The sequence below is a fragment of the Vipera ursinii genome (assembly GCF_947247035.1).
Source record: "Vipera ursinii genome assembly, chromosome: 5".
Classification (NCBI taxonomy): domain Eukaryota; kingdom Metazoa; phylum Chordata; class Lepidosauria; order Squamata; family Viperidae; genus Vipera; species Vipera ursinii.
This window is the reverse complement of record NC_139518.1, coordinates 58451855-58596033: the sequence shown is the minus strand read 5'-3', so window position 1 is coordinate 58596033 and position 144179 is coordinate 58451855. Positions and strand designations below refer to the sequence as shown.

Genomic DNA, 144179 nt, shown 5'->3' with positions numbered 1-144179 from the left:
TAACCCACTGATTATAGGGTCATAAAAAGGGAGGTTTTTAAATTTTACTATCACAGAGATTGTGTGTACTTGCTTTTAATATGCATTTTGTATGCATATTTTTATTCAGAAGTTGAAGAAAACTAAATTTTGAAGTAAAACTGTGCTTCCGTTTAAAATAGGTCATGTTGTAAACTTCACCTGCATTCCTGTTGATTGTGTGCAAATCAAAGTGCACTGTTTGCCAGCTTAGATCCCCATGTCAGTAAAATGTTGTTTTGGAGCAGGGGCAGAAATCTGTGAAACAACTTTGTATAATCACAGTAATTTTTAAAAGAGAGGAGAAAAGTAATATTCATTATTGGTCACAAGAAAAATCAATGTTTTATGTTAGTCTTCTCAAAGGTCAAAAAGTATTAGGCAAGTTCTGTGTTCTAAGAAGCTGAAACATTATGTGAATTCAGAATTGATGAAACAAATGTAGAATTTGAGGGTTTTTTAAAAGCTTATTCTAAAGACAAAATTAAGGTCAAATGAGTGATAATGATTCACAAGGACAATATAAACAGAAATTCTTTTTCCAACTAAGGCAGTTGAATAGCATCTTTTTAAATTATTGTCAAAATGTCTTCCAGTTAAAAATGTGTAGTGACACTGAGGTTTATCAGTTTCCTAGGTTTTATTAAAGCCAAATAATCATATTTAGATACTAATGGAGTTAGAAAAACACATCTAGAAAATGTATGATTCCCAAGATTCTGGAGACTTCATTACCATAGGTTATTTCAACCCTCAGTTTGCTGAAAAGAGTGAATTGGAAAGAAATCTAGATAACCTGGTTCCAATTTAATTCCAGAGAGAGGATTCAGCTTCTGAGACTAGCCATGTGGTAGTACTGTAATGGCCAAAGAGGGTCTTAATCCAAAGGTCCTATGTATGTGATATTCAATGTGTAGCCACACCACACATCTTAGTTAGACTGCTGCAATATATTCTTCATGCAACAGCTTTATGATAAGCTTTTGGAAACTTTAATTCTTCAAAGTATGGCAGCCAGTGGCTCTTAGCTAGTGTACAGGATTGGGATCACATTGTTCCTATGATCACCAGCTACTTTCCAGGTAAAATTTAGGCTCCTTCAACTTTAAAGTGTTTAGACAGTGATTAAATAAAAAAACACTCATGTCAGCATGAAAATTTATGAATGTCTAAACCTGTTTCTGTTTCCACCTACTTGACAAGTGGGAAAGGATGTTTTCCTATGTGTCTTCCAAGCTTTAGAACACATTTTCATAGAAGGTCCTTTGATTACATTCATTCAACTTTTATAAAAACAAATCAAGTCTTCCTCTTCACCCACACCTTCTGAATTAGTGATATTTTAACTGCAATTTCAATTGGATTTGTTAAAATTGTTTTGCACTTATTTTGTTTCTTAGTCTCCTTGACTACTAAGGGGATGGAAAAGTGCAATACCAACTATTAAATATATTCTATGAAAATCCTATAATAAAATAAAGAGTGCTCTTTCTGATGAATTACACAAGCAAGTTTACAATATTGTTTAGAACCAAGTTCCTAAAATTGACCATAGAGTCCCACAGTGTAGTTTCCACAGATCAGATTAATTACTTGGAAGAAAACCATCAAAATTGCAACAAGATATAAAAGTTCATTACCCTGATGTGATCTTGTGAGTTAATGGTTGAAAGGCTTTACCCTGTAGAGATGTGTACTGTATTTTCTTCTTAGAACAAGTCAATAGTAATCTGTAAATCTATAATTGTTTGTCTGTATAAAGTTATGGGGGGGTGTCTGAGGCACAGAAATGTTATTACTGGGTCAGTACTTCAAATGTAGCATACATTGACTGCATGAAAATCATTACCATTTAATGTGGATCTTTGTGGAAACCTAGTTTGAGATGGTGGGAGGCAGAATTTGCTGGCATTGATAGATATTCCAGGTGCCTGAAGACATAGGTGAAATGTCACAGCCATAAGGATCTTGGAGTAGAAGCCTGAGGTCCAACCAGCTTATTCCTCAATGGAAACTTTAATCCTCAGAAAGTAATCAAGAGCAATATGCTTTCTTTAGAATTTCAAGCCCACTTTTTTTTTGAGGAAAACTCTCTTAAAAGTAGAGGTAATTCACATATTAACTTCTGTAAGTTATCAATTTTCTGATGGAAGATTAAGAATTCTGAAAGGTACTAAGCTGGGGCACATCATTACAATTCCATCATCAACAGCTGAAGAGATATATAGTAATGGCCTTTTATTTATGTTTTTGTAACTGTATTTTAGTCTAAAATCAGTTATATCTGGAGTAGAAAAATATTTTTGAGGTTCTTGACATTTTCAAATGAGGACTCTTATCAGTTCAAAACCAGTTCCAGATCTTGAGGGTCCCAGATTGTTAGAACTGCCCTTAATCACATTCAGGAAATTTAATTAATTCAAGATACGGTCGTCCGTGTTCTTATGGGTGAGATCCATTATTGTCATGTCATACTGGTGCTATGGGAGGGTTTTTGAATGCAATTCAAAATTTTGGTTATTACTTAAAAATCCTATACAGTTAAGCACCTAGCTATTTTTGAGACTCCCTTGCTGGGAGAAAGTTCCTATTCAACATCCACAATGAGAGAGCTCCTGCTGAGTGTCCCTGCCTATTAAGATGTTCAGTGGAAGGAGAGGCATGAAAGTCAGCTTCCTCTTTGGGACAATGCTATGGAGATTCTCAACCATCCAGGTCATATTTGTGCCATAGGTGCTTTTCCAAAAGGCCATTGGACTTTCTTGGTATTTTCCCTTGAAAATGTTTTGCTTTTCCTCAGTTCTGAAGTCTGTGGGACTTCCCTTCTTATAGAACAGCTTGCCCTAGAGGCAACCATGTCCCTTTTCTTAAAGCCTTCCAAAATAGGTGAAGGTCTAGATAAGGTGTGGTAAAGCTGATGTAATCAGCAGTGGGATTCAAATATGTGAACAACCCATTCTCTGTGTGGATGCCACTTCCGAAAGTCCATTCTGGGCCTGAGCAACAAAAAATTAGCTACCGGTCCTGCCAAACTTGTGTGAACTGGCTGAATCCCACCACTAAATGTTTTTAGTTTAGTTTATTAATATTTCTATACCGCCCTTCTCCCGAAGGACTCAGGGCGGTGAACAGGGCAAGAATAAAATGCAAAGTTACAAATATTAAAAGAAGATTAAATAGTTGCCCATTAAAAAAAACAACTGATACAATACATTTATAAAACCCCCAAAATACAGCAATAAAAACCCCACCAATCCCCCATCAGGCCAGGCCGGCTTGTTCGAATAAAAATGTTTTTAGATGGCGGCGAAAGGAGCGAAGATCGGGCGCCATCCGGAGCTCTACCGGTAACTGATTCCATGTAATGCCTTGAACATCAGACCAGTATTTAATGAAATTACAATTATTTATTGGGGTCATTTTATAGCATATTATTTTATTATGAATTGTGAAGTGTGTGTGGCTGGCTGTAAACTGTTAAGGGTCAAAAGGAATTGAAGCAATAAAAGTTGCATAAATGCTACAAACTCTCAGCTTTTTTTTTTAACTAAATAAGCAAACAATACACATAACATATAGGGAAGCCTGGAGGAAGGAATGAGCAATTTAATTCATTTCCTTTTTGTGTAATTTTTGGAGATGAGGGATTACTTCTTGCTCCATATCTGGCACTGATTAAATTATGCTTTCTGCAAGGTCCAATTGGTAGCAGGGAATGCTAATTAGGTCACAGTGCTCATAATGTTTCAAGATGATCCAGGGTTTAGAGTTCAATCTGATTTGGATAGACTGGAAATGGTCTGTCTGTCTTTGTTTGTGTGTGTCTGTGTCTGTGTGTGTGTGTGTGTGAGAGAGAGAGAGAGACAGACAGACAGACAGACAGACAGAGACAGACAGACAGACAGATAGATAGATATGGAAACAAAATGTATATGCTGCTAATCTCATTGGAGAAACTCTAGGCAGGAATGACTTTTGTGCATGTTATATCAGATGTGAAAAAGTAAGATAATCAGCTGGCAATGGCTAAACACAGCTGCTTGTCTCTCACCTGCTTTATTTCTTGCTGAGGGGCAAAAATAATTTAGAAACCAGTCCAAATCTCCATGAAATCCAAACAAGATTGTACAACCTTTCTCTGTTCCTTCCTCCTTTTCCAAGAATCTGTTATTAATCCACATAGACTTCATCCTCATGTGCAAACAAGCTGAAATGAATTCTAATACATTTGCTCACATTTATTATTGTTTTTTACAACTGCCTTTCCCTTTCCTCTTGATAACCTCTTACTCAAGATAGGGATCTGTCAGTTGCATTCAGACTGGAAATGTCTACAGAAATCCTGTACATCAATGGGGAAATGCTCCGCAGAAAAAAGACATTTCAAAAATTTGGACTCTGTCTTGTTTCATTTGATAAGTCAGTACTGGGATGGGTGTGGTGAGATGTTGATATGCATTCAAAAAATGTAAATAGTTTAGGTGTAACTTAAGAAAGCTGAGTTAAATTTAATCACAGGGTGGGAATTGGCATCCTTTTTTAAAAAAATGGCACATCAGGAGTTGTTAAACCATCAGCCAATAAGCTTAATTTATTTTGGCAACCTAACCTTGTCACATTTTGTTTCTGCCATTTGGGCAAACAATAACTCTGGATTGTACTGCCAAATAAGAGATTTAAGGTGTTACATTTTGCCACTCTGTGTATAACTGGGCTTCAAGTTTCAAACAGTACACACAGACAAAGGCAGACATATACCAAGGCAGAGATGACAAGTACAGCATAAGGCAAACCCTCTGTTTCTTCAGGATAAGTCTCCTGATGACATGAAGCTTTAATTGCCATTCAACTAGACCAGTGTTTCTGAATCTCAGAAATTTTAACATGTGTGGATTTTCCCAGCCTTTTCACTCTTGGTTTTTACTACTGAAAATGAAAGCAATAGTATGTTAAATCATTTTAAAATTTCAAAAGACTTCTCATGGAGGCCATATACGGTATTTGCATTTGAATAAAAGCTTTCTATTCTTGCTTTTGGGCTGTTGTATGTGATTTTCAGGAGAATATACTGTACCCTGTACCAAAGGCTCTTTTCAATCGTCATAGTGACAATAGTCTCAAGTTGTCCACAAAAGCTTTTGTGATTGGCAGCAATGATTGAATAAAACTTGAATTATGAGATTTCATATTTTAGAAGAGGCTACACTATTTCAACTGCACCTTGAAGTAATTGATTATATTTGTCTGGAATTTGCTCTTTGATGAATTAGGAGAACAGATCTGCCTTATTTGGTGAGTACATAAATTTGGACAAAGAACTATGAATATCTGAGGCTTAAAGCAAGAATGAAATCAGAGATACTAAATCAGCAAGCTAATCGGGAGTTAGCGTGGAGTTAGACTTCACTGCAATTAGGATCTAACTTAGTCTTCACCTTCCTCCAGATTTTTAATAGAAAAATCATAATAGAAATGAAAGCAAGGGAAAGCAAACATTATTTTATCCTTTTTTCATACCCCACATACACAAAGGTAGAACCAGCCTTCTTCAAGAACCAGCCTGATTAAATCACTTTGGAACTGTCATGCCTTTTAGGAGGGACAAAATGACAAAAGTTGTGGTTCTAAGGAAAAGAATCCCTTTAACCACTGTGCTGTGCAACATGATATGTTCGCTTGCAGTTGTTCTGAATAGACAAAGTAGGCACAGTTCTGTGTTGGATTTCATGTCTATGTGTGCCTTTAACAAATTTTACAGAAGTGACCAAAACTCTCAAACCATCAGAAACTTGGATAAATAGCATTGATTAGAGATAGTATGAGATTAGGCTGTTATGAATAGATGCAATCAACACCTCAACATTATATGATTTTAATAAGTTTTAGTTTTTAATTCTTTGGTATTTTTCAAGTCCCTAGCTGCTTTTAAGTTGCAGGAAAGTGCTTTCAGGGCAAGTTTCAACTGAGACCACTACAGATGGTGATCTATCCTGAAAGCAAAACAAAACACTGACTCTTTGTATTGTATTTCTTACACCTTTTGCCCTGAGCAACACATTATCTATCCAGACTGCAGTAATGTTTTGGCACTGTCCTCCCACCAGTTGATTTAGTACTCTAAGATGTTAATAATTAAACTGCTGGTTTTATATTAACGGAGGCCCTGGCTTGGTCTTTCAGCTTTATTAAATGCCTCTTTTTTTTTTTGAATAGCTTCATAAAAGTGATAGATGCCCTTTCTTTGCATGCCAACCACCAAGTAGCGTTATGTTTTATATTTCTTGGGCAAGACAAAGCTCTCTCTGTTTAAATATAGAAGTATAACACTGATAAGGCTAAGTAAGATGATTTCTATGAAATCACCCACACCGGACTCTGTTAAGATAAGCAAGCTAAAGGAGTAAGAGAAAGAATGCAGAACCAGACTCTTCTGTCTTCATTACCTTATGATGAACAGGGCAGAGAACATGAAAATAAATAGGCTTGAGGCCAAAGATATAAACGGTCAGGCCTATTCATGATAACAAGATGAGAAGCTGCCGGCATTCGGCAAAGTGGTTTAATAGTGTTGTGAATTAATGGCTGAGTATGAACTTTGCTTTTAAAACCTGGGAGGGGGGGAAAAGACTTTCTTCTTGGGCAGAGATTTTTAAAACAATGCATACAAAGATTCATAAAGAGCTTTGGTGTCAATCATAATTCTTCTGCTAAAGGGAAGACTGACCCTGTCTAGTGAGCATAACTGCTGAACAATTATGAGGTGGGAGAAAAAGAAAAAAACACACAAAAAAACTTGTATTCTGCTCTGCAACACTTGCTTTAATGACCTTTATCATTCTTCAAATCTTTTCTTATATCTCAGCGGCCTTTCAGCCAAAGTGTAAAGAAGCAAACACAGAGCTGAAATACTATTGTGGCATTTCTTTGTGGCACAGATATGCTCCTTTACAGATCTTGCATAGAATTTGAGAGCAGGCTTGTTTTGTCAAGTTCTTATTAACTGTTGGATTATCAGCTGGCAGCCTGGACTTGAATTCCAGACCTTCGCCATCCAATCCTTCCACTCTTTTCCACCCTTCCTCACAGATTCCATTTCTCCTATTGCTGAGCTGTCATCTTTGATCAGCTGAGCAGTGGTAAAAGTTGTAAGGAGAGAGATGAAAAGGAAAAATTATGTCTCCCTTTCTCGTGCTCCTCTTCCGCTAGTCAACAATTTTACCGCTATAAAACATGAAACTTGCAGCATATGGAAACTGTATATGCGGGTTTTTTTTTCAAACGCCAACTTTCTATGCCACAAAATTAAAAGTCCAAATAAATGATGTACAAAGTGCCAGCGAAAAAAGTTTCTTCCTTCAAGGCAGCATTTATATACTGATATATGAGTAAGCATCAGGGGAAATGATGTATGGGAAAACCTGTTTTACTGGAGCCAATGATTTCCTAGGGCCTAAATATTACTCATTACCCCTCAATATTAACAAAGGCCAGAAATACAGTATTTTTCTAGTAATTAAAGTGTCGATCAAGGTTCAACAGCTTTGGAGGAATCGTGACATTTTCAAAAGTAAGTTAAAATAGATTAATGAAAACAGTTTCTTTACTGAGAAATATTCAGGAAATATTTGGGAGCATTAACTATCATATAACCCATGCAGTGTGACTTTTCTGTCGCAATGAGGTCCCACATGAGATCTAAATGGTTTTCACTTCGATGCCTGCCCAGAAGGTCTTGAAAATTTGTCTCTTTCTTCTTCCAGGCCTTGGGGTGCAATGGATGTTTCAGATTGAAGATTGCTATCTTCAAAATGTTTGTAATTTTTGGATTATTTGTTATTGAATTTTTATTTATTTTATTTATTTGTCATTTTTATCTTTTTTTTTTATTACTATGCGAGCCACCCAGAGTTGGTTGGAGTTGGGCAGCATCTAACATTGACTAAAGATGGTTACTAAACATGAATGGTTGACTTACTCTGATATATCAAGGAGAATGTAGAATAAAAAGAAGAGAACAACTAGCAGTAGAAGGCTATTGGACTCAGCTACATACAACAATACAAAAGATTTTAAAGACTCACATACAATTGAAACCAGAGACTTTTCTCTTCAGATTGATGGATAAGCAACTGTAAAAAAATTGCGGAACTTTGTTTTCATATATGATGACTGCAGAGAGACTATTATATGCATAAAGATGAAAATATTTGACTTTACCCACAAGGAATAATGGATAGTGAAAATGATGGAACTTGCTGGGATGGCTAATTAGAGATAGGACATTATCTCAATGTAATGATGATTGAAAACACCATATTGTCTTTTTGCAGAAAACAGAAAAAATCCTGTTATTATATATAGTTTGGAAAATTACAATAAGTATAACAAATTATAAAGAAAGTATAAGCAATACTATAACCAGCATGTTTGCTTATAACTGCTGTAAAAGAAAATCGGAAATAATTTCTTTATAATTCCTTTTTATTTTTCTTGATTTCTGCATCTTTATTATTGGTCTTTACTTCTTTCATTTATCCTCTTTTTTATTCTAAATATTAGTTCTTGTTAGTTTTTATGTATATATTAAAAAGTTTTTAATAAAAAATAAAAATTGACTAAAATAACTAAAGAAATAGTCCTGTATAGCACATGTAAAGGTAAACATTAATATAATATATAATATATTCAATACAATACAATGCAATATAAATAGGTTGGAAGGCATTATATCTAAAATGTATTTAAATACTAACTAAATTCCATGAATGCAGTGGGATTTTTTTTTACCAAAGAGGCATAGTATAGGATGTTCTGTAAATCTGTCCACTCAGAGTTTGAAATCCAGATAATAGTATAATAAGCTCCATGCTGACAAGTATGACTGAATTATTATGCTGAAATATTACACCGCATGTAACACATTGGCACATGAGATTTTGCTGCTGTGGAATGAGTTAACTCACACATTCTTTTCCTGAAAGGTTACTTCTATTTATAATAGAAGCATTATATACAACTTCAGGTTAACATTTCATTTCATTTTATCTTATTTTCTGTCAATTTTAAATATGTTCAGACCGGTTCCAAGAATTAAAACTTTTCGTCCATTAAATATTTATTTTTAAAAAGCTTATACTATATTAAGTACATTTTCCTTTCTCCTCAAAGGAATAACACTTTATAATATTTACATGAAGTTATATTAATTGAAAGAACACGTCATATTCAGTTTTCTTAGCCTAATTATCCAACTCATACAGGCAGTCCTTGACTTATAACAGTTCATTTTGTGACCGTTCAAACTTAAAATGGCACTGGAAAAAAGTGACTTATGACCGTTTTTCACACTTACAAATGATGCAGCATCCCGATATTCACGTGACCAAAATTCAGAGGCTTGGCGACTGTCTCATACTTACAATGGTTGCAAAGTGCCAGGCTAATGTGATCCCCTTTTGTGATCAATGTGGAAGCCACATTCACTGATCAGCCATGCAGTTAACAATGATTCACTTAACAATTGTGGCAAAAAAGGTCATAAAATGGGACAAAATTCACTGAGCAACTGTCTTACTTAGCAACAGAAATTTTAGGCACAACAGTAGTGATAAGTCAAGAAATACTTGTAGTTGTTTCACAAGTAGGTACAACTTCTTGCTTTCCATGAGATCCTCATGACTCAATCTTTTCCTTACTCATTCAATTTTACTTTCTATTGTTTTCACTTCCTGGTTATTTTCTCTTCCAAGCAAGTATATTTACTAATATAATTGAAGACTTTATCATTCTCAGAGTCAAGTGAGATACATTTGTTTGAAAAATGTTCATTTTTTCCTTCCTACATAAAGTATATTCTTCAACCATCCAGGGTTTATAACCATTCTAACATCAAGATTTTGAAATTGCATCTTCTCTTCTCTGGGAGTCGTCCTCCTCTGGGACTGGTCTTCCCCCCATGTTTCTCCATGTCACCACAATATTTCAGTCTGGTATGATGTTCCTTTGCTCACCTGTCCATTCAATTATCTAGATCCCAAAGAACTTGTGTTTTTTTTTAAATAATAAGAATAATGTGGGAAGCAAACTCTTATTAAGTCTTTGTTGTGTCTTTGTGTGAAGGGTGTCACTTTATACTCTTAGCAAATACAACAGGGAAGACAGCTGCAAATGTGAAGCAAGGACTGTTGTTGGTTTGGCATTCTTCATCCACTAAAATGGCAAGAGTTGGTGGCACAGAGTTCAGAAAATGAGTTGAAATATATTGAAATCAATAAAAGAGAATATTATAGCTCAGGGCTGAACTGTCCTTGGTGCTCTCTGAGCTTGATGATTTTCTTGCAGATGTTTCATTACTAGCGCATTGATGATATTACCTAGTTTGGTAATGAAACATCTGCAAGAAAACCACCAATCTCAGAAAGAACCAAGAACCCGACACACATTGAAATAGCACACTGACTTTATAGATTCTTGAAAGAGTGCACAGAATAGCAACAAAAATGATTAGGAGACTGAACACTAAAACAGATACAGAACGGTTGCTGGAATTGGGTATATCTAGCTTAATGAAAGGGATGCGGAGGCTCAGTAGGTTAGGACGCTGAGCTTGTCGATCAGAAGGTCGGCAGTTTGGCGGGTCGAATCCCGAGTGCTGCGTAGCAGAGTGAGCACCTGTTATGTGTCCCAGCTTCTGCCAACCTAGCAGTTCGAAAGCACGTAAAAATGCAAGTAGAAAAATAGGGACCGCTCCGGTGGGAAGGTAACAGCGTTCCGTGCGCCTTTGGCGTCTAGTCATGCCGGCCACATGACCACGGAGACATCCTCGGACAAGCGCTGGCTCTTCGGCTTTGAAACGGAGATGAGCACCGGCCCCTAGAGTCGGAAACGACTGGCATGCATGTGCGGGGGAACCTTTACCTTTACCTTTACCTAGCTTAATGAAAAGAAGAACTAAAGGTGTGAGGACTTCCCTGGATGCTTCCCCAGATACTATTCCAGATGTCAGCTCAGAGGAAGATGAACCAGTTCCAGGCATGTCTGGAAGGGAATTGGTCAATGGTTCCAAGCAGCATCTGAGAGGGTATTGGTTGAAGCAGAGTTGCAGCAGGATAGCCCTGAGGCTTCAGGTGGGGAAAGCATGCAGCTGCAGCCATCAATGAGGAAGAGGAACTGCCTTCTGCACCTGATCCAAGAACACATAGGCAGGAGCAGAGAAGATCAGCCAGATTACTCGTGAGGAGAAAGCCTCGCCATTCTTGATGGGCTGAACCAGAAGCTGGCTATTTAGCACAGCAAACAGAGGAAAGCAATGCTGGGAACGTGTTCATTTCCTAGCTGTGTGTTTTCTTATCGTTGTGATTCTTGCCTTGCTTTGGATTGACACTGTGACTTAACTTGGATTGTGCCTTATGAACTCTGGACTTTTCTTGCCTCATGAACCCTTTTGTATTGTGGATTTAATTTTTCCTGGTGGGTTTGTTTTGGTTGGGAAACTTTCAAGTGCCTTGTGGACTCACTGGCCATTGCTCAGTGGACTAGCATTGGTCTGCTTTGGCTGGACATAATTGGGATTTTTGGTGAAGGGAGTTGCAGGGGGAATATTAATAAACCCACTACACTACAGTTACATGAATGTGTGAACAGGACAGCACAAGGAATGGCATGATAGCAGTGTTCTAATATCTAAGGTGTTGCCACAAAGAAAAAGGGGGTCAACTTATTATCCAAAGCACCTGAAGGCAGGACAGGAAGCAATGTATGGAAACTAATCAAGGAGAGTAACAGCCTAGAACTAAGGAGAAATTTTCTGACAGTTAAAACAATTAATCAGTGGAACAACTTGCCTCCAGAAGTTGTGAATGCTCCAACACTGGAAGCTTTTAAGAAGCGATTGGACAACTATTTGCCAGAAATGGTATATATCTTCCTGTTGAGCAGAGGGTAGACTAGAAGATCTCCAAGGTGCCTTCCAACTTTGTTATTTTGTTATTTCAATTAATATTTCAAAGACTTAGATTATAGATGAGCTGATTGACAAGATATATCTGGCATTTCCTTGCTGTGTTTGCTACTATCCCACTAGGCAAATGTAGGAAAGGGAATATATTAATAACGAAGGTGTTACTTAAGCTAAATAACAAGCATTAAAGCACTACCAAAGAATACAAATAATAGTAGGCACCTGACATATTTTAGGATCTAAACCATGAAGGGAGAGGCAGAATTTAAACCATAAAATGGTTCCCTTCATAAAACAAATTATTTAGAGGAAGCATTATTTAATTAGCACTGTTTTAGGATTAGTTAATTTTAGTTTTTAACTTTTAACTATTAAAAGATTTTGCCATTTGTTTTCGATGTAAAGTTTTTAATTATTGGTTGTATTTGAACACAGTTATATTGCAATATATTGTACAACAGTATTATTACTTTATAATTACTATGTATTGTAAATATAGTTAAAACTACATGATTGCTAGGAAGTAGATGATATATATAATTTGCTCTTTTGAGATTCTGTGTATGAACATGACCAATTCCTCCCCTCTCTTTTTCAGAAGTTTAATTATGCAAGGATACAATTCTAATTACGGAATTAGGCATTTTCCAAGATGGCACTTGTCAATGACATATGTGAACTGGAAGACTGCTAGCAATAAAATATTCCTGTAACAGTTAACAACATTTATATATTACTGGTGTATATGTGTAATGAAATAGAGGAAGAAGAATATTATAAATAGATTTTGAAGTTATAATGCTATGGGAATATAACCATTTTACTTACAAAAAGGGGAAATCATTAGAGTGACTTATCCTCAGAGGGAAAATGTGGCCCTGCTTCCAGTTAATTGAGATGCAAGCCAAAAATCAAATAAGTTTAGCTTCATAGTTCTAAGAGATCACTTCTATGGCTTCTGAGAATTTGGGAAGAATAGAAATAGGGGGCCAGAGGTTTGTCATAAATCATTATGATGAAATTTAAATTGAATGTACTTAAATGTACTTAAAGAAATAAAATTTACAGTAAATCTTGATTTTATGGACAAATAAAGGGGACCCTGTTAAAGTCAAATGTCATTAAAGCTATTTTCTTATAATTTTACATATTTTGCCTGCATGAAATGCAGGAATATTATACTGTAGAGTCTAATTTGGATAAAGACCACTTTGTAACAAAGAAGTACAAATTCAGATATTGTTTGCTGCATCTGAAGTCCTCCAAATAGTGGTGTACAAATCACGTTTTTTCTGCATTGATAAAAATTGTGAACTAAGCCAAATTCCTGAAGTTGATGGAAATGGTTCAAAGTATATTGTCCATCAAATTTATTTACTTCCTTGAAATTAGAACTACACATTTCAAGTGTTATGCAATGTGAAAAATTAACTGAAAAAGAAAATACACACACGTTTCTTAAAATCATTTCTGAAATTGTAGTGTATTTGGCATACAATACCTTTATATGAGTTCAATGTACCCTATCAAAGTGAAGTAAGGTAACACAGGAAACAACACATGATTGAAACCACCATTCACCAAGTAGGATTCTTTCCTTACTTTCCATCAATACAAAAATAAACATTTTTCATACATGGTCAGATAATAGAACACATATTTCTTTTAGTGTTGGAGACAAGAAATATATTGTTTTAGAAAATTCATCAATTAAAATATAAAAGGAGAGAACCAACAATGTTTGAAGTTTTATTCTAATCATTCCATTCCTACTATTATTGTCCCCAGCGAAAAGTTTGTATCAAATAATCATAATCCAATATGTCTTCTCCCAAAACTATCTGCCTGCCCCACATGTTCCCACAGGAAAGGCATGTTCCAGGTTCTTTCTTTTAAAACTTATCATCTTATGGAACCTAAGAAGAGTTCCTTTACCATGGGTGCTCCTGTCTTCTGGAATATGCCTCCTCTCTTGCGTCCTTTCAATATATGACAGGCTGCAACTCTTCTTCTCTTTAGGACAGGGGTCTTCAAACTTGGTCCTTTTACGACTTGTGGACTTCAACTCCCAGAATTCCTCAGCCAGGCATGCTGGCTGAGGAATTCTGGGAGTTGAAGTCCACAAGTCATAAAAGGACCAAGTTTGAAGACCCCTGCTCTAGGAAAACTGTTAAGACCTGGCTTTCCCCCCAGGTTTAATTAATTTTCCCCAAACTTAATTGAATGGGATTTCCCCTTGTGATTGGGGTCACAACAAGACCATTCCAGAAAGCAACAAAAGAGAGGTATGGGGGGGCAATGAGTTAGCTGCATCAAACTACCTCAAATTGACATCTGCATGCCAAGACTACATTCATTTGTCTGAACAAATAACAAAGAGGTAATGAGAAGGAAGGACTCACTGGAGAAGAGCCTAATGCTGGGAAAGGTTGAGGGCAATAGAAGAAGGGGACGACAGAGAATGAGGTGGATGGATGGAGTCACTGAAGCAGTAGGCGTGAGCTTAAATGGACTCCAGAAGATGGTAGAGGACAGGAAGGCCTGGAGGAACATTGTCCATAGGGTCGCGATGGGTCGGACACGACTTTGCAACTAACAACAAAAGCAGCACAGAAAACAGGAACAAATGTAAAACCCGAAATCAACAAACAGCCCTGAAAAGAAATGAAAAATCTCTCATGCATCTGTTTATATTGGTGGTTGCAGTTGTCCTAGGGGTTTTTTTGTTATAGGCCTCTTGAGTTCTGGTCTGATAGACGAAATCTGTTTATTAACCCCCTTTTTTCTCTGACTAAATCCAGTCATAACTCCCTGGAGATAGAAACATCTAACTTACCACATTTTATCTGCTATTACCACATTCCCATCTAATGCATTTATCCTATTACCTAGCCTAGTAATGGAATGTCTGCTAAAAAGAAAAAAACAACAAATTCATCGACACCAAATACCAAATATATCTTAAACCTAAAAAAAAGGTTGAACATGCATAAACCTTTTGAAAAGGTCACCAAGCCTATTTGCACTTAAAGCTTCAGGCCTGGTGTGGGGGTGGGTGGACTGGGGAGAAATAGATTAACATGCCAAGGATATCAGCATGCACATTATGTGCAAATGCAATAATATGAAAAGTTCCAAGTTGGCTTTTCCAAATGGTTCCTTTATGTCTTCCCTAAATCTAATTTGGCTTATGATCAGACTGGCAATATATAAATGAATCAAATAATAGCAGTGACTGATTGATGGGAGATGCTGATGTTCAAATACTTTACCGCTGAATATTTCTAACTCTTGATTGTAGTTATTTTGCATTTCACATCCCCTGAGGTATGTGAGCAATATTTTTTCCAACAATCATGATGCATTATGCTAAATTAGAACCTCAGAAATAGGGAAAGGGTAATTTATATGCAATGTATTGGCAGTTGAGTATCCACCCCTTATATAAATCATACCTAACTTTCTGGAACAGATCTCATGCTAATCTTCAGCCACCATAATATTCTTTTATTCTCCTACCAATATTTTTTTTTCTTTCCTCTCAAGTAAAGGCAAATAATAATTTGGACGGAAATTATAGTAGAACCAAAACAGATATAGCAAGACACAAATGTTCAGTTGTCAAAGCCCATTTTAAAAAGCTAAGATATGTTTCTACAAATTTCTCTGCAAATTCTGTGACTCCAAAATATCTGGTTCATAACAAGTATGGGGGAAGTTGGTATAGAGACCTCTGGTGGGTTAGTCTCAGCGAATTACTTGCATTATTGCATTAAAGCAGACATGTCAAACAAAAGGCCCGGGGGCCGGATCCGGCCCACAAAGTGGTTTCATGTGGCCCGTGAAGCCATCCTGGAAACAGTGAGGGAATGGCCCCCCACTGCCTTGGCCCTGGCCCAGAGACCCTCCTTCTGCCAGAGACCCTCAGATCTGTCCCACTCCTGCCCAGGCCCTCATAGGCACCCTTGATGCGAATGATGTAGAGATGGCCACGCCCACCCAGTAGGCCATACACACTCTAGCCACACCCACCCAGTAGGCCATGCCCTGGTCATACCCACCCGACCCCCTGAGAGCAACCGCAATGCTGATGCGGCCCTCAATGAAATTGAGTTTGACACCCCTGCATTAAAGGGATTCCTATTTGCAGGCAAACAGTCTCCTACAATAAGCTTATTTAACCTGATCTCATTTGCTATATTCTCACTTATTGAAAGCTGAGGGTTAAAACAGTGTGACAACTGCAATATATCTCCTACAAACAATTTGTGTTTTCTTCCTCATATTAGCTTCTGAGTGATTTAAATAGTTTTTAACTTTCCTGGAACCTTTAAAGTTTAACTTGGAAGTCTCTTGTGGAGAAAGAATACGGCTAAGCACATAACATATAAATATGACACTTAAGAGAAAACTAGAGAAATGGGAACATAGGCAGTGATTTACTAATGGGCACCATTTGGAAAAAGAAAAGATATTTAAATAAAGTAATTAATTTCACAATGCAACTGATGATTGTGGACTGAGGTGATAAGTGGGTAACGAGAAGCAAAATAAAATTTTGGTTGAACTAGGTTGCCAAGCAGGAAATAAGGGGCACTCCTATCAAATGAACTGAAAACAATGTGGGATCTGGAACATGCCCACGGTAAGGATGTGAGTCACAATTACACGAGAGATATTTGTTTTTATTATACAATCTTGTGTTGAATATGGAAGTGATTTTCTGTCATTTTTTCCTCCGCTTTTTTGTGCTACTTGTCTTGAAAGAGTGCACACTAATGGAAATAACAAACTAAATCATTTCTCATCTCTCTGGCTATACACATTGGAAATAAAGATTAAAAAATTGGATAAAATCTTAAGCTATTTATACCATCAATATCATTTTTGTTGTTGTTAGTTGCGAAGTCGTGTCCGACCCATCGCGACCCTATGGACAATGTTCCTCCAGGCTTTCCTGTCCTCTACCATCTTCTGGAGTCCATTTAAGCTCACGCCTACTGCTTCAGTGACTACATCCAGCCACCTCATTCTCTGTCATCCCCTTCTTCTCTTGCCCTCAACCTTTCCCAGCATTAGGCTCTTCTCCAGTGAGTCCTTCCTTCTCATTAGGTGGCCAAAGTATTTGACTTTCAACTTCAGGATCTGGCCTTCTAAAGAGCAGTCAGGGTTGATCTCCTCTAGGATTGACCAGTTTGAATGCCTTGCAGTCCAAGGGACTCGCAGGAGTCTTCTCCAGCACCATAGTTCAAAGGCCTCAATTCTTTGGCACTCAGCCTTTCTTATGGTCCAACTTTTGCTGCCATACATTGCAACTGGGAAGACCATAGCCTTGACTATACACACTTTTGTTGGCAAGGTGATGTCTCTGCTTTTTAGTGTGCTGTCTAGATTTGCCATGGCTTTCCTCCTCAGGAGCAAGCATCTTTTAATTTCTTGGCTACAGTCTCCATCTGCAGTGATCTTGGAGTCCAGGAAAATAAAATCTGTCACTACCTCCATTTCTTCCAAATCTATTTGCCAGGAATTGAGAGGACCAGATGCCATGATCTTGGTTTTCTTAATGTTAAGTTTCAAGCCAACTTTTGCACCAAGCTAGTTCAAATGAATACACATTTATTTCATGCTCTCTACAATAATCTGAATTACTAATGGTCAAAGCAAATCAACAGTAGATAAGAGTCAATGGAATTCAAGGTCAGCTGGGCTTAGATCTCTTGTGGGTGCAAAGGGACTCGTGACTGATGACGTGCTTTATCCCTCCCTCAGGCTCAGCCTAGTCCTCTCTTACCTCAGGGCTTTCAGCAATCTCAGCTGGCTGCTACCATCCCCAGGGGGGATGGATCACATGACCACGGATACATTGCAACAGCTGTAACTCTGGAAGCTGGGCATAAGTATTACTTGTTCAGCCTTGTCGTAATTTCAAATTGTCACTGAATAAATGTTAATTATCTGCAAACATAACATGTAAGCTTTAGTCTCACCTTAGGCATGAAATCCAGCTAGGTGAAAGAACCATGGTGGCACAATGGTAAGAATGCAATATTGCAGGATAACTCACTGCTCACTCTCAGGAGTTTGATTCTGACCAGCTCAGGGTTGACTCAGTCTTCCATCTTTCCAAGGTCAGTAAAATGTGGACCCAGATTGTTGAGGGCAATAGGCTGACTCTGAAAACCGCTTAGAGAGTGCTGTAAAACACTATGAAGCGGTATATAAGTCTAAGTGCTATGGCTAGGTGACTTTGGGCCAAGTTATTCAATCTCAGTCCAATCCCCTCACAATATTGTTGTTGTGGAGAAAATAGGAGGAGAAAGGGGTGTTATGTATGTTCACTCCCTTAAGTTATTTAGAAACTAATAAAGGTGGGATAAAAAACACCTAATGGATAAATAAATAAATAAGATTGATGCATTTGTTGCTCAAAATTAACTTCATTGCCATGAATCAAATATGCAATCATTAATTATCCTTCATTTTCTAAATCCAATATAAACAGAACTACCAAGTGTAGGAAACAGTTTTCTAATGCCACATATTCTTACCTAAAAATCATAAAAAAATTACTTAAATAACTGTCTGAGGGAGACAAAATGTCAATATATTTATAATGCTGGAACCCTACACACATATACACACAGTTGCAACACTTGTGTTGATTGGGAGAGTGTCTTTGTCTTGTCAGTTAACTACATGTAACCTAAGTGCTGTACTGTAATTTAAAAATATTTTAATTGTTCATTGCCTGTGTGAAAACTATTTTTGAAAGCAAGGATTCATCCCCATCCCCTGCCTCAGTAATGATGAGCTTATTTTGTAATATCAGCATAAACATGTAGTGGTTTCTGTGTAAATCTCCACAGGGAAATAAAATTACTGTACATTGAATTCTAACCCCAGTGAAAATTCCCTAAGAGACAGAGAGACAGGAAGTATTGTAGCAGAGACGCATTTACACTATAATTAAGGTTTCATTGGGTTTTAGCTATAGTAGTTCATAAAATGAGCAAAAAGTATTATATCACACCAGGTGGATTGGGAATTCTAAAGGAACAAAGTAGAATTGTACATAGGAATGATGTAATGTAGAAGCTGTAGTTTCTGAGGACACAATACACAGAAAAGAAATACTACCAGTTCCTAATAGACAAAGTCAAGTCATATTTTTAAACTTTGTTTCCCTCTGAAGTGTAAGATCTTAAAGCTGTCACTTTACTTGGCATCTGACTAAGAATCATGATAACAGGTTTTAATGAAGAATTATTTTCAGATCATCAGACACCCAGTTGGTCTTGTGCAATGGTGGGATTCAAATATGTGAACAACTGGTTCTATGTGTGGATGCCACTTCCGGAAGTCCATTCTGGCCTGGGCAACCAAAAACTAGCTACCAGTTCTGCTGAAGTGGTGCGAACTGGCTGAATCCCACTACTGGTCTTGTGGTTAAGGCACCAGGCTAGAAATTGGAAGCTCTAGTCCACCTTAAGCATGAAAGCTCCTGTGTGACTCTCTCTCTCTCTCAGCCCACTAAGTTGATCCAAAAAAAGTACACCTTGCACTTGTGCAAAAAGCACCAGGAAAAAAAGTCAGATCTTCCTTCAAACATCATTCATAATTAATGTTTATTTGATTTTATGCTAAGTAAGGCAAGGGTTTAAAAATGTTATTAAATAACAAGCTGCTTCACTATGCCCAGTCTTCCCAATCCAATCAATAAGTTATTAATAAACTTAATAAATAGGATGTATCTCTGAGGATGTAAATGCAGTAGCTGATCAATAAAGCAAATCCAAAATAACCTAAAAAAAAGCATAACCCGCCAAGATTGAAACAGTCCGTGTGAAAGTGCTGCTTCTATTGGATACCCACCCAATGTCTGTCATGAAGGAAATTCCTGACTTCTTAAAAAAATTGCTTTTGTTGGAAACCAAGAAAACTAGACCATCCCAAAGAAAGCAGCTTATCTTAATCCTTTTCAGCCAGAATTCAGATATGGGCATGGGATGGAGATGGCACTGGTTGATCTTGTAGTTTTGGTCATGATGTGGAGAGAGCTAGCATATTTGTTTTGCTCCTCTTAGATTCCACAGTATCCTTCTAAATTCCGTACAAGTTAGGGATCAGGGGCACTATGTTTTCCTGAGTTATTTCAGAAGGAGGAAGGAGAGAAGAGCAGACGAGAGGGGAGGGGATGCACAACTCCAACAGTTTGTGGTAAGTGGCTTCCATTTGCTGCCATTTTAGATGTTCTTTGGATGCCGCTGAAGATTAACCTTTCTTGAAGATTGCGTAGGAAAAAAGGATGTCCATCACCACAAATATAGAGGCTGTTTTTGTGGTAGAAGCCATAATAGTTCCTTCAGTGCTGTGAACAGTTTAACTTTTCAAATAACTTTCCAAACACTGAAACACAAGATAGTACCTATTTTATTTATTTTAAATTAAAAAAGGCTCAAAATCAGGCTTCATACCCGCTAAAAAGCTGGAAGCTATCTGAGTAAACATAGTTCTAACTTTTTCTGAAAATATATCTGCTCTTTTTTTACTGCACAAAGATTATTCATTAATAAACACACTAATAACAACTTGCCTTATTGTCCCTCATGAAAATCTGTATCTTTCTCTACTTTATAATAATCATTGCTGTTTTTTTTTCTTTTAAACTGTTATTTAGTTTTATTGCATTTTGTTTTATTTAGGGATTTGTTGTGATGTATCTCGCCTGCGGTTAGTAACAATTGCAACAAATAAATCAGAAAATACTATTTCTGCTACTGCTAGTGTCCCCATTATTATTTTTGTGGGTGCTGGAATTCTTAGGTATACTTTTCTTCATCAGGTTCCTCTTCTTAAATAACTTTTTATATTTTAAAAAATTAAATGAATAGGATGCTTTTCCCAGCAAGGCTTTAATTCCAATCTTCTATTTCTAGAAAGTAAAATAGTGATTAATTGTAACTCAATGGTTTCTTTGCCAGTCTGCCCAACAACAAAGATAATGAGGTGTGCTGAGAAACATCTTGAAGATAATGTGATAGAAAGCAGAATTCTGATCACATGTAATTTATATCTCACCTTTCATTCATGAACTCAGGCAGTATACACAGTACCGCTTCCTACAATTTATTCCCACAACAACCTAGTGAAGAAGACTGGGCTGAGTCAAAGTGGCCTGGTGGGCTTATATGACTCATGGTGCACTAGCATTTGTGTATTCATAGTCCAACAATTTAACTGTTAAATCACACTGGATCTGATTAGTGCTTTGTAAATAATCGTAATTTCCCATGTCAACCATTTTGTGAATGGGCAAAGGCAGCCACGGTTTGAGAAGACCTACAGCACATCAAAATTTCAAATAGGCTCACCACCTCAAAAGCTTGGGAACCATTGTACTACTGGATCATCATGGCCTATCCAGAGAAAGTTCAGTCATCTCCAAATGCAATCATTGTTGAGCATGTGCTATAACATGCTCTTGAATTATTCTGCTGAAACTGCAGTTTGCCAAAAATTGCCAGCTAGAACAGTAAGAATTCATTTGATATGATATGCAGATAATTTATTGTCTGCAAATCATTTAAAATATAGACACAAATCTGCAATGTTTTCTATATGTAATTTTCTATAATATAAGCAAGCTGTGGAAAGCTTCCTACACTGATGTGAAGTACTCCTCTGAAATTGTCTTTTGAAGGAAAGGAATTTAGTCTCTATATTTAAAAAGGTCCACATTATTTGTTCTTTGCTTGTTAGATTTATCTGAATGCCTGAAACCAAATTCTGTGAGGATGCTTCTGTAAGCCTCCAGAGGGCTTACATAATTTACATAATAAAGCATGAATCAGAATAAAATGAATTTAAGTAGGCACCGGGAAAAATGACTAAAATATGGAATTATAGAAAATGGTGTTGCTGTATACTAGTGTTTCTCAGCTTTGGCAGATTCAAGATGTATGCTGGCTGGTGAATTCTGGGTCTTAAAATCCACGTCTTAAACTTGCTGGGATTGAGAAACACTACTGTATACAATTAATCTCCAATGATCCTTAGGTAGAGCAATGTTTTCACCTCTTCCAGAGTGCTGTGAACTTGTGTGCTGCTCTTAAATCTCACCATAAAATCATAGGGCACTCCTGTGCTTGTGGAAATGTTAGGAGGGCCTCAAGCAATCTAACATGTCTTGACAAGGAAAACTGCACTGTTCTCTTTACCTCTATCAAAAGAACTGTGTTGCTTCACAGAGATCTAAAACTGCTTGTTATTTTTTTACATATGGTACTTTTACTGTCTATAATCTTCCTTCCTACCTTCCTTCCTTCCTTCCTTCCTTCCTTCCTTCCTTCCTTCCTCCCTCCCTCCCTCCCTCCCTCCCTCCCTTCCTTCCTTCCTTCCTTCCTTCCTTCCTTCCTTCCTTCCTTCTCTTTCTCCTTTCCCTTCCTTTTTGCAAATCTCTAATTTCTTTTACTGATGATTCGCATAAAACGATTATTTTACAACTATCACGTCATCTCTAACTTCTCCTTTTTATGGGAAGTTAGTGAAACTGTGGATAGGATACAACTATGGACCACCCTAGAAAAAGCAGATTATTTGAATCTTTTTCAGTCAGAATTCAGATTTAGCCATGAAATGAAAATGGCCTTGGTTATTTTTGTGAGTTATTTTTGTCATGATCTGGAGGGAACTAGTACGTTTGTCTTGCTCCTCTTAGACTACAGCAGCGGTCCTTAAAATTGGCCACAGTAACTTCTGCGTTACCTAATGGTTAGAGATCAGAGGCATTATGTTACCCTGAATTATTTCAGAGAATTTTGACGGATGACATGATACAGTCAGATTTATTGATTGATAATTGTGTAGATAATTTGGTTTAAATAAATTGTTTTTATGTTATTATTTTTTACAATATTTCAATTGATTTATGTGACCCACCAAAAGTCCTTTTGATAGTAGTAGAGTTTATCAATCAAATACATGGACCATTGTGATGGAGGGAGATGGAAGAGAAATTAAAGACAAAGATTCCCCTAACTCAAGCAGAAACAAAAATGAAGATTTCTAAACCATGAACTTGCTTCTTTATGGAAAGCACAATCCTGTCCAAAACCACATCTGGAATCAATGTTTCAGAGAGGCCAAGATATTAATGGATGAATAGCAACTCTGTCTTGCTAGAGTTTAATATGAGATTGCTACTCCCAGTCCAAACCTTTACCGCTCCAGTCATTGTTATAGTATTTCCACAACATCTCCAATCTAGTCTGGGGTGGATATATACAATGATATCTCACATCAAGCCAACACACTATTAAATAATATGGACAGTACTCTATAATATAGAGATTACAATTCATTGGAATAACCATGAGTAGCTTGCTCTTCTCTTTGTTACCAACTGGAACCATTCATTCAATACAACACTTCATCATAAATCATAAGGTGCAACACTAAGTCATAGAGTACTAACTAAACAAACAACATAAATCATACTAGGATACTAAAAAAATAATATAAATTGTAAGATACAAGCAGCAAAGCTATAGTCATAAGAAGATAAGGATAGGTAATAGGAAAGATGAGGAGTATCATAGTAATACAGCTTTATTAAGTATTTTGACAGTGTTGTAGGAATTAGTTGTTAAGCAGAGTGACAGCATGGGGGGGAAAACTAACCTTGACTGGATCCTGTCAAGTATGGCTCAGTTGTGAGATATAGCCTTTTCAAGAGAGGACACAGGCTTTTTTCACTCCTTCAAAGAAGCAAAGGAAATTTCTACTAACAAAAAATTAATAAGCCCCAGTTATCACTCCACTTAGCTCTGTTGGCTGTGCTCAGTTGGCCTCTGACTCTTAGCAAGCTTGGTGACTTTATCTATAAAGAATGGCTTAAAAAAATCAGAGGACCCTGCAGGATTCTTATCCTCTTTTGGGTCAATATAACAGAGAACATAGGAGGAACATAGACTTTTTACCATGTAGCTATGAATATGAAGATAGGCAAATGCCAGTCATGTTCATTTCTGGTTTTGCACAGTGCTGCTTTTGGAGTCTTTCCATACACTTCATCCTCTCTGCTCCTCTAAAAACCAGGCAGTCACTTGGAATTTTTTCTTAGTAACTCCATACCCATGCAGTGGTTCAAAAATTTGCAATCTGGTTAGAAAATAATCTGACCATCCAAAGGACAGATGATGACATTCTCCATTTCCAGATTATATTCCAATCACTGTGCAGATCTGAAATAACCACAGAATAATTAAAAATAAAAGAATTCCTCTGTTTATGTAACTAAGGTTATACATAGCCTTCTAAATAGCTGTTCCACAAAAATCTTGCAAGCTAAAATACCAGTTTACTTATGGATTTAGCCTGTCATTCCTAAATTTCACAGAAAAGCTTATTCTGCAGAGATACATGTGGAATATAGTGTGCTTCAAATTTTGTAAATAATATTTCTGCTTCAGGACCAAAAAATACCCTATGACCAATTTTCTGTCACATGCCCAGTATCAAAAATCATTCTTTCTAGTGCTACTTGCATTTTGGATCCCTTTTAGTACCATACACCTTAATTTTTAATCTGAACAAAGAATACAATACTTCTATCTTAAAATATATCTAAGTAGTAGTTACGCGGTGGCTCAGTGGGTTAGGACGCTGATCTTGTCGATCAGAAGGTCGGCAGTTTGGCGGGTCGAATCCCTAGTGCCGCGTAGCAGAGTGAGCGACTGTTACTCGTCCCAGCTTCTGCCAACCTAGCAGTTCGAAAGCACGTAAAAATGCAAGTAGAAAAATAGGGACCACTACAGTGGGAAGGTAACAGCGTTCCGTGCGCCTTTGGCATCTACCGTAGTCATGCCGGCCACATGACCACGGAGACGTCCTCGGACAAGCGCTGGCTCTTTGGCTTTGAAACGGAGATGAGCACCGGCCCCTAGAGTCGGAAACGACTAGCACACATGTGCGGGGGAAACTTTACCTTTACTTTTTAGTAGTTACTACTTTCTAGTAGTTCCACTAGCATCAGTTGAAATTGTACTTTCTTTTCATTTATCTTCAAGTGGTGAGTGAAAAGAGAGAGCATACTACTATTTCATATCTACACATAGCTTCAGTAAATAAAATAACAAAATGGCTCCAATGGTTAATGTTTTCCTTGCTATCTAGCTGTGTAACATTTTCATTCAGATTGTCAGCAGATGGAGTTTTGAAATGTGCTTCTGATTTTGAAAATTCAAAAGCAGCTTTGGAAGCTTCTTTTTAAAATGTGCTTTCTCTCACTTAGCTCTCATTTAGGAAAAATACTAAATGCTCACATGGTATTGAGGGGGAAAAGGTACGAATGCTGTACAATAAAAGTTAGCAAAATGTGCTATATATGGTGGGAACCTTTAAGGTGTTGTTGCTGCCTTGAAAATTTTCTCTATATCCTGCTACATGTCAGGACAATGTTTAATCCAACATGCTGAATCAAAAATTATATGTAGAAACTGAAGTCTGGGGGAGCCATTTTGGATTCTCCTTCAAGATAGCTTTCTACAGCCAAAAATAAAATGCTTAACAAGTTATGTAAGTGCTGGCAGTATTAAAACAGCTGGGTTGTTGAAATGATGATTTATTAAACCAATATATCTCCCAGCAGTAATTGGTCTCTTTCACCTGAGATGACTTGGACTTTTACCGTGTCATAGCTTACTGAAAACATTTAATCAGGTGCTTCAAGCAACAATTTACGTAAACTGAAGGAAAGAAAATATATACATTCTGGTGGAAAAGTAAATTTATTCTTATATGTCTCTGAAAACCTGGACTCCCCAAATCCTTGCTGTTATGGATTTTCATTACTTCTTTTCCTCTATTGGAAAGGTTGTGCAAACTGACATACACAATACAGATGTTCCATCCTTGATCAGTTCTTTAAGTGTGACTGGCATTGCTTTGAAGAAGTTTGTTGTTGAAGGTAGAATCAAGTCCTCACTTTTCAGTGGACAATGGACAGTGTTTTCTGTTTTCTGAAGTTGAGGTAATGTGAGAATCTGACAAGATTTATTATTGAAGTCTCATGAAAAATATTCCTCACTATCAGCGGAGATCAACTTGCTTTGGGGAAAAAATGTTATCTTTATTCTGCTGTAATAAGCATCCAAAATGACATTTGGGAAAAAAAATGTATAAAATAAACGTTTGGTGAAAAGCCTAGAAAAAAAGAAAACAAAACCAGAAATCTTTATAACAGTGTTTGTCAACTTTAGCATGCTGGCTAGGGAATTCTGGGAGCTGACGTCCAGACTTCTTAAAGTGACCAAAATTGAGAAACATTGCCTTATAGTGAAATAGATGGCTACCATACTTTGGGCTTGAACTAGCAGCAGCCCCAATAGCATGACACATGGTGTAGGGCAGGGGTAGGCAACCTTGGCTCTTTTATGACTCATGGACTTCAACTCCCAGAATTCCTGAGTCAGCTGACTCAGGAATTCTGGGAGTTGAAGTCCATGAGTCATAAAAGAGCCAAGGTTGCCTATCCCTGGTGTAGGGTTTTGGGAGTTCTGGCTTCTCTACAACTGGAAGATGAGCAATTCCCTTGTTGCTTAAAGAGAAAAGGGTCCTGCTCAGGGCTGCCTAGAAACACTGGGGTGGATATGGGGCTTGTCTCTTTTCTCCCCTTTCTTGGGCCCATTATTTGTTAATGGCCTGGGAAGCTATATGTCTTTAGTTCAACGTGAAATAATTTAACTGAACCATGTCAGTTGTTTCCTTCATTTAAAAGAAATTTAAAATTTCATTTCTCTTTTTCCCATCTTCTTTTCTTGCTTGACTGTCTGAAACTAGGAAAATATGAATGGCTTTCATGGCAATAAGAATGAAGTTTTATAAAAACAGAAAAGAAAAAGAAAACCAAATAGATATAGTGGCGAAGTTGCTGTGCTAACATTTAGCAGGGTGCATTTATTACTATTGCTTGCCCTCTGCTGCCCTCTGCTGGATTCTATATGCAAGAATTCTGTGATTATGTTTAAAAATCCATTTTTATTATTATAGAGATTAGGGGATTTCAATAAATGATTCACACAAATACAATAAAATTATGGTTAAAAGAAAAAGAGCAATATTTGTTCTCTACATACATTATTAAGAAGCTAATAAAAGACCAGTGCTATGCTAGTATCAATTTGTTATGGAAATGTGGAATCTTTTAAAAATATCTTTACTAAGTAATATTGATGCAACTTTAAGTATAATATTTTAACTACAATTTGGATTAAAACTGCCTACATAATTCTTATCTCTTTATTACTCTTTTATATGTGCAAACAAATCCAACAGTTTCTTTCAGAACCAAGTTTGCAGAAGCAAGATCTATTAAAGTTTAACAGACATTTTCCCCAATTTCTAGCTAGACTCATTTAATTTAATGGACTTTTTAAAATATAGTAAATAATAATAATAATAATAATAATAATAATAATAATAATAATAATAATAATAATAATAAGAAGAAGAAGAAGAAGAAGAAGAAGAAGAAGAAGAAGAAGAAGAAGAAGAAGAAGAAGAAGAAGAAGAAGAAGAAGAAGAAGAAGAAGTTGGAAGGGACCTTGGAGGTCATCTAGTCCAACCCCCTGCTAAGGCAGGAAACCCTATACCATTTCAGACAAATGGCTGTCCAGTCTCTTCTTAAAAACTTCCAGTGTTGGATATTAAATATTAAACCTATGAAGCAGAAATTTGGTAGATTTGATTTTCATGAAAGAAACTACTATATCTGCAAATTTCATTTAATGCTACAGAAAAAGAAGGGAGGAGGGGAACCACCATTATTCTCCATTTTCTTTTTTAACAATTTTTTATATTATTTATTATTAGGGAAAAAGCAAAAAAACCAAAGTATATTCTTTGTATGTTCTATAAAGTGTAGCTTTCTTATGAACTAAGCAAGTCTAGCATATGTATGTATACAATTAATATTCAAGTTTATTTATCAAAGAAAATTAAGCATTTAAACATTTGTTAAATTTATTATTTAGCATGCATTAAAAGCATTTCAAGTCTATTCCAAATTTCTAATTTCTAAAATAAAATTTTTAACTAACATGAAATGAACTAATTTTACTTTATTGTGAAGCCACATTAACAGAATCTTGCAAGTCTGAAAGTACAATTCTCCCCTCACCTTCTTTTAAAGCGCAAGAAAGTAGGGCTTTATCCTTAGTGTAAAGGATACTTATCCTTATCCTTATCCTTATCCTTATCCTTATCCTTAGTAGAAGCCAGCATTACTATTGTATAAGGTAGTTCTACTGACATAATGTCTAGGGTTGCTGGCCAAAACTGGAAAAGAAAATGCTGCTTTTTTACTGATGCAAATCATTAAAACAGCATGTCCTTAATGCAGTTAATTGATTTAGATTTCTCTTTGCTCATCTATTGATCAGGAAGGACAAGTTGTGATTGCCTGCTTTATATCACCTCTATAAACTAGCAAATAAGGGAACGTGCTTGTTCCAGTAGCTTCTTGGCAATTTAGAAAGCAGAACACTTATTTGGCATACATACAGCCATCCTGGAGTTATATTAGACTTGTAGCAGTTTAATTGTCATTCATCTTCAATGAATTTGAGAAGGAACAGCTATGCCACCAAGCAGGACTTTGGCAAAGATCTTCATCCTCTTTCAGCTAAATGACCATGAGGGCCCTAAATACAGCGGTACTTATTTATAACTTTTGGAAGCAAATAATCTACAAATGAGGGATAGAGAGTAAGGAAGATGAACCTGACAAAGATATGCAGGAACAATTACCTACTGTAAGTTAATAGAGCTGAACTCCAGAACATAGAGATACATAGACATTGTGGGCTGTCCCCTGATACCACTGGATGACATCGCCAGGGCTCATTGCCTTGGAAGAGTGAGGAAAATTCTCAGGGTTGACTCACACCCTGGACGGTATCTCTTTACTCTCCTACCATCGGGTAGGAGATATAGGAGTATAGCCAGCCACACCAACAGGCTGAAAAACAGCTTTTATCCGTGGGCTGTTAGGCTTTTGAATGAGAAATAACTTTTGTGAATTTTATGCAGAATTGACTTGGGAGGCCGGTGTGTGGTGTAGTTAGTTCACATGGTGTAGTAAGATGGAGGGTTTGTTGTCACTGTGTGTTGGGGGGTGGGAGCACAAAGGGAGGCTCAGCTAATCTCAATGTACACATAGTTGTACTTTGACAATAAAGGTTCATTTCATTTCATTTCAGATAGCATTTAGAAGCAGTTCAGACAGATGTTTCAATAGAATAGAATAGAATAGAATAGAATAGAATAGAATAGAATAGAATAGAATAGAATAGAATAGAATAGAATAGAATAGAATAGAATAGAATAGAATGGAATGGAATGGAATGGAATGGAATGGAATGGAATGGAATGGAATGGAATGGAGGAGGGGAGGGGGGAGGGGAGAAGAGAAGAGAAGAGAAGAGAAGAGAGGAGGGGAGGGGAGGGGAGGAGAGGAGAGGAGAGGAGAAGAGAAGAGAAGAGAAGAGAAGAGAAGAGAAGAGAAGAGAAGAGAAGAGAAGAGAAGAGAAGAGAAGAGAAGAGAAGAGAAGAGAAGAGAAGAGAAGAGAACCTTGGAGGTCTTCTAGTCCAACCTCCTGCACAGGAGACCCTACCATTTCGGACAAATGGCTGTCCAGTATCTTCTTGAAAACCTCCAGTGATTAAGCACCCACAATTTCTGGAGGCAAGCTGTTCCATTGGTTAATTGTTCTCACTGTTAGGAAGTTTCTCCTTAATTTCAGGTTGCTTCTCTCCTTGATTAGTTTCCATCCATTGTTTCTTGTTGTGCCCTCTGGTGCTTTGGAAAACAAATTGATCCCTTCCTCTTTTTTATATCAGCCCCTCAAATACTGGAATACAGCTATCAAATCACCCCCTACTCCTTTTTTTCCTAGACTGGACATAGCCAAATCCTGTAACAGTACTTCATAAGTTTTAGTCTCCAGACCTTTAATTGTCTTAGTTGCTCTTCTCTGCACATTTTACAAAGTCTCACAATCTTTTTTATAATGTTTTCTAATCACTGAACAGTAAGATGGAAGAGGAGAGAACAGAACAAGCAGCTTTGCAAGATTCTGATGTTCTAGAACAGGGCTATTCAACTGTTGGTACACATACCACCTGTGGTACATTAGCATGTGGCAGATGGTATGCAGCCCTGCCCAGCCAAGTGTAGTGGGGGACGGAACGAGCCAGTGCAGCACAGGACTTAATGTGAGAGAGTCCTCTGGAGTTGCAGAGTGGCTGGGGCGAGGCAAAGGGCCCAGGATCACCCGGAAGAGGGAAGAGGAGGAGGAGCGCAGAGACAGGAGAGGCTATAAAAGGAGGCAGTTTGGGCAGGAGAGGGAGAGAGAAAACAAGAGGCAGCCTCGGGAGGAGGTGGAGTCAGCTGTAGCTACACTGAAGGGAAAGAAGGAGGAAGGTGGGGGGAGAGAAGAAAGGAGATCAAGCAGGCTGGCCATGAGCTGATCTACACCTTCTGTGGCTGCCATTTGTGCTGGCAGCAACAAACAAGCAAGAAACACAGCAGGGAAGTGTTGCCCTCCACGAGGAATGAAGAAAGGCAGCATCAGCTGGAGGGGAATGAGGGAGGGAGATGAAACTAAAAATAATGCAGATGAGATAAAAGAACAATTTTCTAAGCTAAATGCAAATCCAGACAATGGCTACAAAGAAGAAACTAGTAACCCAGAAAACAGAAGGAAAATTAGAAGAAACAGATCCAAAGATGGAGGACCTAAGGGAAGGAAATAACAGACAGATACAGACAAATGAAAAATTAGAAGATGCAGTGATAACACGGGAAATGGAAAAGATATCTTATTTGTCAAGATCTCAGAACACATTTGAGGATAGGGAAGAAGAGCTGATCGAACGAATGATAAAGCTGTTAGGAGAAATGCTGAATATTGACAAACAAGAAATGAAAATTAAAACTGAAAGAGAAGGATGGAGGCTGTTTAATGAATATAAATGAGTTGAGTGTTCTTCCAAAAATACTTCAATGAAATTTTCTTCCTCATTCCAAACAATATATACAAAAACAGAGGAAGAATTACTTGATGATTCAAATGTACTGACTTGGAAAAGTTATTTGGCAAAGGAAGAAAGCTAGAGTAATACTGAAGAAAATAGTTTTGACATATTAGATGTGATAGTATACTATTAAATAGATGTTTGAATATGGTTAAGAAAACAGATAACTGTTAGAAATAAAAGTATTATAATTAGAAGGGTGGGATTTGTAACTAGAATATTATAATTTGTTATGAGATGGGAAATATGAAAAAGCTAAAAGAGTTTGAATAAGGGAAGCTTTTGGTTATCCAAATATAATTTATTATGAGAAAATTATATGTGATAGACATATTTTGAACATTGATGGGAATTTTTTTTTAAAAGCGGAAAAACAGGATATTGATTGAAGAAATGGATTTTAAGTGCAAATGCAATTGAGATATGTTCTGGCTAGAAAAGATATTATAAACTGACACTATCAATATTATGTATTATATCAGAAAAATGTGATGAAGATATCTATATTTAATTGTATATGTAATAATAGTAACAAGAATTGTATTTGCCCAGTGTGGAAAAATGCATACCACTGGAAGAAGAGAGGATCAAGGAAGCACTGGATGGTGTAGTATTGGAACTAGACTGGGATGATTGTAAAATTAGAAAATCAAAAAAATATGTATAAAAGAAAAAAGACAGGAATTTAGGAAAAATGAACATGGCAAAAAAAGTGAAGAAATGAATAAAAATACAATGATCCAGAAAGAGAAAATACAAGAATTCTCTCTCTCTCTGTGTTCTGTTTCAGCCTACGACTGGCCCTGTTTGTGTGTCAGGGACAACCTCTTTTTCCTTTTTACAGTCAATAGGCTGGAAAAACCCAACCCAAATTTATTTACAGTTCAAACAAAAAAGCAGAAGAATATTTCCTTCAATAAATGAATCAAAATATCAAACAAGGGTCAACAAACAAGAGTTAAACAGAAGTAGCAAGAACAGACCAGGATACTCTTAGAATGTCTCCAAATGGTTGCCTTCAGCAACCAGCCCTGCCCATTCCTCCCCTTTTATTATCAGTCCCAAGGCGTGGCTTCTCACTGCCTTCACCTCCTCTCACTGAGTTGCCTCATTGATTTTCTCTGCTCTGCTCTGCTGGATTGCCTTCTGCTTCTAGCATTTCTGAACAGATTCAGCTGTGACTCTTCTGAGTCCAACACCTTGTACTCACACAGCTGAGCCTCATGAGGAACATGACTGGAGGGGCCAGGCTGAGAGTCCTGCAGTGCATCAGAGCCTCCCTCTGACACCAAAGGCTCTCCAACCCCCTCTCCTCCTCAGATTCATTGGACTCAGCTGCTGGGAGCACAGGCTGACACTGAATCACAACAGTGTGTGTGTGTGTGTCTGTGTGTGTGTGTGTGTGTGTGTGTGTGTGTGTGTGTGACAGATAAATTTAATCTAAAAAAGTGAAAGGTCCAATTGAAAGAAATCACAAAATATATCACATATCATTTTTTTCTCATACCCAGCAAGTGGTACATCTTGATAATCTTGTTTGGACTTGAACAAAAGCAAAATCAGGCCTGTTTACTTCTTGGATAGGAAATTTCTCAAGAACTATGAGGATTATATGCCACAAGAGAGCTCAGATTACTTCCATAATGATATGACATTCATTATTTCACCAAGAAACAAATTCTATCCAAGATGACTTGTGACTTTACTCACTGAGAATTTTAATTTTAATTTTAATTGGGGTTTTTACTTTTTTTTCAGGGATTGATGTAATTTTTTAATTGTTTTTAACTTTTGTATTTCTTGTTTTAAATACCCTGTAAACTGCCCTGAGTCCTTCGGGAAAGGGCGGTATATAAATCTAATAAAATAAATAAATAAATATTTACCAATAATAAGTTTAGGGCGTATCTATGTTGGCCGATTGCCTTGTAATGAATTATCGGCCACCAGCCATTTCTGGAGGGCAGAAACAAACTGAAATGGTCTTCTGCTCAACCACAGCTCACTGTGAATGTGTAATCAAAGCAGTTCATTAGCTGCCGGAGAAGTTAATGAGCCAAATCTTGGAAAATACAAGAAAGGGATTATTAATTTTAAAATTGCCTGCTGTACCTGAATATACGTTTAACTTGGTAAGAAACCCTTTTTGTTTCTTCAAAATGTACATACTGTATGTCTGGTAAGTCACAACCAAAGAAAAGAAAGCAATCAGCAATGACTTTTATGGCATGGAAAGTTGGAGGGCACAACAGCAGAGAAACTTTCTGTCAGAAAGTTATGGAAGCAAACAGTAAAAAGATGGGGAACGATAGACCCATGCTGCTCAGGAATTCAGGAAATTAAGTCCACAAGTCATAAAAGGGTGATCGTTCCCCATCCCTGGTCTGGACTGAACGTCTGAAACAGGCCAATCTGGATAGAATTTGCTGAAATTGATTTAGATCCAGTAGGAAGCAGCACAGGAGGGAGATATCTAAAGTGCAGTTCTGAAGCATCCACATGCTCCATCCATAACCGGCTGTCCTCCAGATACCTTGTGCATCAAATTTTATAATCTCTTAACAGTTCGACCAAATATTTGTAAATATTGCAGTCATGGTTATAGCTGAAGGTTTTGCCTACAAAACTGTATAAAAACCATTGTGGACAGTGATCATATTCTGTCTAGAATGCAGCTGGCAATGAGATGGTTTCTTTTTAGACTTTAGGAAAAAAAACCCCACAATTCTTCATTAGAGGAATCATTGTATTTATAAAGGGAAAGATTCTGCTAAAGTCTGCACACGATTATCTTTCCTGAATTATGTTCTGTTTCCAGATTTTTCCCCTGTACATCCTTTCATTATCACGTTACACTCAAATTAACTGTAATTGGTTTTTTTTAAAGGCTGTTGCTCCTATTTTCTGAAACCACATGCATCCTTCTTAAGGAGGAACCTAAACCATTCATCAAGAAGTCAAAATATACCTTATTAGCTACATTCATTTATCCATACTGCTTGAATACACAATATACATGTGGTGTGTGTGTGTGTGTGTGTGTGTGTGTATGTGTGTGTGTGTGTGTGTATAGAGAGAGAGAGAGAGAAAGAGAGAAAGAGAGAGAGTTTTCCAAACACAGGTTAGTACTTTGTTCTTTCTGCTTCTTTTCATCTTCCCTTTTCAGGCTGTCGTTGTGTTTTTCCAAACATGATATGTTACAGTTATTAGAGAGGCAAAACAAAGTTTTTTCTTGTTTGGCTCATTTGTGTTGGCTTCCTTGAACTGAATACTGGCCAATGCTGCCTACACAATCTAAAGATGTATGAATTGTTGGGGGCAATAAGCTGACTTTGTAATAATGCCGCTTGGGGTGTGTGTGAAAGCCCTAATAAGCAGGCATATACATAGAATGAAGGCTACTGCTAAGCTTGTAAGCCGCCCTGAGTCTTCGGAGAAGGGCGGGATATAAATGGAATTAAAAAAAAAAGTTGCAAGGCATAATATATTGGGTATATACTAATTTGGCCGGCTTCCCACATCTTTCATGCATCTTCCACCATACAGCAGCTTCGTGCTTTAAACCAAAGCTTTATGTACTCTGATCTATATCAAAGGCTTTTATTCATTGAGAACATGAAGTGCAGTGTATATAGAAAGTTTCCTTATCATTCAGATAATTTTTATTTATGAAATTTATATGCTGCCCATCTTACCTGGATGCTGCATCTAATAAACATTGTTGTCAAAATTAAATGTAACATGTAAATGATACTGAGAAAGAATAACAAGGTGTCATTCCTGGTAGATTCTGACACCTTCTGTTTTATGAAGTCTGGATCACCAAAATGGTTTCCTGAATTATAAACTTAAAAAACAAGAGATGCAGACGAAAGTTTTTATTTTTTACCTCCTGAAAAATTTCCATCAAAGCATAGGATTCACTATAGATACTGATTTCAAGCAAATGCGTACCATTCTAAAATAATTTTTCTTAGGCTAGGCAATATACAGTACATCTCCCACAAGAAACATATATATATATATATAGTTACCAAAAAAATTCTTTTTATTCTTCCCCCTTATCTTTCCTATACTACAGTAAATTAGGGGGGCAGCAACCTGAAATTCTCCCAAATGTTATCTCTTTGTTCTGCACTTTAAAAAAAAAGTCATTTTGCCTTGGTAATTGTTCCTACGTACCTGTATTTCCATCAGTAATTTTTCTTATTGTCCATAAGATATAAAAATTGGTTGGATGATTTCTCAAAATTTTTGCAATAAAGGGAAAATCTCCAGGTGTAGGAAAGCCTCTGCTACTGAAAGACTTCGTGATAGATTTTTTTTCATCATACTTTCCTGGGAATTTTATTGAAGCAGACATTAAAGCTGAAAACTAGTAGACAGGCTCAAGTAATGAAGCTCTGAGCCTTTGCATATGCCTCTTGACCCACCGATAGCTGAATGAATATAAGGACATCAGACTGTGAAAGAAATCTCAAAAGTAAATCCTTCATCAACTTGAATTAATACTGGTGTGAAAAATTAAAGGGAACTTTTTCTGCCCTGTGTTACTTAAAATATTATATAGAAGAAAAGCAGTCTTGGGTCTCATAAAAGGACTCACAATGACAAAAAGATTTATCTTACAAATTGCATATGTGAGAAAAGGTGAGTGAATGACCTGATTTAGCGTTGGCTGAATGTGCAAATCAAAACAAAATAAAAGACCTGGGCACTGGGCTACTATATATAGCCGATTTTATAATACTCTTCTGTCTATAGTTCACTTCTTGTGCAGATAGTTCATAGCAAAACATAGCCATTTGCAGACTTTCAATTATTACAGAAATAGAGAGAATAAAATTATAGATTGCAATTTCTGATTTGTTCAATAATATTTTATACTTTAGGTTTTAAAGAAATGCCATGCCACCAGCATTGTCACCTGTGATATTAAGGGTGAAAAGTAGGGTTTCAGGGTACTTCAGGAATTCATCCCTAAATATTGTTTTTGTCCTTACAATAAGAAACAATGGGTTTTAATAATTATAATTTTTAATAAAATCTATACGGATTTTATACCTGTCACATTAGTTTTGCCCTTACTCTTAAAATGGAAAAAATATTGTGATTTTTTTTTTAAAAAAAGGTTTGCTGTCCATAAATTTCAGACCCTTCTTCTCCTACCTATGTATTCCTAATTTTTAGTCTACTAAGAACAAATTATTCCCAATTCTAAGCAAAAAATGTGTTTGCTAATTAATTATCTCTGCTATTTTAAGAGTTTGTAACTAACAAAGAGAAAGTTGGGTTTTTTGTCCAATAATAGCAAAATTTGCTTAAAGATAGGATTAAGATAGCTCAAGACGCAATGATGTAAATGTTAATATTTAAAATATTAAGTCAAAACAAGATTCAGAGGTGGCAACTGTTTGCCTAGAGTTCAATGTCCCCAGACTGGAGATATGCTCATTTATATACAATTATATTATCTGTGAAAGGGACGCGGTGGCTCAGTGGGTTAGGATGCTGAGCTTGTCGATCTGAAGGTCGGCAGTTTGGCGGGTCGAATCCCGAGTGCCACGTAGCAGAGTGAGCGCCTGTTACTCGTCCCAGCTTCTTCCAACCTAGCAGTTCGAAAGCACGTAAAAATGCAAGTAGAAAAATAGTGACCACTGCGGTGGGAAGGTAACAGCGTTCCGTGCGCCTTTGGCGTCTAGTCATGCCGGCCACATGACCACGGAGACGTCCTCGGACAAGCGCTGGCTCTTCAGCTTTAAAACGGAGATGAGCACCAGCCCCTAGAGTCGGAAACGACTAGCATGCATGTGCGGGGGAACCTTTACGTTTTATATTATCTGTAACAATTCTGTTTTCTTTTAAGCACTTTTAGAGATTTTTGTTTGGATTGTATCTTATCAGAAAAATGTACCACCGTATAAATTCACTTACTTCCATGTCGGAAGCACCAAAGGGCTTCCATGGTGAAAGGATCAGCCGGTGACAAGACTGTTGTCAGGTGGATTCCCAGTTCAGGACTCCTTTCATGTCCCCATTAAAGAGCCCACCAAAGTGGTACCTATTTATCTACTCACATTTGCACGCTTTCGAACTGCTAGTTAGGCAGGAGCTGGAGTGAATGATGGGAGTTCACCCCAACACACAGCAGCACCTGGGCTTTGAATGAAGGCTTGCAAATTGTCACTCCAGTGTCCTAACCACATGAGCCACACTGAATACACTGAAATGGAGGAAAGTGTTTGTGCAGCACAAACAGCAACAATAGTGGACAAAATCACCCTATTGGCAAGATTGAGATTTTCTATATTCTTCTCCTGAGAATTTTAAAAGGACTTTCTCATGAAAATAATATACAGAAATTCTATAATCCATCTAAGTTAATCATCCTTAAATTAGTTTTTAATAAACTAATTCTAGATATTAAAAAAAGGTTGAAGATAACAGTTTTGAGCTTTTTTTTTCAGCCCCAGAGTTCAAAAGAGCCTTGGTGGAGCAGTGGGCTGATGCCTCCTTAAGTAACACCAGCTGCCTGCAATTTGTGCAGGTTCGAGTCCCACCAGGCTCAAGGTTGACTCAGCCTTCCATCCTTCCGAGGTAGGTAAAATGAGGACCCAGATTGTTGGGGGCAATTAAGCTGACTTTGTAATAATGCCGCTTGGGGGTGTGTGTGAAAGCCCTAACAAGCAGGCATATACATAGAATGAAGGCTACTGCTAAGCTTGTAAGCCGCCCTTAGTCTTTGGAGAAGGGCGGGATATAAATGTAATAAAAAAAGGAGTTAATATGATAGCCATTGGTTGGTATTTTCACCTTGCCCTCATTTGATCAACATTTCATATGAAGAGAAGAAAATCTATAAATTCCTTTTCCAACCAAAATATCTAGTTCCAGAAAGGCAACTTCAATGCTTGCACATTCCAACTCGGCAATTAGCATTTTGATAAAAAGAATTCATCATACAATTTATAATCTCCTTTTCCTTGTCACCAAGAGCACTGAATGTGAATATTGTCAAAGCTATTGTGCTAAATGGCTACTGGAAATGGTATTTTATTGGTTTCACAGAGTTCTGATGGTAATCCTGTAATGTGAATTGGTTTGCCTTTTTCCAGCATTTTGCTATTTAAATTCTGGCCTTGCCATTTGATTCAAGGTGATTGGAGCCTATAACAATACCATAGATTGCTCTGATAGCTTTGCAAATACAGATTGCTGGGGGGGGGGAGAAGGAATGAAATAGTGTGATCCCACAATAAGCAGCAGTCACATTCTGATAATGGCTTCTTATCACATTTCAGACTGAAGTGGTTAGAAATATTGCTTTCTCATATTTTACAGGAAAGTAAAGGGTAATTTTATTTTTCTATTTTATTCTTGTCAAAATATCCTGTTGGAATGATAAATTGTCAAAAGTGAGATTACACTGAAAGAAGAGAGAACTATTAACCTTAACCAATACACTTTTAGAAAAATCTTTGTATTTCATAATGATAGGTGCTTTTTTCTTTCACAAATTTGCAGGAAATTGGAAGATATCTGCACTTGTCAGCATCTCATCTTTTTACAGAAAGCAAAGTATAAGGCATTTAGCACAGAAAAGATTACAGGTAGTCCTCAACTTACAACCAAAATCGACCCCCAAATATATGTTACTAAATGAGACATTTGTTAGTGACTCTTATCATTTTTCTTGCCACATTTGTTACCGTATTTTCCGGTGTATAAGACAACTGGCCGTATAAGACGACCCCTGACTTTTGAGAAGATTTTCATGGGTTAAAAACTCGTCTTATACGCCGGAAACCCTATACCATTTCAGATAAATGACGGTCCAGTCTCTTCTTAAAAACTTCCAGTGCTGGAGCATTCACCACTTCTGGAGGCAGGTTGTTCCACTGGTTAATTGTTTTAACAGTCAGGAAGTTTCACCTTAGTTCTAGGTTGCTTCTCTCCTTGATTAGTTTCCATCGATTCCTTGTCTTGCCCTCAGGTGCTTTGGAAAATAGCTTGACTCCTTCTTCTTTGGGGCAGCCCCTGAGATATTGGAACATGACTATGTGGACTTCAACTCCCAGAATTCCTGGCTGGCTCAGGAATACTGGGAGTTGAAGTCCACGATCCATAAAAGAACCAAGGTTTCTAACCTTGACTAGACATACCCAATTCCAGCAACTGTTCTTTGTATGTTTTATCCTCCGGCTAAATCTGGCTGCAACACAAGCCCGATTCAGCCCCGTCTGATGCAGATGGTGCAAAGCCACCCTTTTGAAGCCAAAAGGGGCTTTTCCTTCCACCCACCCTTTGGAATACACGCAAGAGCTGCGTTCACACAGCTGCGTTCCAGGCCAGACTCTGCAAATGGCACACCAGAAGCCGCAACCACCGCAGGAACTCCAAGTCCCTGCCTTTCGGCAGCATGCACAGCCAAGCGCGATCCGGCTTTGAGAGCGCATTTGCAGACGGAGCCGCCGCGTCTGGAGCCAAGCCCCACCCGGGAGGCAGTCGGCCAGGCGGGCCCGAAAGACGCGCTGGAGAGCCGGGCTTGGGGCAGCCATGCCAAGGCCGGCTGGCAAGGGCCGCTGTGTGGTCTGTGGGTGAGAGGGACACCAGGCTGCCAAGTACCGCTGTCCGGGCTGCCAGGAGAGATAGTGGGTAGCAGGGCGTGCTCTGCTTATGCTCAGATGCCGCTTGGGTGAGGGGGAGGGGCTTCCTGCCACTCCCGGGGTCTGGCGTTTGCAAGGGGGAGGGGAAGGGGCTTAGAGGCTCTTGGGGGTGGGAAGGGAGGGTCACATTGGAGGGGGGACCGGACTAAGGAGGCTTGAAGTTGCTTTGCAAGAACGGGGGCACTCAATTGATTTATGTACCCGTATTTTCCGGCATATAAGACGACTGGGCGTATAAGACGACCCCTGACTTTTGAGAAGATTTTCATGGGTTAAAAAGTCGTCTTACATGCCAGAAAATACGGTAAGTAAATCACTGCAGTTGTTAAGCTAGTAACAGTTGTTAAGTGAAACTGGCTTCCCTATTGACCTTTCTTGTCAGGAGGTTGCAAAAGGTGATCATATGATCCTAGGACACTCCAACCATCATAAATATGAGTCAGTTCCCAAGCGTCTGAATTTTGATCACATGACCATGGGGATGCTATAATGGTCATAAGTGTGAAAAATAAGTCATAAGTCATTTTTTTTCAGTGGCATTGTAACGTTGGTCACTAAACAAACTGTTGTAAGTCAAACACTACCTGTATTTAGACATGCCATGTTCATTGCTGAATGAACCAAATTCAGCAGCTCAGTAACTGGATGGTTAAAGGACTTTTTCTACTAATATTCTAATGGAATGGCACCAGAATCAGGAAACAGAAAGGATTTTGATATGAGCAGCATATAATGTTATATAAGGCAATGATAAATACTACAGTATTTCCCTAAAGTAAGACCTACCCCCAAAATAAGCCCTAGCTTGATTTTTGGGAGTGGGCCCAATATAAGCCCTACCCCCAGCATACTGTAAGCCCTAATTTTGGGGCAAGGCACCTAAAAATCAAGCTAGGGCAGGGGTGCTTACCATTGCAGCCAGGCCTCCCATGGATCGACACTTGCCTCGCTGATCCACTTCCTCTGCAACCAAAGAAACAGTTTCGTTTTGCAGCTGAGAATGGAGCTCCAGCCTGCATTTTGTAGTCAGAGGCTTTTCCGGAAGGTCTCTGCAGCTGAGAATGAAGCTATGGATTCAATCCATAACTTGGTTCTTGGCTACAGAGGCCTTCTGGAAAGGCCTGACTGTGAAATGCAGGCTAGAGCTCTATTTTCAATGCAGAATGAAGCTGCTCCTTTGGCCGCAGAAGTGGGCTGTCTGGGTGGGGCTGTTGGTGCTGCCACCATGAGGTGAGTGGAAGAGACACCCCCGACAATAAGAACTGGTGCCTCTTTTGGAAGGGAAAGAAAAAATAAGACCGGGTCTTTCCCTTCCAAAAGAGGGTCTTATTTTTGGGAAAACATGGCATATTGTACTGCCATAGTGCTTTCAATTGGTAATCTGTTCATTTTACATGGATGTAAAATGATCCCTTATTTTCACCATTGGCAATGTTTGTAATGACCAACAACAAGAAGGAAATATACTTTCAGTTGACCGTATTTTATTTCAATTAGTTAATTATAATCATTTGGATGCTGCTTACTCTTTGCAATCAATTACTAAGTGACTTATAGTAATAATCAAGATCTGAAAATTCAAGTTGAAAGATAAGAGTATAAACAAAGTGTGCTAATCCCGGTGGTTAAAAAAATGGCAGTTGGAAAATCACATTTAGTGCTTGGATCTGCACATGTACTATGCTAACACATTATGAAATTTTCTTGGGAAGAACTTGATCTGGGCGTAGAAACTATTCCAGATTGAGGTAGCAAGATTGAGGCGATTCTCCTGGCCCTCACCGCAGTTTCCTTCTTCTGGAAGTTGGGACTTTGATGGCGGATAAGCAGATTCCACCATCATGTGGTTCCACATATATTAAAAAGATCAATGAAGCTGGTTAACAGGTTGCCATGTGAACAGAAGTGCTTATCCATCCTACTCCACATAATTTCTACCTATATTTTACCTCAGTACTGAAATAGCTGTGGAATCTGGGTCCTTATGTGTGTGGGGGAAAAGTAAACAAGCAGAACAGAGTCCCAAAGTTCTGAATACATTGATTTTTTAAAATTACAATTTGTTTAGAAATTTTGTAATTCCTGCTTTGTATTAGAGCACAGATGCAAGATTTTATTGCAAAATACTGTAAAGTAATTCAAGAAAGATAAACTGTAAACAAGGAAAGTGAAAATATATTGGCTTAATAGTTTGTTTAGAAAATATTATGTTTAGTATATTTTTAAAGGATTAAGAAAATATTAATAAAGATAACATTCTGCCCATCACTTGACTCCTTGACCCAAAATCTTTAAGGGAATTGAAGCTGATTCTCCACTCTGTCCTAGTCCTGGACTCCCAATTGTCAAACCCTTTTGACTTCCTCAGTGAAGTCTTCAATAATATGACTATTTTGTATATTTGTTCTATTATACCAATTCTTTAATGGTGAGACATTCACAATCAGCTGCAATCGTTATGGCATAAGCTCTTTGACAAATTCAACCTCAGTTCTGTGAATTATTCCAGATACCATGCTATTGTTAATTCAGATTCCACTATTACATTGTATTTAATTTGACATGGGTGACATTTAAGATGATAAGATCAAAAGTATTATCATTAATACTGTAAACCTGGGGAAAAAACCTGCATAAAATGATAACTAACGGGATGGAACAATTCTGAGGAAGACTTACATTAGTTGGGCCATTTTATTTTGGACAAACAGTGACGTGGTAGTATATAAATATTCATATTTTAGAGAAAATGCATGATATTCTAGCAAGATAAAAGAAAATGCTTATTCGTATAGCTATAGAACTAGTCAACTAATGATGATATGTTAAATTACTTCAAAAAAGAATTACATTAAGTTCATCTAAGGATAAAACTGTTAATGACTAGTAGCCACAGTGGTACTATATGATCTTTGAGATGCAATATGCACTTGTTTTGGCCACTATGGGAACAATTTCCAGGTGTGATTCAAGGTATGCTAATTACCAAATCCGTACACGGCACAGAATCTTGTTATTTGAGTCATCATCTAGCAGGAAATACGAATTGACAGGATTGGCATGCTTTCTCAATTAAACAATATCATTTCTTGGGACGGAGGAGGTAGGCCTTTTCTCATGAAATCTGTCCTCTGGAATTAAATTACCCCTTTAATCAGAGAGAGGCTCTTTCCGCAGGCTTGGACTAGGGCACGGGTGTCAAACTTCTGGCCTACAGGCCAGATGTCTCATGCTGAAACCATGCCCACCCCATTGTCGGCAATGGAAAAAAAGTGATACGTCACAACACGAGTTTGACGTTGCGAGTTTGACACCCCTGGACTAGGGTGAATAGAGACCCTATGAGTTTTGTTGTTAGTCGAAGTCTCCATCTTGATCATTATCTCCTTACTGTATTTGTTTTGTTGGTTTGGTTTTGTAGTATTTTTGTTTTTGTTACTCTGTGAGCTGCCCAGAATAATTTTGAATTGAGTAGCACTTAAATTGAATAAATCAAATTAAATTAGACATGCTCTTTTTATGGTAAGTCAGTATCACAGGAAAATATAATTTTAAAAATTGATTTTAATTTTAATTTTGCAACATAACAAAACATTTAATAATATTTTTCATTTTGGAACAAGATTTTAATGGAAACAATTTCCAACTTGTACAAAATATATAAATAGTGCAATAAGGCTGCATTCCTACACACATATAATTGCAAATATATCCATTATATCCAGTTGGACCTACTTCTGCATATCCTGCACTTGTAGTGACATATGAAAAGATACATGTAATACAAGGCTTATCTTAAACATCACAGTACCAATTAAAAGTGCTAATGTCATCATATAGGTTTTAAGAATGACAATTATGTCTAATTAAAAATTCTGTAATTAACATTTAGCTAATTTCATTAGCTCCACTTCACAGTAAAACAAATACTATTCAAAATACAGCTAGGAATGTTACTTACACTTATTTTATGTGTACCTTTTTCATCTAAAACCTAGGTCTTTTGTGTATTTCCTAAAGACATTGATTATTAGGGCTAATAATAATAGACCTCAAGACCTTGATTATTAGGGCTATTTAGACTTGCATTGACAAGTTTCCCCCCCCCACCCTCCAAGTAAACAGTTCCTTGGAACTGGCCAAAATGCTCCAAAGTTGGACAGCATCAATGAAAGTGGTGGAATTCAGCACATTCTGATTCTATCCATCCTGGAAGAGCTTTGGTACACACCAGGAAGACCTCTGGTAGGTTGCTTTGGTGTATCAGCAGTATTTAATAGTATTTAATGAAAGTACACTACAAGCTCTGCAGGAGAAGCCTATGAGGGGCTGCAAAGAAAAATAATGCAAAACAGTAAGTGTTAGAAAAGAACTGGCTATGTTGCTTCATGAGAGATGCTTTATCTGAACATTCATTGAAACTAAGGCATTCATTCAAATATTTAATTATATGGTTATTGTTAAAGGCCTACTTAACATTATATGCAGTTTGTCTGTATATAATATTTACCTTCGTATCAAGTTACATAGAAACAGCTGTGATGTAATATTCAGAACTGAAAATTGAGCTCCAACACCAATTCACTGTAGCTCGTAGAAGGCAGGCAAGGGAATACTAATGTCATTTTATATAATAGCAATATATACAGCTTTACTAGCTGATGTCAGGAAAATGTGGTTAATACCCCTGAATTATCTAGTTAGCATTTGCATGTAATTATCCAGATTTTTAGCATGACTAGGCAGTTCAAGGCTTCACAGTAGGTAGTGATGGTGATGGCCTGATTTAGAAGAGAGTAGTTAAATTCATCGGCTTTTCTCCAAATGAAGTGAAATCTGTTAATTCCCTACTGCAGGGGTGTCAAGCTCGCAATGCCACGTGATGTGTCATGACATAGCGTGACTTTTTTGCCATTGCCAGCAACGGGGTGGGCATGGTTTTGCTATGATGCATCCGGCCTGTGGGCCGGCAGTTTGACACCCCTGCCCTATTGGATTGACTCCTGTTTCTAGTAGCCAGTAGTTACAGGATTATGTCTGTCTGCAAGTACATTTATTTATCTGAACAATTTATATGGCTCCCCATCTCACAGCAATGATTGGCAACATACAAATGTGCAACAACTTAAAATTTTAATTATCTGATTAAAAATGCTGTAATGGCAGCATTATATGCACATAGACATTTCACATTATAATAACTATGGCTCAACTGTTCAAATAATGCCCACTCTGACTACTAAATATTCCCCCATGATGTTGCTAGGAAAATAATGAATTAAGTCTTGTAAAATTGAAAAGAATTTTATGCTGAATTTTCCTAAATCACTGCATTGGAAATATTGGGGTTTTTTATTGTTTTTTATTATTTTAATATTTGTATTTGTATTAATATTAATATTTGTATTACTGTTTTTAGTGGGCATATATTTAATCCTTTTTAACTTTTGTATCTCTGTATTTTTATGCTTACCCTGTTCACCGCCCTGAGTCCTTCGGGAGAAGGGCGGTGTATAAATAAAATTATTATTATTATTATTATTATTATTATTATTATTATTATTATTATTATTATTATTATTATTATTATTATTATTATTATTATTATTATAATATAAATGGACCCAGGTACCACAAATAACCTCTGAATAGTTATTTTCAGCCATGCTTTATATAAATCCAGTTACCTTTAGTTTCATGTGATTAATAGCTATTTTAATTCAATCATGCTCATTACACACTATCACTAACTAACCCATTCAATCTATCTTGTTATTGAAGAAACATGAAACAGTAAAAAGTCCCGTGATTCAAATAGTGTACAGATCAGGATTAAAGTGTTCTCAACCTTAAATGCCAGTGCTCTTTTAATCAAGAGTTAAATGACAAGGAAAGTATAAAAAAAATACACTACTGATCTGTGAAATGCTTTGTATGATATACAGAGTGATGAGATTTCAAATGCTAAAATGAATTCTCAGTCTTATATGCATTTATATCACACCCAGAACTGATTACCTAGTTTACAGAAAGTATTTTACAGATCCAGGTATAAAAGTATTTCTCTTTGAAAACTTATAAGGATTACTGGGTTTTTTCCTTTCCTTTTCACTCCTTCTTCACTGCTCCAAATGTACCACTATTAAGCAGTGTAACTGAGATTGTGGTGATCCAAGTAAAAACTTGGTTTCACAATACTCCTTCAATACAGCACTACTAATTGACTGATTTTTCTAGTTGAACAAGCTTCCTATTGTCAGGTGTGCAGAGCTTCTATTCTAGTGCAAATTTGAAATCTGAAAAATATGAAATGCAAAAATAGCCTAACAACAACCACATTCTGCTAAATATTGTAGAGAAGTTTAAAGATCAAATATGCCTGCCATGTTTTAATGTACTCTCTATTAATACAGGATCATACAAGTAGGTTTATTTCATAGGGCTTTGGAAGTAGAATGTATTAATTTTTATATTGGTTCATTCTTACCAACACAGATTCAAATGATGCCCTTATGGAATGGCTTATTAGGATGAATACAGCTATAGTAATCTCTCTCTGCTCTAAAGACCGAGTATATTCTGATACCTAGATTTATACCATATTAATTTATTTCATAAGATAATAATCAAAAACAGTAGATGGCTTTGACAACCTCAGCAAACAAAAAGGGACAGTTTATAGTTAGAATTTATCTCTGAAGTGTCTAATTAAACACAAACAATGAAATGAAAACAAATACAAAGGTCTGGTATTAAAAAGCTAAAAAAGAAAGTTTTATTAAGCAGCTATTAAGAGTAAAACTAAATGGAATTAAGTCAAAACCATCTGAATCTGGTTTTATTTTATTATAGCCACTATTTAGATTGCTTTAAAAGAGATAAAACTAGTTCATGGAAAATTAAATGATCAGAAATCACTTTCTGTGATGCTGATAAGTTAACTCCAGAAGCAGAAGCAGCCTGCTTCTAAATAATAGGACTGGAGAGTGCTACGTCCCTCAGGATTTGGGCAGTCCATTGAGAGAAACAGGATGAGGAACTAGATAGGTATTTTTAACATTATTATTGAAAAGCAAAACCGATGCCTTGAAATTTCATACATGATGTTTCCTTAATTCCCTAGTTTACAGTATTTCTTTTACTATTAAAACACAAGTTGAAGTGTATGGACAAAATCCACAAGTTTAAAGTTTATCTTGGTTGGGAATAAAACAGCGGGTTCAGTTAGGTTTGGGCATTACAAAATGGCCTTACAGTATTGTGTACAAGTTTCCTTTGAACAACTTTATGTATATGTTTAACCTGTGATTAGTCTCCAGGATCGTTTGAGAAGCCTTCTGAGTTTTAGGCAACTTGTTTAACTTTGGGGCAAGAGAAATTTTTTGCATATGCACATTTCACAGTGAAACATCAGTATAGCTGTATGTTGACTACCATAAGTAGTTTGGATCAGCAGTGAATTTACTCACTTTGGTAAACCAATAAAGATAAGCAAGATGCCATGGTTTCAAAGAATGACAGAATACAAATGTGGAACTTGTGCTATGGAGGGTTTTTTCAGTATCATTTGTATAACTTCAGGGCACACGTGGAGGCAATCTTAAATCATGAGGAGCAGAAAAATGTTGGGCTGAGCCTGGTTCACAAATTTTAAACCATGCTTGAAGATAAATATCCAGTTGCTGAAAGCTTTTACAAACAGAGTTGTTAGTCAAAGACAAATATAGCATTGCTTAATACCAAAATACCAACGTTAAAACAAAATACCAGATCTTCTTTAATTATATTTCTATTGTGACAATAGTTTTTTTTAAAAAAACACCCTTTTTTGTTGCTGAAGTATTATTGCACCACCAATGACTTATCCCATGAGACATCACAACTTCTAGCTGTCTTCTACAAAGCTCTCATTCTTTGACTTCTTCCTTCTGTTGTTCAAGTTCACTCAACAGATTTTTGCCCGGTACTCCTGCTTTTGTGGCAAACAAAATAGCAGCCTGCTTAAACCCTAGAGACTTCAGACTTCTGGCATAATCGGCAAATATTGCATGGATTAACTTCTGTGAAAGGCAGGTTAAGGAATACAGAAATGAGCAATCAGGTATCAGATTTCTGGATTACAATGGTTCAAGATGGCACCATGTTTAATCCTGCTGTTAGATCTGAAAATATTTAACACTGAAATGTTTCCAATTTAACACACTACCTGATATCACTTAGATACTACAGACATAAAGGTTATCCTTTTTGTTTTTGTCTTTTAGACTGGAAAAAAAAGGTTTACAGGGCTTCCGGTTCTGCGCAGGTAGCGCACTGGCTGAGGGATCGAGATGATCTGATCCCTTATTTCTTTCTGTTTGGGGACCCTAAATGGGCCCAAAGCCACCCCAGAGAGGTGGCAAGAAAGGAGGGAAGCCCTGCCGATCCTGGGGAGATGGTGGTCGATCCAGGCGTCTGGGGAAAGCTCTCCAAAAACTGACAGAAGAAAGGCTAGCATCATTCGCGAGTCTAGCCCAAGCTACATGCAGCCAAAGTCAAAAAGTACTAAACTAAGCGTGATTGTAAACAGCGTGATTGTAAACTTACTGAACTGGGTAAGAATATTGATTTTCTCCCTTCTACCTGATTGATTTCCTGAGAAAAAAAGAAAAAACCCCTGAAGCAAAAATCCTCCGAAAGTGAGGGGTGTGTGTATGTCTTTGTTCCACCCTCCTCTAAACGGAAGAGGCAAATTAGAGAAACCAGTTGTCGTGACCTTCAGGGTGTTGATTAAACAAAGAGCATCTGTTACAAAAGAAATGAAAACAATGTAGACTATCTACAAAGTGAGAACTACAAAACTTAGAAAAGATTGACCTTCCTGGATTATAAATACTTTTTAAATTGCGACTTTAAAGTGATTGGCAGAGAAAGGCCTTTCGGTCATTATGTAACATCAGAGATCTGCAGAAAGAACATACAAAAAAAAATTACCAGGAGGAAATGTTCATGCTATTACAATAAATGCAAATGACATTAACGTCAAACAATGAGGAAATTAAAAATGAATCTGAAAATTTAAATGAATGTATTCTCAATTTAATATCAGAACAATCAAATAATCAGAAAACAAAAAAAGGGAGAGATCATGTAAAGCAGACAACTGAATATAAGCTAGTGGAAACTCAAGCGGAGAAGGACTTACAAGAAACATTGAACATTGAAAAGATAACTCTAAGATCACAAAGTAAATTTGAGGATAAGGAAAAGGTTTTGACAAAATGGATTGCTGAGCCATTGGGAGTACCACAAGAAATGGGGAGACAAGGGATGATGAGAGAAATCTTCAATGAAGATGAAGGGGCAAAATCTTTTTACAAAGACATGATGTTTGATTTGCCTACTATATCCACAACAACATTTACAAGATTATGGAAAGACTCTTTGATGCAACAGAATATATTGACTGGGAGAGATGCTGGGATAAAGTGAGAATTGAGGAATTAGATGATGGGGTGTATCAGAGGGAATATTTTAAAATTAAACACTTGTTTGAATATGGCTGAAGAAATTGATGAACTCTCTTAGTAAGATAGTATCTTTCCCCCCCCTCCGATATGAGAACTATAAAAATGTGTGGGATTAACATAAAGGATGTTTTACATATTTAAATGTACCGTAATTGATTTTAAGAAAATTCAAATGGATAACTAAAAATGGGAAAAATGTTTTGAATAGAGTTAAAAGATTAGATGATTGGATTTATTAAATGGAACATTTAAAGATTAAACATAGGTTTAATTATAGGTAAAAAGAATAGAAAGCATTTGGAAATAAGTGTATACTAGTTCAAGAGGGATACATATTTTAAATAGTGTATTGTTTTCTTTTTTTCTTCTCCTCTTTTTTTCCTTTTTTCTTTTTCTTTCTCTCTCTCACCTCTTTTCTTTTTCTATGTCTTTCATTTGTGTCTTTTTCTTACTTATTTTTTAAGATATGAAAATAGATTTAAATAATTTAAGGTAATTAGTTTTGGGAAAATTTTAACCAGTAGAAATGTTTTGAACATTGCAGGGAAAATAAATTTAAATAAGAAGTGTAAACAGGATTTGTGACAAGGCAACCAAGATGACCAGATAGAAAAGAAGCATGATGTTGATGAGATTATGATTGGTAGAAATTTCAGAAAAATCTTTATATTTAATTGTTACCTATCAAATTAATAAGAATTGTATTAATTTAGGTTGCAAAGAGAATATTATTGAAAGAAGAGAAAATCAAGCAAAGTTATTATGTGGATTTTGGAATACAGAAATTAACCGTTAGTGATTACTTTGTAAATATAAATCCAGACAACATGCTGTTTACCAAATATCAAGATATTTATATTAAAAAAATCAATAAAATATATTTAAAAAAAAATAAAAATAAAAAAGCTTTACAGGCACAACACCTAATAAAGAATGCCACTATTGGTACATTTCAATGCTTGAATTTATGCATAATTTTAAAAAAAGGATATTTGCATCTTCATTAACTTCAATAGTGCCATACTTAAGACAGGCCTCAATAAACAGTGCAGCTCGATCAAAATGCCTCATGCTATTGAAAACAAGAATAAATTATTGTGGAATAACACAAAAATTTTGTTATACCATTTTTTTTTCACTATGCAGAAAGACTTTTTTCAGATATATACAACAGACACAATGGTACCTTTGATGCAAAATCACAAGTTCAGTCACAAAAATCTAAATAAGAATCAATAAAATATATGTGTTTCTATTCATAAAAGCAAATATATTACTACTTGAATATATTACGTATTTACTTGGAAAAATGTATGGTGAGAGACACAAAAGTTGGATCTCTTCCATTTTATGTCATTTGATTTCATTTTCAGGCTTTTTCAACTTGTATATATTTATGTAAATTATTTACAGAAAAATAACTGTCACCTGGAAAGTATACTACAAGCCTCTATAAAAACAAGAGTTCCTAGTAAGGAATTTTTATTTACATTTACATTTTTCTTTATATATTTCTGCACTAGACTTTCAGTCAGAATAAAACTTGAAAAAGGCAATACTAGAGACTCATTCCACTTACTTAATGATGTAACAATTATTTTTGTTGTATAGCAACATAAACAACCTATCACTTTTGATACTGTAACCGAACACTTAATGTCATACTCATACTCATACAATTCACTGAGACTACTTCACAGATAGTTGGGCATCGTAAATCAGATTCTTTATAGAATATACTTTTTCTCTGAAAACATACATATTTGAATTAACAAACAGGCATCTTTATTCAGACTGACCTTTTAAATGACTTCTGCTTTGACTTTCAAGAGGTTGTATCTAGTTGATATTGTATTTTTTTTAATATTATTTTTTTTAAAAGATGCAAAGGACACAGAGAAGTGGCTCATGTTTTTAAGTAAACAGAATATATGTACTGACCTATGTAACATCTCAGCCACTCTCATGAAACAACCCAGGGAAAGTAGAACAAGGATTGCCTTGGATTTCTGATTGACTTGTGAGGAACAAAGGTGATCCACCCAACGCTTCAAAACATCAGCACATTCTTCTGCAGTAAGGCGAACCTATAGAAGATTCAAAATATCTGAATACATTCTAGAAGCCAAGTCACGTGTGCCAGTAAGACACATAAATGTAACAAATCTTAATTTATATCACTTGCTTTAAATTAGTTTCTCATTATTTAGAGAATAACGAGAAACAGTCTGAATTGCTTTGGAAAATAACACTGATAAATATCCACCAGCATTCTTGCTTATTCATGGTTTATGGCTATTTGTAAACACTTCCTATGAGTACACCAGCTACTATTTTTCTCAGCTTTTTAATTAGTTATTATACATGTCACTATTTCTTAAAAAGAAGCAAAGCATATAGGATAAGAACAACATTGATAAACATCCTACCTTTGCAAGCCACGCTGCTCGGTTCCATTCACCATAGGTTTGTAAGTAACGACAGGCATCAGCAGCTTTATCTATTAAACACAGTAACTGGACACCCTCTGGGGGAGGGGGGGGAAGTACCGAATCTTAATGAGTCACAGTTCAAATTTAAAAAAAAAAGATTATCACATCTTTTCCAGTTAAAAATGATAGAATACTGCTTTTATAGAGCATAAAGTATAAACAGCTAATTTATAACCTTCTGATTCAATTTTAGTGTATTCACAACCATTTAATACTATTTTGGTCTTCAAACACGACAAAAAAAACCCCAAAGTGATATATAAAAATTTCAAAGCAGAATTCATTTAGTCACAGTATTTGACTGTTGACAGTATTTGCCTCTATTTGACGTCCATTCTTTTTAATAAAACAAAGACCTGTATAAATAAGATCATGTGTATCAATCTTTATCTGAGGAAGGAGAAAACAGGCACATTATTAGACTAAATTTAACTACCGGTAAATATAAAGAGAGAATTGATAATGTACAATTGTTCCTATATACATAAAGCCATATAGGTAATGTAATGAAATGTAATGCACGTGTCCCTTTTTTTGCCACTTGTACTTTAAAAGGACAATGTGAGGTCTAGCATTTCCCTCTTAGCTAAATAATAACATGCTGCATTTATTTTAATAGCTGTATGCTCAAATGTTTGAGGCACTTATGTGAACTCAATAAGGAGAATGGAAATTATACCTGCCAGCTTTCCATTTGCAATCATGTTTGTTGCTACCAATTTAATAGTACTTTGGGAAGGGCCGGAGGAAGTAACTGTGGTGACAAGACATGCCTTAAGTGAATCACAATAATAATAAGGGTTCTCGGCATTGGTTTCCAAAAGCAACTGCACAGCTCTGTCAGTCTGGAAAGAGGACAAAGGTAACTGTCAAAATGTAATAATTTATATCACCAATACCACTTAATTTTCTCCTACGTTTCTAATAAAACACATGTATCAAAGAAAATTAAATCAACACGAAACTGGCAACACAAACCTGGCCCAAAAGTAAGAGTTGATCTGTGCATTTCCTTGTGTGATCATAATTTGATCTTTTAACTTCTTGAATGTTGACTCTTTCAAGCTGGAATTTCTGCAGGAATCATAGAAAAATTACATTTTTTGATAAAGGATAAAATCAACAGTAAATTGACATTGAGGCATAGAACAGAAGCTGCATCAATTTACCCTGATGCTTCAGTACCTTACTTATGTATGTAAGTAAAAAAATGTGGCCATCAAAACGTATGAAAAGCTTTGGAGAAATGTTAAAATGCAAAAGTTAAAGAAAAGAAAGTAAGCTAAAAGAAAGTGGGAAGCAAATGGAACAAACCTGGTGTCAGAATTAAGCAAATAGTAACAGAGGCACAAAAGGAACTAGGAGAAAGAATGAATGAAATATTAAATGAACAATTACAAGGCCCTAAGGCTTTGTCCAGGATTATGGCTGTGGGTACAAGCAGACTATCCCTGATAAAAATGCTTCTAAGAGTAAGCTTTTCTTAACAATCCAATTATGCTGCCTCCTTTTGCTATGAAGAAAAATGAAGATGTCTGCTTGTTACTGAACTTAAATAACTGTTTACTTCTTACATGTTAGTAAGCAGAAATCATGATGGAAAAGCTCTATATCAGGGCTTTTCAACCTTTTCACCCATTGTACCACTTTTATGATAAGGCAATATCTGAGTACCACCAGGCACCCAGCAAGGTGTCAAAAACTTGGCCAAAAAAAAAAAGGAAAAAAATGATAAAGTACAGGTAGTCCTTGACTTACAATTCACTTAGTGACTGTTCAAAGTTATAACGGCACTGAAAAAAGTGACATGACCATTTTTCACACTTATGACTGTTGCAGCATCCCCAGGGTCAAGCGAAGTCAATGGCCGAGGGGGGCGTGGCAAGCTCATCACTCAGGTTGTGGGGTGCCCGTGGGGGGGGATCCATGGGTCTCTGGTTTCCACCAGAGACTGGGGTGGGTGCCTTCCTTCCCTCCCTCTCTCCCATTGTCCCTTCCTTCTCCCTTCTGCACTTCTTTTCTTGTAGTGGGGTGCCCCAGGGCTCTGTTCTGGGCCCAGGGCTCTTCAACATCTTCATCAACGATTTGAACAAGGAGATAGATGGGGAACTCATCAAATTTGCAGACGACACCAAGCTGTTATGTACATACCTCTTGTGTGTGTGTGTGTGTGTGTGTGTGTGTGCGCGCGTTTGTGTGTGTTGACCAGGTAGCCTAGGAAGGGAGGAAGGTTGTGTGCCATGTGTGATATTTATTCCTTTGGCCTGAGGTGAAACTGTCTGAATCCATATAAAGTGTACAATGCATTGCACTGTGCTTCATATTCCAATGACATGGTATGTATACATGTTGTCAAAAATGTTAATTGTATTTAAGAGAATGGGAAGAAGTAAGTGAAAATTACAAAAGCTACAGCAGTGTCTGATGAATGCAAAAGCACACATAACCATACAGGCATTTTCTTTTGTTATTGTTGAAAATACATGTTTTTTATAATATGTTGAAAAAAATATGTGCAGTAAGGGCAGTTACCCGTCAATCCTTTTAAATGGTGCTATGTGTCTTGCTGAAACTCCGATGGAACAACAAATGTTTCCATGCAAGATAAAAATAAAGCATATGTGTGCTTGCTCATGCATGCACACACTTTGTGACAATAAAGTCTGAGCCTGCATAAATGGTTAACAACCTGTTGTTATTTGTTTACAAATACAGGTATGAAAAGGAACTGATGAGGAATAAAATAGGGTGAAAAGAACAGAGAGGCAGAAAGGAAATTTGGTGACAGATGAAAAAAGGGAGGGAGGAAAAAGGATAATGTGGCATTCACAAAAGAAGGAACATTGTGGAGATAATTTTGCAAATGCTATGGAGAGACAGCATGTTACGAGAATGGAAGAGGCTACGTTGGGCTAGAAAGATTTTAAAAAAAAGGATATACTCCCTCCCTCTTCCCAAAAGCATTTTTTTTTTTGCTAACCTGCTTTCCAGCTCTGGCATGTTTCTCTTCTGCTGCAGGGAAACAAAGAGTTTGTGGGACGAAAAAAAAGTTCAGTCAGACCTTCCAACTCCTTGTGAGATCTTTTTTTTTTCCCCTCGCAAGAAGTTGTGGAAGGTCTGATTGAACTTTTTTTTTAGTTCCACAAACTCCATTGAAAAAAAAGGTGCCGAAACCCCAGCCCTTTTTTCAGCAAATGGTATGGCCGCTGTTTGGAAGCCCAGCTCAAACAAGATGAGCGCTTTCCATGCCGATAGGCAAAAATAATAATAAAAAAAAAAATCCAACAGGCCTCACTTGCTCGCAGAAAATAGGTTGCTTGTTAAGTGAGCTGGGCAAAAGCCATTCGCTCGATAGCCCTTCCCCACCCCCAAACATACCACTTGCTCACTCACCCTTCCTGCCTTGCTGCTCCAATCGCTGTTCCTCTGAAAACAGGCCGGGTCTGCCCCTTTTATACCTTTTTTTCTCCCTACCCTCCTCCTCTTCTCTTCCGGGTGCACCGGAAGCTCCAATTAGCATGTCGCCGCAGATCCTGAGGATTCAGGCAAGCTCTGCAACTCCAGCTAATCTCCAGGTCTGTGTGGCTCCGTTTTGACTCGTTCCCCCCCCCCCCACTGTAATTAGCTAGGCTGGGCTGGCGTGCCACCAGCCAGGGGCTCACGTACCGCTGGTGGTACGCGTACTACCGGTTGAAAAGCCCTGCTCTATATAAGCTTCTGAAATTCATCATAGCCAAACTAATTAGGACGATGATTTTGCATAAAAAGTGTAATTGAGCCTCAGGTTTAGGATAGTGTGATTATAAGTATAAAATTGCCTCCACTTCTTCCAGACAGAACTGCTGTAAATTCAATGGATCCTGCACTGTATAAATTGCAATAAGCAAATATTAATATATATGCAAATATGTGAGTTCTACTCAATTAAAAAATAATAACCATGATGTCTGTACCTCTGAAAGCTTCAAATGAAATGAGAAGAGGCTTGTGGAAACTGTTAAAGAATATTTTGTGGATTTGAATGGACTCACTATTTTAAAAAAAACAAGCAATACCTGGAAATAGGAATTTTCACAGAGAATATCGTAACATATATCTAGCGGACTGATCCAGTTTTCTTGAGAAACAAGTACATCTTCTGCCTTTACGATTAATGATTTGTTACAGGAATAAGTATGCAAATAATGGGCAGCAACAGTCCAAAAGTGTAGTTCAGATTCATCCCCATACAGCCTGAGGAAAAAAAACCTAAATTAATGGTTCAGATTTAAAGTCAACGAGTGCATTCACACATCCTGTGAAACCAGGATGCACTCTCATATGTATTTTATTTCTTTTACATTTATTTACAGACTTTCTATTCTTAGGAACCTATTATTTTAATACAATAAAATAAAATATGAAAATCAGGAAAAATACTAAAATTATCATTGATATAATATAAAAGGCTTGCCTGAAGAGAATGCTCTAAACCAGAGGTGTCAAATTGCCAGCCCACGGGCCAGATGCGGCAGCCCAGCTCCAGCAAGGGGAAAAAGTCATGATACATCGTGACACGTCACGTGACACGGCGACACGTGACACCCCTGCTCTAAACTATTTTCCTGAAATCAGGAAGATTCAGAACTAAATATAACTCTTGATGGTATATTCCACAGCTGGAATAACTTAAAGCTACAACTCCCATCACCTCTGAGTATTTAACATGCAGAGATGGAGTTAAGGAAGCTGTAAGAAACAAAAGCTGGGAAATAAGGTCCATGTCTGCTTTCCTCCTTCTAGGAGGTCAAAGAGAAGAATCAGGAAGGATCTCACTAGTGACAGTTTGTCATTGTGCCCAAATTTAAATTATGAAACTCTGAATGATTCTAAAGCAGAAATAAAATCAATCGAAACTTCTGACTTTTTTTGTCCTTGGTTCATTTGGACAGTAAACTTACAATCTACAAGATTCTCAGCATATTGTCCAAAATGTTCACTAAGCTGTCTGGGAAATACTGAGAATAGAAATCCATACATCTGGAAACTTGGGAAACACTATTTCTAATGTTGTACATTATTATGAAATAGTATCACACTTAAGACACATTATTCTAAACTCTGTTCCCCATTTAACTATCTCAGTATACAAGATAGGGTAGAGTTCACCCAACATGCAAGATCTTAAATCCAGTTTAAGAAAACACATTTGTTACACGGAATCAATATACTCTACTTCTCTCCAAATAAGCCATCTCATGGTTCATCCCCAAAGTGGTTTTTCAAAAAACAACTGGACTTTGTGGTTGTTGTTTTTTTTCCTTGAAGACATTTCACTTCTCATCCAAGAAGTTTCTTCAGCTCTGACCTGAAGAGCTGAAGAAGCTTCTTGGATGAGAAGCAAAACGTGTTCAAGGGGAAAAAAAACAACAAAGTCCAATTGCCTTTTGAAAAAGCCCTTTTGGATGACTGAGAATCTCCACAGACATCTCGTGGTTTAGTGTCATGATTAGGTTTACATTAAATGCTAACACTGGATTTCCACGGCATGCTGTTCCAAAAACCTGTACAATTGAGCATTCTGCAGAAATCCAGCCAAGATACTTCAGAGATATCAAAATAGCAATATCCCACGGCATGCCAGCAACCGTTCTGCACAAAGAAGCAAAGCCCCATCTGCAGGATGCAGGCAGCACACAAAACCACACACCGTCCAGTCTGCAGAAAAACCTCTCTCCACATAACTGGTCCCTGGTGCCCAAAAGGTTGGGGACCTCTGCAATAAATGTTATACATGTGCCTATCCATCTGCAATAGTAAAAAATAGTGGATTGTTAACCAATGTTATATTACCTTAGAATGAATAGGCTAAATGGGAAGCGTTTCTTGCATAATAGTTATTGCACTTAATTTTACAATGGTTAGAGTAAATAATTTATAACTAAACAAACCAATATATGACCCTAATGAAATTTTCCTTACATTTTTCATTTCTGTACAAAAATTAACACAGCAGTTACACATAGTGTACCAATTCTGAAACAGAAAATATTCAGGCTTAGCACTATATAAGAGCTATTTCTAAAATAAACTTTTGGAGGTTATTTAGGAAATGTTATATTACCTTGAGACCAATAAGCATCGCTGCAAAAGAGTGAACTCTGGATCAAGCAAAAGTTTCTTGACATCACTGTAAAGAGTTAAACCATTTCAGGCATATATTATGAGTCCCTCCCCTTATACCAAAGATAGTTTTGAAAAGAACAAAATCACACAGCTGTTTGCTGAGAAGCAAACTATTCTCATTTCAACAGAATGAAAATAATAAATAAAAAATACAACAGAACTGTACCTTACTAACTTTACATGATACTAAAGATATAGGTATTGTACTACGGTATCAAGCCTCTTGCACCTTAAAAATGTCTGTGCAAAAAGGAATTTATTTCTCCATATCCTAGACATAGCTATAAACATTAAATACATACAGACACACAATTATATACACTGTTCAACTAATGTTTCATTAGTTTTATGAAATGGATAGCTATCATTATGAAAAAACCTCTTATCAACTCTGTAACCATAGAATAATTTGGCCTAGTTGGTATGAAAGAATAGTATATAGCGAAATGTTTACATATTGTAGAGTCTTGACTTTTCTACTGGTATATTTTTCTAGTCTTTTATTAGCAATAGAAAGACAAGAATTTTGTGTTCAATATCCTGAAATTCATCAATATTAATTAGCAACAATTTTTGCTAAAGGCACAAACCCGTAATACATTAATTTCATCCAAGTCTTGCCTTAACAAATGTTATCAAATTCTCATTAGATGTGATTATATAGTGGCTCCACAGATATTCCAGTATTTTTAAATATTGTTATAAATATGTTACTCTACTGAACAAAATGGGAAATAATACAGCAATCACATCAATATGACATGTATTAACATCTATCCAAGAAAAACTGATGTTGGGAACCAAGACAGCTACTTTAATGAATATGTCAAATTACTGAATCAGACTATTAAAAAATAAAAAACTAATGCAGCTTGGTAGTATAATAAAAGCAAGCAAAGACACTTTTATTAGTCCATTTTTAAAATATAAGAAACTCAAATATGCTTACTTGGACAATGAATATAACTGTTCTTGCAACATATTTTTAATATTTTCATTCTCCAGATAATTTCTGTAAAACAAATGAACAAAGATTTAAGAGTGAAATATTGATTGCCTATGTGACATCTAGTTGTTTCAACTCCTAGTGACCACAGAAATCAAATACTGACAATCTGAAATTAAATTTACATGCTGTTTCTGAGTTCCCATTTGGATCAGACTCAAAAGGAGAACCTTTACCTTTATATGAAAAGGTAAAGGTTTCCTCTACCAGTTGTGTCCGAATCTAGGGGGAATTGATCATCTCCGATTCACAGCCGAAAAGCCAGCATTTTTAAAAGATGTTTCTGTAGCTATGTGACTGGCATGACTATACAATGAAGGCACAAAGAACACTGTAGCCTTCCCATAAAAGTGGTACCTATTTATCTACTTGCATTTACATGCTAGGCTGGCAGGAGCTGGGGCAAGTAACAGAAACTCACTACGTCATGTAGCACTTAGATCTTGAACTGCCCAGCGTCTTAACCAATCCGCCGCTGAAACCAATCCTTATAACACGTTGCTATTTTCTAAAATAGCCTCCATACTAAAAGTCTTACATGTATGATATATCCAACGAATACTTATTATCCCAAGGCTGGTGAAGTAAGAAAGCCTTTAAAGCTAAAGATGCTCTTGGAGGAAGAAGATATGGACACCATACGGGTTCTAGAAATAAAAATAAGGGGAAAAAATTAACTAAAATCAATATGAAAATCAATCTGATGATAAGGCTAACATTTATTCTACCCTTGACTAATAACTTCCTTTACTGATTTTTTTTGTGAAAAATGAAATACAAAACATATTGCCATAGCAAGACCAAATGATTACAGCAGGGGTGGCTGGGAAATTCTGGGACTTGAAGTCTACGAGTTTTAAAGTTGTCAAGGTTGGACACGCCTGATTAGCACAAATGAGTAAGTTCTTACGGGATTTGTGTGTACTTCTTAGCGATTCAGAATAAGAAAAACAAAAATGGCAACTAAGGGCAAGTAATATTCATTGAACATCTCGAAAACTGAATATACATTTTACTTTATTGTTTGGAGGGAAGAGATTTTGTGTATTAATAGTATTTCTTCAGGGTAAGGGTTTGGCATTATGTTTAGATTTTAGAACTGATTTTCCTTTACAGACATTCATATAGTATTTAGTTTTATAGAAATGTTACCTGTACAAGCTTCTCGGAGCCATAACAACAGAAATATGATACATAACAATAAAGAAATTTATTTTTAAAATCATTAAGAGCTATCAGAATTTGTTTAATGGGCTTTAGAAGAAATTTATATAAAAGCTTCTTTTTAGTGGTTAAGCTCCTAAAATAATTCTTACCATTGAAAGTCTGTAAATGTTGAAGGCATCTGAATTTTGCTAATAGGAAAGAAGACTAGACACAATCACAGACCTTTTAGCACATATGGTACATTATTTTGTGTGGTGTGGATCACTTCATTTTTCAGATATCCCTAAAGAACAGGGAGATCTGAAGGCTGTAAAAAAATTCCAGCCCAACTTCCAACTCCTGAGTGATCTAGACGGATTGGTTTAACTCTGCATTATGGTCTTTGGTCTCTCAACTGTGCAGACAATTGGACTGATTATTATTGGAAATGTTTGTTTGTATCACAATGGATATTCCTATAGTTAGCTAGACAGATAATCCTCAACTTACAACCATAATTGAGCCCAAAATTTATGTTGTTAAGTGAGACATTTGTTAAGTCAGATTTGCCCCATTTTACAACTTTTCTTGCCACAGTTATTAAGTGAATCACTGAAGTTGTTAAGTTAGTAACCCAGTTGTTAAATGAACTTGGCTTCCCCATTTACTTTGCTTGTGAGAAGGTCACAAAAGATGATCACATGCTCCAAGGACACTCCAACCATCATAAATATGAACTAGTTGCATCTGAATTTTGATCACATGATCATGGGGATGCTGCAAAGGTCGTAACTGTGAAAAACTGTCATAAGTCACATGTAACTTTGAACAGTCACTACACAAACTGTTGTAAGTTGAGGACGACCTGTACAAATACCAAGTTGGGATTAAAGAATTTCAAATTTTCCCACTGAGGATTATATAAAATATTTTAATATTCAGAAGACAATTTTAAATTTCAGGTAGGTTTTGAGGTTCTCCTTTTGACCTAGTTCTAGCCCTAGATCTAGAGACTCTCGTGGCTTATCTATTTTTGTTTGTTTGTTTAAATCAGTACAGCACATTTAATTGCATAGATCTTTTCTGTTCTATTATTATTGACTTGAGATTAGAAGGGATGATGTGGGAAGATGCTGGGAAAAGAAATGGTTACTAAACACATAATTAGGACTGAAAAGCCAATGCAGGTTATGTTTAGTTGCTGCATTTGTACTGACAGAAAAATACTGCCTGCCAGGTATGCAAATTACTGCTTTCAAAAAAGGAACAAAAAATCACGCATCTATTATTAGGAATAAAGCATTTGCAAACAGCATGAATCTATATTTCGCAGCAGTTAAACAACAGTGGGAGTATGTTATTCATGCAGGAGCACAATTGTTTCCTACGTGGGTTTTAACAAATTTGGAAAGAAAAAAAAACATTTACAGATCAACCCCCTGGGCAATTTTTCTGCAAAGTTCATGCCTCAGTCAGCATGGAATGCCAACTCATTCTTTTGAACATGGGGTGAAAATCAAGGGAAAAAAGGGTGATTTCTTTTTCAGAGATCCTATTGTTTTGTATACAGTACTTATTCTTTCAATTTTTTGCCCCATCAAAACACAGAAGACTAAAATCATTTGGTTGGAAAGCAAATTATCAGAAATCTTCCAATGGAAAAATTCTCAGTGGATCTCTTGTCACAGCGTGAAAAAAAATGTTTTCTTTTTAGTGCACCCTACTATTTTAGGTAAGCAGTCAGTGCTATAACAAAATTCTAGACAGATGTGAAGTAGGTTATATATCTACAAGCCATTGGATTTCCTCTCCTGTTCTTTTCAGCAGTAAAGATAAAAGTCAATCATACAGTCATATGGTAAAGCAGTGCTAGAGATTTTATCACACGGAAGGGGAAAATCCTTCCTACATAGATAATGTAACGTTTCACAAAAAATATCTTGCATTAAATGAAACATTTAGTATTACTCACTGTACATGAGCAAGCCTATGAACAATAGATGTAATTTATGTATTCAACACTAGTAACCAAATGGCTTAGTAAAAAGCAGAAAGCAATATTTTAGATTTAGAGATTGCAAGTAGAAATTTTGCAGAAATTATAAATCATATTACACCTTTCTATACTAAATACAAAACTAGAGTTTATTTTAAAGTGGGACATTAGATACACTTTTGTAATTTGCATATAATATGAGAATAAAAAAATGAATATGACTTCATTGATAAAAATATTACAATTAGAAGTAAAAAGAATAAAAACATTTTATGCACTCTATTTTCCAGGAAGTAAATGTTGAACGTAATGGATGTGAAACAAGAGAAGTTATTATCAGTGTATATGCATAAGGAGTTGTCCCCTAAATTTTGTTTTCATTTTTGTAAAGTGTTTAGATCTTTTTGTATTGAACAACACATTAATTGTACATTCTCATTCAAATTAAATTGAAAAGCGAATGTTCACGTGTTAGGGAATGATACTTCCTTGCTTTTGTTAAATAAAAAAAATGTGATCTTTGGGTCTTCCTCAAAGATTCAGGCAAACAATTTGATGGTTAACTGTACATTCAGGTTTTTTTTTCCTGTGACCAGTATATTATGCACAATGACTTTTGACTTTATTAATTGCCCAGCCGAAGCACAACCCATAAGGGGTTGCACTGAATTACACAAGATATTCTAGCCTTCTTTTCCTACTGCAAAACTAATGAATTCTGCAGAATAGCATGCAAGGTATTGCAAAGAATGCAACCAGCATAGAGAGAACTGTGACTTAGAAAGCTGAACTACCACCTGAGGCATCCATTACCATTATCAGTCATGCTAATGGGGATGCTGAAAGCAGGAATATAGCAGTATCAGGCAGAATGCGAGTTCCCCATGAGTTCAGAGAAAGGAAAAAAAGATCAAGAGTATATACAGCATGATTTTGCATTTGCAAATTGGGATCTTTGGATACGATTCAACATATGAATATATAATATAAATTATTATTTTTTTGCAGTCAATATTTTGTGAGCAAGAGCTGGAAACAAATAAACCCTTTGAAATGATGACTTATTTACTTGTGAGCCTGGGGACTGGATAAAAGACCTCCCTCTCCTACACTAAAAGTAGAGTTTAAAAACCAGGCTTAACTTCTTTGCTTTTTGACAATTCATTTACTCTACATCTAAAATTCTGAGTTTTCTTTGTAATTCCACATTGTTCTTATGGTGTAGGTCAGTGGTGGTGAACCTATGGCACGTGTGCCCTCTCTGTGGACACGCGCACTGCCACTACAGCTCGCGCAGGTCCATTAGGCTGCCACCTGGAGCAGCAGCCCCGCCGAGACCCCCAAATTCACCCCCCAAAAACTGGAAAAAGTTATTGACTCGAATATAAGCCGAGGCTGGGAAATGCAGCAGCTGGAGGCTGGATCCCCCGAAAGACGTCTCTGCTGAGATGAGAGAACGGGGTGGAAAAGCCGCCGAGAGAATGGGGCGGTGGAGTGCTCCACTGAGAGAATGGGGCGGCTTGCTGTTCTCTCGGTGCAGCACGGCAGAGGCTGGATCTCGCGAAAGAAGTCTCTGCTGAGCGAGAGAATGAGGCGTCTCAGCGCCCATTTTCTCAGCGAAGACTTCTTTCGGGGGATGCAGCTTCTGCCGCCCCTTTCTCTCAGCTGCCCAGTGGAACAGCTTGCCACCAGAAATCAAGAGTGCTCCATCACTGGAGGTTTTTAAGAAGAGACTGGACATTCACTTGTCTGAGATGGTATCGGTCAGTGGTGGCGAAACTTTTAGAGACCGAGTGCCCAAACCGCAAGCCAAAATCCACTTGTTTATCACAAAGTGCCAAGGCAGCATCGGCATTCTGGTGCCCTCGGGGGAGGGGACAGGGAGGCGCCTCTGAGTGCCGCCTCTGGCACGAAAAAAAAGGGGGAGCAAAAAATGGGCCACCGTACCGCAAGGCACAAAAACGTCAACCGCCGCACTGCAGGGTGCAGATACAAGGCACCGCACCATGTGAGAACGGGGCTGGGCTAGTGAGTATCACGCAGGCACTAGCCCCGCCCCCTTTGCAGCATGTGCCTGCTCGTGGCCCCGTGCACGCATGCACGCATGTAAAATGCTTCCCCCTCCCTTTTCTTCCAGTCCACCAACCGACAAGGACCTGCTGCTGGCAGCGGTGGTGGCGCACGTGCCAACAGAGAGGGCTCTGAGTGCCACCTCTGGCAGGCATGCCATAGGTTCACCACCACTGGTATAGGTCCTCCTGCTTGAGCAAGGGGCTGGACTAGAAGACCTCCAAGGTCCCTTCCAGCTCTATTCTATTATTCTATTCTATTCTATTCTATTCTATTCTATTCTATTCTATTCTATTCTATTCACTTTCTATATTTCTATTCTATTCTATTCCATTCACTTTCTATATTTCTATTCTATTCTATTCTATTCTATTCTATTCACTTTCTATATTTCTATTCTATTCTATTCACTTTCTATATTTCTATTCTATTCTATTCTATTCTATTCTATTCACTTTCTATATTTCTATTCTATTCTATTCTATTCTTATTACCATTCTCTATTCTATTCTATTCTATTCACTTTCTATATTTCTATTCTATTCTATTCTATTCCATTCACTTTCTATATTTCTATTCTATTCTATTCTATTCTATTCTATTCTATTCTTATTACCATTCTCTATTCTATTCTATTCTATTCACTTTCTATATTTCTATTCTATTCTATTCTATTCTATTCTATTCTATTCACTTTCTATATTTCTATTCTATTCTATTCTATTCTATTCTATTCTATTCACTTTCTATATTTCTATTCTATTCTATTCTATTCTATTCTATTCTATTCACTTTCTATATTTCTATTCTATTCTATTCACTTTCTATATTTCTATTCTATTCTATTCACTTTCTATATTTCTATTCTATTCTATTCTATTCTATTCTATTCTATTCTATTCTATTCTATTCTATTCTGTTCTGTTCTGTTCTGTTCTGTTCTACGTTCTGTTCCAATCCATTCCATATTTTCTATTCCATTCTGTTCCACTGTCAGAGCCCATCGGAGGCAACCCAGTCAGCCCACACAGGAGTTACACTAAGGCTACGCAGCCTCTCCTCTCAACCTGAACCCCTCCTTACCTTTCCTTTTATCTGCATCCTATTTTTAACTGCCGGCTCTGCCCAGCCCTATTTTGTCCTTGAGCACTCGTGAGCTCATCAAGAACAGAAGGTAACCGTGGGGGCAGGGCAAGATCTGCAAGATCCCCATTTGCATTTGAGTTTGCCATCCCATCTGGTTCGAGATAACACACGAGAGAGAGAGAGAGAGAGAGAGAGAGAGAGAGAGAGAGAGAGAGAGAGAGAGAGAGAGAGAGAGAGAGAGAGAGAGAGAGAGAGAGAGAGAGAATTTTGCAGCGCGTTTGCTTTCAGCTTCGTGGGAACCGAGGAAGCAAAACAAGATGCAAAGTCTAAAATCTATAGGCTCATAAACCACCCTGGTTTCTTGAAACAAACCGGGATTTCTCTACCCCAACCTTGAAACCATGGATCGAGTGAATCTCTTTACCGAAGAATGTGTGTGTGTGGAGGAAGGGAGGGAGGGAGGGAGGGAGAGAGAGAGAGAGAGAGAATTTTGCAGCGCGTTTGCTTTCAGCCTTCAACGAAGAAGGGAATGTTCTCCACTTCTCCCTCAACTTTTTCTTTCCTCAGGAACCAGAGGCAAGGGCTTTCTGTTTGTTTGTTTGTTTTACCACGAGTTGACAGTTGGGCAGAAACCAGAGGGGCGAAAAAAAGAGTTTCGGGCTTCGTGGGAACCGAGGAAGCAAAACAAGATGCAAAGTCTAAAATCTATAGGCTCATAAACCACCCCGGTTTCTTGAAATAAACCGGGATTTCTCTACCCCAACCTTGAAACAATGGATCGAGTGAATCTCTTTACCGAAGAATGTGTGTGTGTGGAGGAAGGGAGGGAGGGAGGGAGAGAGAGAGAGAGAGAGAGAGAATTTTGCAGCGCGTTTGCTTTCAGCTTTCAACGAAGAAGGGAATGTTCTCCACTTCTCCCTCAACTTTTTCTTTCCTCAGGAACCAGAGGCAAGGGCTTTCTGTTTGTTTGTTTGTTTGTTTGTTTTACCACGAGTTGACAGTTGGGCAGAAACCAGAGGGGAAAAAAAAGAGTTTCGGGCTTCATGGGAACCGAGGAAGCAAAACAAGATGCAAAGTCTAAAATCTATAGGCTCATAAACCACCCCGGTTTCTTGAAACAAACCGGGATTTCTCTACCCCAACCTTGAAACCATGGATCGAGTGAATCTCTTTACCGAAGAATGTGTGTGTGTGTGGAGGAAGGGAGGGAGGGAGGGCGAGCGGGCGAGGCAGCGGGCGGGCGAGGCAGCGGGCGAACGAGCGGGCGAACGAGCGAGCAGGCGAGGCAGCGGGCAAGCGGGCGAGGCAGCAGGCGAGCGAACGAGCGGGCGAGGCAGGGGGCGGGCGAGCGAGGCGGCGGGCGGGCGAGGCGGCGGGCGAGCGAGGCGGCGGGCGGGCAAGCGAGCGGGCGAGGCGGCGGGCGGGCGAGCGAGCGGGCGAGGCGGCGGGCGAGCGAGGCAGCGGGCGGGAGAGCGAGCGGGCGAGGCAGCGGGCGGGAGAGCGAGCGGGCGAGGCAGCGGGCGAACGAGCGGGCGAGCGAGCGGGCGAGGCAGCGGGCAAGCGGGCGAGGCAGCGGGCGAGCGAACGAGCGGGCAAGGCAGCGGGCGGGTGAGCGGGCGAGGCAGCGGGCGGGCGAGCGGGCGAGGCAGCGGGAGGGTGAGCGAGGGGGCGAGCGAGCGGGCGAGGCGGCGAGCGAGCGGGCGAGGCGGCGAGCGAGGCAGCGGGCGGGTGAGCGGGCGAGGCAGCGGGTGAGCAACCGAGCGGGCGAGGCAGCGGGCAAGCGGGCGAGGCAGCGGGCGAGCGAGCGTGCTCCGCAGGGCAGGCTCTCTCCGCCGGGACGTGGGCGGCGGCGGCTGGCTGTGGCTTCGGGGCAGCGCTGAGCTGCGCGGCCGCCCTCCCGCCCCCCGGCCGGTGCCTTCGCCCCGCAAGCCCCCCCCGACTTGCCCGGAGGAAGCGGCGGCGGCGCGGCGCTGCGGGCCGGGAGGGGAGGGGGGCGCGGCAGGGGCTGCCCCTCCTGCCAAGGAGCCGAGCCCGGCGGCGTGTGTGTGTGTGTGTGTGTGTGTGTGTGTGTGTGTGTCAGACCTGCAGGAATGGCTAGTAAAGGTGGCGGCAGTCCGGCATTTGCGTTTCTCTGTGTGTCAAGCCCCGTGGAATGCCGCTTCCCTACCAGCCATTCCCGTGGGTCTGACACACACACGCACGCACGAGGGGGAGAAACAACGCTGGACTGCCGCCAGCTCTGCAAGGCTCTGCCGCTCCCTTCTCTCAGCAGCCTGTTCCGAACTAAGGGACAGTTCTTTTTTTTTTGTTCACTGGAGTATAAGCCGAAGTGGAGTTTTTCAGCCCGAAAAGTGGGCTGAAAAATTCGGCTTATACTCAAGTATATACGGTAAGTGGGTTTTGGTTTGCAGTTTGGACACTCAGTCTCTAAAAGGTTCGCCATCACTGGTGTAGGTTAAAAATCACCTCAGTTCTTACACCTACAACTTGAAATTTATGCCGTATCTATAAATAAAATATCTCTGCCTCACTGCAATGCTGGCTGAAACATTCCTGTTTTGCTACAGCAATACTGTACAATTCCACCAAAAAAAAGAGAGGGGGAGGAGATAGACTGGACCTTTACCTTACCTGACAATTCCTGTTCATCCATTCTAAAGCATGCAGGCTTCATTGTCATTTCTAGCACTCTGATACAACCATCATCTGAAGCTAAGATCACTTTATCTGATGTACACCAGTCAACATCAAGTACACGAAAATTGACATTTCTGCCACTTCTTAAGCTGCTCACCATCTGGATCTAAAGGATATGGCAAATCTTAGCTTTAAAACGATTATTGGGGCAAATTGGGTACTTTTCATGTACAGTCATTTACCATTACTGTAAATATAAACCTAAAAGAATTTCGTGGATTACTGATATTAATTTCTGCTTTATAATTTAGGGAAATATATGTCATCTCTACCACTCAGCTTACCTTTTAGAGACATCGACTATTTCCTGAACTAAAAAAAATTCACAAAAGAAGATCTTTCATTTCAAATCGTGATGTGGTTATTTCGTTTATTACCTTTTTAAAAAATGCATGTTGTAATCAATATTATTGCATGGGTGTTCTTCCCTTTTATAAGAATTCCCATTTTTAAAAATGCAATAATCTTAAATATCAAAATATATTTGAAAAATATTAACTAATTTTAATTGCAAAAATACAACAGAGTCGGGACACACTATGCCAGAACTGAGGCAAAAGCTCTTTAAGTGGGGAATGGCTGAGAGCTCGCAATGCAACTATGGTGATCTGGAACTAACTAATGTATATAATTCAAGAATTTCTCCTCAGGAAATTTCAAGACATCTGGGATGATCTCATCGCAGCCACACCAGAAGTGTTAGATATTAAACTGTAATCTATCCCATTGCAATTCTATGGTTCCATATTAAATAGTCAGCAAATACATATATTGCATGACCTCTGCAGATGCCATATGCTAAATAAATCAAATTTGCAAAAATCAATCACAATTTTTTTTGTGATTGATTGATTTCATTGGTTTATTCTGCAGTTCAAAAAAGCTTACAATGGTTCATTTTATTTTTCTCCACAATAACCCTTTAACTGCAGACTGAACTTGGGTCTCTAGTGCTTTATCCACTGGAAAAATGCTATAATAATCTGAATATTAATATACTATAACTAATTTGATTTCTACATGCAATCAAGAGGTTTACTGAATTAAAGGCCTTAATTATCTAAGTGATATCTATGTCTATCAGTTAATTAAAAATTATATAGTACAAATATATAATATTATATATTATATAGAACAAATTCAGATGGGGGGAAAAATCAACCAAGATGATACCTTACCTCCTTTGTATCCCAAACTTCAGCCCCATCATTGTATATTGCTATCAGCTTTTGGTTTCCTTTCCCAGGAGCAAAGCGTATCTTCCTCACCCAGCCTCGGTGGGTGGGAATGCCCCTGGCAGAATATGAAAAAGGAAAAGATGGGAAAACTGCTTGTATCTGGGATGGGCAATTCATTTTCTCAAGAAACTGGGAATATTGTGGAGGCTGCAGTCTGTTCTCACCCCCACCCCACCTCCGTTGGAGGCCAGAGAGGGATAACCAAGATGATGGATATGGCCCACAGGCTATAAAACCCTAACCATCTAGATGGGCATTAACCCATCTTTTATAACCCTAACCATCTAGATGGGCATAACTGATTAAAAATTCTCCCAGACTTTGTTTGTCAGGGCTGGCTGGGAATGTTGCAAATGATGATGATGTGACCCTAGAACACTGCAACTGCATAAATATATACCAGTTAACAAGCACCCAAATTTTGTTCACACAAACGTGGGGATATCTTGATGGTCATAAGTGGGAGGACTGGTAATTAGGGTTTTGGGGTTTTTTAGTGCCGTTGTAACTTTGAATGAACAATAAACAAATAGCTGTAAGTCGAGGAGACCTTTACTGTGTAGATCACCATCCAGAAGTCAGTCACAAGATACAAATCATTCATTACCTGGAAACCCTAGCTTTTAAATCCCAGAAGTTCAAATTGCCATCAACATCTCCCAGAACTAAGGTATCACCTTTCCATGCAATGCATGTAATACTGCCCATACTTCCCTACACAAATTTAAAAAGCAAAGATTAAAAATCAGCTCAGTAGCAATTTGAAATATACATAAACCTAGGTGAGGTAATTGCCTCTTACATACCCCAACCCCATCACTAATTAAACATATGTTAATTAGATAATCATTTAATAACATAAATATAACCTCAACAATGGAATTTTAATCCATTAGTATACATATTAACCAGAGGGAATGTAGGGGCAAGCAACTGCAGTTTAAGAGCAGCATGAGGCAGTAATTTAAGTTAAATACTATCTATGAATTTCAGATGCATTTGATACAACACAAATACATGCTAGAGAATTGTAGTAAGATTCTAAAGGTATCCAACTCTAGGCACAGTGCTCATCTTTGTTTCTTGGCTAAGGGAGCTAGTGTGGTCCGAAGACATTTTCCGTGGTCATGTGGCCAGCATGGCTATATGCCATAGGTACATGGAATGCTGTTATCTTCCCATCAAAGTGGTATCTATTAATCTACTTGTATCTGTATGCTTTTGAACTGCTAGGTGGGCAGGAGCTGGAGCACAAACAGGAGCTCACCCCATTGCACGGGGTTTGGGTCTCAAACCTAGGCTGTCAGCTTTCCAGCTGACAAGCTCAGCATCTTTAACCGCTAAGCCACTCCACTCAGTAAGATTCTACCAACTTGGAACTGACAAGAAAAAAAAAGTGTAACTGATGCAATAAAGTGGCAAATGTACTGCACAGTATCAGGTTGTCCAATGATGCACCCTTTCTGGATTACTTAGAGCAGAAATTCAGATTTACTTTCAAGATCTTGCAACTGGCTTTGGAACCGCACTCTGTAACATGACTATAATGGGCAAACTAAAGCAAATTCATGGAAGGCTGAATTATTTTTATTTGTATGTCAAAAATGAGATACTGCAGAAATTTCATTTTTTTAATTTCATCTGTAGATAGACAAATGATAAAGAAAATAGAAACTTTTATTATATCTACTGATCTATAACTATTGAAAACAGACATTCAGTGATGAACTTACATCAGGAGGAATTCTCGCACTGTCTTTGACAGAATTCCCTTCCACTGTCAAGTGATAAACTTGTCCATCAGTATCTGTAAAAACAAAGTGCTCCCGAGCAGAAATGTTCTGACTTAATTCAGATTTACTCTCTGCTTCCTGCAACAAGCTTTAAAAGAGAAAGCAGTGAGTGTTTCAGTCTATATCTGTATGTGCATACGCACAAATGCTTAAAACATACATCACAAATAAGTAATCTTGAATTAAGCAATTTACTATAAAGAAATGACATAATACCATTGCTGTAAGCCACCTAGGACTATTATGTGTAAGATAGGCAGCCATATTTATTTGAAAGAAATAAGTTAAAATCTATCAAATACAATCTGTAATATTTTTTTTAAAAAGTAGATTGATAAAATTGTATTTCAATATTAAATTATCCCCTTATAATATATGAAATAGACAAATGATGTATTTTACTGTACAACACATTTTAACATTTAATTCTTTCTGTTGCTATCCAAATGCTGCAATATTATCAAGTTGGTAGCTGATTTAAATTACAATCCAGCTAAACTTTTTATTTTCATACGTAGTCCAGAACTAGTGACAGAAATGCTAATGGGGAATATTTATTTTATTTTATTTTATTTTATTTTAATTCCATTTATATCCCGCCCTTTTCCGAAGACTCAGGGCGGCTTACAAGCTTAGCAGTAGCCTTCATTCTATGTATATGCCTGCTTATTAGGGCTTTCATACACCCCCCAAGCGGCATTATTACAAAGTCAGCTTAATTGCCCCCAACAATCTGGGTCCTCATTTTACCTACCTCGGAAGGATGGAAGGCTGAGTCAACCTTGAGCCTGGTGGGATGCGAACCTGCACTAATTGCAGGCAGCTGGTGTTACTTAAGGAGGCATTAGCCCACTGCTCCACCAAGGCACCATAATCTTGGGCAGATGACCTCTCTAAGAAATATTTAACATGAATTTTCACTTAGACTGGTATTGATACCTGATCATTGAAGACTCCAGACTGCTCTGCTCTGTATCTGATACCACTGTTTGCCTCGCCATTGCCTCACGGGCTGCAAGCTGCTTCTTTCTTAAACTCTTCAGATTATGAGAAGGGGACCATTCCTAAGAGAAGAAAACCCAGAACTTTCCACATATAAAGATTTATCACTAGAAATTTCACTCAAATGTATTTGGAGAAAAAAATGAATAATACACAAATCACTACTGTAGTTTTTCTATTAATCTGAATTTAAAAAGGGAAATAATATATGGATTTATCCCAATGGATTTTAAGAATACTTCAAGCAAACTTCATGCAAGAACAGGTAATGTTTATAGATAAAATTTGTATCTTACCAAAGCAGTAATTGTAGGGAAGTTTTTAGACATTTCTCTGAGAAGAGTACATGTCCTGATATCCCATAATTCCAAAGGTTTATCTTTGAATACAACTGCCAAATACTGCCTAAATTTGGAGAAAAAAAACTAAGGTAAAAAAATACATAAGAAAATTTCATAGCAAATACGACTGTACTTCTTGTTTTATTTACTGACCTAGAATATCTATTTAATGGCTTTATAGAGCTCCTTATATAAATAATTTTAATAATGTCTGATTTGGAGCTGCCCAGATTTAGTTTTAAGTTGGCTACCAGTTGTCTTCTGGCTGAGGTTCAAGGTTTTGGTAATGGTTTTCAAGGCCCTACATGGCATGGGTCCGGAGTACCTCGGGGATCACCTGCTGCTGGCGTCAACTTCCTTCCGCCCTGTGCGTTCCCACAGAGAGGGCCTCCTCAAGGTGCCACCGGTCAGAGAATGTCGGCTGGTGGCCCCCAGGGGGAGGGCCTTCTCTGTGGGCGCCCCGGCTTTATGGAATCAGCTGCCGGTTGAGCTCTGGACGGCACCTGACCTTTGCTCCTTCCGACGCGGTCTGAAGACCTATCTATTTGAACAAGCCGGCCTGGCCTGATGCGGGATGTGCTGGGGTTTTTACTGTGGATTTTTATATTATTCTACTGTTTTAGCTCGGGCTCTTATTTAATTCTTTTTTAATTTTTGTATTCTGTATTTTTATATGTGCCCTGTTCACCGCCCTGAGTCCTTCGGGAGAAGGGCGGTATACAAATATAATAAATGAAATGAAATGAAAAATTTATCCATACAACATTGCTCCTAATAACCTTATGATACTGCTGGTAAAGGCCTAAAGAAGCTTAAATTTACTTCTTTAAAGAGATGAAATTAAGAATAACATAGTGTTTATGAAAAACAATTTATGAACCTTACATCTAATACATGTTAACATGAGAAATGAAGAAAACAAAGCATAGATTTGTGGATCAATTCTAGTATTACTTTGAAATACAATATTTTTAGTGTTGTATTATTGCAGAAAGCAATAGGAAATGGTTCTAAAGAAAGGAGAACAAAAGAATGAGAGTAATCCCATCTGCTTCTTCACCTGCAAACCACTCATGTGAATGATAGACAGCACTAAGAAATGCTGTCTATCATTTAACTAAATATTCAAATTTATTTGCTTGAATTTTCAAAGTTGGTTAAACAACAGATTCTGTATAAACTTGTAAATAATTAGAGTAACTTTCTAAAGGACTCATAATATAACCCACTACAGAGATTTGCTTACTTCAAGTGAGACACCTTTATCATTTCAATTGCTGGTTCATCATTGCCTCGCTCCCCACGAAAGGCAAGACTCCTACCTAAAAAGATGACACACAACATATGTAAACTATCTAACACAAACAAACTGTCGTGGCTGATATTTCAAATTCTTACTTTAATCCCATTTAGATTTTCGTTTTTAACATTAGTTTCCAAGTCCCATTATATTACATTTTCTGTATTAGAAATAAACTCCAAACTGAGATAGTAAACATGAGATATTGCTAAACTTTTGGCTACAAGCCATCTCATTTTCACATTTTTTTCTAGTTTTAATAAGGGCCAAAGATCAGTATAAATTTTAGTAAATGCAAACAATTTCTCAGTGATCTTGGACTAATCCTATCTGTTCAATCCTATGCTGAAAGTCTATTAAGTGTCTTATTCACACAAGCTACTTTTTTTTACAGATTCACGATATAATAACTCCTGCAAGAAATAATGTATTATCTAAAGCTGTCCCAAAGAGCTAACAGTGGTTCTCTTCATATAAATGTTGCTGCATCCATTTACATTCATTATACTGAAGAGCAACCACTTGGTCTCATTGATATTTATATATCCCAATTTACAATCAGTTTTGATCATTTCCATGGAGGCCAGTTCTTTCAGAATGTTCTGCAGAGAATTCAGTAATTTCATACATTGATAACTATATTGACTCTCCCATACTTATGGATACACCAAACTACGATTGTTCTTTTTGTGGTCATTCTTTCTTCCCCACTAGTATTACATAATATAAAACTGTTTAGAATATTGTGGAAGAGATATATCAGAAAACATAATGCCATTTTCTATTTCTTCACCTGTTTCCAAAACTGTACTTTCTTTTGGTAGCAGTTTTCTTTACTTAGTGAGATCATCATACAAAACAGCAGTTACACACTATGGAGGGAAATTAAATTCCAGCCAAACAAATTTAACACTCACCCAAATGAATTTAAAACTTAATCCATTTGAAAACTTTGCTGAATATGTGACATTTCTTAGTATTTGCTTCTTTTGCTTATTAAAAATAAAAATAAAAAATAAATATGAAAGGCACTATACCAATGTAGGGCTAAGTTATATGAAAACCATTGTGGCATAGTGTAAAACACAGATCGTTTAATCATAAGATCAAGGTCTGAATCCTAATTCAGATACAAAGACCAGTGGGGAAGTGATGAATACACCGAGCAAATCAAACGTTTCAAAATTAGATCACTGATCTTTCTACTGTTAAGGTCCAAGCAATTATGCATTTTCATGTTTGCATCCACATATGGAAACATCTTTATATCTGATAACATCTGTTATCAGTGGGAGAAATAAAGCTGAGCAGAAGCTACAGCATCAATGCTAATATGTACAAAAAAGACTTGGGTGTTAAAAATTTAATAATGTTGTAACAATACATTTATTAAGTCTAAGAAGTACTGAAGTAGCAATCTTTTAAAATTAGTTTTGAATTTGTATTCTCAGAAAAAGCCAAAATGCTTTTCATGTAACAGCGTTCAATTGTTTTGAAGAAAATGGCAAAATCTACCTATTTATGTCTTGACAAAATTAAAATATACTGAATTTGCTGAGCTATAGTCATCTAAAATTTTTAATCTGTTTTTTTTTAAAAAATGCATTAACTCACTTATTTCAATTCATCAGACAGAATTCAGTACAAATTCACTCTGTACAGATAGTCATTCCTCTCTTTTATCATCAGGTATTATATTGTGCAAAGAATTTACCTGTGGGAAGATCAACCATTTGCAATTCGTTTCTCACTAATCCCAAATTATTAGGAGTAGATGTAGCAAATGAAAGGAAGCCATTCAAGCCTGTCCATTCAATACCCCTGTCAAGGAATAATATTGAAATATATTATACAAGCATTTCGAATTATAGGAAACATATAGCTTAATGGGACAAGGAACAAAAATACTCAATATTTTTGTAAAATACACTTTACAATATCCAATGTTTCTCTTTAAATGAAAAAAACCTGTCTTCCTATCATGCCATGGGCCACAGTAGATTCACCATACAAAAATATTAACATATATAAAAATTATGTGAATAACAGTAATAAAGAATATTTACAACAGTTTAATTCCAAAAAGACATACAAAATTAGACCAAAATTCCAATTAAAAAAGGAACTCCCATTCTTTAAAATTGTTCTACATAAAATGAGAATAGAGAATGATATTATATTATTTTGCAAACAATGGGATTGTTATTGAATAATTACACGATTTTACTTTAAATAAGCTGCATTATTAGTAGCAGCAACACAGCAGCTAACAGCAATATTTCAAAGAATATGGTACTATAAGAAGACATAAGGCAAGGATTATTGTTACTTTACATTCAGTACTGTAGTAGATATTTTCTATTAAAAATATGAAGTCTCAGTAATATAAATCTACAGATAAATACATGGATGGAAGCAAACTACTATTTGCATATGAATAATTTTCTTGCAAAAATAAATGCTATAATTCATTACAATTTTGAAAACAATGATTATTTCTAGTAGTATTTCTAGTAAATTAAAAAAAATAAATCTGCAGACTTATTCAAGATATCCTGAAAGCTACAGTATAAATAAAGCAAGCTCTGAATTCTCTAGCTCTGTTCTGCGTACCATTTATTTCAGAGGCCTATAGATCTAATTTGATTAAAAGCTAAACATGCAGCATGTACCGTTGAACAAAAACCTGTATTTTTATGTAAATGGAGAATGCAAACTAAATTTGAAGCTTTTTTTATCAGTATTGGTATTCCAGTTATATTGGAAGTGTTCAAAAGCAGTCAATTTTCAATTTCCAAATTTCAAGTACACTGGCATAAAAACTCACATTTAATGCAATTAAGGGTCACACTACACTTGTTTTATAGATTACAACTCTGTGTTTAAAATGTAACACTTATGAACTTTATTAATAGTCTCTGCAGTGGATTTATAGAACAGAAAAATGTAGCCTCAGAGCTTTAAAATCTCTGAATAATTCAAGGCAATCTACTTCACGAGTTCCTTTCTAGCAGTAAAGAAACGGTGAAGAAACCAAATTCCTTTGTTATATTCACCCAGCAGCCCTGGTAATTTTAGTGTAGGTAGTCCTCAACTATGACAATAACTGAGTCTGAAATCATGGTTGTAAGTCATTGCAGTTGTTAAGTGTCACCACATGACAATCCCCAATTTTACTTTTTTTTTCCTGCAGTCATTAAGCAAATGCAGTGGTTTTTAAATGTGGTAATCACCTGTTTTATCGAATGAGCATTTTTTTTTGCCAGAAACCAAAAGTAAATACCAGAAACAGGCAAAAACATTAAAAATCAAAGTCATGTGACTATGGGATGCTTCAAACAGCATCTGAATATACCCGACATACAACACCAGTAACAATTAGAAGATGGCAGAGTAGAAATTATGTAAAACTGAAAAGCAACACACAATGGCTACTTTCCCCATTGACTGCTATGAACAATGCAAACCCTTCTATATGTTTATTTCTGAGCTTGGTTGTTTCATTACCCAGCTAGGTAATATCATCAGTGAGAATAAGTGTGGGATTTGTTCCCTGTTTAGGTAGCTTTCTCTGCGTTTTGGTGAGGGTGTGGTTTCACTGTGGCAGTTTCTTGATTATGGAATTGTTTTCAGCCTCATAATTTTGCCTGGTGTTAAATCTCTGCTTATCTGGATGTGGCCTCTTGGAGAAGTTGTGTTCTAGTCTCTTTTTTCCACTTCTTAGCCCTGAGATCACAAACGACTCAACTTAAAACATAAGGTACACACATAGGACTCTTCTGTATGTTTTTGGCAATGAAGTACATATTAAGTTTTCATCTACTTCTTGCATTTTTCTCATCCTTAGTACTTAGTACTTAAGTACCGAGATGCCCTATGCACAGTCACCCATGCGCTCATGACCTCCCGGCTACACTACTGCAATGCTCTCTACATGGGGCTGCCCCTGAGGACCACTCGGAGGCTTCAGCTGGTGCAGAATGCAGCTGCGCGAGTTGTGATGGGAGTCTCCCGATACTCCCATGTAACACCTCTTCTCCGCGAGCTGCATTGGCTTCCGGTTGCCCTCCGGGTGAGATTCAAGGTGCTGGTGATGACCTATAAAGCCCTAAATGGCATGGGCCCGGATTATCTGAGGGAGCACCTGCTGCAAGCATCAATTTCCCATCGTCCTGTGCGCTCCCACAGGGAGGACCTCCTCAGGGTACCGCCGGCCAAGGATTGCCAATGGGCAATCCCCAGGGGGAGGGCGTTCTCTGTGGGCGCGCCTGCCCTATGGAATCAACTGCCAACGGAACTCCGGACTGCCCCCGACCTTCGTTCATTTCGCCGGGACCTAAAAACCTGGCTCTTTGAGCTATCTGTGTCTGAACTGAGGGGTTTAATGTTTTAAATTGTGATTATAATTTTTTGCGGCTAGACTTAATTTAATTTTATTTTAATTTTATATTGTATTGTTTTTAAATTTTGCCTTGTAAACCGCCCTGAGTCCTTTGGGAGTAGGGCGGTATATAAACCGAATAAATAAATAAATAAATAAATAAATAAATAAATAAATAAATAAGGCAAACTCTGATTTGATCTGCCAGATGCTACAGATAAGTGTCATGTACTATATGAAATGATTTTAGACAGACTTAAAGCTTTAAAAATCTTGGAACAAACTACAGTATCTCTGCAGTGGAACAGATGTCCAAATTAATATTTTGGCTAAAACATATAAGAAACAGTTGCTGGAATTGGGTATGCCTAGTTTAATGAAGAGAAGGACGAGGGGGAATATGATAGCAGTGTTCCAATATCTCAGGGGTTGCCACAAGGAAAAGGGAGTCAAGCTATTCTCCAAAGCGCCTGAAGGCAGGACAAGCAGCAACGGATGGAAACTAGTCAAGGAGAGAAGCAACCTAGAACTAAGGAGAAACTTCCTGACAGTTAGAACAATTAACCAGTGGAACAACCTGCCTCCAGAAGTGGTGAATGCTCCAACACTGGAAGTTTTTAAGAAGAGACTGGACAGCCATTTGTCTGAAATGGGATAGGGTTTCCTGCCCGAGCAGGGGGTTAGACTAGATGACCTCCAAGGTCCCTTCCATTATTATTATTATTATTATTATTATTATTATTATTATTATTAATTATTATTATTATTATTATTATTATTATTATTATCATCATCATCATCATCATATCATCATCATCATCATCATAAAATAACATAAAACTGAAAGATTATTGTGAGTCCCAAGTCAAATAAGCAATTCACTGGGGGGGGAAAGTGATTCAAATAATTTTGCATGGCTTTAAAGGATTTTAGGCTGCTTATCTGACATTGTTCTAGGAACAAAAACATGCAGTAAGATTTTGCACAGTACAATTAATGCACAAATCAAGAAAGGATTAGGAAGGATGGAAAGCAGGAAGGAAAAATTCAAATATTATTTAAGTTGTAACATTTATTATTATGGTCAAATAATTTGGGAGGAACCAAATGGGAAAAGAGGAAAATAAATGCCTGATTCCTTCATAAAGCCAACAACTTGGTTTTCTCTCTTTCTCTTCTCGTATTAGCTGACCCAATCCTGAAGATGGCAAAGAGGCAAATTTATATTCAAGATCACATTGCTGTTTATGTATCTAAAGTGTTTCTTAGTTCAAGTATTTTTAAAGATTTGTAGTTTGACAGATGGTGAGACTGCATTTTCTTACCGTATATACTTGAGTATAAGCCGACTCGAGTATAAGCCGAGACCCCCAATTTCACCCCCAAAAACTGGAAAAAGTTATTGACTCGAGTATAAGCCGATCCGCCGTTCTGCAAGCCTCTGCCGCCAGCAGAGGCTCGATCCGCCATTTTGCAAGCCTGAATACACAGGAATACCCTGTGTGGCCGCGGCTCGTCGGCTCGTCGGCAGGTCTCCGTTCCTCCTGCCGACCTTTGGGGAGGTTTGGGCGCCTCCCCAAACCTCGGCAGGTCTCCGTTCCTCCTGCCGACCTTTGGGGAGGTTTGGGCGCCTCCCCAAACCTCCCCAAACCTCGGCAGGTCTCCGTTCCTCCTGCCGACCTTTGGGGAGGTTTGGGCGCCTCCCCAAACCTCCCCAAACCTCTGCAGGTCTCCGTTCCTCCGCGCAGACCTGCCGACCTTTGGGGAGGTTTGGGCGCCTCCCCAAACCTCCCCAAACCTCGGCAGGTCTCCGTTCCTCCTGCCGACCTTTGGGGAGGTTTGGGCGCCTCCCCAAACCTCCCCAAACCTCGGCAGGTCTCCGTTCCTCCTGCCGACCTTTGGGGAGGTTTGGGCGCCTCCCCAAACCTCGGCAGGTCTCCATTCCTCCGCGCAGACCTGCCGACGTTTGGGAAGGTTTGGGCGCCTCCCCAAACCTCCCCAAACCTCGGCAGGTCTCCGTTCCTGTTTGGGGAGGTTTGGGCGCCTCCCCAAACCTCCCCAAACCTCGGCAGGTCTCCGTTCCTGTTTGGGGAGGTTTGGGCGCCTCCCCAAACCTCCCCAAACCTCGGCAGGTCTCCGTTCCTCCGCGCAGACCTGCCGACCTTTGGGGAGGTTTGGGCGCCTCCCCAAACGTCCCCAAACCTCGGCAGGTCTCCGTTCCTGTTTGGGGAGCTTTGGGCGCCTCCCCAAACCTCCCCAAACCTCGGCAGGTCTCCGTTCCTCCGCGCAGACCTGCCGACCTTTGGGGAGGTTTGGGCGCCTCCCCAAACCTCCCCAAACCTCGGCAGGTCTCCGTTCCTGTTTGGGGAGGTTTGGGCGCCTCCCCAAAGGTCCCCAAACCTCGGCAGGTCTCCGTTCCTCCGCGCAGACCTGCCGACCTTTGGGGAGGTTTGGGCGCCTCCCCAAACGTCCCCAAACCTCGGCAGGTCTCCGTTCCTGTTTGGGGAGGTTTGGGCGCCTCCCCAAACCTCCCCAAACCTGGGCAGGTCTCCGTTCCTGTTTGGGGAGGTTTGGGCGCCTCCCCAAACCTCCCCAAACCTCGGCAGGTCTCCGTTCCTCCGCGCAGACCTGCCGACCTTTGGGGAGGTTTGGGCGCCTCCCCAAACGTCCCCAAACCTCGGCAGGTCTCCGTTCCTGTTTGGGGAGGTTTGGGCGCCTCCCCAAACGTCCCCAAACCTCGGCAGGTCTCCGTTCCTCCGCGCAGACCTGCCGACCTTTGGGGAGGTTTGGGCGCCTCCCCAAACCTCCCCAAACCTCGGCAGGTCTCCGTTCCTGTTTGGGGAGGTTTGGGCGCCTCCCCAAACCTCCCCAAACCTCGGCAGGTCTCCGTTCCTCCGCGCAGACCTGCCGAGGTTTGGGGAGGTTTGGGGAGGCGCCCAAACCTCCCCAAAGGTCGGCAGGAAGAACGGAGACCTGCCGAGGTTTGGGGAGGTTTGGGGAGGCGCCCAAACCTCCCCAAAGGTCGGCAGGTCTGCGCGGAGGAACGGAGACCTGCCGAGGTTTGGGGACGTTTGGGGAGGCGCCCAAACCTCCCCAAACAGGAACGGAGACCTGCCGAGGTTTGGGGACGTTTGGGGAGGCGCCCAAACCTCCCCAAAGGTCGGCAGGTCTGCGCGGAGGAACGGAGACCTGCCGAGGTTTGGGGAGGTTTGGGGAGGCGCCCAAACCTCCCCAAACAGGAACGGAGACCTGCCGAGGTTTGGGGACGTTTGGGGAGGCGCCCAAACCTCCCCAAAGGTCGGCAGGTCTGCGCGGAGGAATGGAGACCTGCCGAGGTTTGGGGAGGCGCCCAAACCTCCCCAAACGTCGGCAAGTCTCCGTTCCTCCGCGCCCTGCCTGCCTGCTTCTTTCCGCTGCGGAAAGAAGCAGGCAGGCAAGGCGCGGAGTTTGGGGAGGTGCGCGCGCACCTCCCCAAACCTCCCCAAACTTCGGCAGGTCTCGGACGGCGGTGGCTTGGGAGAGGTGCGGGCGATCCCGGAAGCACCAAAGCCTCGGCCGCGCACAAGTCCTAGGTAAGTTTTTTTTGTTGACTGGAGTATAAGCCGAAGTGGAATTTTTCAGCCCAAAAAGTGGGCTGAAAAATTCGGCTTATACTCAAGTATATACGGTAATTAAAACTAGCTACCATCTAAGACATAACAGCAGAAACTTCTAAAAAAGAAATCTAATAAAAGAAAATAATTTTGAATGAAACAGACTTTTGGGAACACAGCCAAGCTTATGTAATTTCCTTATTCTAGCTGATGCTTTTAAAAACATGAATAAATAAAAGATATGAAAAACCTCAAACAGAATTAGAAAGTTATCACCTCAGTTTGTCAGTTTGATGTATTGCATAGTCCTGATCTATCCTTTTACATGAAAAAATAGTCACTGTATTTTCTCCTATAGGAAAAACAGATTGATTTTGAGCAAACAAATATAGGGGAACGTTAAGCAGTCTTTTTCCTCCCAGCTACTGAGTGTTCCTCTATTCAGGACCCCAAGCTCTGCTAGCTATTGGGAATAAGACATTTTTTAAATGAGGAACAACTAAAAAAACCCTCTCATAAATGGTTTGAATCTTATTTGATTTGGGTAGGTCTGTCTATATTGCAATGTACTAAAAAAAGCAAATTTTATGTTCAGGTTCAATATGTATATTAGTTACAAATTCAAATATTTACTATGCAAAATCATTATTTACAATGAATCAATCATGATTTTATTTAAGGAAGTAAAATTATTTTATTGAAGAAATGTCATCTCAGAAAAAGTCAATTGTTTGCATTAAATATTTTATTTTCTTTCCCCATCCCCTTCCAGGATCAACATCAATTAAAAGTAACTCACTTGACTTCACAGGAATGAATGCTTAATTCTTTATATAGGTATCCACTAGTCAGATTATACACCAAGACTGACCCATTGCTTGTTCCTGTAAAGAATAATTTTCATTATGTATAAAGATGACAATTTATATTAATGTTTTACATTCAACTTTGCAAATAAAATGTTAATGTTAATGTTAATTTTATTTGTATACCGCCCTTCTCCCGAAGGACTCAAGGCGGTGAACAGGGCACATATAAAATACAGGATACAAAAGTTAAAAAAAGAAAAATAAGTCTGTTGAATTAATCTTCCTGATTCTTCTACCGCAACAATAGCAAATTAGCAATGTAAGGTTACAAAGTTGATGTGAACCCTCTACAGCAGAGGTCCCCAACATTTTGAGCACCAGGGACAGGTTCCGTGGAGAGAGGTTTTTCTGAGGACCGGAGGGGATGAGGTTTCATGTACTGCCTAATGGGGTTTTGCTGGTTTGCGTGGACCAGGTTTTGGCATGCTAGAGCCTGGTGTCAGTCCACGGACCAGGAGTTGGGGACCCTGCTCTAAATAGATACACAGATGGGTGCTGAAGAAAGAAACATCCTTAACGCTCCTAATTTCTACTTAATCAAGGATCAAGAAAGTATTCAAAGATAAAGACTGTCTCTAACCTCCCAGGAAGATGTATAATTTAATCAAGGCAATTGGTAGGTACTGAACTTTCTGACACGCTATTGCAGAACATAAATTGTTCTTATTTATAAACAGAGGCTTCCTTAACATGATACAGAGCAATCAGAGTAAATGTTTTCTTTAACCTGGATAAGAAGAAAATTCACTGTAGGGTCAATGGACAGGGATCATAGTAATCAGATGGTACGATAATACTGGGAAGATAATCAGCTCCTCATCATACAGCTTTAAATAACCCCTTTTAGCACTGACTCTTAATTCTGAAGTGCCACTTGAGAGAATTTCACCTGGCATTAATAATTATCATGGTTGGTTTTTTTAATTATGCAGTCAGTCAAATTTTTATATCATATCTTATATTTTATTATGATCTGTCGCAGTCATACAAATGATTAGATTGGATTTGGCATTTTAATTCACTTGTCAAGTCCTTCCCAAGGACTTGGGATACACAGATATTGTTTGAATTATTATTATGGTTCCTTACACAGTCAGCCAGATTTTAGATAGATTTGGCATTTTTATCTACCTATCAAATTCTTTCATATAGCCAGCCAGTTCTTTAGACCGGATTTGCCAATTTTATCCATCTATTGAGTCCTTCCCAAGGTCCTGGGATAGGCAGATATTGTTCTTTGATAGTGTGAAAGGTATCATCTCAGGATGTAAGCTATTCCAAGTAAAGCTGTCTTTTACAATTGACTGATAGTGATTTTGTCAATGCCATAGTATTCAAGTGGTGTTCTATATGTTTTGGAATTGCACTAAGGATGACTATTATTCTTGGTACTATCTTTGCTTTCTTCTCTGGGAGTTATTACACTTATGCTTGGGGGTATTTGTAGTTTTCTCCAGTTCTATTCTGCTGTGTGCAGATACGGCAATGTTCAATATCCACGCTTCTTTCTTATTACTCAATATTCTTGCCTCTTATTTTCCCTACATTCCCCTGAGGGATATTCACACAGTTCTTTTAAATTATGTTACTTTATAAATTGTTATACTGGTTTTTAAGTTTGTATAGAATTCTTCTTAGGAATTTGAATTTTAGTAGGCTACTTTAATATTTGTTCGATTATATAAACTTTTATCTATGACAACAATTCTGTAGTATTTGTGTCTTTATATATGTGACCTAGAGAATTCTACTTGGGTGACAAATAATATTTTTAAAGGAAAATACAGTCAAACATAAGCCCATCTTTCTGAGACACTGTTTTATAGCAAAAATTAAAGAGACAATTGGTCAGATTCATTTTAGAACATTACATTTTTAGAGGTTTATAGTCTGAAAAAATGTTACTAATTGCAATTTTTAAAATATGAAGCATAAAAACCTACTTAGTTCAAGAAGCAAAATTATATTTTCATGAAATTCTGAAAGCAGGTTTCACTTAAAAAAATTTTTAGAATTACAGCAGCTGTGATAAGGTATTTCCTATAGAAATATTTTCTGAAACTGCACTGAGTATTACACAAACCTATTATTTCATAGTTGAACTGAACAATATATTGGGCTTTACTCTTTAAACAATACTTACCCACAGCAAGCAGCGGATGATATTGCTTAATATTTTTGGTGGTAAGAGGTGGACACATGCGAATAGCAAATGGAGGCAAAGGAAGTCCTGAAAGTAGTCCTGTTAAAATGAACTTCAAATGTACTTCTTGCAAACAATAACCTTTTGCTTGCTCTTCGGTAGATAGTGCACCTTTATTGTAGGACACAAAAGAAAAAAGCTGTATGTGTGTATGTATATTTATAAATGATATACATCAGGGGTAGGCAACCTTGGCTCTTTTATGACTCGTGGACTTCAACTCCCAGAATTCCTTAGCCAGCTGGGAGTTGAAGTCCATGAGTCATAAAAGAGCCAAGATTGCCTACCCCTGATATATATTATAATATTGCAGAAAAAAAATATTTCCATTACAGTAATGGTTTTAATAGGTAATTGCTTATGCTTAAGCATGAATCCACTTGAACTTAAAAGTTACTTTTACATATTAGCATTATCTAAGAACAACCTGAATTAATTTCTCTGGGAATTGTGCATTCTTCTATTTAATAATGCACATATTTAATCAAAACCAAAGTCACCCACACAGTATAATTCATGTTTCATTTCCTGACAATTTAACCTTGAATATATCCAACTTTTAATTCTCTCGCATCTTTTTTATTGTATTGCCATGACCCAACATTTTGTTATTAAAGAATGAGAGGAAAAGAGACCAAAATATATTAGAGAGAACTAAATGAAAATACAGAAAAATCCTTAGAAAATCCAAGAGAAGCAACACCTTTCAATAGTCTTGACACTGTAAATATATACGAAAATATTTACTGTGGGCAGGTTTTTGTAGATTTATCATTCTGAATATTTATGTATGGGTGTCACCCTGCATTTTATTATTATCCAGATGTAATATTCTTGCTTTTGTCCTTGTGGGCTTTATCCATAAAGGATTTTGCAATGAAGGATGCCACAAAAGTCTTTGTAATTATGATTGCTTAATAATAAATGGAAATATTCCAAAGTTGCAATTTCCTAAAATAATACTTTCAATAGTTTATTTGTGAGCAAAGTTAAAAGTACGCACACGTATGCATGTGTATCAAAAATGTATTCATAGTTCTATATTTTTTTTCCTCCACTTACTTATCATATTATCCAGTGACAAGTCTGGAAGCTTATTCTGCAAGGTTCCAACAGGAATTCCACAGAATGAGATAGGCGAATACAAGGGTGATATGTTGGAATGGCTAAAAATAGCAACAAGAAAACTTCAGCATGCAGCATTGAATTATCTTCTAGTATAAACAACAAATAGAACCCAGATAGAACTGTATACGAAGATTGGTACCAAGCAGGATAAGGGAGCCTTGATTTTCACTGGTTACAATGAGAGCATCAGAGAGTAGATTTAATCTCTTCTCGAACAGTTCCTGCATGTATTTGTTTTTAATTTCCCCATAAAACTATCTGAATTACTATTATTTATGGCTGGGATAAATAGTTTATTTTCATGAACTCTTAAAAAGTAATACTTTTCTAATCAAGTGACTAAAATTCATGTATATTTCAGATGTTATCTACTCCAATATGTGCCAAGAGTAACAGTGTTTTAGCTAGAGTTAATTACTTGTCAACAGCGAAATATATTGAGGAGATAAAACAAAATCCAATGAAATTTGATCAAATTTGCCATTTAATATATTTACTCCATAAATTTGCAGATACAAATTCCTTTCTGGTGCGTTAAATTTAATATGTGCTAGCTAAAACAATAGATTGCTAGGATATGGCTGAAGCTACCAGCTTATTAATGCTAAAACAATTCACTCTCTTTTGATGACTAGTTATCTGAATATAAGTTTATAACATTATTACTCTATAAGTTATGCTTACAATCATAGACATTATAGAATTTTTGGCAAAATTTATGTTTTACTTTATTAATATCTTATTAGATTTGGGTAGCATTTCAAACTACTTTGGGGATTACAAGCTCAGCATTAAACAACTGATTGACTGCTTACATGCCATCAAGTTGCTGTCAACTCTTAATGACTACATAGATTCTCAGCATGCAGCAAGCCAAATCCAAAACGCTGCCAGTAGCTTTATTTATACGATTTGTTTAATGTTTCTTATATTATATTTGGCTCCAAGTATCTGCCATCTGACATAACCTAAAACCCAATATAGCAAAAATTTCTGCTTCAAGTATTAAGAATTTTCCTGAAGTTGAAGCACAAAGACAAACAGCTCTGATTTGGGGAAGTGGGAGTGCAAACATTTAGAATGATGACCGTCTTTATCCATAGAAAGTATGGTTCCTTAAAGAATAAAGTACTGGGATTCATGGAGCATCAAATGGCAATGGAACTATTAATTTTGGTATAATACAGTTCATATAAATCACATGCAAGTTTTATTATGCATTATCTTCATGTGGTTATTAGCTGCAAACTGTGGCTCATATTAGTTTTGGAAGATTGTGTTTGTATTAAATTTCATTCTTGCTGACTCTAGAAAGGTGGTACCACAAACAGGCTATGATTTTTGGTTATTTGTGCCAGAAATACAGTGTAATAATTATTCTCAAGCATTCCCTATATACATATGTATACATATCTATGGAATAAAAATGACACTAAGTTACCTGGTACGTATACCTTGGCCTGAAATGGTGGATTTCAGCTCCCATATCATTACTCTTCCATCACTGACTATAAGAGCTACAGAATTTTCATTCACTGGACAGCTCACCATACTAAATGGACGAACAGTCTTAGTAACCCTAATGGCATCACACTGACTTCGTAAGTCATAGATAAGTTCCTGAATGGGCTCAGGATCTGTAAACGTTAAAATGTAAAATATCACACATTTGCAGCTATTACTCCTAAGAATTAAATGTTTTCCACTGTAAAATTAATGTGATATGAACTCAAGCTATTGTGCAACATTGAGGTTTAAAAAGCTGAATACTTTCTAGCAGAGGAAGTTAATTTGCCATACACCACATTACGGACAATATGTGAACATAATAAAAGACTCAGTAAATGATTGCTAGAGCCTTGAGTATAGGAACATACTATGTACATTATCACAGCATATATAGACTATGCCCTTTGATTACTGTCCATCTATTTCTATATCTGTACTCACACACAAAGCTTTATTGTACTGGATTATCAGCATGTTATCTGCATTAAATAATGAAATATCATCACGCTAAAATTGTACTTATTTTTAATTCTAGCTGCAATCTAAACAATCATGTAATCTGAATAACAATGAAACGGTCAGTTAAAACATAAATTTATATGAATTTATGGTGACAGGCATATGAGTGGTGATTTACCTGCTGACTCTTCATTTGGGACAACACTTGAATTACTGGTAGATCTGCGAACTCTCAGAGTTATACAGCCATTTTCATGCAGGCAGAACAATCCATCACGCTGACAACAAGGAATTACCTAGACAAAGATATAAAAAAGTGACTAAGAATGACACTTTTAATATAAATTTCATGGGCATTAATGGGTAGGAATTGTCACAGCTGTATGAAGTGTTTCTATATTGAATCTTAAAACAGAATTTAGCTATCCTAAAGCTCACCAGTTTCATTTTAAAGTCTTCTTAACTTTGCAGCTTAAAGAATGCCCAGCCTACTTTTCCAATAGTTCCAATTGTTCTTATATATCTCTTGAACAATACTTTTCATGTTATTTGTAAATAACAAATAAAGAATGAACAGTGAGTTATAAATATTTTAAAATAGCACACTGTATTTGAATTTTATATTGTTTACCATCAAAGCTAAAATGAAAAGGTATCAAGCAATACCATTTTATCAGGTTAGCATATTTCCCTTAATGGCAGGAACACAATATACATGGGTCAGGAGATGGCAAAGGGGGAAAATCCTTTTAATGTGAATGATATAATATTACAGGTAGTCCTTGACTTACAACTGCAATTGGGACTGGAATCTCAGACACTGAGCGAAGTGGTCATTAAACAATACACCTATGTGACTGCTTTGTTCCAACAACTACAATCCCATTCCTCCTGATTACATTTGTTAAGAGATCTCCTGGGTCACTAAGCGGACACAGTGAAGAGGGATGCCTGCTGAATTCCCTTTGGTTTGGAGAAGGGAACTGCTCCAGCGGGTTGCAGGAACGGAGCTGGATTTTTCAGGATCCAAGTTCTTTTTTTCCACTCCCGGGAGGAGATGAACTCCTCCAATAGGGTAAAGAGATGGATCTCCAGTCTTGAAGTTTCCAGCTCTGTTCCTGTAGCCCACTGGAATTTGCCTCCCTTCTGTGCACAGACAACACCTTCAAAGGTTGCAGAAATGAAGTTCAGATCTTTGGGATCTGACCTCCATTTCTGCAGCTCCTTGGGGGAGTTGCTTTCCCCCCTATATGTAAGAGGGGGCTCCTTTGGCGCTCTGCAGTAATGGAAGTCAAATCTTCAGGATCTGAGCTCCGTTCTGCAGCCCTTCTGAGGAATTCTGCTTCATCTGTGGAGAAGGGATGCAGAAATGGAGCTCACATCCCAGATCTCCAAGGGCTGCCTGCAGGGGTAGGAGAACCTCAACTCCATGTGAAGCTGAAATTCCCACCCAGCTGAAATTCTATCTAGGCAGGCAGCCCTTTCACACTGTGAGCTGCCTGCCTAGATCAGCTCTGCAGCAAGCAGCAGTAGCTTCCAACACTGACTTTCTGGGGAAGCCAAGAGGAGAAGACTGCAAATGGTAATGACATCATTGCAGACAGCTTTGCAATTGATCATAAGTGTGAAGAGATCACCAAGCATCCAAGATTGCAATCATGTGACCACAGAGAGGGTGTGGGATTTTACGAAGGGCAGAAGTAGTAATGCATTCTTTCTGAGGCTGTCATAACTTTGAACAGTTCTTAAAATGCTAACAATAACGCACATTAACATTAAATTATGTATTCATTTAAACAGTAAGAATATTTAGTGTGATAAAATTCTATATTATACAGTACTGGTAGACTCACTCAGTTCACTTCTATGAAAATATATCCAACTTTTTTCTCATTATAGGAAACAATACAACCAAAGCAGAAAACATACTGTATATAGTCATGCTTTAGGCACTAAGACAGCAGTGTAACCTTGGAGCTTGGGCCAGCCACTGTCTCTCATTCCTAAGAAAAAAAAGCAATGGCAAACCACTTCTGAAAATTTTACCAGGAAAACTTCAGGCAGCTGCCAGGAATCAATACTGACTCAAAGGCATGTACTTTCCATAGAAAATACAAACAACATGGTATGTTTTTGGAAGCAGCTTTATCAAAAAAAAAAGTTAGATTGTACTTAATATATCAAACCAAAACCAGATAATGAAGTCAGATTTCTTTTTATTTAGAATTGTTGTGTGTTAAAGAAAGAAGAGAGTGAAATGTATAACTTTTTTTCTAAAGTATGCTAAACAGTAAGTTGTATTTGTTACCTGTAGAAAAGGCACTCCTGTTCTTTCAATTGCTATTACACCTACTGTCTGATTGACTTCAAGATCCAGAACCAAGATTTCTCTTGGGTACAGTAATAACATGTAATTTCGCTTGGATGGTAGGTAGGATAGCTGAAGGCAGTCATTCAATGTTACTGATTCAGCACTAAACAGACCACAAATACACTTATTACATGCTTTTAATTGAAAGTGGGCTATTAAGCAATTAATAATCAAATAATTAAAATTAAATCCACAAACAAATTACATATGCATTTCAGGTCCTGGCTACCTGAGACCATCTCTCCCCAGTGGAACAAGCCCCGCCCCTCTCGTGCCAGCAGAAGAGGTCTGCTATGGATCCTGTCAACTAAGGCATTGAAGCAGGTAGAATCAAGGAGAAGAGCCTTTTCTGCTGTGGCTCCATCCCTGTGGAACATTCTTCCACTGCAGCTGAGAACTGCCCCTTCACTTTTGGGTTTCAAAACCTGGCTTTGCTTGTTAGCCTGGAACTCCGAAGATGGTGCTCATCACTTGGGGTGGCTGACAGGGTAGAAGATCTCATCCCTATCCGTCTCTTGGCTCGTAAGCCTGGTTTAAGCAGTTTCTAATAATATTTCAACATTGATTTATTTTAATTATTTTTCACCTGTTTGGATAATTTGTAAGCTGCTCAGGAATCATTTTGCAGGAGAGATCAGTGGCATAAAAATTTAATAAATAAAATAGCAAATATATGATAGCATATGTATATAACATTGCATAGCAGACACTACAATGACTGTTTTTCATTCCTGCTCTTTTGCTAATTGATAGTTCAAGTAGTGAAGATTGTATTAACATATACGGCAATTCATTTCTGAACTGATGAAAGGAATTTTATATTTCACTTTGTTCATGAGTTCTGACTAGGCCAAAATGAATCTATTGTTTGATGTATTGACTTCTGGCTAGTGATATTCATTTTATAAAGTCCAGGTAAAGTATACATCTCACTTATCAATTAATGTGACAGTAAATATGGGCTAATATAGGATTGTAGATTTTATCCAAGTAACCGCTATTTTGACTGATTGCCTTGCATTAGTGCATTAGTAGTTGAAAGGGGACAACTTCCTTATTTCCCAATGCTTTCCAGCAATACATAATTTTTCCCCACTTTAATCTATCCAAAATGGATTTGGTAATTCAACTGGAGTATACAGACTAAGAGAAATACTGAAAGCTTAGAGTTTAAATTTTAAAATACCACAAAAAATCATCTGTACCACTTATTAAGCTACAAAGAATGCACTGACAGCCCGTTTCATTTTTGACAATTCTGTAATTATAATCACTAGAATTTAAATAGACATAAAAAGTTGAAATTGCCATCAAAGCTACTGAAAAATGAAGCAACGTTGTAACTATTTAATTCTACTTCAGAATTAATGTTTGCTTGTTAAGATCACATTACAATATAAACTGATACATTTGATTAAGTATTTGAAGAAAACATATGGAATGAGAAAGAAATAAAAGATATATTTCAATGTTTGCCAGGGGGAAAATGCAATGATCAAGTTTATGGTTGTTAAAGGCATGATTATTAAGTAAGGCAGTTTGAAAAGAATAATTCTTGAGAACATTAGGAGAAATTATAGTTAAAACATACCTTGGTTTTTCATTAGTGATGAGAATTTTTACTTTGTCCAGAGCCTTTTTAGCTCCTGTGGCAGATACCAACTTATTATGAACAGGACTAGAATGAGGGCTGGAAATGTAGACTTTTTTTCCTGAACTGATAGGGGCTTTAGAAGGAGAGAAGTCTGAAATAAACACTATTCCTTCACTTGTAAGCACTGCATGAAAAAGATAATAGTAGTAAATACACAAAGTAGTTAAATCATATAATTTCATGGTTACTATACTAATAGAGTTCAAATGCAAATGATTTCATGCAATACTGAAGTAGATGGCAGACAACTCAAAGGAATGTTCTTGGCAAAAAAACCCAGAAGAGTATTTTGTTTTCATTGATTATAGGCCAAACAGTCAATAGTTAAATTTATATGGTTTTTATGTATATGAGTGCTGTACTTCAGTACATTGTCTTTGTTACTTCAAAATGAAGCAGTGTCATTTATCATTTATCATTTTATTAAATTTGTATACCGCCCTTCTCCCGAAGGACTCAGGGCGGTGTACAGGGCATATATAAATAGCAAATACAAAAGTTAAAAGGGAATTAAACAAGTGCCCAGATAAAAAACAATAACAATATAAGAAACCCATTAAAAAACCCTAACGTCCCCCATCAGGCCAGACCAGCTTGTTCAAATAAATGGGTCTTCACACCGCACCGGAAGGAGCGAAGGTCCGGTGCCTGCCATCCGGAGCTCAACCGGCAGTTGGTTCCATAGAGCCGGAGCGCCCACAGAGAAGGCCCTCCCCCTGGGGGCCACCAGTCAACATTCTCTGACCGGAGGCACCCTGAGGAGGCCCTCTCTGTGGGAACGCACGGGGCGGAGGGAAGTTGACGCCGGCAGGTGGTCCCCTAGGTACCCCGGACCCATGCCATGTGAGGACTTGAAGATCATAACCAAAACCTTGAATCTCACCCAGAAAACAACTGGTAACCAATGTAGCTCGTGGAGCAAAGGTGTAACATGGGAGTACTGGGAAACTCCCAAGACAACTCTCGCGGCCGCGTTCTGTACCAGTTGGAACCTCTGAGTGGTCTTCAAGGGAAGCCCCATGTAAAGAGCATTGCAGTAGTCCAGGCGAGAGGTCACAAGTGCATGAGTTGACCGTACACAGGGCATCCCGGTCCAGATAGGGCTGCAACTGGCGCACCAGGCGAATCTGGGCGAAAGCCCCCCTAGTCACGGCTACTATATGGTCTTCCAGGGTAAGCCGTGAATCTAGGAGGACTCCCAAGTTGCGAGCCCTATCCACGGGGGTAAAAACTCACCCCCCCCCCATAAAAAGAGGTGGAATATTTTGAATGTCCCGGGATGCCGGAATGCACAGCCACTCAGTCTTATCAGGGTTGAGCTGAAGTCTGTTCCTCCCCATCCAGACCCGAACCGCCTCCAGGCAACGGGACATCACATCGAGGGCATCACTGGGGTGGTTTGGGGTTGAAATGAAAAGCTGGGTATCATCGGCGTACTGATGATACCCAACTCCAAAACCACGAATGATCTCACCCAGCGGTTTCATGTAGATGTTGAACAGGAGAGGCGAGAGGACCGACCCCTGAGGAACTCCACAAACGAGAGTCCTAGGGGTCGACCTCTGCCCCCCTGCCAACACCGACTGCGAGCGTCCCAGGAGATAGGAGGAGAACCACTGAAGAACTGTGCCTCCCACTCCCAATCCCCTGAGACGCCGCAGCAGGATACCATGGTCGATGGTATCGAAAGCCGCCGAGAGGTCTAATAGGACAAGGACAGAGGAATGTCCTCTGTCCCGAGCCCTCCAGAGATCATTCACCAGAGCGACCAATGCCATCTCCGTGCTGTACCCGGGCCTGAAACCCGATTGGAACGGGTCTAGATAATCTGCTTCATCCAGAACCAGGGGGAGCTGATGCGCCACCACACTCTCAACAACCTTCGCAAGAAAGCGAAGGTTGGAGACCGGAGCATTATCTTCTCAAAACCTTCAGGTGTTCTTAACTGCTTAACTTGCAGTACACTTATCTGTAAGAACACTACATACTTGAAACTGAATACCAATGGATTTATGTGGAGTAAATATACTAAATAATTATTCGTCTGTGTTTCCTTTTGTCTTTTTATATATATATATATATTTTAAAAATAGTGACTTCGAGTACTTTCTAAAGCAGAAAGCTATGAATCAAATAAATAAATAATGCTTTGTATTATAGAATAACACAGCTGTACAAAACATCACAGGTATAAATGGGCATTATCTGAGCAGTTTGCAAACTTCTTTAAACTGGTCACATTCTGAAGTCAAGCTACAAACCAGCATGGCATTATATGCATATGTTTTGATAGAGCATTGCAAATTCAAAGCTCTTGTTCTTATCCTTTATTTGTTGGCTTTAGAACCTAAAAAAACATATCCTTTTGATAGCAGAGCTATCAAATAATTTAAATAACTAGAGTGCTTAGCATTAGTATTTACTTAACGTATGTTTCAAACTAGCAATCCTCAAATCACAATTAGTTTCCAATCTATTTCTCAAAAAATGTCATGCCAGATTCATTCAATCATTTTATGTTGCTTTCGGCTTAATTTTTATTAATTTCTATGCAATTGGCAGTTATATATAGTAACAAATATCTGATAAATAGCAATAGTCATACATATGGACTAGAAGACCACTAGTTCTCTGGCATCAAACTTACATGTTAAATTTGAAGGATCAAAAGGATCAAACGAAAAGGAAAGAATGTTTTCCGCATAACTTTTCTTCCACAATTTGGTGCCAGTATCAGCGTTCCATAACACAATATAATTGGGAGGATGAACGGCAAGGAGCAAGTCTCGAGATGCATCCTGATTCCATAACCACTGCATGTCTATCAAAAAGGCAGATTTATCAATCCTTAAATTTTAAAAAAACTTTCTCAGATTTTAAAGTAAATCGTATCAATAAATTTTATTTCTCTCTCCCACAGCCAAGACAACGCCCTCAAACTACATGGCGAAATACATTCATAGAAGACTTAAGGACTCTAAACATCACATGGGAAGACACTGAAGTACTCACCAAAGAGCGAAAATGCTAGAGATCCTGGCTGCCTGATATAGCCATAGCAACAGCACTTAAGACTTATACACCATTTTGCAGGGGTGTCAAACTCAATTTCATTGAGGGCCGCATCAGCATTGTGGTTGCCCTCAGGGGGTCGGGTGGGTATGGCCAGGGTGGGCGTGGCCTGCTGGGTGGGCATGGCTAGAGTGCGTATGGCCTGCTGGGTGGGCGTGGCCAGCTCTACATCGTTTGCATCAAGGGTGCCTATGGGGGCCTGGGCAGGAGTGGGACAGATCTGAGGGTCTCTGGCAGAAGGAGGGTCTCTGGGCCAGGGCCAAGGCAGTGGGGGCCGTTCCCTCACTGTTTCCAGGATGGCTTCGCGGGCCACATGAAACCACTTCGTGGGCCGGATCCGGCCCCCGGGCCTTCTGTTTGACATGTCTGCTTTATAGCACTCTCTAAGCAGTGTACAGTCAGCATATTGCCCCCAACAATCTGGGTCCTCATTCTACCGACCTCGGAAGGATAGAAGGCTGAATCAACCTTGAGCTGGTTAGAGTCAAACTACCACACTGCAGGCAGCCGGCAGGCAGCAGAAGTTGCCTGCAGTACTGCATTCTAACCACTACGCCACTACGGCTCATATTACCTAGCATGGGAGGATCTAATACTAATGCTAATGCTATCTTTAATATTTTTATAAATATCTCAAGGCAGCCAACGTACCTGATAATCTTTATTTCTCCTGGTTTCCCCACAGCAACAACCCTGTGAGGTAAATAGGGCTGAGAGAATGACTGGCCCAAAGACACCAACCTGGCTTTCGTGCTTAAGGCGGGGCTAGAATTCAGTGATCTGTTTTTTAGCCTGATGCCTTAAACGCTAGACCAAACTAGGGAATCTATAGTTCACCATTTCTATTAATAAAGCAAAGTTTCACTTAAATAAAAAATATAATGAATTCTTTAACATCACTGATTACAATACACGATAAACATTATTTTTATTCTTTGAATAAGCCTTGTAATGACAAGTCCGCCAAACCATCTTTGCAATGTTGCCAGCATCGTTTATACGCAAACCCCCAAATTTGCAGAGCTCTACAATATTTTGCTAATACGCCTTGATGATACATATTGCACAAAGATAATTCCAAATATTCCAGGCAGCAATGTAAAAGGTTCTGTGCCATATTGGAGACATATGAAGTGAGGTCCCTTGGCAGTTCTGTCTTTGGGTAACTATTATCCAATATCTTTATTAATGACAAAGGGAATGGAGTAGAAGGAGCACCTATCAATTTTGCAGATGATAGCCAAATAGGGAGTCTGGCTAATATTTCAGAAGACAAAAATTACATTATGAACCGAAGCCAAACATTGGACCAAATCAAGTAAGTTTGAATGGTCAAATGTGATCATAGCAAGGTCTTCCTCATGAATAGGACAAATCAAGTACATACTGTAGGTACAGGAATGATTAGACTTGGTGGTACTTAGTGAGAAGGATTTCAAAATGCTAGTAATTACCAGCTGAAAAAGCTACAATCATCCATTTCAAACTTTAGCCTTCTCACTCTAGTCTACAGTTAGAACTACCACTTAGTATTCGTCCTTAGTTATTAAGATTCCATTTCCTATACATTTCCATTTTGTTTCTCTGTGTCATTTTCATTAGGATAGTTCTGCCTCTGGTTTCAGGAATTCATTTTTCATTCTCTGCCAGGTGTAGTCTTCAACTTGTTTATCAACTCCTGCCTGATTTTTTTAAAAATCTGTCTTCCTCAAACTATAGATAATTGGAAGAAAACACCTTTATATGTCATTAAATGCAGTGTGCATGTGTGCGCGCACGTGTGTGTGTGTGCATGTGAGGGGGGAATAGAGAGCAACAGTATAATGAACCCTAGTTTAAAAACCTGACATCCAATATCTCAGTATGTTATATTTAAGTTATGAATTGTAACCATCTCATTTCCGTTTTATCATAGGGAAAAATCAAGATCAATTTCAAAATGCAATTACAGCATCTTATGCAATGTCATTAAAGGAAAAAATTCCTGGGTCATTCTAGGCCATTAAAAGTTTCTTAACAAGCAAATTATCAATTATTCATGAAGCTCATCTTGAAATTTTCATTTCACCCAGATGCTGTGAATTTTACTTCAGGAATAAAACACATTTATAACTGTGAAGCTAATGAGGAATGGGGATAGCACTGAAAGCAGCAGGAGAAGCACAGTTTGCAGTAAGAAAAAACTGTCACAAGAGAGCTGACAAATATTAGAGGGCATTAACGTGAAAAATGTACCTTTAAAGAAAAAAGGTACAATCCAATTATTTATTTTTATTTAAGTTGCTATCAACCTCTGCTTTACAAGAGAATTCCAATATATCATCTTTTACCTAAAGACATATAAGCTGAGTAGTTGTTAATCAGTTGATTAAAAACATCTAAAGTCATGATTATTACTAGCAACTCACTTCAAAAGATCTGGCTGAAAATAAATATCTTCATTCTATTCCTGAGTGTAGAAGAAAGATTTAGCTTAGAAAATATTCCATAACTTCTCTTGGATACTAGACAATGATGCTTTGGTATCTTTATGAGAAGTGTTAGATACAAAAATGCAGCTATTTTCCACATGTTCTGTTGCTAACCTAGAGTTCCATCTAATCACTGTTTTCAATAATTAATCTTACTAATTCAATAATGAAGTGGCTGAATCTACATTTGGGAATAACAAATATACCGTAGTTTCCGGTGTATAAGACTACTTTTTAACCCATGAAAATCTTCTCAAAACTCAGGGGTTGTCTTATACGCTGGGTGCTGAAAATTTATGGACAGGGCTGGCTGGAAAACCTGGAGCGGATCTCCCATTTAGTCTGCGCAGGGAAAGCAGGACCAATTGGAGAAGAAGCTGCAGTCTGTGATTTTTTACAGGCTGGGGTCTGGGCGTCTTTTCTTCTAAAGCTGAAGACCAGCTGTAGTATATCCCAACTTGAAAGGCAGGTGGGGAAGGCAGCAGCCAGAACAGCGGCTTAGCTCTAAGGACACATTTGACTCAGGAACTGGGCGGGCTGGCTGGAAAACCTGGAGCGGATCTCCCATTTGGTCTTTTTTTTCTCCGAAGACTCAGGGTGGCTTACAATTTAAAGCACAAATCAATGTGCTTAGCAATAGCCTTCATTCTGTGTATATGCCTGTTTATTAGGGCTTTCACACCCCCCCCCCAAGCAGCATTATTACAAAGTCAGCTTATTGCCCCCAACAATCTGGGTCCTCATTTTACCTACCTTGGAAGTATGGAAAGCTGAGTCAACCTTGAGCCTGGTGGGATGCGAACCTGCACTAATTGCAGGCAGCTTGTGTTACTTAAGGCTCTGCGCAGGGAAAGCTTTAGAGTGAATTAGGAAAAGTGAAAAAGTGAATTAGGAAAATAGGGAATGGTTGCTGGAATCAGGGGCTGCCACAAAGAAGAGGGAGTCAAGCTATTCTCCAAAGCACCTGAAAGCAGGACAAGAAGTAATGGATGGAAACTAATCAAGGAGAGAAGCAACCTAGAACTAAGGAGAAACTTCCTGACAGTTAGAACAATTAACCAGTGGAACAACCTGCCTCCAGAAGTGGTGAATGCTCCAACACTGGAAGTTTTTAAGAAGAGCCTGGCCAGCCATTTGTCTGAAATGGTATAGGGTTTCCTGCCTGAGCAGGAAGTTGGACTAGATGACCTCCAAGATCCCTTCCAACTTCTTCTTCTTCTTCTTCTTCTTCTTCTTCTTCTTCTTCTTCTTCTTCTTCTTCTTCTTCTTCTTCTTCTTCTTCTTCTTATTATTATTATTATTATTATTATTATTATTATTATTATAGTTTAATCCACTTGCACTGTTTTATGTTTACATGTTTGATGACAAACAGCCTTATGTTCTTAAGTGACAGTTTTCTTACTAAGCACCTGCATGTCATAAGCATTTGAATTAAAATTACCATATTAAAATCAAATCTGATGTTTTTAAATTTTTATTTGGTGTGCGTTGGAAGAGGGGTAGTCTTATACGGCGAGTATAGCCCAAACCCTATAATTTAACAGGAAATGTAGGGGGTCGTCTTATACGCCCAGTCGTCTTATACGCCGGAAAATACGGTAATAAAAAATGAAGTAATGTTTTAAATGTATCAATTACATTTCAGATTACTTGAATCTTCCTTCATACATCATGTATTTTTAGAATAGCCCAATCAAGAGGCAAGCCAGCATATGAAATCATCATTAAATGAAGATTACCATAATTGTAAGCATGCATGCATTTTAATTTATATTCCACCCTTTATTCATCAGTCAATGGCATCTATAGTATTTCATCTCTCAATTTTCCACCACAAATTATAGCCATATAAGGTACATTTGACTGGGGGGGAATTAACTAATGAGCTTCTGGGTCTGATGGTAGATTAACAGATGTATCTCAGTATTCCTAGTCCAGCACCTTAATCACTAAACTGTAACTCTTTTTTTTTTTACAAATGACTCATCAGATCCAGTTCCCATTCTTTCAAGACTCAAATTATCTAAGCAACCCTATAAGGTATACCAGACTAAGAAATAAATATCAGAATGTAAGGCACACAAGGGTTGGTTATTGATGTCAATCTCCACACACTACTTATAAAATCAAATATTCACCTTAGTATTCAGGTAATTCACTGTTATCTCAAAACTAAGCAGCCTTATGGAAACAGTAACGTTTAGCTTGCCCAAAACAATGTGACATTACTTGCCATATAAATAAGACTAAAGCTCATTATAATCTCCTCACAATTTTATGTCTCTTTCCTTAAAGTGGAGAACACTGGGTCATTTAACTTATTTACTAAAATATATTCCAAAGGCAATAAATCCTAGATAGCTTACCCATGTTATATTGTCCAGAATTTGAATTATTTAAGACCATAACAGGTTATGAGGACAGAGCTAAGAGTGATATTAGAAGAAGAGGAAGATTAAGTGTAGAGGTAATAGGTTTAAAATTCACTCATAACCTTGATCCTAATCGACTTATTATGCAAGCATAACAATTTCCTCTTAGAAAATAGCATTTTGTCTACATACATTTTCAGTAGGTTTAATAATTTCAAAATTATAAATTATACAAGTATAATTTCAGAAGTTAATCCTGTTTATTTCAGCAGGTATTACTTCCAGATAAGAGTGTTCAAGATTGCAAATTGAGGATAATTATCTTCCCACTATATTTTATATAAAGTTTTAAAAACCTTTTACAATATGAAATAAAGCACAAAAAGTATGATAAGTGAGTAGTCTTAAATTTTTTTAAAAAGATTCTAGAACAAAAATTAAACATTAAAAATAGAGGTCTCATACCAAGTATATCTCCTACACTAGAAAGAACTTGCATATGAACATTTTTGATGAAAATGAGTGTTTAAAAATCAACTAGTATTATATTATATATATTATATATTATGTTATATTTTTCTAACTAGTACAATTATTTATTACTGGATTATGATGCAATATGGAAAATTTCTTACCTTGAATTGGTTTTGTATGCTCTTGGATTTCACAGCGAGCAGTTCCTGTAGCTACATCCCAAACAATTATCTTTCCACTGGCATCAGCAGTAGCCAGACGTAAAACATAAGGTGATCCAATATTGTGATGGTAGTTTTCCTTAGCCCATTTAACCTTAAGATAGGTAAGTGAAGTTAGTAGTCATTTAAAACACTTAAAAGCATTAAATAGTTTTTGGATCTCAGATAGTGAAGTTCTTTAGAAATTGAAACAGACTGATTTATGGCATTTATAAATTTATAATGCAGAAAATATAATATACTGAAAAATAAAACAAATTTAATATAAAAAATATTGCTTTCTTAAAATATCAGCAAGCCACAAATCTGATCTATATCAGACCCCCAACTCAGAAGATCGATGCCTGCTGAAACTGAAATTTATATAATTTATATAATTTTTTCTCTTTGTCAAATAGTCCACAAAGGATTAGGTATATTGTAAAACTACATGTTTATCTGTTGGAAAACAGAAATCTAAAGAAAGGAAATAAAGTATCTTGTATGAATGGAATGGCTGACTAGAATCAAGAATACTCCTCTAAAGAAGTCAGACTGCAAAATACAATTTATTAAAAGTCACTTGTTAAAGAGTGCAAGGCAAGTGTGGTTAAAACATCATACATCATTTTTATGAAGAATCTTGCTGGTATAACAACAAGCATTCTAATGATTCTTTTCAATGTACCTTGACTACAGTAGCCTTGTGCTTTTCCAAAACCTGTAAAGTCTGAGCTGTTTTGGAGTCAATCACCAGAATGAGGGAATGGCATCCATATGCAATGAGTCCTTGCCAGCCCCTACATAAATAGTAATTGTAATATTAAATATACAAAAAATCATTTTGCTGAATTTTCATGTTGCTAAAATGATAGAAAAGACAAAGAAAAATGTACTTGTTATTATGCACCAGAAATAAATTTCTTGTGTATCCAATGAAGAATATTGTACAGTATTGTAATTAGTTCTTGGATAACTCTTAATGTGTTTCAGTTTACATTTTTTCCAGTCTCAGAAAATATCTTGATAAAATAACTGGAAAAGGATATTAGCCATAGTTTTTACTTATCAACATTCTTCTTATGCCACTTACTTCATGGTAATTGAACAGAATCTTCCTTTTCCACCACCTTACTATGTACTTTAACCAAAGGTTATCATTTTCTCCAAATTTCATAACTGGTCTCATCAAACATAATCCCAACTATTTTAGAGACCCCAAATCAGTTCTTGCCATATCCTATCCAAAAATTTCCTTCCCTATTTCACTTTTAATTTCAGGACCTACAAACTGAAAGCTACAGTTGTTCTTATAAAGTCATGTTTATTTTTAAGGTATCTTCTGGAGCAAATGCAGGCTTATACACGAAACAAACTAAAAAAATGACTATAAAATATACATATGTGCATATGTAATAAAGCTGTTCATCAATATTAAGAATGGACCTATATGATAACAATGTAATTGTTTTGAATTGAGATGTTTAGTTTTTTCTTTTGTTCTTATCCTTTGTTAATATGCAGTACTCAAAGTTTGGATTTGGGATAACATACAATATTGGAAATAAATAAGTAAATATCGTGCATTATCATTATCAAATGCCATGCATCATCCTCATTACCATTATCATTTTCATTACACTAGTTTTCACCAAGAATTTCAAGCCCACCTCATGGCCTTCATTATTAGACAGTGATATAAATATGATGCCAAAATAAAATGAAATCTTCAGTTTCCACCCCCAAAAAATTCTACCAGAAAATAATTATACATAATACTGAAAATAACAAAACTTTGGTGAGAGGCAATATTATCCTCCCTTAGATTTTGATCTCTCAGCTGCCATTCCACACTTCTCTTGTTTTCACCCCAACTTAAGACATATGATGCTTTTTCTTTTTTTCCTAAATATGGAAAGCTTCTACAGGACTAATGTACACGTCTATGGTGTTTCCCAGTCTTCCCATATTGTAGCGCAGAACATTGTGCTGTGCTGTTTAAGCACATGTCTCACATGAAACCTTCAAATAGGCCGCGCAAGTTGTGATGGGGGCCTCCCGATACTCCCATGTAACACCTCTACTCCGCGAGCTGCATTGGCTTCCGGTTGCCCTTCGGGTGAGATTCAAGGTGCTGGTTATCACCTATAAAGCCCTAAATGGCGAGAGTCCGGGATATCTGGGGGAACACCTGCTGCCAGCATCAAACTCCCTTCGTCCAGTGCGCTCACACAGGGAGGGTCTTCTCAGGGTGCCGCCGGTAAGATTGCCGGCGGATAACACCCAGGGGGAGGGCCTTCTCTGTGGGTGCGCCTGTCCTCTGGAACCAGCTGCCCGTGGAGCTTAGGAACTTCGGTCATTCCGCCGGGACCTGAAGACCTGGCTCTTTGAGCTCTCCGGCCCAGGCTGAGAATTTTTAACTGAGGTTTTTAGTTAAGGGATAATTTAATCTGTTTTAATTCTTTTTTAACTTTTGTATTTTGTACTGTTTGATTTTAAATACCCTGTAAACCGCCCTGAGTCCTTCGGGAAAGGGCGGTATATAAATTTAATAAAATTAAATTAAATTAAAATTAAATTATGAAATCATTCAGGTGGCTTCCCTCCTTTTAGCATTAAAAAAGTCGCCCTCACACAGTAACCATAATACTCAACCTCTTGGTCCCATATTTTTTTCAACACCTCATGCCTCCACTATATTACAGGTACAATAATTTCTAAACGCAGGGAGATCCTTGCAAGTAGATCCCACTAAGCTTTATAGAACTTCTACGATGATAACGATAACTCACAATCTGCCTTTTAACTCTCCAAAGCATGATCTTCTCCCCAGAGCGGCTCACATGCATATCTAAAATTACTGTCCCCCCCGAGGTCCCCTATTTTTTCTACTTACCAGTCTGCCGCCCCTCTATTCTGGGGGTTAAGTGCCCCAGTGAGGGTCCGAGCCGACAGTTTGATGTTTACCATGTAAGGCTGCATGGCCGAGAAGAAAACAAAAGGACGAGCGAACTAAAACGGCCGACGAGTGAAACCCAGGAAACACTCTCCTCGGTTGGAGCGCCACTAATCCTTCTCCCTAATTGGTCCGACTTGTCCTCCAGGCTCCAGAACTTTGGTTCCGCCGACGCTTACAAAAACGAAACGAAACGAAACGAAACCAGCGAGAGGTAGTCGGGGCGCTTGAATCGATTCTTTTGCGCATGCTCAGCAAAAGAGCTAGCCCAAGGCTTCAGCTCGTGTTTCTCCGATTTCTGTTCGTGGGTTGAGCTTGTGCGGTCAAAGGATAAACTTTGCTTTCCGTTATTCAAGGGGAAAAAGAAAGGAATACATGATTTGCAACACTTGTACGATTAAGATTGCTGTTGTCTCTGTGTTGGGAGAATCCAGACAGGCAAACTCGGGCTGAAATCATATGCACGAATTAGAATAAATCCCATTGAACCGATTTTAAAGTTAATTACAAGAACTGTGTTGTTAATTCTTTACCTGAGAGAAAAGCAGTGAATTTGCTAGCTATTTTACTAATCCAAACTAATAAACACAAATTGTCTGCAACAAGTTTATATAAATAGATGCATTTATTGGATTTCAGCTTTTTTTTTCCTCTCAAAGGAGAAATACTACGTTATTTGAAAGTCACATTTTCCCCCGAAAAGGAGTGTAGTTATCTACCAACTGAAAGTTCTGGGTCTGATGGAATTCTTAATATAACAAGTGGTTATTTCTCTGCTGTTCAATGTGTTTTATTTGCTGTGGTTTCATATTTTTGTATGTATGCATACTATGTATACTATTTTGTATGCATGTATGCATACTATAGGGACGCAGTGGCTCAGTGGGTTAGGATGCTGAGCTTGTCAATCAGAAGGTTGGCAGTTTGGCCGGTTGAATCCCGAGTGCCACGTAACAGAGTGAGTGCCTGTTACTTGTCCCAGCTTCTGTCAACCTAGCAGTTCGAAAGCACGTAAAAATGCAAGTAGAAAAATAGGGACCACTATGGTGGGAAGGTAACAGCGTTCTGTGTGCCTTTGGTGTCTAGTCATGCCGGCCACATGACCACGGAAACGTCCTCAGACAAGCACTGGCTCTTTGGCTTTGCAATGGAGATGAGCACCGGCCCCTAGAGTTGGAAACGACTAGCACGCATGTGCGGGGGAACCTTTACCTTTATGCATACTATGCATACTATTACATTTTAACACATATTTTACAAAAGAAAGTATGAAATAAATAAGTATAATGTAGCAGGAGGAAAAAAGCACAGACTCCAAGAATTTCCCTGACAGTGAAAAGAGAGAGGTCTTCACATTAAGACTATTATGCAAATGGCTGAAAATTTAAGCCCCTGAAATGATTGCTTGCTGAAGCAAATGTTGACAAAAAAGCTTGTAAATTCCCAATAGCTTCAAAGGCCGCTTGAGATACTGGAGGTTATCTATGTTGCCAAGACAGATTTTGCAAAGCATGAAAACAAAAATGTTGGTGTGGGCTAAATGATATTCATCTTTTTTAAACAGAAAAGATGTGTCAAAAATCTGTTCTTCCATAAGAAGGATATGCAACTTGCAGCCTCAAGACCACACACAATTCATTTTCACATCTTAATATCCTTGATTATGCCATCCAACCTTGATGATATATTTTAATGTCATGAAAATTGTCATGAGAACAATATTAATGGTACTTTTTATATTAAAATGAATGCTTTTATTAGTTGAAAATGTCTTTTTTAAAAGAATTTAATGTCATGAACATTTCTGTATGGTATGCTTAAGATGCACAGTTCAGCTCACTGTTGAATATTATTATCTTTACTCTGAACTGACACCTTTTTACATATTTACCATTTTTCTGTAATCGTCATTGAAGGATTGTATGATTATCCACAGTGGTCTGTCAGCTGCCATTATTATCACTTCTCAGCCTTTAGACCAGGGGTGTCAAACTGCCAGCCTGTGGGCCATTTTATCATACCGAAGCCACACCTACCCCATTGCTGGCAATGCAAAAAGTCACGATATGTCACGATACGGCATGTGACTTGGCGAGTTTGACACCCATGCTTTAGACCAGACATGTCAAACACAAGGCCCGGGGGCCAGATCTGGCCCGCAAAGTGGTTTCATGTGGCCCACGAAGCCATCCTGGAAACAGTGAGGGAATGGCCCCCACTGCCTTGGCCCTGGCCCAGAGACCTTCCTTCTGCCAGAGACCCTCAGATCTGTCCCACTCCTGCCCAGGCCCCCATAGGCACCCTTGATGCGAACATTGTAGAGCTGGCCATGCCCACCCAGTAGGCCATACGTACTCTAGCCACGCCCACCCAGTAGGCCACGCCCACCCAGGCCATACCCACCCTGCCCCCCCGAGGGCAACCGCAATGCTGATGCGGCCCTCAATGAAATTGAGTTTGACACCCCTGCTTTAAACTAAGATCAAGTATAGTGTGAATGTAGCTGCTATTATTAATTTTGTGTTTGATAGAAAAAAATAAGAAACATATACAGTATAAACTGTAAAAAAAATCTGCTTAGTCTCTGCCAGCATTTTTGTAACTTCAGGTTTGTTTGATTTGAAAGCAAATTCAAAACTAACATTAGGTCCTCTCTTCCTAATAGGAAAAGGCTGGTTTGAACTTTGATTGAAATTATGAAAAGATCAGACAGATGAGAAGTATAGTAACTTTATGGAAGAAGTCTCCTGCTTCTGTGTAATTCTTAGCACTCTATGGCCAGTGGTTTGAAAAATTAGTGGAAAGCCAGAGTCTGGTCTTCTGTGTATGGCCTTGTTTTAATAAACTGTTTACAGAGGTGACTGGTCTGTTTTATTGAGCATCAACAGACTAGTGTAAAAGAAGGTGACAGCAATTTTGTAAAATTTAGACATTTGGGAAATAATACTGCACTGCTGTAATTGGCAGATTTAATCCTTTAGATGAAAAGAAACAAACACATTTTCAAAATGCAGTTTGGGGAAAAAATATAGGATTATTCTGTTTCCTAGACAACATGTTATTGTCTAGAGATACACAGCCCTTTGTGTTGACTTTGTTACATAAGCTTCTGAAAAGTGTTATAGGCAGTATGCACCTAGACATTTGTTTTGTGCAAGGTGATTTTCTTCTTTTAACACAGGTATACAACCATAGCAATGAAAGGCAATTCAAAAAGAAAGTAATCCAGCAATCATTTAAAGTTACAATGGACCTCCCTGGGGTACTTATGTCCTGGATTCAAAGTTCTCATGTGACCAGCTCACATGGCCATATGACTGCACTTTGGATGCTCAGCAAATAAGCCATTTTCAGCGTCTCACAGTCACATAACCATATTTTATTATGTTACTGAAAACCAGCATTTACTTCCAGCTTTTGTCAAAATTGCACCCATAGAGCGACATTGGTTTAACAACAATCACTGCTGCAAAAATGATTGTAAAATCAGGTTGGTGGGTGACCTGATTTATGGCCATCACAAGCTACAACCATGATGGGCAGGCTCTGTTGCAGTTGTAAGTCAAGGACTACCTATACACCAATTCCATGTGTCATTAATAAACTGATAGTCACATGCATGGGAATTTGCATGTTGTGGCAAGAGATTTTCACTTTGTTGCACAATTCTACAGTTAATTCTTCCTTAATTCAGTCCAGATATACAAAAAATTTTCTGGATCACGTTAAAAAGGTCAGAACCCCCTGTAAAGCCACATAGTTCAGGTTCACCATAGTATCACTGCAGAACCGACAAAATGTCTTATGTTCATTTCTTATTCTTAAGTTAAATTCAGAAAAGTTGCAGATACAGTTACCATCAAGTATTCAGAACCATGACAAAGAAAGGAAGTAGCACAAGGTGGAAGTGCTGGATTTCCTGCTAAAAACTCCTGGAAATAAGGAGGTTACAAATATAACAAATTAAAAAATGGCTCATATCCATTTCTGGAAAAAGGTAATCTCTAACAATAATTAAATAGTCACTAAAATTCTTGTATCGTTTTTAAAGTTACATTTTCAAAAAAAGAATCGCCTTGTATAAATTGAGCCACTTTATCATTAGTCCAGCCCTAACAATATATTAAAGTGAATTATGTGCAAATAAATTAGTTGGTAATTTTTTATTTCCTTGCAAGAATTTATAACCTTATGGTGCAACTTCCAATTTGTCTATTTTCTTTATCTTTCAGGAATCAATCATATGTTTGGAATCCCATTAACAAAATAAAACTGACCTTCAATTGTGGTAGGGTTTCCCCGCCCCCCCAACATGAGAAGTGATTTATGATATTGCTAATAGCATGCCATGTAGTAATAGCAGCATTTAACATGAGAATGACTACAAAATTGATCACAGGAGTGAAAAAATAATTTGTAGTTGTTTCTGGTAGATGGCTTAAAGCCATGTTTATTGCCTAGTAAAAAAAAAGTGTTTCCAGCACAATTTCCAACACAGTGCAAGAGCTAGCTTAAAGTAGGCCAGCTAAAACAAATCCTTCTTTACTTTGAATCCTACGCTCCCCTAACAATAACAAGGCAAAATGGAAGTTCTCTTCCAAAAAGCCAATATTTTCATGTATATAAGACCCACATAAGACCTGAGGATGGCCTCATGAAATGAAGGAAAGCCTTCCATGATATAGTATAAGAAGGTTCCTTCTGAAGAGAACAAGCAGCCCAGAAACCTAGGATGAATGATCATGAATGGCAGCTATCAACAGTCGTAGAAAAGGAATTATGCCTGCAACAGTGTACAGTAGCTAATTAGGATGGATAAATTGCCTGCAATAAAATGAAGCACTGCAAACAGATTACATACTTGCCAAAATTGGCAAAAAATATCTCTTTTGACATGGATGAAATTAAGAGTAGATTTATTTACTTATTTATTTATGAAAATTTATATGGCCAATCAATTCACTCACGATGACTCTGGGACGATTACAGAAATAAAAACCTAATACAAAATCTAATAATCTCCACCCTCCCAATAGTCAAAAGAGATACTTGATGGGCTGCATATTATTCTGGGTTCTCCAGGCCCATTGGCAAAATCATGTCTTCAAGGCCTTTTAAAACAGTATCAAGATGGGGACCAATCTTATTTCCACAGGGATGATGTTCCACAGGAAGGGAGCTACTACAAGGAAGGCCCTACTTCTTGATCCCAACAGATGGATCTCCTTAGAGGGATTCTGTAACATCCCTTGCTTCTCTGCACAAGGGGGGAGGTAGATGTAACTGGGAAGACAGTCCTTCAGATAACCTGGCACACCTCCAAGTGGGTGGATGGATGGAAAAACTGAAAAATATCATGTGCTCAAGTCCTTGCCAAAAGATGAATGTGCTGCAAGCAGGTTATGGAAATGAGCTTAGAAATATCAGTTCAATGCCTTTGTAAATTGCATAATAATTCAGGTTTTCTTCTGGGTAGAAGTCACAGGTAGGAGACAAAAGTGATAATTGAACAGGAAAGAAGTTATTGTTTTCTTCACCTTCATTATCCTTATCATCACCAGTAGATCATCCCTGTAGAAATTTCAACCTGATGCAATAGGTTTTTATTTATTTCTTGTCGGTCTACATGATATTTGGAGATAGCAGTAGGTGTAGCCTCATTTGTTGGTAGAAATAAAGTAGAATGGACAAATATGGTAAGAAATAGGAAGGCACATATAACCCTTAACACCATTGGAAATCAATCAATTGATCAGATTGTATTTTTGACACTTCTCTGACTCCTTAAACAAACTCTGGCCTCATAATCAATCTGCAAGTAAGGATGGATTTTTTAATCTATGGAGGGACAGGGAATTAGTTGGAAAGGAGCATGTTCCAAAAGAAACAAAAGGTACTTGCACTTGATCAGCAGAGGGAGCAGAAACATTGTTTTGTCCTGTGGAAAAATAATTTACAGAGCTACAGTAATACAATCAGTATAAGCGCAGGAACATCTATTATACACATAGACCACTCTCACTTTCCAAACGCATTAGCTTCCATCCTACATAGTGTACGACAAGCAAAAGTGCAAGACTCAGCAAGGCTCCTACAAGCCCAGAAATTAAAATAATTGCTTTAAAGAAAGCAGCAAGCCTGCAACTGAATGCTTCAATGTTATGTTCCTGGAAAGAACTGATATCTTAAATCCAAATGTGGCCATTGCCAGCATCCAGCCCTGTCTACAGAATCTAACCAACATGCTTTTTTGTAGAAGTGTGTATCTGTATGCTTGTGTATATATATGTATATGCGCACACGTACATCTATATTTTGTGTCAAGGGAAACTGAGTTGTTGCCTGCAAACACATTTTTTAAAATACATCACGAGTTTTTTTTTCTGGCTATGACTAGACATAGCAAAGGATAGACCCTTGCTTCTTGCCCTAAGAAATCCTGTCCAAGATGTTGATTTATCCCACATTGTCTGTAAACTTTCACACTTACCTTGACTGCCCTGATCTGTGTTCAATTCAAAGGCCTCACTTTGATCTTTAAAGCCTTTCACAGTATAAAATAAGGGTACTTGAAAGACCAGCTGACTTCATTGTATTCAATAAGATGAGAGATCTTGCTGCCCCAACTTTCTGAGGTAAGAAAGGTGGCTGGCAGAGAGGCAGGTTTCTTTGCACTGATGGACAAGTTATGAACAACCTTTCTTTAGAAAAAAAATTGCCTGCCACTGGGTAACTTCTTTCACGTTTGTGACATCTTCTAACGTCACATTCTAATTTTGTTTTATGCTGCTTTTATAATTTTGCTCGCGTCATTTTTGTAGACTGGCTGAGCGTCAATATAAAAAGATTAATAGACAGAAGGCATTTCCCCTTAAAAAATCATAAGAAGTTGAAATTATCTGTTTATTAAATTCAGCATATGGCCCTTGACTCTATGTAAATATAAGCTAGAAAAGCTATGGTTAGGAAAGGGTGGAACTGAATTGTCTTAGTGTGGGGGTGAATTTGTAGTTATAGTTTATATTTCTATATAGAAGACACTTTGCTTCATAATATAATATACTTGCCTAATAATATAATATAATATAATATAATATAATATAATATAGTATAGTATAGTATAGTATAGTATAGTATAGTATAGTATAGTATAGTATAGTATAGTATAGTATAGTATAGTATAGTATAGTATAGAATAGTATAGTATAGTATAGTATAATATAATATAATATAATATAATATAATATAATATAATATAATAATATAATAATATAATATAATATAATATAATATAATATAATATAATATAATATAATATAATATAATATAATATAATATAATATAATATAATAAATATAATATAATCATTTTGCTTCGCCCAAGGAACAACTGACCATTTTGCATAAACAGATTAGTTTCTGAATTATCTTGAAGGTTTCAGTCATCCCATGTGCAATGTGGAATCTATATGGAGTCTAGGCTAGCTAGCAACTGGTTACCTCAGACTAGAAATAATTGCTGCTGGTATGGGAAGGAATCTGAGACAACTTAGTTTCCTAGAGATAAAGTTGAATATATAGGAATCTCTCTCCCTTATTTTTACAGAGTATGCAAATATATCTAGAATGCATTGATAAAAATATTCCATTACATCAAGATAAAATTTCAATTTATTGAGATTTATTCTGTCTACCTAAACCAGATATAAAAGAGATGCTTCTGAATGCCATCAGTTTATACCAAATTCCCAAATGATAAGTGACCTCAATGAATCAGAAAGTATTGCATCAATATTAGAAAGGACAAAATAAAGTTACATCTTGAAATACCATATATTATACGTAATAAAATCTGGAATCATTAGGATTATAACAAATATAAAATGAAGGTTTAACTCTTATAGTATCAAATTAGTAAATTGTATCCCTTCCTGAACAGAATAGCATTACCATCTGCTGAATTTAACAGACCTCTTTGTAAAGAAGTTTAGACAGAATCAAAAAAGAAAAAAACAGAACTTCAGCAATTATTCCATCAACCTATCAGTTATCATTAAAACAATACAAAATTTCTGCTTGTTACTTCTCAATGCAGCCTTCTTCCCCTAAACATAAAAAAAAAACTAGAAGCAATGCTTTTCTTTCAAAAACAGATGAGGGGAAAATGGGAAATAAACCATAGATAATTTACAAATGTACAACGGACTTTTGGTGCTAGCATATGTAATAGCCTTAGGGCAGATCAGGCTCATTTGTAGAATGTTATTCAGTTCTTACAAAATAAACATCCTGCTGTTCAGGTTGCATTAGCTACAATTTTCTCCTGGACTAATCGTGTCCCAGTTGGCTGGTCTGTGAATAGTCATGTCTAGCTGTTATCTGTTGTGAAGCAGACAGAAATTCAAGAACAACAGAGCTTTAGGGACCATATCTGGCAAAATCTAGGGCTGAAACAACCACTTTGAAAATACGATAATAATCCAAAAAAATAAAGTTTGACTAAATTATAAAATACAACTAAACTGCTGTCTATGTAATTGTCAAACAGTATTCATTTACATACAGTGTGCATTAGATTCAGTGGATTCAGTGAACCATTAATGAAACCAACTTGTGATACAATGCACGGCCACACCAATTGTTTGGAGATACATTCACCCAGTCAGATTGTTCTTCAGAAAAGATTTATCAGGAGGATATGGACAAAGATATCCTGGACAGATAGGAAATATCTCTACAGCTAATGCGGTAGAAATTGGAAAACTATGATTTCCTTGTATGTTATTCACTTTAAATAGAGTTAAAAAGTATTAATAAAGAAATCTGTAGTGAAAAACTACATCAAGAAACCTTACAAACCTTGAAGTAAGCCAGATTAGTTAGCATTGATATTTCTTGCTGGTGAAGTTGAAACATGAATAAAGGAAGCTCCTGAAAATCCGGCATCTTGGATTAACCAGTCTATTCCATCGTTAATTATGGGGGGTGAGGTGTTACCCCGCGTAGATAGGGCCCGCAACTTGGGCGTCCTCCTGGACTCACGGCTCAGTTTGGAAGATCATATAGGAGCCGTGGCCAGGGGGGCTTTTGCCCAGGTTCGCCTGGTGCACCAGTTGCGGCCCTATCTGGACCGAGACGCCCTATGTACAGTCACTCATGTGCTTGTGACCTCCCAGATAGACTACTGCAATGCTCTCTACATGGGGCTGCCCTTGAGGACCACTCAGAGGCTTCAGCTGGTGCAGAGTGCGACCACGCGAGTTGTGATGGGGGTTTCCCGATACTCCCATGTAATGCCTCTTCTCCGTGAGCTGCATTGGCTTCCGGTTGCACTCCGGGTGAGATTCAAGGTGCTGGTGATGACCTATAGAACCCTAAATGGCATGGGTCTGGACTATCTTCGGGAGCACCTGTTGCCAGCATCAACTTCCCATCGTCCGGTGCGCTCCCACAGGGAGGGCCTCCTCAGGATGCCGCCGGTCAGGGAGTGCCGGCTGGTGGCCCCCAGGGGAAGAGCGTGCTCGGTGGGCGCACCTGCCCTTTGGAATCAGCTGCCTGTAGAACTCCGGATGGCCCCCGACCTTTGCTCATTTCGCCGGGACCTAAAAACTTGGCTATTCGAGCTTGCCGGCCTGGACTGAGGGTTTTGGGTTAAGGTTTTAATTTTAATTATTTTGGGGCTATTTAATTTAATTTTATTTTAACCTGTATATATTATACTGCTTTAATTTGCCCTGTAAACCGCCCTGAGTCCCTTGGAAAAAGGGCAGTATATAAATCGAAATAAATAAATAAAATACCTCAGATCCTCCTGCCGTGTATTCACTTTTTCTTTAGGCCTGGATGGAGGAATCTGGTCTGTAAATTGGAAAATTCCCATCCCTATTCTAGCTGCAATTCATACAACAGCTCTAGTACACCATCAATATGTATCATTTTACCAATTCTGATACACATTCTCATTCCAATGCCCAGTGATGAGGAGAGAACAGTGCAAACCTGTGATGTCTCTCTTGGATGACTCCCCAGATTCTTCCTCGGAGGATAAGCTCATTCCTGACATGTTAGGAACTCAGTTAATTAATGATTCTGACAACCAGCTGAAAGAGTATCAGAGGACACTTCAGCTAGGGAAAGCCTGCAGGGGCAGACGGCCAGTGAAGAAGAGGAGGAATTGCATCTGATCCAGAGAAAAGACAGCAGCAATGGAAGTCAGCCAGACTACTTGGGAGGAGAGGGCCCGCCCAGTGGTGGGATTCAAATGTGTGAACAACCGGTTCTCTGTGTGGATGCCACTTCCGGATGTCCATTCTGGGCCTGGGCAACAAAAAAATTACTCTCCCTTCCCAATGTTAAGTATGGTAACAATACTCACCACTGAACTGATGAAGGAACAGAACTGTCTTCTTCTTCCCTAAACCATGGCTTCTTGCAGAATTTTTTATTATCTGAAAAACTAGGCATAAATTTAGCAAAAATGTAGACATCAAAGCTGTTTAGAAAAGCAAGAATGTTGCATAATCTTCATTCTAAATAGAGAAAAGACGTTTTGCTGGTTAGAAGCCTCCATGTGATTGCAGCATATTCTTAGTCACAGAAGAGACTTTTAACATGCACCTGGTGAATAGAAATAAGCCCACCATCTCCACCTGTTCCTCCTCCTGCTGCTGCTCCTCCGGTCTCTTTTTCCTCTACATGATGTTTACCCTCGCAAAAGCAAGTGAGCACCTGGTTAGGACTACATCTTATAGATTGAGATATAGTAATTGCACATGAATCAGACATTTTGCTCCTTGAGATGATGGATAAGATGATGTCTCTCAATTTCATATGCAGAGGTGTTGGAGGGAATGTGGTTAGCATAGGATATCAGGATTTTTCATGGAATCCTGTGATGGCTTGAATTGTTTGTGGTCTAGAGAAAAGAAACCTTATCTGCAAGAGTTCCCCTACCCCTTCCTCTCCTTTCCCCCTTAGTCACTTAGAAAGATTGCTGTGGATGTTACCTGAAAGGTGGAACTGGAGCTAATGCCTGAATGCATTCAACTTTTTTCCCTTTAGTCTCTTGACTTGTCAGCTAACATTCAGAAGCCTCACCTTCTTGATCAGGAAGTCTAGGAAGTTGGTGTGGGGTTACAAACAGCTTCTGAGACTTGAAAAGGCTTGAATACCTCTGCTATCTAGCACATAATATATCCTCCAATGCCTTGCTTCTCCCTCCTCTGTCAATCTATGCCCGTGGTGGCAAACCCACAATTGCCCCAGTCCTAGGTCTTCAGCTGGATTTTATAAAACCTTTTTGCTTTAGGCCTCTGCCACCATGTTCAATCAAACAATCAATTTCAACTTATCGCAGGCAAAAAAAAAAGATCTCGCAAAGTTGGAATTGATTGAACTTTTTAGTCCCAGTCTGCCGTTATCACTGCAGCCACACCCACCCAATGGGCCACACCCACCCAATGGGCCACACCCACCCAATGGGCCACACCCACCTGGCACCCGGCGATACATAAGTGGGTTTTAGGTTGCAGTTTGGCACTCGGTCTCTAAAAGGTTCGCCATCACTGGCCTATGCCATCCAAGAATATTGTCCCACTCCATCTAATGGTAGGATTATCCATGATTCTGAAACCATAAGGACAATGATAGAGATTTGCCATATATAATTAATGTTAGTATTGCTACTGTGGTTCCAAAATTGCTATTTTTTAAAGCCACTCTGAAAAGTAAAAATGCTGTGGGGCAAAATAAATGCTATAATGATCCCATTTCTATCCATTTTTAATGGGTTAGATAGTTAACATTATGGTGTCTCTGAGATTAGGACTGCCCTAGCTATGCTTTGTCTCACTTTTTATCTCAAATGTTCCTGTCTTAAATCAGCCGTGTCTCAAATTCATGGAACCTTTTCTGTTATGTATGCAGGCATCTGCATAGCAACAGCCCTCAGGGGGCGTTGGCCTGGACAGTTTCGGCGGGAAACCTAGGGCCAACCCCATTGGCTGTTAGCTTACCTGGCCAGGTATATAAGGAGGCCAGGTAGCCCTCATTCCTCAGTTCACTTCCCCTTCCAATAAAGAGCTGAACTCACACACCGGCTGGCGTCTCTCTTGCGTCGGACCCACTACACAATATTTTCACCCTAAAATAGGACACCTTTTGACGTAACCAATTCCTCAGAGCTAGTCAACACCAACAACTTTTAAAACAGGGGTGTTAAACTGCTGGTCCATGAGCCGGTTGCATCATATGGAGGCCGTGTCCACCCCCAGCTCCGGCAATGCAAAAGAAGTTGTGATTCGTCACAGCATGTCACGTGACACGGTGAGTTTGGCACCCGTGTTTTAAAAGGATGTTTTTCCAACTTGCAAACTCCGGAGTTTTAATCTGGGACAAATTAAGAAAAGCAACTAATAGATTTGTCCACTTCATTTATCCTCCCACCAAACCTACTATAGCTAATGGAGAAAGATCCTTTAGTCATGGCAGCAGCTGTCTGCTTATACTTCCTGGGAATTCTGTGAATTGTACTTTAATAGTTTCTGAAGTGGATAGGATAGCTATGTATCGTATTATGGATATGTAGCAATTAAATCACATGAACACATGGCTCCCTCAGCTGTTCCAACACTTTTTCTGAAACTTTTAGGTGTCAGCTCTTCCATCCGTATTATAGAAATGGAAGCTGACTTCCTGGTTGCAGCCAACCACACTTCCTCTGCCTCTGTATTTTTCCACATCTCTGAACAATGGAGGGAAAAGAGCATAGAAGATTTGGAATGTCACTTTAACCTTATTTCCTTTGGTTCTCCACCCTAATTTTTTTCCCTAATAGTGCAATACCTTCAAAAACCTTGTTGCTTGTTCTGAGAGCCTTGCATTCATCCTGAATGTGGAACATGTTTTAGCAGTTACTGAATAGGAAAACTAAACCTAACCAAATAAAAAGTTTTTACTTGATTTAATTATTAAGTATAAGCTTAGGGTTATGTTTCTCTGCCTCATTTCTCTTCTGCTTATCTTTTTCTTTTGTACCAAGAAAACTCTCATCTGACCACAGTGGGTGAAACTGTCTTCTGATTTCCTCCTTTTTCTCAGGCAGATTTTTTCTTCCTTATGAGCTGAAGTGTTATTATTTCTCCAAGCTTTTAGTAGAGTACAAAACTAATGTGGATGTTAATTACATTGTAAGCCACCAGCTGAGATGCATTAGCAAACCGCTCAAGGGAAAAAGGAAAGATTGTGTGTGTGACAGAGTATGAATGTGTGAGAGTGAAATCTAGAGCACCATCCCTGGCCAATCTAATTAAAAATATTAAATAGTCCATATCTCAGTGAAGGCAAAACAATTGCTTTCATTCAGCCCTCATTCAGAATGGCTCCATCTAAGCTGCTGGGTAACTAGCTGAATATTCCAGAGCCTTTTGGTTGGTGAAACATGGTCAGTTCTGAGTGGACCCTCTATAGCAAATTCAAGAGCTCAGCCTTTGGCTCTCAGTATCCAGCCTGGCCTCTTGTTGCTTTTTTTTTTTTTTTTGGAGACAGACTACAGCACGTGTGTCAAACTTGCCACATCACGTGACGTGTTGCGACGTATCGCAACTTTGTTTGCATTGCTGGAGCTGGGGTGGCACGGTCTCCACATGATGCAACCGGCCTGCGAGCCAGCAGTTTGACAACCCTAGACTAGAGGGTATTTGCTCTAATAAGGCTCACCTTGCTTTTCAAGATATATGCATAGCCTTATTACCAGCCTAGAGCAAACAAGCTCAGCTAATTCTGCTCTGTACAGGTTCTCCAGTCCATATGATCTGTTGATAACAAAAAGTGAGATTTTTTCTGCATCTTTTTTGCTACCTTGCAGTATTATCCAGACTTTTGAGACCCAAATCTATAGCCCTAGCCATGACCAAAGAAATAACCATGTCATTTAGCTGAGAAACAGTAAAGGAATGCAGTTTTAATTACTTTTAAAATCAGCCAAGTCCAAGCCAACTTTGCATTCAACCAAATGCCAAAGAAATGATCAGTGGCTGGGGCAGCTCTGTATGAAAGGATAAAATTTGGCTCTGCAAAAGCAGGTTTTAAAAGAATTCACGCTTGCCTGCTGATCAGTTTTCTGTCAGGCTTCTGGGCATTTCCAGTAGAGTGGTACTGGCATTCAGTGGTCTGAAGCCCAGATTAAAAAAGAAACAGCAACAAGGAAGAGTTCATTAATTTAATTTAATTTAATTTATTGAGATTTCTATACCGCCCTTCTCCCAAAGGGACTCAGGGCGGTTCACAGGGTATAAATATAAATGAATATAAATATAAATTAGAAGCAAGGGAGGGGCATAGTTCACCTGAAGTGATCCATTAGTATCAGGATGACAAGACAATCATCAAAGGATTTCAAATGTTATATACTCTGAAAGAATCAGAGTTTGTAGCTTACTCACAGTAAAACTAATCTTAAAATCAAAATAGTTAAGGGGGAATTTAACTCTTTTTACATAATATGAGGAGACGAGACAAAAACCATAACAAAAGGATATGGAGCAAAAAACTATCAAGAATGTTTGTCCTATGGTTATGGATTAGTGGGGAAAGATGCTGAGTAAAAGGTCAGTTTACATGTACCAAGGCTTTAGTTCAAAAACAAAAACAGGGTTGAATCTGGAAGCCTGATTTTTGAAAATATCTGGATAAACATTCCAAGAGCAGAGCATAATAATACTGATTGCTTCCAGTAGTTACCTAATTGTGCAAACAGAGGTCTACTATTAAAGGTAATACATAAGAAAATATGCAGTATGATTTAGAATTATGACTTCAGTGTAGTGTTGATAATACAATTTTTTAGTTGGGTATTCCTTTTCTGAAAGCATATATTATCATTGCTGGGAATTTTGGGAGTTGAAGTCCACATGTCTTAAAATTCTCCTAGAATGTTTGTGAATCACAACTAACTTTTAATCATAAGTACTTCATAGTATTGAGATACTCTCAGCATATACAGCAGTATCAATGATCTAAGACACGGGTCCCCAACCCCCGGTCCGTGGACCGGTACCGGGTCGTGGCATGCCAGCAGTAGTCCACAGAAACAAGCAAAGCCCCATCCTTGGGATGCAGGCAGCACACAAAAACATGCACTCTCTGGTCCGTGGAAAAACCTTTATCCATGGAGCCAGTCCCTGGTGCCCAAAAAGTTGGAGACTTCAGATCTAAGAAACAAAGATACAATTTACCACTGGATTCCTTTATAAAACGTAACAAACATAATATTTCCAAGAAATTTCAAGAATTTTAAAGTTGAAGCCACGATTGTCAAGCATAGCAGGATACTCAATGATGAAAATATCTGATATGCTTATTACAAGAAGTTTTTTAAAAAGACATGAAAGAATTCCAGTAACTGTTTATATCCAAATTCGACTAAAGCTGCACAAAGACTTTGAACTGTTAATTGTACTATATCATTTTCAAAGTGTCTACCTAGGAAATGTTGTGGTTTTAAAACTACAAGCAGCAAGCAGCTAGGCACTTGATGAACAGCACCTTATTATGTGGGATAGTGTTGCAATAAATCTATCAACCTCATCTTGTGGTTTTATCACCAGTCCAAGTTCAGAACACAAAAGCAAGGTCACTGGAAAAATAGCATCCACAGGAGTAAATAAACTTAAAAGCCAAGCCAGAGTAAAACACCAGATATTTATTTGCAGTAAAGATTCACTTGAATTGGAATTTTGAGCTAACCTCCATGGAACAGCTTCAGCTGTTTATTAGCACAGGCAAGCACTTCTACATGTGTCTTCTGACTTTTGATGCTCAGATACTGGGGACTTGAACATAGGTGGACTTGACTTCTAGAGACTATGTCAAAATTTATTGGGTCACGAAGGACAATGGGTTTTGCTGTTGGCTCAGCATAGTTGCTCTGGAAGTGCGGTGAATGGAACTTGGGATGCTTCCTTTGTAAGACCAGGCTGAAGCTGTCATATCTAGATGAAGCAAGCACATAAGCAGGATGGACAAAAGGGATCTTGTCTAAAAGATCCCTTCAGGAGACGGAGCTAAATAAACAAAGAAAAAATGTAACCTAAACCAGACAAAAGAAGTTGAGCCTGAGCACATGGGAAACTCCTCCCCAAATCCCATCAAATCAACAAGGAAAGAGTAGCTGCCAGTCTTGTGAATCAACAAAGCAAGGACTTTGGAGGATAAAAGGGAACTTGAAGTCTGCCCACCCTTTGAGTTGTCTTTGGACCTAGAGTTGGTGGCCCCTTGCCCCTTTTGCTAGTGCCTAGCCAAGGACATGGGTATGAGCTTTTCCTAAACTGAGGAAAACTGATCTTGAGGTATGACATGTTTTCAGTTTCTCTCTTAGCCAAAACGATTAATAGCTAATGGAGTGCCCTTCTAAATCTGTGAAATTTTAGGGTACAGTTTCATAAGTACCACTGGTAATAGTTAATGCAATAACTGGCAATGAGGATAATCCGGCTAATAATCAAAGAGAAAGCAAATTTGCTCAGAAAACATAGTCCACAGTCACTAACCATTTGTTACATGCATATCTTATGTAGCAACTCAGTCCTGCATACTTGCAGGTGGATCTGAGTTCAATAGGATTTACAATTGTAATCTTCAGATCAGCTTATCCATTACAAGGATTGGAACAGAAACATGATTAGAGATGAAAAGGTTAAGCAATCTACCATTTCTTTTTCTTACGTTCAGCTGCAGTATCTCCAAGTCAAGCTCAACCTCTGGCTATTTCACAGCTATGACCAGGCACTTGTCTCGGTGTTGGCGTGAAGATAGCGTATAATTGTCATCTTTTTAGACTGTTATTCAGGGTTCCAGCCCTATTATTCTCTGGTGGCTTCTGGTATTAATCAGATCTCACCCTTCTTGGTGTTTAATTTAAAAAGAAAACATAAGGGAAAGCATCAGAAAATATACAAAATTTTTATTCTTTAATTAAAGAATTGCTTTTCCATATCATTTGATATTGTTTTTAAGAATTTTATCTCAACAGTTCTGCCTAGCTCAAAGATTTTTCCACTCTGTAAACAATAATTCATTCTCTATTTTCTGCTTTCTTTTTTTTACAGTTATCACAATTTGCTATAAAAAGTAGGCACTTCCATGGAACTGTTAGCGGTGCTAACCAAAAGATACCATTCTTGCCTAATGAATGGGCAATCAAGCATACTTTTCACTTTCATGGTCAGCCAACTGTATCGGAGTTTCAATCTCACGACACAGAGCAGGATGTTACTGAAGGAATCCATCTTCCAACAGCTCTGATTGAAATTATATCAAGCCTGGGATAGTCTACAGGTGGATTTCCAGTGAGCACAGCAAAGTAGATATTTCTGAAGAGACAAGGACAGTATTGCAGTTAGATTGGCAGCCAGACTGATTTCTGCTGGTCAAGTCTCTCTGCATAAAAGAGAGATCGTAGGATTTCCCCCACTTTCACTCTGCTCTTTCCCCCAGTTTACTCTGCTCTTAAGTAAACTGTAGAAATTGAGGTTTCTATGGTCAGCTTGTGGGTTGAGTGTCCAAAAGTCAAGGCATTTCCAGCAAATTCACAGTAAAGTTTAAGAACATTAAAAAAACAACCCTCTTTTTGGATTAAAGAGCAAAAGGATAATTGCAACACTGATTTTAGAAATGTATAAATACACTAAAAGTCCAGATGGATTTCCATGGGAAAATGATGCTTGAATTCTAAAAAGAGAACATTATGGGATGGGAATGGGAATGTTTGATGCTAGAGGAAACCAGAATAACTAAAGTCTACAATTAAAGGAGAACGCACTTAAATTTGACTTACTACCAGTAACATAAAATGAAGCAACTGAAACTGGTTGATATCTTAATAATTAAAAGGAATATGCAAGTAGCAAACTAAAAGAGGTGATGTGGATAATATCCTTATATTTGATTTTAAAAAGATCTGTTAAAATACTGAAAGATTTTGTGAGAAGTGACAAAGAAAAAAAATGAAAACAAGACAAACTCTAGGACGGTATTTGAAGGGGTTAAACATTAAGATTGTTAAAAGTAAAAGGAAAGAATATAAAGTAGATTTACTTAATCAAGGTTAAAACAATTATATTGCTCTTTCTGGAATTTTAATAGACTTTTGATGACCAGGACTGAATGATGAGTTTAAAGGATCTGTTTATAGATAAGAGATGAGATATTGTATGTAGAGATTTTTTGTTGTATTTAAGAGGTGATAAGCTGCTAAAACCCCTTCATGGATTACTGCCTTGTCGTGGCGAAGGGGCTTGCGTAATTCAATGAAGCTATGAGCTATGCCGTGCAGGGCCACCCAAGACGGACAGGTCATAGCAGAGAGTTCTGACAAAACGTGATCCACTGGAGAAGGAAATGGCAACCCACTCCAGTATCTTTGCCATGAAAACCCTATGGACAGTACCAAAAGGCAAAACGATATGACGCTGGAAGATGAGCCCCTCAGGTCGGAAGGCGTCCAATATGCTACTGGGGAAGAGCAGAGGGCTAGTACTAGTAGCGCCAGAAAGAATGAAGCGACTGGGCCAAAGCCGAAAGGACGCTCAGCTGTGGATGTGTCTGGTGGTGAAAGGAAAGTCCGATGCTGTAAAGATTTTTTCTCCATAGGAACCTGGAATGTAAGATCCATGAATCAAGGAAAACTGGACGTGGTCAAACAAGAGATGACAAGACTGAACATTGACATCTTAGGTATCAGCGAACTAAAATGGACAGGAATGGGTGAATTTAATTCAGATGACCATCAGGTATACTACTGTGGGCAAGAATCCTTCAGAAGAAATGGAGTAGCCTTCATAGTCAATAAAAGAGTAGGAAAAGCAATACTGGGATAAAATCCTCAAAATGACAGAATGATCTCAGTTCGAATCCAAGGCAAACCATTCAATATCACAGTAGTCCAAGTCTATGCCCCAACCACCAGTGCTGAAGAGGATGAAATTGACCAGTTCTATGAAGCACTACAGCACCTTATAGAACTAACACCCAAAAATGATGTTCTTATCATCATGGGGGATTGGAATGCTAAAGTAGGAAGCCAAAAGATAACTGGAATAACAGGCAAGTTTGGCCTTGGAGTGCAAAATGAAGCAGGGCACAGGCTGATAGAATTCTGTCAAGAGAATACGATGGTCATAGCAAACACTCTTTTCCAACAACCCAAGAGACGGCTCTACACATGGACATCACCAGATGGTCAACACAGAAATCAGATTGACTATATGCTCTGCAGCCAAAGATGGAGAAGCTCTATACAGTCAGTAAAAACAAGACCAGGAGCTGACTGTGGCTCAGACCATGAGCTTCTCCTTGCAAAGTTTAGGCTTAAACTGAAGAAAGTAGGGAAAAGCACTAGGCCAGTCAGGTATGAATTAAATCATATCCATGTTGAATATACAGTAGAGGTGACAAATAGATTTAAGGAATTAGATCTGATAGACAGAGTGCCTGAAGAACTATGGACAGAGGTTCGTGACATTGTACAACAGGTAGCAACCAAAACCATCCCAAAGAAAAAGAAATGCAAGAAAGCAAAATGGCTGTCTGAGGAAGCTTTGCAAATAGCTGAGGAAAGGAGGGAAGCGAAAGGCAAGGGAGAAAAAGAAAGATACACCCAATTGAATGCAGAATTCCAGAGAATAGCTAGAAGAGATAAGAATGCCTTCTTAAATGAACAGTGCAAAGAAATAGAAGAAAACAATAGAATAGGGAGGACCAGAGATCTTTTCAAGAAAATTAGAGAAATGAAGGGAACGTTTAATGCAAAAATGGGCATGATAAAGGACCAAAATGGCAGGGACCTAACAGAGGCAGAAGAGATTAAGAAGAGGTGGCAAAATTACACAGAAGAACTATACAAGAATGAGCTTAACGTCCCTGATAATCACAATGAGGTGGTCACTGACCTCGAGCCAGACATCCTAGAATGTGAAGTGAAGTGGGCCTTAGAAAAGCTGAGCAACAACAAAGCTAGTGGAGGTGACAGTATTCCAGCTGAGCTATTCAAAATCTTAAAAGACAATGCAGTAAAAGTGCTACACTCAATTTGCCAGCAAATTTGGAAAACTCAACAGTGGCCACAGGATTGGAAAAGATCAGTTTACATTCCAATTCCTAAGAAAGGCAGTGCCAAAGAATGTTCAAACTATCGCACCATTGCACTCATTTCTCATGCTAGTAAAGTCATGCTTAAAATCCTACAAGCTAGACTTCAGCAGTATGTGGATCGAGAACTACCAGAAGTGCAGGCAGGATTTCGAAGAGGCAGAGGAACTAGAGATCAAATTGCCAACATACGCTGGATCATGGAGAAAGCTAGGGAGTTCCAGAAAAACATCTACTTCTGCTTCATTGACTATGCTAAAGCCTTTGATTGTGTGGATCATAACAAACTGTGGCAAGTTCTTAAAGAGATGGGAGTACCAGACCATCTTATTGGGCTCTTGAGAAACCTATATGCGGGTCAAGAAGCAACAGTGAGAACTGGACACGGAACCACTGATTGGTTCAAAATTGGGAAAGGAGTCCGGCAAGGCTGTATACTGTCGCCCTGCCTATTTAACTTATATGCAGAGCACATCATGAGAAAGGCAGGGCTAGATGAATCAAAAGTTGGAATTAAGATTGCCGGAAGAAATATCAACAATCTAAGATACGCAGATGATACCACTCTAATGGCAGAAAGTGAAGAAGAACTAAAGAGCCTCTTGTTGCAGGTGAAGAAGGAGAGTGCAAAACTTGGGTTGAAACTTAACATTAAGAAAACCAAGATCATGGCATCTGGCCCTCTCAATTCCTGGCAAATAGATGGGGAAGAAATGGAGGTAGTGACAGATTTTATTTTCCTGGGCTCCAAGATCACTGCAGATGGGGACTGTAGCCAAGAAATTAAAAGACGCTTGCTCCTGGGGAGGAAAGCCATGGCAAATCTAGACAGCACACTAAAAAGCAGAGACATCACCCTGTCAACAAAAGTGCGTATAGTCAAGGCTATGGTCTTTCCAGTTGCAATGTATGGTAGTGAAAGTTGGACCATAAGAAAGGCTGAGCACCAAAGAATTGAGGCCTTTGAACTGTGGTGCTGGAGAAGACTCCTGCGAGTCCCTTGGACTGCAAGGCGATCAAACCGGTCAGTCCTAGAGGAGATCAATCCTGACTGCTCTTTAGAAGGCCAGATCCTGAAGCTAAAACTCAAGTACTTTGGCCACCTAATGAGAAGGAAGGACTCCCTGGAGAAGAGCCTAATGCTGGGGAAGATCGAGGGCAATAGAAGAAGGGGACGACAGAGAATGAGGTGGCTGGATGGAGTCACTGAAGCAGTAGGCGTGAGCTTAAATGGACTCCAGAAGATGGTAGAGGACAGGAAGGCCTGGAGGAATGTTGTCCATAGGGTCGCGATGGGTCGGACACGACTTCGCAGCTAACAACAACAACAAAAGCTGCTAAATTGTTATACTGGTTTCCATTTATTTACTACTAATCAAATTGATATGTCTGCCCATGTCAGAAACAAGTGACTCTGGGCAATGCATAACAAGACTAAAAACTATTGATATATCAAAAGGATTATTATTAAAAGTTGTAAAAGAAAACAAGATTAAGAGAATAAATATTAAGTTATGAGTTAATAACAGTGAAACTACTTCAGCATCACTTTTCTTTTGCACTTCCTAGTTTTTCTTTTAGTAGATTGTATTAGTTTTATATGATCAACTGTAATTTTAAATAAAATTACATAAAAATACACGGTGTAGAGATAAATGGTTCGAGATCAATTTGCACAAGATTCTAGTTTTAAGACTTTGGTTTTTTTTTTAAAAAAAGTATTTATTATTGAATTGGCTCCTGTGTAAATACCACCTCTTCACCTAATCACTTTTTATTCTGCTTCTTGTAATTTTTATCATTTAAAAGTTTTTAATTTTAACATTAATATTAATTTATACATGTTGTATGCTATCTGGAGTCACTTGACTATGAGATGGCCAGCTACATAAATATGAATAAATAAATAAAACTATGCCTCTGAGATCTTTTTTTTATATATGTCAAATTTGAAGGAACCTCCAATATACAGTTCTGATTAGTATTTCATGATTTCTCTTTGTGCAGTATTACCCTTTTGAACTTTTGAAATCAAAAGCCATGTTAAAGGTAAAGGTAAAGGTTCCCCTGCACATGCGTGCTAGTCGTTTCCGACTCTAGGGGCCGGTGCTCATCTCCGTTTCAAAGCCGAAGAGCCAGCGCTTGTCCGAGGACGTCTCCGTGGTCATGTGGCCAGCATGACTAGATGCCAAAGGCGCACAGAACGCTGTGGTCCCTATTTTTCTACTTGCATTTTTACGTGCTTTCGAACTGCTAGGTTGGCAGAAGCTGGGACGAGTAACAGGCGCTCACTCTGCTACGCGGCACTCGGGATTCGACCCGCCAAACTGCCGACCTTCTGATCGACAAGCTCAGCGTCCTAACCCACTGAGCCACCGCGTCCCTAAAAGCCATGTTATCTTGTCCATATTTGGACAAAAAGAAGAGCAGTTATGAACAAAATTCCAGACATAACACCAACCCTAGCTGATTTTTGCACTGCCGGCTTCTTTGAATAGAAGTGCACACATTATTGGCTTCAGATGTTGAAAAATTCTCTATGCTTTGAGAAAATGCTCTGAAAAATTTTTTGAAGAAAAAAATAAATTTCTTCAGCTATGAAACAGAGAACTAAGCATATCTACCAAGAAGAAAAAAAAACAATATTTCATATCCTTTAAAATTTTATGCCAATTTGCAACTTGAGTTTTCTTCAAGAATGAAGGTTCAATGCTTTAAATGTCCTGTGAAAAGAATGCATATGCACACAATAGCAATGGGACTTCTGCAGACCATTTTTAACCATTAAGAGCTGACAAGAATTTGAAGATTTGAATGTGCTTCTAAGCTTCATAATGATCATTTCCCTATAACCTCTCTGAACCCTTTAATGCTCAGTCCTCAAAGATTTGCAAAGTAGCTAGGTATGCAAGGATGTTATGTTTCAAAGATCAAGATTACAAATTTTTCCATTTTGTAAAACCTGTTGCACTTATTTCTGTATTGGGGCACATTGTCACGTCAACAACTAGATATTCATTTATATCTTGGACCAATGGGAGAGCCCGGCAGCATTGCTCAACTAAGTTGAAATGGAGATAAATCAATACACCTTGTTTCACACATTTCAGTGTTGGCAGGGGGCAGATATCTTGTTCTGAGACAATGGTTGTAATAGATTTTTTTATTAGTTCAATCAGTCAACACCCAATAATTAAGTCTCCTGATTTCTCCCAGAATGTAGGCCTTGAAAAAGAATAGAAAGTGTTTTAAAATCAGCAGATACCTTGCAAAAGTCACTTCTGGGATATAACATAATTCCCAGTTAAGTGTTGGAAGATTGTATAGTGATTTATAGTGGGTATTTTCTCTTGGAATGCTGCCTGTTGTTCATTGATCATTTCAATTTATTCCTGTAATTTCCAGTGCAGTGTGTTAAAAAAAATGCAAATTACTCATGGGGTTTATGCACCTGGCAGACAGTAATTAGCATTTACTTTATTATCTTTTTGAATTGATAACTACTATTTTCAGTTTGATTTAAGGAATTCTGGAGAATAAAACCAAGATCTAGAGCCTTACTCATTCTTATTACATTTCACAGCTTCAATTTCCATTGGAAATCATGGTAAGAGTAAATAAAGTAAAAACATAGTTAACCTTTGTATCATAAGGTCTATTATATTGATTACACTAAGTCCAACTATTTTTCACAAATTCCTTAGTAAGCCTATGATACTTTTCAATGTACTAATAAATATATTATTTCAGAAATGCCACATTGCTTTTCTCCCCTTATCCTCCTGGCAGATATTTGTAAGCATAGAACATTTTTGTTTATGGCAGTTGTGATGATTCTTGAGAGATTCTTTATTTCTACATTAATTTTTAGCAATAAACATAAAACTTGCTTTTTCAGCACAGTTTCAATGTTGAATCAAACCACGAGTGTACTAGAGGGAAACATTTACATAAATTATTTCAAACCTAACATTCAAACAGGGAACAGACATAAGAAAAATGTTTCATACATGACAAGCATCACAGAAACAAATAAAATGTGAACAAAATTGGCTCCATCTACACCAGGGGTATCAAACTCAATTTCATTGACGGCCACATCAGCATTGTGATTGCCCTCAGGGGGGTGGGTGGGTGTGGCCAGGGTGGGCGTGGCCTACTGGGTGGGCGCAGCTGGAGTGCGTATGGCCTACTGGGTGGGCATGGCCAGCTCTACTTCATTGGCATCAAGGGTGCCTATGGGGGCCTGGGCAGGAGTGGGACAGATCTGGGAGTCTCTGGCAGAAGGAGGGTCTCTGGGCCAGGACCAAGGCAGCAGGGACCGTTCCCTCACTGTTTCCAGGATGGCTTTTGGGGCCACATGAAACCACTTCGCGGGCCCTATCTGGCCCCCGGGCCTTGTGTTTGACATGTCTGATCTACACAGATAAACCAGCAAATTGGCAACTGAATCTTACTTTAAAACTGGCAGGACAACATTTTTCTCTGCACCTGAAGGAGGCTGGGTTAGGCACAGAGGACGCCCTGTGGCAAAGAAAGCTCTGACTTTTAAAACCTTGACCTCACTCTAACTACACATCTCAAAATATCACATCTTACACAACGCAAGGGAATGCCAGCTCTAAATATGAACATTTTTTTTCTAACTATCACAGTATATAACAAGTCAAGTTCCATTGCTGATACCTTTGTGGGAAAGCACACAGGTTTTCTTGAACATAATATAGCTTTCTTCTGGGATATTTTTGTCTTCCCAGTCTAGTCCACAGCTCTGAGATTTCCCATCTGGACTCAAGGATCCACTGCCATACGATTGGGCCCTTGCAAATAGCCAGAAGATAAATTAACATTAATCAAATACATTACAATAGAATAAACGTAATTCTCCTTTATTGTCTGTTGGTTAGAAAAGTTCAGTTGAAGTAGTTTTTAAAGACAGATGTATCTAGTATTTTCAACTTCAGATTTCTTTTAATTCTATATACTGTCATAAAGTCTTTCCTAGAGAAGTTTAATATCTCTCTAAACATTGCTTAGTTGTAACATATGTCCAAGGGTTAGAATTTATAGCTATAATTATGACCAAGGTTAATAAACAGTTGATTGATTACAAAATTAAAAATTTTCCTGGACTCTAATTTTGGATGAACATAATATTATTGCAAATGTGGATATTCCTTCATATAGAAATTAAATCTCAGGCAGAACAAATTAAATAACCTAGTATTTAATATTAATTTCTAAGTGTTACAGACTAGGATTTTTTAAAATATCTTTCTACATATTAAAATCATGACCTGTTTATTTATATATGTTCCTAGCTTGGACCTATATATAAATAATGTGCCAAACATTATTAGCATGGATACTTAAAGAGAATACTTATAGAAACCAAGTTTACTCCCACATAAAGCTTTTCAGCACCCAGTTTACTTTTCATCTTTTTAAAAAAAATCTCATTTATATACCGCCCTTCTCCGAAGACTCAGGGCGGCTTACAATCTAAGCACAAATTAAATGTACTTAGCAATCTGTGTATCTTTATCAATTAAGAGAAGAAAGGATGGAAGAGTCAGTGCCTCATCCAGTATTTCATAACATGATCTTCTTTTTCATAAAGATGACTGAAAGCAAATGTCTTGTCACTATATATATATATATATATATATATATATATATATATATATATATATATATATATATATATATACTGTATATATATATATATATATATATATAATTTTCAGTATCACAATCCCTTATTTTTTCCTGAGTTTTCTCAGTTGTGTTAGCATTTCTCTTTTTTTAGATTGGCTCTCTAATACTGTGCTTTCATAGCCCTCAAGGCTTAACAAACTGGCTATGCTTCAATGTCTTAAATTATTTACCAGTTGCATCCTTTTTAACATATAGATTAACTTAATTCCCAGATTAATTCCATTTTCATTGTTAATGCTAGGATATAGCCTGCCTTATTCTAATATATAGAAATACCAAGAGAGGCTTTGGCTGGGCTATGATTTCCATAATTCCTATGCTAAAAGATGCTGTTATATGACCTAAAAATTCAAACATGTACAATCTGACAGAGTCTTGAGCTAATTTGCATTTTAAGCATTTTCCTTGCATTTCAAGCATAACTTGCATTGGAAGCAGCAGAGAAATCCCAGGTCTCTCCTAGAGTAGTCCTTAGTTTACAAAAATTCATTTAGTAACTGTTTGAAGTTACAGTAGCACTGAAAAAAGTGACTTTTGACCGGTATTTCACACTTACAGCCATTGCAGCATCCAATGGTCACGTGATCAATATTTGGATTCTTGGCAACTGATTCTGATTTATGACAGTTGCAGTGTCATAATGATCCCCTTTTGTGACCTTCTGACAAGCAAAGTCAATGGGGAAGCCAGATTCACTTAACAATCATGCTACTAATTTAACAACCACAGTGATTCACTTAATAAATGTGGTAACTGCCTCCCTTATCAATGGGCTTAATTGTGGTCATAGTTCAAGGACTATATTGCATACTGACAACAGGTCATTTTTTTTTCACCATTAGAGAGATCAATGTCAGCTCCAATGCCCAACAAGAGAACACCATGCACATGGACACAGACTAGTTCTTCAGTGTTATCTAAACTCTAGAAGCTTCTAGGTTGATGTCTTTTCAAAGAAGGGATCATTGCTTCGTAGACTAGACTGAGAAATCAACATCATCCAACTTAAAAGTAAGGAGTAATTTTCTAACGCCAAGGACAATTAATCAATGGCATCGCTGTTGTGGGTCCTCCATCACTGGAGATTTTCAAAAATAGACTGTGGACAACTATTAGACAGGGATGATACAAAGTCTCCTGCCTTGAACAGGGAGTTGGACTAGAAGACCTCTGAGGTCCCCTCCAGCTCTATGAGTCTGCGTTCTGTGTTCTTCCACAATCTAAATTTGTTAGTATACATCCAGAATTGTATAAATTATTTTTAACGTATGAAATAAATGAATAATTAAATCATAACATGAATGTATAAATTATTCTACATACAATTTGTTTGTTTTTTCTTTCAAAATGACAATTTCTCCAGGCAGTACAGAATTTACAAAAAGAACATAAGAAAGGCTGCTTCCTTTTCCTGTTTGAACGAGAGCAAATCATTGCTGCTAAATTTGTGCAGAGCTCTGAAGAGGGATGTTGATGAAGCTTCAACTGAAGCACCCTTCACCCCAAATTATCTCATCAAAGTGAAACTTTACACCCCAAGTTTCTAGTATATTACAGATTTATTATTGCAAGAGATGCTTCAACTGACTTAAAATAGAAGCTAAAAAGCAGTAGAAGAATTGTGCAGAATTAGAAGAGTTTGTAAAAATAATTTTTAAAATGGTACATAGCAGTGGTGGGGCATTTATTAAATATTTTTTATTTTTTTACTTTTGATTGCCTCCAAAGGTCACATAAATGTGTCAGTAAAGTGATAAACATAAAATATTGGGCTTACTTTATGTTTATCACTTTAGATGTGTGCTTAACACCCCATTTTAGATCTTAATACACTTATTTTAACTCTTAAATTGACAATTATATTACTGAAGATCATTATTTGGATATAATATACGCAGGAACAATCTAAAGGAGACAGGTGTTCCAGCAACTTAAAATAACCTTGTGACATTTATTCAAATGTAGTGGGAGGCTTCCAATTTCCACACAGCATATTTTCATCATTCTGGTCAGATGAGATGTCATGATATCAAACAGAAAAAATATAATTCACGGAACCTTGATGCAGTTTGTATAATAATCTTCTAATTCTTATACAATTGTGTATATATGTTGACCCCACCCTTTTTCTAGGAAGTTGAGGAAACTGGATAGTACTACATTCCTTCTAAAAGCTTAGAATAAAACTTAGTTATATAAAGCGAAACTAACATATAACTTAGTTTTGCTTTGCCCTTCTGAGTCTTTTTTTAGGTTTTGGCACACAATTAAAATCTTCCTGCATCTGTTGGTATCAAGATGATTGGCCTCTAATTCTGGGTCTGCTGATTTGGAGATTTATCAAGATTTTCTGGCTGACAGGCTACTGATTTTCCCACCATGGACTAACAGTACATCACATTCCACATCCAATTTTTATAAATCTATTTTGTTTCCTGATAACTTTTGTTAAATTAATTTAACATCACAAGGAAATTCCTTCCACAAGGACTTTCAAATTGGGGAATATGAACAGCTGAGGAAAGCACAGAGAAGGAGAAATATATGCAAAAGAAAAATAACATGAGCAAACACCAAATAATAAAAAAAATACTCTGATAACTCAAAAAATATTTGTGTTGGTAATAATATTTACACTGCGATATGGCTGCAGAAATTGCAACTTTAGGCTAAAGTACGACAGAGTTTCCAAACCAGAGGCCAGTAATCATTCCATGTAAATCTTCATTGCAGAGGCCCAACCTTGAGTATTATTTTCAATATTAGGTGTTAAATTTTAAGAAAATTTCAGAGAAATTGAATAAAGCATAGAGAAAGGTAACAGAGAAGATTGGGGTGCTAGAAACTAAGTCCTAAGGAGGAGCTATGCATGTAAGAAAAGACCAAGAATGGAATAAGATAAGATATCCTCAAATATCTCAAACATAAAATTAAGACAAGTTCTTCATCTTTCCAGGTCATGGAATAAAAGAAAGAAGTTACCAGAAGGCAGTTTCTGATTGAACCCTAGGGGCGGCGGGGGGGGGGGAGTCCTAATGGTAAGGACAGTTAAAACTTGCAACAAATTACTCAGAGTCTTGATGGGCTGTGTTTTTTACATGCATCCAAGTGGTCAATAGGCAGGCATTTATCGTGAATGCTTTAATTTAGATTTCTGGGCGGAGCAGGGAGTTGGACTCAGTGATTCCTTCCAACTGAATGATTCTATAATAAAAAGCATTACCTGAAGAAATTACAAAAGAACCTGAGACTAAAGTGGAAAATAAAAGACTCTTTCACAAGGGAAAATAACTTTCAGGAAATTGTAAGGCATGTTCCTCTGCCCTGCTACTAATGAAATGTATTTTATACACTTTATTGATCTGGTGGAGCTAAGATGAGGAAAATATTGGTCAGATAATTCTGTATCTTTTTTTGCAAGAGAAAGTTTTTTTTCCTCCATACATCAATCAGTACACTGTACATCCAGTCTTCCAGCTCTTTGTGAATTCATACAGTATTTCTCAGTTCTTTTTCATTTTTTACTACCACTTTGAACTAAGAATTCTGCCTCTTATCTTTTACAAAAGTTTACATGCTACCTATTTAGAGAATTAAGGCTAGAAGTGTGAAGGACTATAGGGTTAATACTGTAAAATATTAGCTGAGGCCACATTGGCAAATGAAGGACAATAGGCAAATAGTTCCTGAATACAGTACATACTGTTGTGTATTGTGGGTTGACCGTCAGACACAGATGACAGGACACTGCATTAGAACGAAGGTTTATTGTGGTTGGAACGAGGAACTCTTCACAGCTCCACTCTTATATAAAGTTGCCGGCTAGCCACTGGCCAATCCACATACTTGAATGATCCCGCCAAAAACGGTCGGACCAATAGCATACTGTTGCTAGAGAGGCTCAGCTGCTGCCCAGTTGCCTGTTGGACCAATAGCATACTGTTGCTAGGAGAGGCTCAGCTGCTGCCCAGCTGGCTGACAAGTTTAACCATAACACTAAACATATAACACTGAATATATAACACATACCAAGGCAAAAACTGCCCAAGCTATAAGAAGGAACATTTTCCTTCTTAAAAAACATATTACAAATAGTCCCCAATTTACAACAGTTTATTTAGTGTCCATTTGAAGTTACAACAGCACTGAAAAAAGTTACTCTATGGCTGTTTTTTCATATGACCCTTGCAGTATTTCCATAGTCCTGTGAACAAAATTCAGATGTTTGCCAACTGACTCATATTTATGACAGTTATAGTGTTTTGGGGTCATGTGTAAACTTTTGACAAGCAAACTCAATGGAAAAGCCAAATTCACTTAACAACTGAATTAGTAACTAAACAACTCCAGTGATTCACTTAACAAGTGGGACAAGAAAAGTCATAAAATGGGGAAAAATTCACTTCCCCGTTGAACCAGTTGCAAGCTTCTGAATTATGATTATGTAACCATAGGGATGCTGCAACGGTCATAAGTGTAAGTCACTTTTTTCAATGCCATTGTAACTTCAAACAGTCACTAAATGAACTGTTGTAACTTGAGGACTACCTGTACCTGTATCTACATGTGAACTGAAAGATTTTCTCTTTCTCTCTCTCTCTCCCCCTTTACCTCTCCCTCTCCAGGATGGGATAACTTGCCACAGCCAATTCACCATGGCCAACTCGCAGCAGGCCAACTCATCATAGGATAATTTAACAATTCGATTTAATTATTTAAAATAAATAAACAAATAATTTAAATTTTGTCATTCAGATTTTATTCTGTCCCTCTTTTGCATCCTTTCTTTAATGATTCTATTCCACCATTGCTTTGATATGAGTGCAACTCTTATCCCTCAGCAAGCTGTTATGCAGCAAGCTGTCTCTGATAAGTTGGCCTCACTCTCTCCCCCTTTCTTTCTCTCTCTGTCTGTCTCTGTCTCTGTCTCTCTCTCTCTCTCTCTCTCTCACACACACACACACACACAAACATACACACAAAACAACACTGGAAGATAGGAAATGTGATTTCAATCTAGATGCAGCTGTATTGATCTAGGGCAGGGGTCGGCAAGCTGAAACAGTGAAAGAGCCACTCGGAACCAGTTCCCTCACAAAAGAAAAAACTGGGAGCTGCAAAGAAGAGTGCGCATGCACATGCATGCGCAAAACAAGAGGCTAATCAGCGGCCGGGTGTATGCGTCCTCCCGGGAGCTCTGGCAACTCCGTAAGGCCAGCCCCGAACTTCACAAGTGGACATTGAGGGAGATTGCCAGGAACACGAGATCAGCGTTTCTCAGCCCGCACTGATCTCACTCTTCTTGCAGTCTCCTTCTCTCTGTTTCATGAGCCGTGGGTTGCTGACCCGTGATCTAGGGTGTTACCATTGCCAAACATTGCTATTAGGGATGGAGAAGAAACTAGAACCTGTATCTGTGATGGAAGTAATTATCAATCTGCAACATGAGAATCAAGGTTGTCTTCAAGTGCAATGAATTGGGCAAGGCAATTTTATACAAAGCTAGTGTAAGATTTTACACTTAGCCTCACAATTGCCCCAGCATTACTCAGGAATTTAAAAGAGCCAAAAGAAACTCCTGAGCCGAGGTTTCAGCAAGCAAACCACTTTTATTTTGATCAAAATAGAGTTGGGTGGCCACATCTCTCTTCATGGCTGGCAGAGAGATGAAGGCAACAACCAGGAAAGATGTCTTCCACCTTTTATACCTTTCCAGAACAAAGAGATCTGGTCTTGGTACTAGGAACCAAAAGGTACAGAAAAATAATTCCTAGATGATGACTCATACACAACAACCCAGGCTCCACCATAACTCCTTTTCCCCCTCCCCTTACCATGCTCTTTTCATGTAAGCAATCCCCTGTACCTAAAGCATGAAACATTTGCTTTTATATAAGTAATTTCCCAATATAAAGCACCTAAAAAGCTGCTTGCACATAAAGATGATTACGAAGTATCACTGCTAATATCAATATTACTAACATCAACCTTAAGCATAATAAAATCCCTTCACTAGTTTGCAGGAGCCATTTCATGTTTTCGTCCGAATATGAAGGCTGCTGGTTTCTATACTTCCTATCTCCAAATATATGCACAATCAGTTTCCACAGCCTCCACCAAGAGGAAATACTTAATCTCAGTGCTTTTTTTGTAAAAGAAAAAGGTGCCGGAACTCACACATGTCATACAACCCGCCTTGCCTACCCTACAAGGTTCCATCCAAAAAAGGTGCCGGAACTCCGTTCTGAGCGTTCTATGAGAAAAAAAGCCCTGCTTAATCTTATCATTTTATCCATTCTGGGAAGTATAAATATATATATACAGGATTTCACTCCTGTTCTTACCAAGGAATGCTTTTGTTCAACATTAATAATTATATTTTTTTTTTCACGGAAGACAGAGTACTTGATAAATTTTCACTTGCACTCTTGGAAATATGTTGCACTTTTAGGCCCAGACGGTCTTTTATTTTATTTCTCTTGGTAGAAGAGAAAAAAAGTGAGGTTTTCTGCCCAAAACTATGATGGAACAAAACTTGGTTGAATGTATAATGATCTTGATCTGATGCTTATTTCTTGCATTCTATAGCATTTTGGTAGGCGAGGGAAATGTTTCTTCTTAAATTGGTTTAATGGAGAAATGATATGTTTAGAATTGCATAGTAACAGTTATGTTCCTCTGAGACTCTTGAATAAATTGTTTTGTTAATGTCCTGTTCAAAAAAATCCATATTTTAATAAAGTTCATACAACAGCATGCCTGTGTATTTGTATTTCTGTATTTTGTCGTCTGACCAATTGAAATATTTATTTATTGGCTAAAATAGTTGTTCCATATAAGTCAGGAAAGCTAATTTAATAGTAATATAAATAAAATAAAACCTATGAAGTTTTTTTAAAATAAATAAATGTTGATAAATATTATTTATATTAACAAATATAACCAAATATTTTTAACATACAAGTTGTCCTTGTTTAGCAATTGCCTAGTTTTACAACATTTTGCAGTTCTGATGGTGATGAAAAAGTAACTTTACAACCAATCTTCACATTGATGACCTTTTCAGGTTTGTAAGCAAAGGAAAGCTGAAATATGATCATAAACACAGTCATGGTTTCATTTAGTGACCCCTTCACCTAATGACTGAGTTGCTGATCCCAGTTGTGATTGCTAAATGAGACTATCTGTCAAAGTTTTTCAGGTCTCCCTTCATGTCTCTAAAACTTACTTCTGAATGTTGTCAGACATCTATGCAACTTTTATCACCTTGCCTCCATCTCCTGCTTCCTAAGCTATCCCAGTTGTCATACAAATATATATTTATATTTATATTTATTAAATTTTTATACCGCCCTTCTCCCGAAGGACTCAGGGCGGTGTACAGGGCAATAAATATTAAAATACGAAATACAAAAGTTAAAAACATTAAATAATTATGCCCGATATAATACATTAGTTAAAATCCATGTTAAAACCCCAAACCCCAAACCCATCAGACCAGGCCGGCTTGTTCAAATAAATAAGTTTTTAGATCACGTCGGAAGGAGCGTAGGTCGGGGGCCATCCGGAGCTCAACCGGTAAGCGGTTCCACAGGTCTGGCTCGCCCACAGAGAACGCCCTCCCCCTGGGGGCCACCAGTCGACATTCTCTGACTGGTGGCACCCTGAGGAGGCCCTCTCTGTGGGAGCGCACTGGACGGAGGGAGGTTGACGCCGGCAGCAGGTGTTGCCGTAGGTAATCCAGACCCATGCCATGTAGGGCTTTATAGGTCATCACCAGCAACAACTGGCAACAACTCTGTCCTTCAAGAAATAATAATAATAATAATAATAATAATAATAATAATAATAATAATAATAATAGTAGTAGTAGTAGTAGTAGTAGTAGTAGTAGTAGTAGTTGGAAGGGACCTTGGAGGTCATCTAGTCTAACCCCCTGTTTGGGCAGGAAACCCTATACAAATGGCTGTCCAGTCTCTTCTTAAAAACTTACAGTGTTGGAGCATTCACAGCTTCTGGAGGCAGGTTGTTCCACTGATTAAATGTTCTAACTGTCAGAAAATTTCTCCTTAGTTCTAAGTTGTTTCTCTCTTTCTTGTCCTGGGAGGCAAGGGATGGGATCGTGGCAGGAATGATAAGCCAGGATGAATTCACTGGCTTCCTCTACACCAGGGCTATCCAACTTTCAGACTTGTGGACTTCAACTCCCAGAATTCCCCAGCCATCCATTCTCCAACAAATTGCAAGGCATCCTCTGAAACCTGGGCATTGTATCTGAGTGAAATTTTGTTTCTAAGTTAAGATCTTATTTTTCACGCTGGACCTCAATACTGTGTGGAGTACACTTTACACTTTTAATCCTTGTGTGGGAAAGCTCTGAAACAACTATGCAGTAGATGTTTTCTCTTGATGTAAACAGCTAAATATACCAAACTGTAGAATCAGAGACTTGCTGGCCTCATTTAAAAGTATAACAGAGAGTTTGACCTCCGTCAAACGCTCTTCTCATCTTTGATTAACTGAAAAAAAAATAGAATTTTCCCCTGAGTGTACTAGCCTACTAGAAATCTGAAATGTTACTATGTTGTGGCCTAATTGCTTGAGGTTTCATTTTCCTGAAAGGGCAGTCTAAAAGGGCAGCTGACAGATTTCTTCAGGTTATACGCCATGCCCTTTTTTTCCACAGAAGGTAAGCAGCATACATTATGGTATGGTTTGCAGTTTTTAAGCAGCCCTTATTCTCTAACAAGATATCTGCAGTCTCTCATGGAGACTGAAAAGGAAACCATTTTAAAAAATGCCACCCTCCATGCCTGTGGCGAGTGAAGTGGTATATTCCTTACTGCCTCAATTTAAGATCTCCATTTGCTCATTGTTAGAAAATGCCACCTCATTTGACTCACATAGTACAGGAAATCTGTATAATCTTTAGATAGCACCAGCAGAGCCAGCCTAAGCAAATTAGCAGCAAGTTGATATCATTTTATTCTCTGTATGACTAGAATTAGGCTGCAGTTCCCTTGAGGCCTGATTAAGACTGGTTGAAGGAAGTCCGTTGGTAAACTTCCTTACTCCTTCTCTCACCTTGCTGGATAGGCTCCCTTCCATCCCAAGAAGACAAATTAATGATGATTTGGCATATCTCAATCTCACCATGTCAGCACTATCTGCTTTGGGACTTGATAAAACCCTGGCTGAACTGAAGCAGAAGATTTCAGATTTAGTTATCCAAAATGACAGAGCCAATTTCTCCTATCCCTTTCATAGCACAATCACTCCTCTTCCCGGAACTGTCCTTAGACATTTCTTTAACACCTGATATTCTCTTCATAGGAAATGATTTAATGTGTCCAGAATTGGGGTACTATATATTAGGGCAACAAATGGCAAATATGTAAGTCTCCATATGAAAGCTAAACCTGTTTCTGTTCAGATTTGAAGATAGACTCTATCTCACCTGTGCTATTAAAATGTTTGTTGCACATACTATATAATAGCAATCAAATCGAACTTCCAATTGTTAACAACTCTAATTGCCATTGTGACCAGCAGATTGTTACTTTTTTCCTGGATGATTCCTCTTCAGATGCCTCTAAGAAGATTGCCACATTTTTATTAATAGCTGTAATTGTTACAAGCCATTTGATTCCTCATTCATGTTCCTAATTAATAATTTAGGGTTTTCTTGCAATTTTTTAAAATTACTTTTTATAGTTATTCTATTGCTGGCCCTTTTCTTGTTCTGAACTTATTCTCTTTCATTCAGTTCCTGACTATTTCTTTCTTCATTATTTTTTAAATGTTATTGTCTGCTTTTTTCCTGAGAGCTCAAGGCAGTCTATGTACATAACTCCCTTCATTTAATTCCTACAGTATCAACTCTGTAATGAAAGTAACTTGTGTTACTTGCCAAAATTACCCACTGAGTTTCTATGTCTAGGGTGCTCTTGGTCATAGGTTACATTTGGAAACCAAGACCTCATAAATATTATAAGATGTTTACATTATACAAAACTATAAAGAACTTCTAGTGAATCAAACTTTCTATGAAATAGCTGAGACCAGCCAATCAGTGCTTTACTTCACCAGTAATTGAGTGCCTTATCCTGCCTCTTCACACAAATAGATTGCTGGTGTTTCCCATAATTTTGTGCTCACCGTGGCCCCAAATTCTCTTACCTTCAAAATTCTTGAGAGCAGCAGGTTGATAGTCATGCAATTTGGATTCTATATTTAAAGACTCTTTATTCTTTATGTAATCATACCAGCAAAAAATTATTGCAGCATTCAAGCAAACAGTTGTCAGGGCAAGCCAAGAATTGAGTGCTGAACGAGCGCTCAGACTTCTCCTTGAAACCCAAGAAGGTGATTTACAATTGTTACTAAAACAGCACTGATAGCGTGAAACATAATATCTGACCCATAGGTACTATAGCACTATTGCCAAAATATAGTGCATAGTGAAATTTTATTTATTTATTTTATTTATTATGGGACTTATATGCCGCCCTATCTCCCAGAGGACTCAGGGCGGCTAACAACAATAAAAAACCAACAGTACAAAAGTTAAGAAAAAAATTAAATAACAGCCCCAAATATTAATTAAACAGTTAAAATTAAAACTTTTAAAAACCCATCATCAATCCAGGTCGGCCTGATGGAAAAAGAACGTCTTGAGGTCGCAGCAAAATGGACCGGAGGTCCGGGGCCATCCGAAGCTCAAGGGGGAGTTGATTCCAAAGGGCTTACAATGGTAAGTTGCTATCCATAACATTATGTGATCAACACTCATTTTGCTTATATTTCAGGGTTGTGCCTTCACACGGAAGATCCAAGGTATTTTTTCCCCTCTTTCTTTTCATTGAGAAACTTGTAGCAATCGAAGTATACATGCAAGTCTACGTGTGTGGTTTTAAATCAGTCTAGATAGCTGGTGATTGTCTGGACAAGCCCCCTGTGGTTTTCTTGCCAAGATTTTGCCAGAAGTCATGTGCCATTACTTTCTTCCTGAGAGAGTGACTGGTCTAAGATCACCCAAATGACTTTGTACTTAAGGTAGGACTAAAACTCATAGCCTCCCAGTTTATTTAACCACTACACCAAACTTCTGCAAGGGCAGAAGATAAATTATTAAATCGGAATACTTTAAAAAAAGTCCATTCCCCGGATGGTCTTATGGTGGTCTACAGATGTTATATCATTATAGAAACCCCCTCCTCCCCCCAAAAAAAAGACTGAGGGAGGAAAGCAAACAGACAGCTAGAGAGTGCCATCACCATGAAAAGGAATGGGAGGAGAGTGGAACAAGACTGATGATGTCTTAAAGTTCCTATGTTTAGGGGTATTACAGCGAGAAGGTCGAGGGTCTGAAGATCAGCTAATAATCCATTTATAATGTTTCATTGTCCGTTGTGTCCATTCGAAAGTACCCGAGGGAAGCCAGCCACAAAATTAATTGGTATGTAAATAAAACCTGTAGCACTGAATTGTAATGAAGATTTATTGGATTACAATTTCCACAATCTTAAAGAACAGTACTGTAATGTAATTTTTTTTTTATTTTAATTCCATTTATATCCCGCCCTTCTCCAAAGACTCAGGGCGGCTTACAACCTTAGCAGTAGCCTTCATTCTATGTATAAGCCTGCTTATTAGGGCTTTCACACCTCCCCCAAGCGGCATTATTACAAAGTCAGCTTAATTGCCCTCAACAATCTGGGTCCTCATTTTACCTACCTCAGAAGGATGGAAGGCTGAGTCAACCTTGAGCCTGGTGGGATGCGAACCTGCACTAATTGCAGGCAGCTGGTGTTACTTAAGGAGGCATTAGCCCACTGCTCCACCAAGGCTCTAACATTATGGAATACAATTCTTCATCCAGATGCTCTTCTATTATAATGGGACTGTGCTTCAGAGCTAACAGCAAATCTCTGATATTGTCAGCTTCCCAAGTAGACCAGACCAGAAACACAACAAGATGAACTGCAGTGGGCCCACTGCTCCACCATCACTTCACCTTCCTCCCATAATCTATGTATTGTGTTAGTGTTAGGACATATAGTGGTGTTCTTTTTCTAACCTTGTGAGGATGCAAACATAGCACTTCTCTGCAACTCCTTAGACTTTTTATGTCTTTTCCTGGGACTATACAGTTGTCTTTGTTGAGTGATCCTGGAAAATAACCAGGTTGCTTGGAAGAATTTTCATCAGGTATCACATTCCACATTCCAAAGAACTTTTCTGGAATCAGATCCAAAGGGATGCACAGCCTTGGTTTTGCACACGAACAAAAAAGGAAAGCAAGGGGGGGGGAGGTTTCAGCATCTTCCTACTTACATTCACAATATTTATGGCTTATATATAAACAAGGGGTGTTTAAGGTTCTCATAACTTAAGAATAATTTAAACTTGTTAAAAGATTTTTAACTCATTTTCCTTTGTCGGAAATATTTATTTGTACTCTTTAGAAGGCTTAGCATAATTGATAAATTAATTTTATTCTCAGCTCCTGGAGCTTTTTTGATGTATTTTTAATGTTTTAATTTATCCCCTGCAGTTATATATTATTTTTTAAACTACAGTAAACTGCCCAGTTAATCTTGTTTTTGAGTAATAATTACAGATACTAAACACATACATATATAATGCTATCTATTAATGAATTCAAAGTTACATCCCATACTTTGAGAGCAAAGAATGATTCCAAAAAGTTCCCATTAAATTATGGAATGCAAGAGGAGCAGAAATAGTTTATCTTCTTCCTTAGTCAGTCCCAATAATAATATCAGCAGATTTTTTAAAAAAATAATTTGATTAATTACTTGATTCAAGGAATGTAGCTCCACATCTCACATCTGCAACTCTGACTGGTTAACACACACACACACACACACACAGAGAGAGAGAGAGAGAGAGAGAGAGAGACAGACAGACAGACAGACAGACAGACAGATAATGAGCACTGATGATGTTACTTACGGTAGTTTGGATAATGAAATGGCTGCAAGAAAATAACCAAGTTCAGAGAGCACCAAGGATCTCTCATAGTTTCTTCTCTTGCTTCATTTCCTGGAGTAGGCAGATCTCTTGGATCCATGCAGAGTCTGCACAGTCAGTCTAAGTCCCCTCTCACTTCAAGTAGGGATTAAACCCTCAGACAAACTCTGCAAAGAGCTATGGTGGCGCAATGGTTAGAATGCAGTGTTGCAGGCATACTCTGCCCACAGCCAGGAGTTTGATTCTGACTGGCTCAAGGTTGACTTAACCTTCCACGTTTCTGAGGTCAGTAAAATGAAGACCCAGATTGTTTGGGGCAATATGATGACTGCAAACCGCTCAGAGAGTGTTGTAAAGCACTATGGGGCAATATATAAATCTAAGTGCTATCTGAGTCTAAAGTAATGTATGAGGCTCTCACAATCAAATGTGTTCTTCCTCTTGTAGTGAAAATAGCTACAGAGGTCTCCAAAGCTAATAGAGAGTCATATGATGATAACAGAGTAATTGCCCAACTCATAGAGAGAAAGATAGGAACTGGGGAGATGACATCTTTTCAAGGACCAATCAAGAAATGGATATCATACTGTATGCATTCCAGGAATGCTACTTTATTGCTTTGGGTATAATAACTGAAATGTGAAAGCTGTCAGAGCTTCATCTTACAGTAAAGAAAATCAAGCATAAACTTCTCTAATAACTTTGGGCTATTCAAATGGATGCCCTGAAGACTCATCTATGAAATTGGCTAATGCACCAAAGCCCCAAATAGCAGAGATCTGCATTTCTATGCCTGAGGATTTCGTATGTGCGTGTGAAGATTGAGAGGGATAAAATGAACATGTCTGTTGTGGGCTGTTTGAGCTCCTCTTAATTATGTGAAGGGGGTCCTGCTGAGGTCTTGGGAGGGAAGCCTGGGAAGACAAAGCTCTGGAGTAATTCAGGCACCTGCTTACTAAATAACCTGCAGTTCTAGAGCATCTTGAAATTCTGTTCAACTTTCTCTCTACACTACCTTTCACTAAACTGAATCAAGGCAGGTCTATTTTGAATTTCTTTTCCAAACTCACTTCAATCTCTGGACTGGATAAATTCATTTCCAACTCCCTTGCTAATGGCTAATTCCATCTTCCCTCCCTTAATGGCTCTTTCATATCTTCCACATCAGCCCTAAATTCTTTTACAGGGGAGGAAGAGGGCAAGATGAGGGCTTTTTGTAAGCTGATAAATCCCCTTAAGCTGGCAAACTTTGTACAAATTGAGGCATCAGGAAAAAGATTGGACAACCACAGAACAAATGATACAGGGTCTGTGAGTGTCTTTCCAAAGCTTTTCAAAGCTATGTTTAGAAGACAACGTTAAGACTGAGTTTCCTGTGAAACTCTGAGTGGAAGAGTCCTGACAGTTGCCAAGGGAGAATGGTAGCGGTTCATTTCATAATGGGGTAGGTTCTGAATGTAAAAGTTGGTCAACAGTCCCAAGCATAACAGGTGGTTAGACAAGCAGAGTAGGGAGAACATTAATTGCATATGATGAATTATTCAATTAAGTTTCCAGTTGGTCATGAATTTATCAAGACTGGTAGGCATATTCTGGTGCCAACCCAAATTTTCAAGGTGACATAAATGACTAAATGTCAGTGCTCTTAGATAATCAGCAAAGCCCTGCTGGCTCCCAGTTGCATAAAATCAGCTTCTGAAGTTTTTGATGTGAGGAGCAAAATGGAGGGAGAAGAGAATGGATGGAAGTGAGTAGTGACAAAATAACCGTTGTCATTTTTTTTTCCTGTGGGCACAATGGCACACATTAAAAATGAAATTTAGTTGCTTCCTCTCAAAGTGTACACATACATAACACACATTTAAAACATACTAACTACAACATATGTATAGGCCTACATCCTTACATACAGTGCTTTTTTTGTGAAAGAAAAAGGTGCTGGAACACACATATGTCATACAACCCGCCTTGCCTACCCTACAAGGTTCCATCCAAAAAAGGTGCCGAAACTCCGTTCTGAGCGTTCT

At 38.0% G+C, this 144179-nt stretch overlaps 1 protein-coding gene across 2 annotated transcripts; it reads right to left on the bottom strand.

The window, feature by feature from the left end:
- Nucleotides 1-43284: 43284 nt before the first annotated feature.
- Nucleotides 43285-103364, bottom strand: WDR11 (WD repeat domain 11). 2 transcript variants are annotated; one of them, XM_083364514.1, is made up of 30 exons: nucleotides 103235-103364; nucleotides 101027-101138; nucleotides 100300-100453; nucleotides 94394-94567; nucleotides 91684-91870; nucleotides 90030-90195; nucleotides 87900-88017; nucleotides 87195-87390; nucleotides 85688-85791; nucleotides 84566-84736; nucleotides 82353-82437; nucleotides 75294-75400; nucleotides 73526-73601; nucleotides 72235-72343; nucleotides 71876-72000; nucleotides 70877-71024; nucleotides 69751-69857; nucleotides 69084-69198; nucleotides 67840-68011; nucleotides 59449-59557; nucleotides 58854-58916; nucleotides 57843-57908; nucleotides 55795-55972; nucleotides 52718-52813; nucleotides 52419-52584; nucleotides 51677-51774; nucleotides 51189-51334; nucleotides 50240-50319; nucleotides 47561-47800; nucleotides 43285-44067 (listed from the first exon to the last, which is right to left on the bottom strand). In XM_083364514.1, the coding sequence occupies exons 1-29, from the start codon at nucleotides 103318-103320 to the stop codon at nucleotides 47646-47648; spliced, it is 3669 nt and encodes a 1222-aa protein (XP_083220640.1). In that variant the 5' UTR covers nucleotides 103321-103364; the 3' UTR covers nucleotides 43285-44067; nucleotides 47561-47645. The 2 variants fall into 2 exon arrangements, with proteins under 2 accessions (XP_083220640.1, XP_083220641.1); XM_083364515.1 differs by lacking the exons at nucleotides 47561-47800; nucleotides 50240-50319.
- Nucleotides 103365-144179: the final 40815 nt, after the last annotated feature.

Excerpts from the sequence above, each read along its gene's own strand:
- WDR11 (XM_083364514.1), bottom strand. The coding sequence starts at position 103,320 with ATGCAGCCTTACATGGTAAACATCAAACTGTCGGCTCGGACCCTCACT. Across the intron at positions 73,602-75,293 it reads AATGGTTGATCTTCCCACAG|GTAGGAGTCTTGCCTTTCGT; the intron begins GTAAATTCTTTG and ends TCATCTTTTTAG. Across the intron at positions 72,344-73,525 it reads ATAAAGGTGTCTCACTTGAA|GCAGTATTTGGCAGTTGTAT; the intron begins GTAAGCAAATCT and ends CTCCAAATTTAG.